The sequence below is a fragment of the Microtus oregoni genome, unplaced genomic scaffold (assembly GCF_018167655.1).
Source record: "Microtus oregoni isolate MIOR12 unplaced genomic scaffold, Mior012 000002F_ref0000024, whole genome shotgun sequence".
Classification (NCBI taxonomy): domain Eukaryota; kingdom Metazoa; phylum Chordata; class Mammalia; order Rodentia; family Cricetidae; genus Microtus; species Microtus oregoni.
Window position 1 is genome coordinate 15868876 of NW_024543061.1, and position 126942 is coordinate 15995817.

At 36.4% G+C, this 126942-nt stretch overlaps 1 pseudogene; it reads right to left on the reverse strand.

Moving 5' to 3' along the window:
* Nucleotides 1-3603: 3603 nt before the first annotated feature.
* Nucleotides 3604-101057, reverse strand: LOC121433692 (annotated as a pseudogene).
* Nucleotides 101058-126942: the final 25885 nt, after the last annotated feature.

The following is a 126942-nucleotide window of genomic DNA, read 5'->3' on the forward strand; positions in this document are numbered from 1 at the left end:
GGGACCACCAGCTTTAGGAAAAGAAAGTTATAGAAAAGACTTTTTAAGGCTTTTCTTTAACTATATAGACATATTTCACTCCGGAGACTGGAAGCAGAGATTTTAGGAAAGCTTTATCTTTTTAGAATTGGGCTGTTAAGGAAAAATGTGTGGAGAGGTGGGATGAGCGAGATGTCTCTTCCTGGAAAGTTCTTAGAATGGGATTATGAAGACAGGAGTTCAGAATCCCAGTATTCACAAACTGCCCATGCCACACAACTGTCCCCCACATTCAGATGGCCTAGTTCAGTCCTATGCAGGATCCCTAGCACTCAGTCTGGATTCAGTGAGCTCCCATTAGTTCAGGTCAACTGTTTCTGTAGATTTCCCTGTCATGGTCTTTACCCCTTTGCTCATATTATCATTTCTACCTCTCTTCGACTGGAAATGGGATCAGAATTTATCCCTAGTGCATGAACTGGCTTTTTGGAGCTCATTCCCTAAGGTGGGATACCTTACTCAACTTAGGTACAGGGAAAGAGCGTTGGTCCTGCCTCAGTGTGATGTGACAGACTTTGACTTCCCATTGGAGGCCTCATCCTCTTTCAGGAGTGAATGGGGGGTTGGGTTGGGGAGAAGGTAGGATGAGCAGGAGGCAGGAAGGGAGTAGGAATTGGGATTAGTATGCAAAATAAAAAGGCTGTTTTTAAAAAAAATATAAATGATGTAAAAATCCATAAAATAATTACTGTTAAGGTTAGATACGTGAGCATAATAAAATATAGATGTATACTTGAAAATAAAAAGCTCCCAGGACCTGATTAAGCTATGGACATTGTGGGAGCCCACGTTTATTCCCATCTCACAGGAGGCAGGGAAATTCCCTCAGCTAGCTGGTTAGCCAGTCTAGACCAAGTGGTAAGAATCAGATTCAGCAAGATATCCTCCCTCAATCTATGGAGTGGAGAGTTATCAATGAAGTCATCCAATGTCTTTTACATATTGGCTCACACATGCAAATGTATAAAGGTCTATGCTCTTACATATATGGGAGCATACAAGCAGTAGAGAAAAATAAACACAGGTTTGAGTGTCCTATTTTCTAGAAAAAATCTAAATGAATAGTTATTATAAGCGATAACATGTTTTGTTTGTAGGTGTGTGTATCACTATTAGGGATGAGAAATGAATAGGTAGAGAATTACCTAACACCTTATTTGATCTCTGCAGATAACTCTGCATAGCACCTCAAACCTAGTCCTACTTTATGGACTTGCTTTTTGCTTCTTTTCCAGTGCTAATAGTCAAGTTTATTGCATATTATCAGTATCAAATGGCTTCTGTGCAATTGCACACTGATTAGCATTTTTTCTGCTGAATTGTCCTTGATACAGGTTGTTTGGAAGCAATGAGGTTGTGTGCACAACTTCAGTCCCAGGTCTTCGGACACTTAGGACACAATCTGCTTTAGCCAGATTGAGCTTTGCTCAGATAAGAATCCACTTTTTTTCTTTCCATTTCTCCTCAACTAAACGACAGGAATTTCCGTTTGCCTTTATGTGACTAGAATTTGCCTCAGGGTGCTTCATGAAGGAGACAGTACATACTTTTCAAGGTTGTTTGTTTCTTAATATTAAGGATTTGATGTTTCAATGTATTTATTTTATGTGTGTGAGTATTTTGCCTGTGGTCGTAGAGGGCATAAGATCCCTTGAAAGTAGAGTTATGGATGACTGTGTGACCTAGGTCAGTTGCAACCAGCATGTGTTCTTAACCTCTGAGTCATATAAAAGGTTTTAGTTCAATATGTTCTGCAACATTAATACCCTTGCTGGAGGACATAGTTCTTACACATTCAAATTTTGCAATGGAATAGAATAAATTCTAATTTCAAAAATTGGTCATTTCCTTCAACTTTGTATCAATTCAAGGTAAATCTTTTTAATGTGTTGCAAATTCTTTAGGAGTCTGAGAATTCTCTTCTCTGACACAGTGACTCCACCAGAATCCTTTTTTCTCAGCTATGTTTCCATAGCTTCTTAACTTCATCACTCATAGCCATTTGTCACACTGTGTATGTGAAACTAAAATATAGGTGATAAATATTCCTACTGCCTCTGAGATACTAAGTAGAACAGTATGAGTTCTCAAAAATCTCCTAATGTATCCAATCTCTAGAAATATAACTTCTCTTACTGGGGGTTTGATGGAAAAGTTCCCCAGGTCAATTGACATGTCACTAACTTGACCCCCTCTCAGGTATATGATGTCTGGTGAATTTGACTTTCATTTTTACACATGTTCAAAAAACTCTCTCAGAAAAAAAAAATGACCTTAAATTCCAACAGATTTAGTAGACTTATCAGTGGAAGCTTTACTCTCTCTGAGGAGCAGAGGGTGGGTAGGGTAGAAAAAACAAGCATGGGAGGAGAGGACAGAGGGACAACAGGTATTGGTGTGTATAAATAAATAAATAAGAAAAAATCCAAAGTCATAAAAATCCATATTTATGTGTCCTGTTTCATCCTCTTGTCACTTCTTGTTGCATCAGGAGGTTGGTAACCTAGCAACAAATCTTTGTTTAGTTTTTGTCCTTGTTGTTTGTTTTTTGATAGAGTGTCCTGTAACCTAGACTGACCTCCAGCTCACTATAGCTGAGATTGACCTTGACAGCAGAAACGAAACCAGTTACAAATAAGAAAACCAGCTGAACATTAGGGTTCACAGCCTCTTTATCTTGACAATGGATCCAATGTTACCAAGCACCTTCCACTACCACCACCATACTTATCTTGCCATGGTGGACTGCAACATCTCAAATTTTAAGCCATAATAAACCCTTTCTTCTTTAACTTGCTTCTTCTCAGAAAATTAATTATACAATGAGAAAAATAACTCAATTATCCATAATAATCACTCAGAGAAACATGATACTACATATAAAAATTGCAGCAGCATCTCACACACATATTTCAAATATATTGACATGTCAATTATTTTCTTCTTTTTAATATTCATATATTTATTCTCAGAACATATAAACTTATCTTCTCAGAGAATAGAAAACAGAAATTTCACTCAGTGACTTAATGATGGATCCAGTCAGCTCACCCAGTCCCCATACCTAAAAAAGATTCCCGGGTTGGGGGGGGGAGGATTCCTAGAGTGAACAGCACCCTGTGGCATAGGGCTGTACATAGCTCTAAAGGCTCTCAGTCTGTTGTCAGAATAACAGAGAGTCCAAGGTCCACAATCCTCATGATGCCAGATACCCTGGATCAGTTAGGGCAACAACGTACTGCAGTACAGTCACACACGTGCTGAAGGAAGTCACCTCTAGGTGGCTATGTTTTTGTTCAGGCTGGGGGACAGTGCTAGGCAGTTAGTTATCCTGTAACCAGGACAGCAACAAGGCTTCAAGGGGCAGAGCTGAATGAAACCTGAAGTAATATGCTCCTCCATCTTTCTGTCCTTATGGAGCCCACCTCACAGGCTCTGGACCAGGAAATCTGATTGTTTCCTAAACCCCATATCCAAGAATGAGAGCCCGGAAAGAGGGATGTGAGGGTTAAAAGGACAGGCACCCGCTTTGGAGCACGTTTATCAATCCAATCAAGTGTTGTGTCAAGTTAAGATGATCTCTTCCCTGTGCTTCTTGGTGAGGATGGTGTCTGGCTTGTGTTGGGCATCGGGGTGGTTTGCTAGCTCTGGAGGGCAGGACAACACCGGGCTCTCTAGGATAGCTTGCTTCAGTTCATAGAACACAGCCTAGTCCTCTTTGGTGAGGAAGGTGATGGCTATACTACTCTTGGCTGCTCTTCCCGTGGGGCCAATTCGGTGAATGTAATCTTCAATATTGTTGGCCATATCATAGTTGACAACCATAGACACATCTTGAATATCAATACCACGACCAGCCACATCTGTAGCCAACAAAATATCCTTGGATCCAGCCTTGAGGTTGGACAATGCAAATTCTCGCTGCTCATGGCCTTTTCCACCATGCAGTGTACAGGTATTGTACCCGATCTTCTCAACAGACTTGGCCAATACTTCACGACCCTTCTTCTGGTTGACAAAAATGATGACAGGTGGATCAAAACCTTGTTCCAAAATTGCCCGCAGCTTTTTCCTCTTTTCTGATTCTGACATGATGAAGACCTCTTGTTCCACTCGCTCATGGGGCTTGCCTGCAGAGCCAATGTACACCACAGCAGGTCTCCGAAGAAGAAGGTGCCAGGCCTCCACTGTTGGGGGCGTAGTAGCCATGAACATGACTGTTTGGCGGTATTTATGTTTTCCTGACTCAAAGTTGTCCAACATCTTCTCTGGGTCCTCAGCCTCATCTGTGTCCGGTTTCTGGTTGCTGACAGGCATGCGTTCCAGGATATTTTGCACATCTGGCTCAAAACCCATGTCAATCATCCTGTCTGCCTCATACAGAACCACATAGGTACAGCGGCTCAGCACCAGGTAGTGGTTCTCCAGCACATCAATGAGACGTCCTGGGGTGGCAATCACAATCTCATATTCCATGCGTAGCCTGAAGCCTTGGTCTTCTCTGGAGATGCCACCAATGACAGCCACCGTGCAGATACCTAGTGGCTTTCCAAATTTGAGTTCCTTCCTCAATCTGCTGAGCCAACTCATGGGTAGGAGCCAGAATAATGGCATAAGGTGATCCAGACCAGTAATGGAATAAGGAAGGCTGCTGTTTTGCCGCTGCAGGTCCCAGCTACACTAATGATGTCACGATTCTGTAGCCCAATAGGAATGGCCTGACACTGGATAGGTGTTGGCTACTTGTAGCCACACTTATCAATGACTTCCAAGATATGTGGGGGCAGAGACGAATCTTTCCAGGACCGGATGGGATTGGGGATCTTGCCACCTTTGGTGGTGATGCTATAGTCTTCACAGAGGATCCTCCAGTCCCTGTCTGTCATCTCATCTAACTTCTTCTGGGACCAATGGTGATCATCCCAGCCTTGCTTGGCTTCCTTCTTACGAAGTTTACGGAGTCTTGCCTCCTTTTGCTCCTTTTCTTCCAGGATTCACCTCTTTTTCATCAGATCTCCTTAGAAACGTGACTGTTCTCGTTTCTGCTGCTTTAGGTCAATGCCTGCAATGAAGCCTCGCCCCAACAACTGTACCTGGTGCCGTTCTTTCTACAGGGGATTGTAGTCAATGGAAGTGTCTTCAGATGTATCCCACTCAAAGGCAAACTTTCCGTCGTTGAGATGCCTTGTTCGGCGCCGTTTTTTGATGCCACCTAGATAATAGCGTGCAGCTCCTTTCTCTTATCCTTTTCTTCCTGGATCTTCGGGTGTCCTTCCTCATCCTCGTTCCCATTGGTCTCCCGCTCCATCCTCTCTCTCCATGCCTGGCGCTTCCGCTCCTGAGGATCTTCTAGTGTCTTCCTGCCTAAATCCTGGAACTGTTTTCTTTTCTTCCTCTCTTCTTCCAACATCTTCTGACGCTCTTCCACTTCCTGCTGCCGCCGCTTCAGAGCTTCAGCTTCCCGCTCTGCTTTGGAGAGGAATTTGGGCTTAGCTTCAGCTTCTTCCTCAGCCTTTTTCTTGGCCAGAAGTTCCTCCAGGGACAGTGGCTGGATCTTAGGCTTCCTGCCACTATGTTCATCCTCATCACCCTTCTTAGTGTCTCTGTCTTTCCGAGATTTGAAATATTTTCCTCGACCAGGAGACAAGCTGGATCTTTTGCGGTCCTTGTCCCTCCTGTGTCCATCCCTGTCTCTGTCCCGCTCCTTCCTCCGATCCCATTCTTTATCTAGTTCTCGTTCTTTGTGTCGTCGTTCTCTGTCTGTAGACTTGGAGTGGGGCCGAGAGAACGGCTACCTTATTGCCGCCTATCCCGTGACCGATGCTGCTTTCTATCTTTAGTAGGGGCGGACTTCCGGTCCCGGTCTCTATCTACCTCTCTATCAGGAGTTTGTGATCTCTTCCTCTCCTCCTTGGGTGATGCGTCTCAATCCTTTTTGTCAACCAGTTCTCCTGATATCACCCCACGCCTCAACCGCCTAACGCGGCCTCAATGTCGCCAAGCAGTCCAATTATTTTCTTCTTAAATGATTGCTACAAAAAGCCATAGTCACCACTCATACACTGATTTTACTAGTTGAAGGTACAGTCTACCCTTCAAATCAGCTATGTAATTATCAGAAAGACTAGATTTCCCTTGAGAATGGAGCGTGAGTCAACATTGCTTTGAATATAACGGAATTGACTAGGCAGCCCCCTTTACAACAGAGATAAAAAGTTGCTCTCATAACCTCATCTGTGTTCATACAGCAGCAAGGGAAAACTTGTCTAGATGCATTTTGCCTGCCAGACTTCCAACTTAGCAAGGAATTACATTTTCAGAAAAATATACGCGAAGGTCATTCTGTCCCATGGAGTTTATGATATCACCAAACACAGCCCTTTAAAATTGGAAGAAAATAACTCTAAAGTCGATATTCCCTCTAAGTACACCGAGAAGTTGTTTGCAAAGTGCTTAATGAGATGGAACAGTGTAGGAAGAAGCAACCATGTTGGGTGAATTTGGACTGATGTGTTTTATTTTTAATTATTAATTGAATTGATCTTCTGGTTTTTCTACAGTCTACTATTACATCCTCCATAATCAAAGGGATTTATCATGAAGAAGAAATATTTGTCAGGGCACTTTTTCTGTCTTTGCCGACCATAAGAATCCTTGCAAGGATTTCATCAGGGCAAGTGAGAATTAAAAAGGAATAAAAGAAACTTGAAAAAGCAGATTTCAGAATAGTGGTTAATACAGAAGGCAGAAAAGCAGAAGCCTCCAGTCAGGTGCTATAGGTTCATCTGTCCAAAACGGAAATATGCCCAGCAATTCTCCACAAAGTTACTCTAGGGTATAAAAGTGCCCAGTAGAGTAGAGAGCTAATGCTTTCATGCATTTGCAACTAAAATTTCATGGTATATAAGGTGCATCTGTTAGGACAGATTGTCAGAATTTCTTTTAAGAGAATCAGTGGGATTATTAGAGGTCAATCTCAGAAAACTGATTTTTGACTCATAGAGAAACAAGATATAAAAATAGTAAAAGCCAATTAAAATTTATATTATTTTACCAACTATATATAAGCTGTTATCATTAGACATGTAAACATAAATTTACTTTATGCTACATTTTTTTCTAACTATTTGAAGATCTATATTTATTTCTATGATTCTTATAACTGTGTCTTAGTTACTTTTCTTCTGGTATATTGGAATACCATGACAAAAATAATTTTGGTGGGGAAAGGTTTGTTTTAGGTTAAGGTATAGTCTGTAAAGACAAATATGGAGGTCATGTCTGTAAGAACAAGCATAGCCCTTGTGGATCACCTTTTATCTCACAAAGGTGTGGAGACAGAAAACAAAGAGAGACAATACTCAAAGCTTGCCCATATTTACATACATGCTTCAGAAAGGCTCCAACTCCTAAATTTTTCACAGCCTTCTTAAACACCTCCCACATCCGATGAACAAGTACTAAACGTGTGCCAGTTTGGATCTTTTAATTTCCATTATTCGGTAACACACAAAATATTGCATTCCACTGAGGCACTTTCATACATAATGTGCTTCTCACTTATGGATCATCCTGTGTCTTCTCCCCTAGCAGTATCTTATGTTCTACAACCCTCCTCTGCTTTAAAACCACTTTTCCCTCTTGTGGTCTTCTCTCTATAGCCACATTTCACACACACACACACACACACACACACACACACACACACACACACTAAAAGCCAATCTGCACATGTGAGAAAAAAATACATGGTATTTATTGTTTTTCTGAGTTTGTCACCTCACTTATATAATAATTTCAGTAGCCTCTTTTTTCCCCTCCTTATTTCATTCTTTTAGATTTCTGTACAACTGAATAAAATTGTGGGGCATACCTTAATCCCAACATTCAGGAACCAGATCTAACCACAGTAGGATCTCTGTGAGTTTGAGACCAGCCTGATCTACAGAGTGAATTCCAGGACAGGCTCCAAAGTTACAGAGAACCTCTGTCTCAAAAAAAACAAAGAAAAACAGAAGATTGCATTAAGACCTATGCTGATTCTGTTTCTTCGTTCTGAATACAGCAGAATAAACATGGTTATATTAGTATATAGAACCCATACTATATATTTCCAGTAGTTATATAGCTGGGAAATATTGTATATCAACATCTAGTTGTTTTGTTGCTCTTGTTCTTGTGTTTTTAAGGATAGGGGAAATTCCCATGCTGATTTCCATAGAACTATAACCATTTGAATCATAAATGCCCTACAGGTTCCCCCCTGAGACTTAGCTTTCAGCATGTGTTGCTAATGGCAGGTAGCAGAATCAGTAGGAGGCAGGGCCAGACAGAAGAAATTTAGGCTGCTACAGGTGCGCCCTAGATGGTGGTGGAATTGTCCCTTCTTGTCTTTTTAATTCCTGGGTACCATGAAATGAGCAGTTTTGTTTGGACATACATTTCCTATGTGCTACATTGCCATGAACCTCTGTAGGCAGAGAAATGCTTATTCGTTTCCTGGCCAACTACACTAGAAACAATCACAGAGAAACTATATTAATTGCAATATTGTTTGGCCAATAACATAAATGTATTGCTTGCTAGCTCTTACATCTTGAATTAATCCATTTCTATTATTTTGTATTTTACCATGAGACTCGTTGTTTATAGGTAAGATTCTGGCAGCATCTGTCTCCTTCAGTGCCTATATGGCATCTCCTTGACTCAGTCTTCTTATACCCAGCATTCAGTTTAGTTTTCCCACCTAGCTCTATTCTTCCCTGGCACAGGACAAAGCAGCTTCTTACTAACCAATGATAATAAAACATATTCACAACATACAGAGTGGAATCCTGCATCAAACCTCCAAACAATGGGGCCAACTAACTGTGCACTCAATCCTTTGTAGTACAGCCAAAATAAATTTGTTGTCTTTTTAAATAGACCCACTTAGGTATATAGCTATAGGGATTAGGAACAACTGACTCATACATACTTAAATGTGGGCTAGACTTATTTCAGTTTACTAGTTGCATGTGTTTATGGAATTGTACAATAAAATTAGAAATATCCCTGATGGGATATGAAATTCCTTCTCTAAGGTGATGTTCATTTTTAGTAATTATTTGACCAGTTATTTTATTGTCAAGTCATATTAGGCCTTGATAATATTAGATCCATCAGCTGGACACTAAGAAAGACAGCTGAAATACACTGTTCGATTTCATGACAGGAGGATAGCATGATGCCTTTTTCCTCCTTCCTCGCTCTTTAACCATAAACAGAGTAAAGCAAAATAAAACAACAAAGGAAAATGTTCCAAAAATACAAATTGTTAAGACAAAGACATCAAAGAGTTCAATTTGTGTTTTCTGGCTATTTGCCTTGAGCACAGAACTATGGAGAAATCTAAGCCCATAACCTTGAAGAGCATATTATGAAACAAGAAGACATAGATATACTCTGAAAACTAACTAATATTAATTAATGTGAGTGAGTATCAAACAGTTCTCTGGAGAGAAAGTGCTGTAGAGTTTGCAGGAGAAATCAGCATTAGCATTCAGAGGTGCCTTCTTGATTAGAGCAATGAGTCTGAGCTGAACCTCTGAGGATGGGCAGTGCTTGTTCATGTTGTAGATAGAAATTAAAAAAGTGACACTAGAGGATATTCAATGATTTTTTTAATTGTCAAAAATGTTTTTGGTAAGGAAATTACTCATTTTATTTATTACAAGAACAACTTCTCCATTTAAATCATAAGAACTCAACAGACTTGATTCAACCACAGAGATGACAAATGTCCTTTGACTCTAGTACTTTGTTTGAAGTGTCTCTTCCTAACCTGTCGTTGCCTGAGGCTTACCTAGAAGCTCAGTACAGGGGGTACAGTAATAATTGAAGTTAGATTCCTGTATCAAACAGCTGTGCTGAATGTTTCTTGGCCAAAGGAGTGGAGATCAATTTGAGAGTAGAAGCCAAAAGAACAGACTGCAATTTAAATGAGAAGGATGATACCACATGGTTCAAGTTAGGCTGTTTACAGACAAGATTTAAAATCTCTAGGAGAAATTACAAATTCTAAGCAGTATAAGATCAAGTGCTTTCTGGCATTTTATTTGGCAATCTGATTCTATCATGATCAGGAAAAAAAATTGCTCTGAGTGGGAAGACATTAACATATAGGAAGCAAAGATGCTTCTCCTTATGAAGTTTTAAAGTATACAAGGAATGAAGAATGAGTGTGAGAGTAAGAGGACTGGGAAGCTACCAGATAGTGACTCCTAGATATGACAGGAAAAGCACCCAAGAAATATCAAAAACACGGTTGCCTGAATGAGACTGTCATAATGACCACACCCATTGACATGACAACATTAACAGGGGAACACTACAAGAGGCCCTGATCCTACATGAATAGCTACAGTTGTTCAATGGCTGACAAGAGAGAGAAAGAGAGTCAGTTTCCTCCAGGGACAAACTCCCATATAGGTTGCCTCATTCAAATTGGTCAGTCTTTAACACAAGCAATAATAAATATATCTAGTAGTGTGTGTGTGTGTGTGTGTGTGTGTGTGTGTGAGAGAGAGAGAGAGAGAGAGAGAGAGAGAGAGAGAGAGAGAGAGGAATGTAGGGAGGAGGGAGACAGGAGAAAGAGAAAGGAGAATAATAATAATAAGTCATGAATTTTGGATGGAATTCAGGATGCCAGAGTTCAGCTCTAGATGAGGGAAAGGTCTGTAGTGGGCAGATGCAAGAGCAGTTACAGGGAATCAGATAGAGAACACTTGTTAGTTTTGTTTTACTAGAGATGGACAGAGAGGAAGCATACACTGCTATGACTTGACCTAGGCTTTAATAATTAATTACAAAATCCTTTCATGGGACATACTTTCTAGAGTCTTCCACGATCATATAAGCATATCAAAATAAAAGAAACAAAATGATTAAATATTAAGTTTCATAAGAAATAAAATCTAATGATAAACTGAATTCCTTTAATTCAGTATCTTTTTCCTTAAAATTGGTATCAGAAAGCATTGCAGTTGCAGAAAACTATACAAGATGTCTCTAACTTTGACAGTTAACAGATCAGAAGTCATTTCCTACTACTTCTTACACCAAGTTCCTCTTATATTATTCCATTAATCTACTAGAATGAATATCTGATCTTTCTTCAGAAACCTAATTCCTCAATCCCCTGTTTAAATTATTTCTTTTATATCTGATATAGAACCACTATCCTTTCTCTTGACCTCTGAAATATCATGTTCTTCTCTTTATTCATTCTATAATCATAGAATCTGACATTTCTGCTCAGGAAACTAGGCAGTTCACTGAGCCAAAAAAGTTTATCTTTGTGTCTCTGTTTCAATATTGTCTCTATTTTAGTGACTAGCCTAATTGTCATCATATAACCTATATCTTATAACTGATGAAAGCAATGGAGTGACCCACAGCCAAGAACTGGGTTGAGCTCTTGGAGTTCAGTTGATGAGATGGAGGAGGGATGTTGTGAACAAAAAAGGTATCTCAAGGACATGATAGGGAAAGCCATAGAACTCAATCAGAGCTAGTAGGAGCTCAAAGACAATGTACTTACAGCTGGGGGACCTGAATAGGACCGAACTAGACCCTTTAAATGTGAATGACAGTTATGTGGCTTGATCTCTTGGGGGGTCCTGGCAGTGGGACCAGGACCTATCCTGGGTACATGAACTAGCTTTTTGGAGTTCCTTTCCTACCTTGGGATATCTTGCTCAACTTTGATGTGGAGGGAGAGTCTTGGCCCTGCTTCAAGTTGGTATGCCAGATGTTGTTGACCCAAGGAAAGTCTTACACCCTCTGAGGAGTAGATGGGGGATGGGAAGGGAGTAATGGGGGCAGGAGAAATGGAGAGAGGGGGAACTGGAATTGGTATGTAAAATGAAATATAATTTTTAATAAAAAAGGAAAAATATATTCTCTATGCTTATTATAATTTTACAAAGAGTAAAATAGAATCAAGATTTCTGAAACTACTTATTTTGCCTTCATGAGAGGACTAAGGCTTATCATTAAATTTATAATTAGATCTTATTCTTGTCCATGCTAGTTCTGTGTTTCTGAGGCAGAGCATGAATTCCTAATGACTCAGTTATAGTTTGTCAGCTTCTAAAATTTCCCTAAGTTTTTCTTCTTTGGTGATTTTCTTCTAGGTACTGTGTCTCATGCTTACTAATACCAATTTAAGCAATAACATTTATAAAAGACTCAATTTCTTGCATAGCTAATTTTCACTGTAAGTTTTATTCTTATTGATATTAGTTTTTGTAAAAATTGCTATATTGTCCCAATTCTAGCTTTCAGTGAGGGGACCTTAAATGTGAGAAGTTCAAACATTAAGAATATCAAAGACATAGGCAATAGTTGTGCCACTAATTCCACCAAGGGCAATGAAGGGTTGTTCAAGACATCCAACCACTGAAACTTTGTCAAACATCATTTTCAAGATGCTTGGAATACCCAGCAAGGCATTGGAGGAATTGGTGGTAGGGGTTAAATGTATATACTTTTATGTTAGTTTTCAATTACAGTAATAGAATATTTGAGATATTCAACTATTAAAGGGAGAAAGTTTTATGGTTTCATCCCAAGACGTAATGGAATCACTATTTTGGTCTCTTTTGAAGTGCACTTCTTTGATAAAATTTTGAAGAGGAGCAATGACTCTCATCTCAAGGTAGGCAAACAAATTGTGAAGAGGAGACAGGTGTTCCACAATCCCATGCTGGGGCACACTACCAATGCTTTAGAGAATTTCCACTGGGCTCCATGTTTTAAAGTTTTTGTCAACCTACAATAGCATTTACTGGTTTTGGACGCTGCTTGTTCATTTTCTAGCTGCATAGACTCCCAAAAATAATCACACAGAAAATAAATACTTTAAATCACTGTTTGGACAATCACTTAAGCATCTTACTAGCTAGTTTTGTTTAAACAGAAAAGGTGAAATGGTGTAGGAGGTCCTTCTGCCGATGTGTTGCTTTCATTGGTTAATAAACGAACTGCTTTGGGCCTATAGCAGAGCTGTAGGGAAACAGAGCTATGTAAGGAAAACTAAATGGAATACTGGAGAAAGAAGGGCAGAGTCAGAGAAGCCATGGATCCTTTGCCTGAGATGGACACTGATTAGAATCTTGCCAGTAAACCACAGCCATGTGGAGATAAACAGATTGATGGAGATGGGTTAAATTAAGATCTAAGAGTTAGCCAATAAGAAGTTAGAGCTAATGGGCCAAGGCAGTGATTTAATTAATACAATTTCTGTGTAGTTATTTTGGTTCTGCAAGACTGGGACTAACAAGTGGCCCACTGCTACACTTTGATTAACTCATTTCTATTATTTTAGATTTAACCATAAGCTTCGTGGCCTACTGTCAAGGTTTCATCTGGCAGCTCACTTCTTTTCCCTCTGGCAGCTCCATGGCATTTCCCTGACTCTTCCAACACTCTCTCTATATATCTCTTCCAACCTGGCTATATCCTGTTGAGCCATTGGCCAAAAACAGCTCTTTATTAACCAATGACAATAAAACATATTCACAGCTTATATCACTTCCCCTTTTATGTCTAAATAAAAAGAAAGGTTTTAACTTCAACATAGCAAGATTACATATAACAAAACAAGTATCAAGTAAGAATTATAGTTATAATATTTATATTTACTTTATCTTTTATTATAACTAAGGAAAACTATAACTATAACTATCTATTCTTCAGTTCCATCAAAGATTCCAGAAGGATATAATATTACCTAAGTAAACAGGAAGTGCATTGTAAGCAACTTTAAAAGCTTTAGAATTGACAGAGATATCTCATTGACAGAGATGTCACCAAAGTTCATCTGTAACATTGCAGGCACCCATCTTCAGCCTACTGGCCCATAGTATCTGGAACACATTTCCATGGAGCAGGAAATTTCCACCTATATTGGCAGTTTTTTAGCCACTTTCTTCTCTATCCTGCACAATGTCTGGCAGACTCTTTCATGCAGCAGGAACCCCGAAGGACCATCTCCCCTTTAGACAAGTTCAGCGGTCATTTTTCTGTGAGTCTTGTATGCCTAGTTCATACAGCATAACATCAGTCTATTTGGGTAAAAGAAGTTTCTTGCCAAAATGGCTAATCAATTCCATAAGGAGCCTCTTAGATGCCCATCAATCTCTTGAAGTAGATTGGTGCTGCCAGGAGCAGATGTTTCTCATGTCATGAAAAGTCCTAAGTTCTTAAAACATTTTAAATGCCATATTCTAAAAATCTCTGAAAGATTTGAAGATTATCTAACTGAACTATATCTCTACATATCTAGAAAACCTAACATGACTAGAAGCTTGACTACTATAAATGATTATCTATTAACCTATATTTCTTAATTATACATTATATTTTTAAATGAACTGTGCAAACACAATACCTTAATCAAGAATATATAATAAAATTGATATTAAAATTGTAGCAACAAACCAAGATCCATACCAATGCAAATTATTGAGCTCTATCATATTCCCCTTTAAATTTAAACAAGCAATTATAAACAATATTTGGGTGCAATTTTCTCCAAACAGCTTCCTGATTTTTGTTGGGTGAAGTAATTTTGGGGGGGCATTCATTGTGACCTTTTGGGGAGTGTCTTCTTCCATCAAACCACACTAGCCTGAAACAAATCCATAGGTTCTCATCTTCTGTGGAAATAACAGAACCTGTTTTCTAAAACAACAAATCCTTAGACTCAAATTCTGAAGTCTATATACCTTTAAAATAATACATGTTGGTTTAGCTCAGCAGCCCATACAATAAAATGCTTCTCTGTACTTAGCTTCTTCACAGGCAAAAAATTTAAAGAATATACAATAATATATGTAGTAATAAGAGCGGTGGGGCTGTGTCCCCAGCACCCCAGCCGCCTTGCTAGCTTAAGCCCCGAAATAATTACACGGACACTGTATTCTTTTAAACACTGCTTGGCCTATTAACTCTAGCCCTTACATGCTAATTCTCATATACCGATCAACCCATGTCTAATAATCTGTGTAGCATAAGTTTTACCAGGAAAGATTCTAGCCTACGTCCATCCTGGGTTGGAGCTTCATTGCGTGCATCTCAGAGAGCAGAGCTATTGTGTCTGCCCTGGAGAGGGGAGCATGGTGTCTGTGAGCTCACTTCCTCTTCCTCCCAGCATCCTGTTCTGTTTACTCCACCCACCTATGTTCTAACCTGTCAGGGCAAGCAGCTTCTTTATTTAATTAACCAATGACCTTCCTCCATCAAATATATACTTAATTCAAACTCTCTTTTTATATTGCATCTTTATGAGTCTTATTTTTCTTTATTCCTATTAATTTTTCTTTAATTTTTCTACAAGTTTAGTTTGTCTCTTTAAAGACTTTGTTTTATTTTTTTAAGTCCATTTATTTCTTTTTATAACTATATTTTTTCTTCTCTCTCCCTAGTCTATGTACATTTATCCAACACTGTGACACATTTAGAGTTTTTTTTTTTTTTTTTTCAATTGAACCTGTCAGTTGTGTAACTGTAAGCCTTTTCTAACCAGGACCACTTCCTAACATGCTAAGCAGACATGGCTAGGACTAAGGCTGCTTTGTTTTATGGCTCTGCCCAGTAGAACATGGTGGAGATGTATTCACCACCTCTGCAAGCTGCCTACACTGCCCCAGTTGCAAGTATGCAGCGGGTCTAGGTTGTACCACTAAGCAGTTTGTTGCATGCTCCTCACAAACCCCATTTAAATGCTCCATAACCAGACATCCTGAAAGACTCAGAGTTCAAGTTGACAGCAGAGTCCAGAAAGGCACCATTTCAAAACTGCACAGTTCTTTTAAAAGCAATCATGCCTCTGCATATTTCTAGCAAACAAGCCTACCCAAGAAAATGCTGCTACAAAAAGTCATGCTTAAATCTGTTCTTTTTTGTCTAGAATTTTTTTCTAAGATTTCTCAGATTTTATATGTATTTAGTCAGCCCCACGTTGGCATGCCAATCTGTAGTAGGAGGCCACTTTTTCGTTGCTGGCTGCCCAGTCCGCGATATAGTCACTCAGAACTATGTTATTTGCTATACTGTCTGGCCAATAAATTAAGCGTATTGCTAGCTAGTTCTTACATCTAGAATTAACCCATTTCTGCTAATCTGTGTATCACCACATGGCTGTTGATTACTGGGTAAAGTTCTAGTGTGTCTGTCCCTGGTGGAGGCTCCATGGAGTCTCTGTGACTCTGCCTACTCTCTCTCTATATATATATCTCTTCTAGGTCGGCTATATTCTGTTAAGCCATTCACAGAAAGCTGCTTCTTTATTAACCAATTGCAATAAAACATATTCAAAACATACACCTCCAATAGACTAGATTCCATACACATAGATCATTATGGGGAAAATTAAACCATCAAATTACAGTGATTTCCTAATTAAATGTGCCAGTCTGAATAAATTACTGTTTCTATATAGTATTTTGGAAAATGAAAGAAAAAACCTATTAGTCGTAGAAATGTAATGACTCACCCGTAGTATGGGGTAGGAAGGAAGAAGTGAATTGAATGGCATTCTAAGGTAGTAAACCTATTGTATGTGAAAATATCAAAGAGGATACATTGCTTTACATTTTTATAAAAATCTACAATCTACACAACAGAGAGTGAAGCATAACATATATTTTGAAAAATAGTTAATAATAATGGATATATATGTATATATTTTCAAATATATATATATATATATACATACATACATACATACATATATTCACTAATTTTAACAAAAGTCCCACTCCAATAACACCTTTATTCTAGAAAGGAAACTATACAGAATAAAGAAGCAGATGATGCTGGTGGTTTCTCTGGACTCTATAAACAGATTGTCTCTGGTACCAAACCATGGTCGATCTGTTCCAGGATCTCTACTTGCTGCCAAATCTGTTGATGCCTGATTCCCTTACATAAAATGATGCAGTATTTGCATTTAACCTATGCACACACCTCTGTATACTTTAAAATACTTTATGCTTATTTATAACACTAAATCCAGTGTATATTTTATTCATAGTTTTGGTGTATTCCTTAGGTCATGTCAGAAATAAACAATGCACATGTTCAGAACAGATAAAATTATTTTCCAAATATTTGTTGTGGTTGGATGGGGTTATGGATACAAATGACAGACACATTGAAGGCTAATTGTACCATCTGTTTAATGGTTCCATATATGTAAAATTGCACCAGATATAAAGTCTAGTAATTACATCAGATATAGAAAGCAGAAAAATATGTAGTTCTATGCAGTTAGGGAGTACACATGAGACATAACACTAGGCTTAAAGCAATGGACAACCCTTTGATTGTTTACTGCTAATGTTACTGTTGTGATTGTAAATTGACTCATCATAAACAGCCTTGTATATTGTAAAATAAATCTCCTGGCTTTTAAGAATGCTAAAATTGGTTCTTAACATGTAAGTGAGCTCCCTTTCTTCTTCTATAAAGCCCATAAAATTCTAATGAGACAATAAATCAAATTGCTTGTTATTAGGAAATATTGGAATTGCAGAGGTTTGTCACCCTTTGAGACTTCTTATTGAAGAAATGTGAAATGAAGACAATGAATTTAGTTGCTGATGAAGAGAGTCAGTCTCCCACCCTATGAATACCAAAGGGACTGAGGCTATTGATACCTAAACACTGCTTCTCCCTACAAAGCGCAAGCAAGACAGAATCCCTATGGCTTATACTATGACAGTTTAGTTCTATAAGCAAGTGGGCAACTCCAAATGAAGTGTAAGTGTTTAACATGGAAGATGCTTTCCTAAAATTTCAAGGTAATTTCCCCCTAATTCTCAATTCCATATACAGAAATCTATAGTTTATGGTTTATAACAAAACCAGTGACATGACAAATTGTATTTAAAACCTGGGACCATAGTTCTGGGGGTTTGAGCTCTATATTTCACATTGCCACATTTTGTGATGCCCTCTTTTATTCACACACACACACACACCATATATATATTCCACTGATTATCCTTTATTATGTAGCAATGATGGATGGAGGTTTACCTTGATACCCTCATGTGGTACTTATTAAATTTTAATTGCCTTTAACAAATCCTACCTCTCCTTACAACCTTAGTATATTGCAATGTTTATTAAGACTATATCAATACCATGAAAAAAAACCCTGAAATTATAAACTTTTTGCTTTCAAGTTTCACTTTCATCTTTGAGAAAATAACAATGAAAAAGAAGTGCAGTCAATGAACAAATTCAAATATTAGATTATTAATTACAATTCAAACATGCTTTTTACAAGTTTCTCCCATGTTTGTCAATTTTAATGGATATATTCTTTAGGTACAAAACACTTGCTTATACACATCTAATACTAGTTGAAGAGTCATAGTATAATTTGACTTTAACAAGATAGTCTACACTATCAAAATCTTGAGAGCAGTAATGAAGGCTCTTATTAATGTGACTTTTGCTTAACTTGAAGTTAACAGTCTACAATATTTTGAAAGAAGGCATTATAAATATACTATCAGATCACTAATATTCATATATTAAGTTGAACAAATATAGAAAATTGAAAGAAAAAAATATTTCTCACAATATCCTTTACACCAAAAACTCTGTTTTCTTCAACCACTCCTGGAGATTACTCACAGAACCGAATATTGATTGGTACTGCAATTTAATTTGTTTTCTCATATGAAACACACACACACACATGCACACACATGCACACACACACATTTGCTTCACTGCCCTGTTCTTTCTCTCTTTCCATTAAAAGCATGATAAACTCTGTTCCCAGAGATATGATTTTTAAATAAATGAACCAAACACTATTTATCTAAGTTGAGAGGGGAAGAGCAGGAGTTCAAAAGTCACCCTCATCTATATAACAATTTGCAGCCAGCCTGAACTACTCTAGGCTATCTGAATGTTGAAAGAAGAAAGGAAAGGAAGAAAGAAAGTACAAGTAAGGAATAACTAGGTATCTAAAAGGTTGTACATCTTCTCCATCTTTATCAGTCTTCAGTAATTACAATTTTACTATGAAAGATTTCAACATATGTCTTATATTTATTTCATACACAAAAGAAGATAAGTCTTGTCTCTTTTAAATATTTCTTGTAATATTCCTGTGTAATTTGAGGCATTTTTTTTACCCTGACTATTCTCCTCTATAGACAGAGAACACTAACCTCCAGATGAATATTCTTCCTATTTACTTGAGTTTTGTTTAGTATGGCCATTAGATACTATTCCAAACACTGGCTTACATCTGCACTTGCTATGATCTTACATCATAAAGAAGTATTTTTCTATAAGATGACTTCTACAAAGAAAATACTAATTGTAACAGTACAAGACGATTGGATGTTTTATTCATCATCTTATCTAAAAATAACTTCTACTAGTTTCTGGCATACAGTAGGGATGCAATAGGTAGCTGTATCATGAATGAATGAGTGAATGAATAATTAAGAATATTTCTGGCAAATTTTGCTTGATATCACTAGAGAAAGTTGTGTTTTTTATTGAAATTTCAAAGAGCATCCTCACTATTCCTCTTATGTTTTTCTAAATTAGTTTTAAAAATCCAGTACCATGTTTCTGTAATTATATGTCAAGTAGAACTTAACATTAAAATTGATGGAAATAATTAAACACATCTTTGCATATACAAATTTCTCCCCAAACATCGATTTGCATCCATTTAGAGTTTAATCTTGATGGAAGAGTGAAGTGAGATTATTTGAAGTTATGAGTAATTATGGAAGCTTTTCAAACTGCACCATGATGCCCTTGCACAAAGTTGTCATTTTTGCTCATGATATGTGTTCTGTTCTACAAATGGCAATGCTGAAAAGCATGGATTAATCTACAGGCTAGCATAGTACAGATAATAAACACAGATAATATACACACTCACACAATAAAAAGAATTGATATCTGCTCATATATACTCTATGCTATAATTTAAATTTCTCTTTCTTGGAGTAAATTTACTCAACTTGAGTCATTTGTCAGTTGATAAATCCTTTTAGGATTGGGGATATGAGTTTAATCCTGAGGCCTACCCTAAAAGGCAGAGGGTAAAACCCCAGCACCTATGTAGGAGCTGTTGGCCACCTGTAAACCTAGTTTTTCGGAAGTAGAATGTGGGAACCTCAAAGAAAAAGAGCCTACCTGGGTAAATCAAATTGTTAATTGAAAACTATTTAAATTCCACCTTTATTATTTACATACATTTGTAAACTTGTGTATGTATACCTGTACATGTGTGTCCACACATGCAAACATTTGAAAAGAATATATATGTAGATCATACATTGAATCAATATGTTAGCTATCCAAGGGTGAACAAGAGCATCTGATGTTCTCCAAGGGTGCAGAATCTTTTATTCAGGTTTCTCATTGCTGTGGTCTCCTGGCTTCCCTTTCCTTATAGCACATATTTTGCAACATTTTAATTGCATATCCTTTTCATGGCTATTTGAGAGGACACCTTTACCAGCTTCTTGCCACTTTCTTGATATTCAAAAAATAGCATACACATTTTATCATGTCATTTTCAAGTAAAAATTGCTTTGTTGACTCTCCTTTCCTTCTTTTACCTTCTTCATCTCACTACCACTCACCTTGGGCCTTTCACTTGAATGAATATCCTTTCTGCTGTCATGATATGTGTATGCACATGCGTGCTTGGGTGCATATGTATAAGTGTACAGGAATGGATGTGTGTGAGTGCACAGCTGTACTGTGTGTGTATGTATACAAATGTGCCATGTGTGTGCCTGTGTGTATGCATGTGTGTGTGTATGTTTATATTTTGCATCCTGTTACCCATTTCTTCCTGAGTACCTCTGCTTACTCTCCTTGATTTACCTAAGTGTCTTCCTGAAGCACATGGTGAAGGACTCTCTAACTGGTCCAAACATTTTAGACATGTTGAAGGCAGATTTTGCCCTTTCCTCTTCCCTCTCCCTTGCTAAATTGTTAGACTAGCACCCAAGGTCTATTCCTTTATTTGACCACAATGTCATTTCTGAGACTAAACACCAAGCTTCAGCAATCAAAATCCATTATTTTCCTACACAAGCTAAAACTATCCAATCAGGACATACTAATTCAGTAACACAGACTTCCTCAGAAGCACCTGTTGCTACCTTGGTCCACTCTAGAGGTATCTTCCTCATCTCCTAGTACCAATACTTATCTCTCTTGGCTCCTTTTTGCTGAGAACTTTGTGTCTGGCTCCATTTTTGCTGATTCATAGATTGACCTTTACATCTTGGTTTTAAAAGGATTCCATTAAAATATGGTGCCTCTACCCCAGTTTCAGGAGAAAATCTAAGTACAGACAAGCATAAAACAGCAAATTCAGATGATGTATTTATACAGACAAACACTACCAGTAATTCTTCCAGTCATTTCTACCAACTCACTCACTATTTTTTTTTGTCAAAAATAGTTTTTTTCTTCTCAAAAAGTATATCCTGGTTTCCCTTAGCTCTATTCCTCAGTTTCCCTTCCCTCTCCTCCCAATTCCCTCTCTCCTCCCTTGTGGACACCCTTTTCTGCCTCCTATTAAAAACAAACTGACTTTTAAGAAATAATAATATAATAATAAAATTAAAAGGATGAAGAAAAAACAAACATCAGAATAATACAAAAGGAAAAGACACCAAGAAAAAGTAAAGGAAATATTTTCACACTCATGAATCCCACAAAAACATAGAAACTGCTGAAGCCCTGATATGTTTGCTAAGGACCTGTGGGGTTTAAAAAAATTAAAGAGAGGAAAATTTAAATAAATGAATAAAAATAGCCCAGAGACAAAGATGTTGGGCTTATTTTCTGTTGAGTATCTACTGCTGCCTCTACTTATTTTGTTTTCAGTACTGCCCAGTCCATCTCTCTGTCCTGTTGTACTATTCTTGATATTCGTGCTGCACTATTCTGCTGCAGCTTACTGACTTGTTTGCCATTATTTTACTGTCTTAAGTCTAACAAGATATATACTTGCATATTCAGGGTGTCATTAGAGTTGAAAAAATTTAAAGACAGACAAAATGATGTTGCATTTCAGGACAACAAGAGGGACTGAGGTATAAAGCAGTCAACATGCCTATCATTAAGAAGGTAGTAATAGTTTGATATATTTCAGTAGAGATGAAATTTTCACATTTGAAGCACAGTTAGAAATCAGTATTTGTCAAGTGTTTTGTAAGACAGTTCCATTGATTTTGCCATGTGCATGGTAAAGAAAGTAATTTATTATCGACTAAGAAGAGAAAAAACAGAACAGTTAGGCAGTTTTGTGTTATGGGTTGTGGTATTTTGATAGAAAAAGGCCTAAAGGGAGTTGAACTATTAGGAGATGTAGCCTGTTGGAGTAGATGTTTTCTTGTTGGAGAAAATGTATCACTGTGGAGGCAGGCTTTGCAGTCTCTTATATGCTCAAGACATGCCCAGTGAGACATACACTTTCCAAGGTGTAAAACTTAGTTCCTCTATCATTATATCTGCCTGCATCCCACTGTGTCCCACCATGGCGATAATGCACTAAACCTCTGGAACTGTAAGTCATCCCATTAAAAGTTTCCTATTGTTGATGGAAGCCACTCAATTTTTTTTTCAGCCATCCAGACCAGAAATGAGCACACAGAAGCTATATTAATTTTAATACTCTTTGGCCAATATCTTAAGGATATTCCTAGCCTCGATTGCCGTGGAGAGCCCTTGATGTTGGAGATGCCAGAGTTGTAGGATATATATTGAGGAAAGCTGCTAACTGGGAGTAGACCAATCCAAGGGAAACAAGTTTTTTGCTCTCAATAAAGATGAAAGAAATTGGAGATCTGGGAAGTGTTTTGAAATTAGACATGGTCATACATAGTTTGCAGTTTGACCAGCTGGTTTTTGGTCTTGCTTTTGTCCAGTATTTTCTCACTATGCTCCTTTCTTTACATTTTGGAATGGTAATGTATAATCTGTGCCATTATATGTTAGAAGTATGTGATCTGTTTTTTTTTATTTTTATTTTATAGTTAAGAGATTGCATGAATCTCAGAAGAGATTTTGAACTTAAAACATAAATAAGTTTGAGTGTGTTATAGACTATAAGGACTTTTGAAGTTGAACTGAATACATTTTCACGTTATGATATGGCTACAAGCCTTTGATGGCCAGGGAGTAAAATGGAGTAGTTTAAAGCAATGCCTGCAAATAGAGTGGCACTATTAGGAGGTATGGTCTTGTTGGAAGAAGTGTCACTGTGGAGGCAGGCTTTGAGATTTCATGAATGCTTAAGCCATGCCCAGTGAGACAAACCATTTCCTGTTGCCTGAACTTCAAGATGTAAAACTCTTGTCTGCCTTCATGTTGCCGTGTTTCACCATGATGATAATGCACTGAAACTCTGAAACTGTAAGTCACCCCATTAAATGTTTTTCTTTATAATAGTTGCCATGATCACAGTGTCTGTCTTTAGCAATAGAATACTAACTAGGACATGGGTTAATTAGGAAACCATTATGTAAAATATTCTGAAGCCACACTAGGCACACACTCTTTAACACGTGGGATGGAAATTACAAAATGAATCTGCATTTTTCTGAAGCCACCGTATAATGCCTGTTCCTTTACCCTACTATACACAGAATGGGCACATACAATGTTTGAATGGTACATGGTATATACTTGGTAGCAAGTTTACCTTTGGAACCCCCTGATTTGAAGAAAAAATTTCATTACTATCTAGGTCATTGTTCAGGAACCTCAGGTGAGTTCCCAAGGCCCCGTTTTTAAGTAACTGTGCTCTCTATCTCAAATTAAATGTTTGATAGAAAATATATTGTTTGGAGAAACTCCTATTTTCTTGATCAAGAACAGAACATCAAATTATCTACAAATTCCTGCCTTATTTCCTTCAATCAGTATTCTCTGCAACATGCTCAATTAAATAATATTCAGATTCTTAGCATTCCAACACATTTAGATATTGTAAAAGTTTTTAAAATTTTTCCAACATATGCAGAAATAGATATAATTGCTTACTATAATGAATAGTATTGGTTGTCAAGTTGGCAGGATATAGAAACACCCAAAAGAAAAACCTCTTGGAGTGAAAGTGCGAGTTTATAGACTAGTTAAATTGAGGTGAAAGTGTTCAAAATACGGGTGGTGACTTTCCATGGTCTTGGCTTCTGAACTGAATAAAAAGGATCAAGCAAGAGGAGCATGGGTGTTACTCCTTCTATTTCTTGGCTGTAAATGTGATATGCTCAGCTTCCCTACTCTTTCCACCAAGCCTTCAAGGATATAATTGAATATACCCTCAAACTGTGTACCAAAATAAACTATTCCTTCCTAAGTTATTTTTGGCAGGTTTTGATCATAGCAATGAGAAAGATAATGAATATTCATGCCTCATCCATTTGTTTTCCTCCCAGCTTCAAGAATTTTCTTCATGGACAATGTCATTCGTTTACCAGACCACTGTCAAATTTTGTTTTCTGTACCAGTAAAATCAGTATTGCCCAATTTATTATCAGAAATATCTTTGCATTTTAGGCCTGAATCTTGATCTTCCGGGTGGATGCTGCATATTGATTTGTATTTTAACAAGTTATCTTGTTAATTCTAATATACTATGATGCCTGACATGGGGTGATATAAGCTTACACTGATGCCCTTACCCTGGCAGATTAAGTTTTATATGATACATATTACATATATCTTTTCATTTCTAGTGTGACATTTCAGCATGAAGACAAAATAAAAAACAATGTGCTATCAGTATATGAATGTATCCATCTACAGTTCATATTATTTAACATATTTTAAGTTTGTTTGCTTGACTCAGAACACCATTAATGACAATGAATAAACACTAGTTGCATTTCATAAATGTTTAGTTTATGGTGTCTCCATTTCATTCGGATTGATCTATTTAAAAAGTATATTTATTTTATTTTTAATTATATGTGTATACACACACACAAAGTGTGTATATATTGAGTATTGTTGCCTACATAGGAAGAGTGTCTGATCTCCCGGAATGGAATATAAAAGTTGTTGTGAGCCACCTGAAGTGGGTGCTATGAGGCACTCACGTCCAGTGAAGGAACACCAGGCATTCTTAACCATGAGTCACTTCTTTAGCTCTGTGATCATGCTAGTCTTCTCTCCAATATTTCTCTACTGTTGTCCACATCTCTCTGTTGCTATCATCTTTGTCTCTCTATATAAATACTCCCAGTTTCATTGTTTACTCTTTTCCACAATATATGTTGGATGAAACTAATCAACTGCCCTGTAGTTTTCTAGAGGGCAGCCGTTGCTTACAGAATCTCTATGAGTGGGTCTATTTAACATGTGTATAGAATGTCTTCATCTATTTCTTGTGTTTCCTGAATATTTTAAGCAGATCTAGTGACATCTATATAATTTTTTCTGGGAACTCAAGGGTGTAGAATATTTTCATGTGTATTCTGTTAGCAGTGCACCTTTAAGGGTACAGAATGGCTGAAGGAAGACTGGCTTTGGAATGCAGTCTATAGGCTGTAAGGACAAGGTGGATTGGAAAAGTTACAGGCTAATCATGCAATCATTAAATTGGCAAACATGCTACACTTAGCTCTTAGTTTGAGGAAATAGGAGAAAAGGAAAATGAGAAATAATTGAGAGAATTGATACAAAAAATAGCCTTGGTAATGGACTATCCATGAAGAAGGAGGTAAATCAGTCAAAGATAAATCAAGGGTTTAAACCTGGTTGCTTGAGATTGTGGTGCCATTCACAGAATATTGTTTTGATTAATTGTAGAAGCAGGAAACACTTGTGGATTGCAGTGTTGCCCTTAATTTATAGAAAATGTGTTTATGAAAGCAATCCTCACAAGACACAGAAAACTGCAAAGGGTTCAAATATGCCCTACAGCATTTTCTCTTTCTTTGGTGCTTCAGTAATAGGATATTCTACTTCTGATTCATTGCTCCATCTTCATGCCCTACCTAGCAATTAAAAAATAAGCTTTTCAGGTTCCTAGTTAGTCTGGGAACAGCAGTTGTGTTTTCAATACATAGTTTCTTTTAGTTTACTATATTAATCATATGGACCTCTCATTACACTGTCAGGATCCTTCATCGGAGAGTACTCATTTCTTACATAAGGACTCTCATTTCTTCCACCCTTTACTTCATATACATGCATACAATTGTCATATAAATAATATCAATAAGTTGTCATGTGCTCTTGGAGTAAAGAGCCCTATTCCCTGTCTCAAGTGTATTTATGTGAAGTGTCCTCCAAAACTCCCTGTGCTGGGTCAGACTGGCCTAAGCTGTATATCACATAGAAAGGAAAAAAAACAAATGATTAAAGGTGTTGAAAACATTGCATCCTCAAGAACTTCTAGAAGATATGCTGTTTACAATGAAAGTAGCAATTGTTCATCTCACTCTTTTAAAACAACTGGATTGGGACCCAGAAACTGGAACCTCATCCAAACAGAAAGCTCACTGGTCTTCCTGATGCCCTCACTTCTGACATCATCATGACTTTTTCAGGATGGCTTCTGCATAGGTTTCTGCATAGATTCATCGGTAAGCATCTAATCTGATAATATTACCCTGGTTTCTCTGTCAGGTGGGCTCTTCCAACACTCACTGCTTAATGTTATATGTTGGTTTCTACTTATCTGCTGCTTCTCGCTGCTAGTTGCTATTTGTTCTTTTACTTTGTCTTCCCATGTTCTTAATAGATTCACTCAATGAAAACCAAGAACATGTCTACCATGGTCAATTCTTAATACAAAACACTATTAAGAGTCTGATTTTTTTTTTTACTTCTAAATCAACACCAGAAAAATGGAGACATTTTGGCTTTTTGCTCAACAGAGAATCTGTATACATTTATTGATGATATAAACATAAATGTGTATTTTGTGGTATAATTTCAATAATGTAAATGTCAATTTTGTGCCTTATTTGGAATAAATAAGCATATTTACTTTGGTACAAAACAGATTTTAAAATCAGGTTGTAAGTAAAACTTATGGCTTAGGTCTGTGTCAACAGTGGTAGCTACACAGTTTTATTAATATAATCATAGTAATATAAAGAAGCCTGAGCAGGATTCCATTTTGTTCCTCAATTCCCTTCCAGAAGTATTTGTATTAAAGTGTATTTATTCAAAAGAAGGCACCAGGCGGAATTGCGAGCAATATTTCCAGGCTTTGCTTTTGCCATAATAAAGTTTCTTCTGGCTCCACATCAGAGCAATCAAGTCCTAAACAGATAACAAAAGAGTAACAATACAAGGCCTAGAGACTGGAGGTAAACTTTAATATATCCCTCATCAGAAAGTCTGATAATTAAAACAGGAAATCTAAGATGTGGAGAAAAGGATACATGAAAATACTTAAAAAGTTATTATCTGAAGATATTTAATATTATCTGTAGCAAAATGCTTCAATGTTTAATATTCCCATATTAAATCCCATCCCTAAACACACAAAAATAAAGTTAGTGTTTATATATATAACTCTAGAAACTTATTCCCAGGAAAAAAACAGCACAAGTACTTTCTAGACAATAAGAATATATCCTAGCTCTTGGACAGGATAAAGGAACCTCTCCATCATCTGTAGCCCTCTACCTCTGCTTCTTCCTTTGATCTTTCTGACCCTGATGGTCCTTCAGAAAACTGAAGAGAAGAAAACTGTCTTTTTTGACAGACATGGGAAATTCAAGTGTCAAGACCTTAGTGATTCATCATTCAGCCATCATATTCCACAATTTATAACCATAGATGATGTTTAACATTCCAGTAAGGTTAAACTTACAAGTGTACACCTTTCCTGAAAATGTCTTTGTATAACTCATTTTTTTATGATTTTTATAAAAAATAAATGTGAAAAATAAAGATTTTCATTATATTACTGAGATGCTTTAATGTATAATAGAATAAAAAAAACAAGCTATGGCAATTGTCTATAAGTCACATATAGCCAGTAAGGCCACTGTTGATTTAAAAGAACCTAAAAAAAATACAAATAGTCTCTTTAATGTTTACCTTCATATCGATAAATTATTGTACTCTTCAAAAATGCCTGTATCATTCATAGAACCCTCATGGTAAATTCTCTCTTTGGTTCATGGTATTATTTTAAATATTATTTTACAGCTGAAGAATGACATCTGCAAAACTTAACTACTTTTTATTTTTTCTTTAAAAGTAATATTTAGGGAAAAATGTAAATGATCGTGATTCTTACCTATTACAAGTTTGAGGAGTGGCACATTCACACACCACTTGTTCACTGAAGGGAGGAGGACCCACCTTTTCCCTTTTAAAAACTGGTCAATATTTTAGGAATGAACCTAACTTCATAATTGCAATCTAGTCTACAGCATTGGATATTTATACTTATAGATTAATATTCATTGCTAGAGGATAGAATTTTTGTAGCAGGAAGGTCTCATATCCAATTACTGACTTCCTATTTTATGTAAAGTTAAACTTAAAAATGCAGTTGGTTGATTTCTGCAACACTGATAAGTCAATGGTAATTTATTTTGTGCATGCTTATGCATCCATTGTCAACTGCGTTAGTTTGAAACAAATATGCCTTGAATGGAGGGGCTCTATATTAAACTTTACAAGCATCTTAATATATTGGTAGTTTCTATTTATTATTAGAGACATCATTTCAATAAATAATTTAAAATAATGGCAAGAATGCATAACTTTTCACTTGGTTGCAGTTGTGTAATATTTTACTCTTTAGGTTTTTTGAGGTACTCACCACCCAGCTCCCAAATAAATAATAGACAGAGGTTTATTCATAGCTATTAATGTCCAGCCTTTTCTTGGCTTATATATAACAGCTTCACAGAGTTAAACAAATGCAACAGAAACAAATATAATATACCTTAAAATAATATTGTACAAAAAATTACTGTCTTAATCTGCATCAATAAATATAAAACTCAAGATAGGGATTTATGTTAATAAGGATTATTTTCTTTTTAGGAATTTTTTAAATGGATATAATATATAAATGAGGTGAGGCAATATGGAAAGAGGAAGGCTATTGTTTGAGGTAGATCTTGAACCCATTCTTACCTGGAGCTTTGGAGCTCAAATTCGACCATGGAATTCTCCTGTACAGTGGCTAAGATGTTTTTTGCATTTCTCCCAATACTGCACATTCCTTAATACCCAGTGGTTTTGCTGCCTAACTACAGGGTCACACCAATGATGACATCAGTGAGCTCAAGTGCAACACTTTAGAAATGATGACATACATGAATCACAAGTCAAAAGTATTTCCAACATCTGGCAATGGGCACACACCAAAGACGATAGCTTCCAGTTACTTCCAAATTGAACAATTGATTATTTTTTATAACAGAAGGTAAATTTCCACATCTAATTATTATTTTCCTAAAACCATTCTGCTTCTTATTGTACTGTTGTCTGATTTTCCTGTTTACTCCCATCCCTATTATGATGAAGTGGACTGTGGTTGTCCTGAAGGACCCAGGCATTAAAAGTTGGATCCTCAGCCTTTGGCACTAAAAGGAGGCTGTAAAAATCACTAGAAGGTCGAGCTTAGTTGCAAAGAGGTGCAGTAAGTGGAAATGAGGTGGGGCTTAGTTAGAAGGAAGTTAGACCACTTCAGACACGTCATTGAATGGGGTACAGGTGTTTTGCCTTTTGGCTTCTTTTTGCTTTGCTTCTAAGGCTGCATGAGACAAACAGGTTGTCCCTGCTATGGGCACCTTCTATGATGAACTGGCCAGAAATGAGCCAGAGACACTGCAATACCAGTCCTAACCTGAAACCTCTGATACGGTGAACCACACAAAGCAAACCTTCACTCTCTTCAGGCTGATGATCACAAGTAGAAATCTGACATTCACATTTATTTTGGTTTTAAAAAATATTGTATGGATGTGGTTAGTAAATTCCCTTTTAATTTATATTTTAATTATAGATAACAATGGGTTTTTAGGACATTTTCATATGAGCATATAATATATTTTGAGAATTTTTGCTCCACATTCCTCTCTCTAGTCCTTATCCTTCCAAACAGAACTTGTTTTGCTCTCAGTTTTTTTCTGTATGCAGGCAAGTAATTTCCCTGTATTCTGCTTCATGAGAATTCAGCAAAGCACAGCAGTAATAGATTGATATTGATTACTGCAAAATTGTAGAGCGTTCAGGAAGCAGATGTTTTGTTTACATTTATCAAAGCAAGACATAAATAGACCCCAATGAAGGTCACTCCTTTGTGTTAAGAGCAAAACCTGTTTATTTCATTCTAAGATTTCTAGAAATGCAAACGTGTTATAAATATTCAGTTAGGTTTTGGCAAATTGGTTAATCTGGCTTGGACTGACACTATTAAGAAAAAAAGGGATGTTTTTCTCAGTTTGTATTTTTGGCTGGTTTCCTCTTCTTTCTTTCTTTCTTTCTTTTTTTTTTGGTTTTTTTTGAGACAGGGTTTCTCTGTGGTTTTTGGAGCCTGTCCTGGAACTAGCTCTTGTAGACCAGGCTGGTCTCGAACTCACAAAGATCCGCCTGCCTCTGCCTCCCAAGTGCTGGGATTAAAGGCGTGCGCCACCACCGCCCAGCTTCTCTTCTTTCATTTTTAATAGCTGAACATGTTCTCTTTTCCTCATTCTAAAACATTCTTGCCTCTCTGCAGATAAAGAGAACTTGTCTGGAAAGAAATTTTCTCTTGGTCCTGTATACATGCCAGGAGCATAGACTTCACGACATATCTCCTAATGGCTTTGACTATTCCATCAGTGGTACTGCTCTGACATAAAAGACTCCAGGATAATGTGTGTACCCAATTACATCTACATAAAGCTTAGAATTCTTCCAAATGCAGGCTTTTGTGAAGAAATTGTGTTCTCAGCAACAGCACAGTTATGTAGAAATTAATCTTGAAGGCACAGCTCTGAAGCCACAGTCATTTCCAACCATCTAGGGTTAATTCCTAAGTGGGCTGGTTTTTGATATCTTATTTGCATAGGTGATAGTCTCATTCTTACTCAAGAAGCAGCAAAAAGTAATTAGTGCTTTTTCCACATGCTTCTTAGACCCCTGCTCCTCTTCTTTTATTACAAATTTGATGAACAAAACAAATTTGCTCAAAACAACAACAACAACAACAACAACAACAACAACAAACATTTGAACAGTGAGCTCAGATTTAGGCAGCTGGAAGAAGTCCTCTCTTAAGTATTCAGGATAGGAACTAAGCATATTTTTTTCTTCTATCTAGTCCATGGTTTGTTTTTTGTAGGCAGCAACAGTGCTGGAAACACAGGTAAGCCATCACGGATAATATTTAACATCCAACCTCATGTTCCACGTGAGTCAATCATTCAGAAGGACAGCTCACTTATCTGTTTTCTCGTAATTCCCTGATCAGTTTCTATAGCAAGGGCAAGGATTCTGCAGCACTTAGAAGTTCTAGTGAGTTCATTGCCTCAGGCCTTCATCCAGAGCTCAGGGAAGTAGAAGCTGAAGATCACCAAAGACCCACAAGTGGAGAATGTGCAGAGAGCAAGAGATCTTGGAATACTCAGCCTTTAATGGATTATCTTTGTCAAATCCCTTTACCTGGAGATCAAGGAGCACTGTGGAAGACGAGGTGAAAACACTTTGGGATGGTAGGAATAGAGGACACCAAGGAAATAAGGTCTTCTAGGCACAAAAGGACTGACCTAAATCTCAACTGACAGAGACTAGGGCAATATTATTCATGGGATCCGAACACATTTATGCCAGTTGGGGCCCCAGAACTGAGAGGAGAAGTGGACACAAGCTTTTTCTTGGGCTCATTTATTTTTTATGTTTGTTTTGTTTTATTCTGTTCCGATTATTGATGCTGTTACTTTTTTATTTTCTAATGAGAGAAAAAAAGGATGTGGATTTGGGGGGGGGGGGAGGTAGAGAGGATCTTGGATAAGTTGAGGGAGTTAGAACTTTTTTTAGAATTTATTGTATGAACAAAATCTATTTTCAATAAACAAATCAATGACAATAATAAAGAAAATCATAAATTTCTAAAGATAAGACAGAACATGACTACTTAAGGAAACACATAAGCGAAATCTGTGACATATTTTAAAAAATTATTATTTGTTTATACTTTAAAAAATTCAAGAATAGATTTATATATAATTTTTAAAGTTCACAAATAATAATACAGATATTGCCATGTATTTCTGCCAAGTTTCCTCCTTAGCAGGTGATAGTGAAGAGACATGGGAGCCACAGCTGAGGAAAATTGCCATAACAGTAACTAAATTACACTTTTATTTAAATTTTTTTCAGTTTTTCTTAGGGTTCCATTCATGATGCCACGGTGGATCTAGCTTCAAAATATCTGGGATCTTTATCAATCTCTGGTATTTCATTTCCTTTATATTTGTATAGTTGTATGTATATATGAATGTATGTATCTGTCTGTCTATAAATTATCATCTATCTATCTATCTGTCTGTCTGTCTGTCTATCTAATCTATCTACAATAGCCTTGACATTTATGAAGAATTCTGCTGTAGTATCTTCTATATTGGCTTTACTAATGTAATACTTTCCTGATAATTAGATTTTATTAGTTACATTTTCTTAAAATGTAGAAGGCAGTCATGAAGGACAATCTATCAAGGCATGTATGTGTAATTAGCTTGATTGGCCTCTGTTAACTCTTTCCCCAATAAAAATGAGAAATGAGACAAGAAGAAAAGACTTGGTAAATCATGGCTTGCTCCCCAAACGTATGAAAACATAGAATACTTTGATTTTGTTGTGTTTTTAAGAAAACTTCTGTAAATCATAAAAATGATTAGTCAAGCAAGTTCTTCTACAGTATATGGCAGCCTATGGCTTCTCCTTCAACTAAATAGATATTGTTACTGGATTACTGTCTCTCTCAATGCTCTTGGCTTTCCAAAGAGCAAAGAATTGTTTTCCTGTGACTAATTCTCCAATGGGGGAAAATAATTTTAGTTTGTTTACTTTTTCTTAAAGGACAGAAGCAACCACTTCCACAAAACTCTGTTAAAAAAGTGTTCACAAAATGTAAAATATGAACATATGAACATTTCCCTTTCCAGAAGCTTGACAGCTCATTCACTATTAGCAAATTAAGTAGACAAATAGGTCAAGAAACAGATCACTATTAAAAAAAATGAACATTTTTTCTATTGTAAACTTGTTAAGCTAGTTGAAATGTGAAGGTCCTAGCCAAACATGCCCTCTCTCTTATTCTGATAGGACTTGGGTGAAAATCTTGAATTTATAAATTTATTTTAATGAAATTCTTTTGGAATATTTTGAACATTTTTAAATAAATAATTTATGTTATTTATTAACTTATTGTGTGTGAGAGAGATGGGGAGAGAGAGAGGCTGTGTTTACACATGTGTGCAGTTGCCTCTGGAAGCTAGGAGAGGGAGTCAGATCCCCTGGAGTTACAGGAAATTGTGGATCAGCTAACATGGGTGGTGAGAAGTGAACTCAGGTTCTCTGCAACAGCAGCCAGCACTCTTACCACTTAGCTGTGTTTCCAGGCCTGGCTGTTCTTTATTAACAACATGTTTCCTCTCTATTTTCTCTCTCCTCTCCTCCTGACACATCAGTTACTCACATTTTATAGTATCGGGTATAGCCCCACAGACCAGGATGGCTCTTTTATGTTTTAAGCTTTTCATTCTATAATTGTTGATGTTGGAAATTGGCTATCTCTTTTATGTGGTTTAATTTGAATGCTAACATTTCTCACCTCTCAGAATTGCCTTTGAAACACATAGGTAATAGTTTTAAACATCTGAAATTAAAATTATCACATCTTAGCTTTTCACAGAGACACTGTTTAAATTGTTTTACATCAGTTTTTAAGTGTGTGTGAATGTGTGTGTGTGCACATGTGTATGTGTGTCCTAGAGACAGAGAGAAAGAGAAAGAGAGAGAGTGTGTCTGTGTTTAGGCACATATGTGTCAAGACTCCCCCATGAAAGTAAGAGGAGAATTTTGCGAGTCATTATTTCTACAGTGGGCTTGAAACTTGGCAAAAAGTACCTTCTCTGTCTAAGCAATCTCCAAGGCTCTAGCTCTATCTATCCTATGGCATCCGTACTTCAGATATAGTGAATTGCATGTTAGTGATACTGGGTTCTATTTCAAGCCTTTAATGTGCTTGCAGGCGTTACTGTTTTAGTACATACCTGACTTCTCAGTATTAACAATGCAGACTCAACAGACTGAGAGTCATTCTCTGTCTTCTCTTGGGTCTTCTGATCCTTGAATTCTGTTCCAGTCAATGTGTCCTATAATTGTAAGGAGCCCTGGCGGGGTCTTTTTAACTGTGTCTTTTATTTCTGATGTTCCCTTTATATCTCCGGGATCTATAGTGTCAGAACCTTCCCTTTAATTCTTCAATCCTCAATATTATTTGCATGCATTTGAATCTGAACCAGTTTGCCACTTTAGGAGATTGTTCTCAGGTAAAATCCAGAGAACTGGACAACAGAACTTCTGCCTCTGTCATTTCAGCAGGCTCCCATTCTGATCATGTCTGCCCTGTCCACAATTTCAACACTTCTCTATTAAGTATAATATATGTAGTAAATCACTTTGTCATGATTATTTCAGTTATCTCTGACTTTTCAAAGAGTTCACTACTGTGAGCATTCTTTTTTTTTCTTCTTTTTTAATTGAGAAAAGAAGAAGAAAAAAAAACAAGTTTCCACCTCCTCCCAGCCTCCCATTTCCCTCCCCCTCCTCCCACCCTACGCCCCCTCCTCCCACCTTTCTCCCCCTCCCCCCACTCCTTTCCCCCTCCCTCTCCAGTCCAAAGAGCAGTCAGGGTTTTCTGCCCGGTGGTAAGACCTAGGACCTCCCACCTCCGTCCATATCTAGGAAGGTGAACATCGAAACTGGCTAGGCTCCCACAAAGCCATCACATTACGTGGGATCAAACCCCCGTGCCATTGTCCTTTGCATCTCATCAGCCCTCATTGTTCGCCATGTTCAGAGAGTCCAGTTTTATCCCAAGCTTTTTCAGTCACAGTCCAGCTGGTCTTGGTGAGCTCTCAATAGATCAGCTCCACTGTCTCAGTGGGTGGGTGCATCCCTCGTGGTCCCGACTTCTTTGCTCATGTTCTCCCTCCTTCTGCTCCTCATTGGGACCTTGGGAGCTCAATCCAGTGCTCCAGTGTGGGTCTCTGTCTCTATCTCCATCCATCACCAGATGAAGTTTCTATGATGATATGCAAGGTATTCGTCAGTATTGCTCTAGGATAGGGTCATTTCAGGTTCCCTATCCTCAACTGCCCAAGGAACTAACTGGGGACCTCAGCTTGGGAACCTGGGAGCCCCTCTAGGGTCAGGTCTCTTGCCAACCCTAAAATGGCTCCCTTAACTAAGAAATGTGGTTCCGTGCTCCCCTGTCCAACCTTCCTTTATGCCAATCCTCCTGTTTTCCCTATGCCCGACCTCCTTCCCTTCTAACTTTTCTCTCCCCATCTCCCCTTACCCCCATCCCACCCCACCCCCAAGATCCCAATTTTCTCCCTGGCATTTTTGTCTACTTAGCCAAGAGGATAACTATATGTTTTTCCTTGGGTTCCCCTTCTTACTTAGCTTCTTTAGATTCACCTATTGTAGACTCCGTGACCCTTATTTATGGCTAGAAACCAATTATGAGTGAGTACATCCCATGTTCATCTTTTTGAGTCTGGGATACCTCACTCAGGATAGTGTTTTCTATTTCCATCCATTTGTATGCAAAATTCGAGAAGTCATTGTTTTTTTACCGCAGCATAGTACTCTAATGTGTATATATTCCATACTTTCTTCATCCATTCTTCCATTGAAGGGCATCTAGGTTGTTTCCAGGTTCTGGCTATTACAAATAATACTGCTATGAACATAGTTGAACAAATGCTTTTGTCATATGATAGGGCATCTCTTGGGTATATTCCCAAGAGTGGTATTGCTGGGTCCAGGGGTAGGTTGATCCCGAACTTCCTGAGAAACCGAAACACTGACTTCCAAAGGATACTGTCACTAAGACACAAAGGCAACCTACTGACTGGGAGAAGATCTTCACCAACCCCGCAACAGACAAAGGTCTGATCTCCAAAATATATAGAGAACTCAAGAAACTAGACTTTAAAATGCTAATTAACCCAATTAAAAAATGGGGCACTGATCTGAACAGAGAATTCTCAACAGAAGAAGTTCAAATGGCCAAAAGATACTTAAGGTCATGCTCAACTTCCTTAGCAATCAGGGAAATGCAAATCAAAACAACTTTGAGATATCATCTTACACCTGTCAGAATGGCTAAAGTCAAAAACACCAACCTTTGCTGGAGAGGCTGTGGAGGAAGGGGTACCCTCATCCATTGCTGGTGGGAATGCAATCTTGTGCAACTACTGTGAGCATTCTTAAGCATAAGTCGGTGAAAGGTCAACATTAGTCATTGTAGAAGAAATGCATGGTAGAATCTTTGAGCCAAAGATTGTCCTGATTTCTAAACACTTTTAAAATTGAAACTGCTCAGACAACTTGTGTTTATTATGAATGGTAACACTGAAACATTCTGCTGGTAGGATTTGGATCTCTGCTGTATGGAAACACGGTCCTAAGTGCTTTATATGACAAGAGAACAGCACATCTCTCCCAGGACAAATTCTCTCTGGGAATTCTTAGGAAAATATAACATCATAAGTTCATGTTCTACCGAAGGGGTTCTCCAGGGAAGACTATTCATGTCTTTTTAGAAGAAAAGCTTTGTTCCTCTCGCTTATTCTATGACCTTCACTGTGCACTTGATTGGTTAGATAAGCTTGCTAATACATTGTCTTCAGAGGATCACTTTGATCAAGTGTCAGAAAGCAATGGTACTACAGATATGACATATTTTATTCATTATTCTTAAATAGGCAGCTATTTGCTCTCTGTTTTTAAGAATAACTGGTACAAAAAGAAAAGAAGGACTCAAAGTCATATTTACCACACAATATATTTTATCATCAAGTCAATTTAATTATTTTAACTATAATTTTCCATTGGAAACAGTATCAGTACTCCACATGCTTTTCTGTCTTAGGATTGGCAATAATATTCTCTAATTATTACCAGTGCTTTTAGAATATATTATAAACTAAAGAGGGTATTTATACAAATGTTATTCAATTGAATATAGAATATTTAATATTGAAGGCAAGCAAACTCTTCTTTTGTAATGTAGTTGAATACAACTTGGAACAATTTAGGTAGTTAAAAAACTTGTATATACATATATAAATGCATATATGTACACACATATACAGAGACATATATATACACACACATATATATTTAAGCATCGTACAATATTCCCTTAGAATTATCCATATCCACATGATCAGTTCTCAGTAGTCAACACACCTACATTTTTATGTCAAACTTGAATATTTTTCCTATAATCTCAGCCCTGTTACTAAGTATCCATATTTTTGAATAACATAATGCCTAAAATAATGCATGACTTCAAATGTAGACGTTCTCCAAACTATCTTCTTTGCCACAAAACCTTGTCTAATATAAATGTACATGTGACCCTCATCAGGTTCATTTTCTATGGAAGAACTCTATAACCCTTTACTTGGTGTTAATCAACTTCTTTAGTTAAGCACAAAATTACCCCAAACCTTTGCAAGTCTTCTTATACTCTGTGAGTCTCTTTTTAGCAACAGCTACCGTATTCCAAAACCTAAGATTTGATGTATATAGTTCAACACACTGACAATCATAGTATGTCTTCTTCATGAAGAACATTAACTCTGTCACTTACTACCACTTTGAAAATGGAAATGACTAAAATTATTTCCTTTATAATTCATCTGAAAGTTATAAAGGATTTACAGAAATTATAGGTGTCCAGAAAGAAAGACTATCCTAAATAAAACTGAGAATAGGGTTCACTTTGTTTTTGTAGGGTATAAACACTCCCATAGATTGATTTTAAATATTAAAGAAGAGTATGAGAATGATGAGAATTTGATGGATGATTAACCATGATAATTCTGAAAAAGCCACTTTGTAGAGAAGGTTACCTTCATGTATGAAATCATAGCAGGGATGAAAATCAAGACCTGAATGGTTGACAATTCAGAGTGGAACTCTGATCAAATCTGACATTTCCCTTTTTTTGTCTCAAATATGAGTTTGAGGGATAGAATTCTCTAGGAGTAGATTAATGATTCAGTACTCAGTGAATCATTTTCTTTACTACAGTCACTACTATCAACCTCAAAACTGACACTGTGATAATGTCCCGAGCACTTCTATGTCACAGGTGACAAGTGCCATCTCACATTCTTGACCTCCTTTGTGTTCAAATACAAATGAGACTTGACATAATTTTCCAGGTTTAAAGAGTAGAGATTTAAACTTGTGTCTAAGGCCCCAGCCCTTTGTTCTTTCTAAAATGTGTCACTGATTCTTTCTGCCAATAATTGGCAGTTAAAATTTATTTCTACTTATTATTATTAATATAAAATCCATTTGACTTTTTCCTTTTGAATAGTGATTTCCCTGAAGTTCTTGAAGAAATTCACATGGGCTCACATCAAGAGATTTTTCTTTTCATAGCATGTGTATGAGTGGTTTGTGTATATGTATGTATATATACCACAAGCATACCTGCTGCCAGTAAAGATCAGAAAAGGATGCCAGAGGCCCTGACCTGAAGTGATAGATGCCTGTATGCTGTCATGTATGTGCTGACAATTGAGAATCTCTTTTATGAAAGGTCAGCAAGTGTTGTTAACCACTTAACTATCAGTACAACCCTAAGGCTGATGAATAAAGGATATTTAATTAACTTCCACATCAGATAAAAATGTGCTAGTACATTTCTCTTTGGGGAAAATATTTGATTATGTCAAGTTATTTTTTGTGATTTCAAACTTGCTTTTTTGACCAGCTCTTACTTCTGTGGATTTCATTCTAAAATGATGCTTTCTAAATGCACATTTTTTGATATAATGAAAACTAGACCAAAGATGGAAGTATAGGTGACATCATTGTGAAACAGTAGGGATTTACTAACTACGTGTCCTACAGTGAGAGAAAACACACTCAAGCATGAAGCTTCTATAGATCAAAGGAAAATTTCAATAAAAAATTTATCTAGTTATATTATTTTGAGATTGTCATCTATATTAAGCTATATATGATGACTTATCATATGTGTGAGGTCATATTCAGAGCTGTTTAGGCTTTGATGTAAATAAGTATTAGCAATAACTCAATAGCTTTTTCTGTGCTACATCACTCTGGTGACTGGAGCTGCTGACATCCAACTATATCTCTCAGTAGCTTGAGGCCTGCCGAAGGCCCAGGCTTAAAGGTAAATGTTGAAGCATTAGTGCTGAGAGAGAAGCATTTGCCAGAGTCTTAGAAAAGCTACTCTTCCTCCCAGCCTCCCTCTCTTCTCCTGACTCATTTCCGGCCTTCCTTCTTTCTTTAATTCTCTTAAAAAAAACCAGAGAATTATAAATTTGTGAGATTTGTTTGTATCAAGAGACATCCTTTCTCTTTGTCATTGGCCAAAGAAAAATAGTAAATAAACTGGATGTCAGCTTAATGATAATTTAAGGGTTCTGGGTTGTTACTGTTACCATAAGACCCCTGACAGCTGTATAACCTGAAATGTAATTTTAATAACTGCCATTAGGCACTATTCATATTTCAACTTTGTTTATTAGAGCATGTGAATTCTAAAACTTAAAGGTGTTAAAAATACATGTTGATTTACATAAGCAAACTTACAACATTAATTTTTGATTTAGGATCTATTTATAATTTAGGAGAGGCCATAAAGCCTTATTTCACATTTTTCCAGCCAGCACTGAGAACCAGGGAATTTCATGTGTGAAATTTTCTGTGTTGTGTATTGAAGAGTCTCTGAAGTAATAATTCTTTATCTGTGCACCTATGCACTAGAATCATCTGAAATCATGGTTACAGATTTTATTGACAATTCTTGTGCTATCTCAGAGTCAGAAAGAAAAAAATGCATCTGAAGTTTTGTACAGATCCGTAATTATTTTAACAACAGATTATTGAACATACAAGGTTTAGTATATTCATGCTGAGATTTCATCAGTGCTGAGAATTGAGATAGCTCAGTGGTAAAGAGCATTGCCTACACTTCTAAAGGTCCTGAGTTCAATTCCCAGCAACCCTTTGGCGGCACACAACCCTCGGTAATGAGGTCAGGTGTTCTTTTATGGCATGCAGGCAAAGAGAATAATTGTATACATAATAAACAAATAAATATTAAAATGGCTAAAAAATACAAAATAAATAAAATTATTATCTCTTTAATGTAAACCCAGTTTCATGCTTGACTACCACAAACTTAAAAGTTGTTTTATGGGATCTGGGGCACATTCTGACTCTATGTGATGACTGCAGACACTTTTAGGGGAAGGAACTTCTTGATATTTCCCAAGTAATGCTTTTAATTATGGAAAGGAAATTTATGTAAACATACTAATTTCTTTATGCAATCTTTGGGTTGAGGGGCATCTAAGTTGTTTCCAGTTTCTGGATATTATGAATAAATTTGTAATGAAAGTGTCTGAGCAAGTATCTTTGTGGTAGGTTGGAGCATCTTTTGAGTATATGCCCAGGAGTTAGAAAGCAAAGCTGAATCCTGAGGGAAATTTATTGTTATTTTCTAAGGAACAGCCGTATTCATTTCCTTAGTGGCTGTACAAGTTTACATTTCCACCTGCAGTGGCGGAGTGTTCCCTTTACTCACCAGTATGACTGTCACTTGTGTTTTTGATCTTAGCAATTCTGACAGGTTTAAGACAGAATCTTAAAGTAATTTATCTTTTATTTCTCTGGAGTGTCGCAGTGTTGTTTTTTGGACTGCCAGTCCCCTAGTCATGACACAGAGATGTATTATTCATTATGAAAGCTTGGTTTACAGCTTAGGCTTGTTCCCTTAGCTCTTACAACTTAAATTATCCCATTTTAATTCATCTATGTGTTATCATGTGACCTATGCCTTTTACCTTTCCTCCCGCATGTGTTGCTCCCTCTTTAGGCTGGCAACTCTGGCTTTCTTCCTTCCTGAGATCTCCCTGTACCCAGAAGTTCAGCCTAACAACTTCCTATCTAACTATTCATCATTCAGGTCTTTATTGAACCAATCACAGTGACACATCTTCACACAGTGTAAAGGAATATTCCATAGTACCTGATGACTAAGGATATTGAATTTTTTTAAAATTTATTTATTTATTAAAAATTTCTGTCTCTTCCCTGCCACCGCCTCCCATTTCCCTTCCCCTCCCCCAATTAAGTCCCACCCGCCAGCCCGAAAAGCAATCAGGGTTCCCTGTCCTGTGGGAAGTCCAAAGAACCCCCACCTCCATCCAGGTCTAGTAAGGTGAGCATCCAAACTGCCTAGGCTCCCACAAAGCCAGTGTGTGCAGTAGGATCAGAAACCCATTGCCATAATTCTTGAGTTCTCAGTAGTCCTCATTGTCTGCTATGGTCAGCGAGTCCGGTTTTATCCCAGGCTTTTCCCGACCCAGGCTTGCTGCCCTTGGTGAGTTCCCAGTAGAACATGCCCATTGTCTCAGTGTGTGGAAACAATGAAAGCCAGAAGGTCCTGGATAGAAGTACTGCAGAAGCTAAGAGACCATGGATGCAAGCCCAGACTACTATACCCAGCCAAGCTTTCTTTCACTATAAATGGAGAAAACAAGACATTCCAGGATAAGAACAAATTTAAACAATACGTAGCCACGAATCCAGCCCTACAGAAAATAATAGAAGGAAAATCGCAACCCAAGGAATCCAACATTGACAACACTGCCTACAATAACTGAGGCATCTAGCGACCCTTCACTAGCACAACTCAAAGAAGGGAGACACACAAATTCTACTTCCAAAAACAATAAGAATATCCGGCGTAAACAACCACTGGTCATTAATATCACTTAATATTAATGGTCTCAATTCACCTATAAAAAGGCACAGGCTAAGAGATTGGATACGAAAACAGGATCCAACATTCTGCTGTTTGCAAGAAACACATCTCAACCACAAAGACAGGCATCTACTCAGAGTAAAGGTTTGGGAAAAGGTCTTTCAAGCAAATGGTCTTAAGAAAAAAGCAGGTGTGGCCATATTAATTTCTAACAAAACTGACTTCAAATTAAAAGCATTCAGAAGAGATCGAGATGGACACTTTATACTCATAACAGGAACAATTTGTCAGGATGACGTCTCAATCCTGAATATTTATGCCCCTAATATAAAAGCATCCACTTATGTAAAAGAAATATTACTAAAACTCAAGGCAGACATCAAACCACACACACTAGTAGTAGGAGACTTCAATACACCTCTCTCAGCAATGGACAGGTCAATCAGACAGAAACCTAATAGAGAAGTAAGAGAACTACTGGAGGTAATGAAGCAAATGGACTTAACAGACATCTATAGAACATTCCACCCAAATAAGAAAGAATATACCTTCTTCTCTGCAGCTCATGGAACCTTCTTGAAAATTGACCACATACTCGGAAACAAAGGAAACCTCCACAGATACAAAAAAATGTCAGTGTCCACCTGTGTCTTATCAGATCACCATGGATTAAAGTTAGAATTCAACAACAATCCTACCTCCAGAAAGCCGACAAACTCATGGAAACTGAACAGTCAACTACTGAACCACACCTGGGTCAAGGAAGAAATCAAGAAAGGATATTGAACTTTTTAAGTGTTTCTTAGCCATCTGAAATTCCTCTGTTGAGAATTGTCTGTTTGGATCTGTACCAAACCAAAGAAAGTTTAACAAAAATGTGGTACATTTACACAATGAGTAAAAAAATGGCATCAGGTAATTGTATACAAATGGATGAAACTAGAAAAGATCATCCTGAGTGACATAACCCAGACTCTGAAAGACAAACTTGGTATGTGTTAGTTTTCAGGCATCTGTATAGGCTGGATCTCGGGGTATACCTCCTCACCTGTAGCCACTAAGAGCACCTCCTGAGCACATTCACTATATTCCCTCTTAAAAGGGCTCTGCCCACCTCCTTTCTCTCTCTCTCTCTCTCTCTCTCTCTCTCTCTCTCTGTCTCTATCTGTCTGTCCTTCAGTTTCTTTCTCTCTCTTCTATCTTCTCTCTTTTCTCTTCTATTCCCAGCAGTCAGTCTCTCCTCTCTCCTCCCCGGTTCCACTTACTTTACCCCAATAAAAAACCTCTTCACCTGAGCTCTGTCACATGGCATCTTGTGTTTCTTTTTCTAAATTATAATAGTAAGTACTTACTTGTGAGTGGAAAATAGTTGTTAAGTAAGGAAAAAAAATCATGTTACAATCTAAAGACCTAGAGAGAGGATAAGTAACAAGGTTCAAGGGTATGCATATGGACCTCCATGGAAAGAGGAAACAGAGCACCATTGACTGATCCAACTTGAGGCCCATACCATGAGAGAGAGCCCACGCCTGACACTGTCTGGATGGATAGGAGTCAGAGGAGGATATCCTAGTGATCCAAAAAAGAACTAAACACAACCAGCCAATAAAAAAAAAAAAACAATGAAATGATTCTTATTGATATTCTGCTACTCTCATAGGTTGGTGTCCAGCACAATTGTCATCACAGACGCTTCATCCAGTAACAGATAAGAGAAGATGCAGAGACTCACAGCCAGATGTTAGGCAGATCCAGGGGAACCCCGAAGAACACAGGGAGAAATGTTTGGAGGAGCCAGAGGTTTGGAGGACACCATGAAAACATGGGTCATATAATCAACTAAGCAGAGGGACTAACAAGACTGAAGTGACAAACAGAAACCCTGTATGTGTGTGAGCTGGAGCCTCGGAACCTCTGCATAGACCTTACAGGTGTGGTGTGTAGATTAGAGTTCTCTTCAAACTCCCAACAGTGGGAGTGTCTGTGGGGGGCTCTCTTTAACTCTTTATACTGTGGTTGTAGTTGGAATCATTTTACAGCACAGGGTTGCCTTGTCCAGTCTTGATATTAGAGTTTGTGCCTACTTTTATTGTAACTTGTGTAACTTGTTAGGCTGTATATGGTAGAAATCTGATATCCCTGGGAGGCCTGATTTTAAAAAAAAACAAAAAACAGGAAATGGAGAAGTGGAGAAGTGAATGTGAGGAAGAGAAGAGAGAAGTGAGGAGAAGGACTGGGAGAAGAAACTGGGGAAGGGATGAAATCTATGAGAAAAGGATAAAAAGAGGAAAGACAGAAGTTTCCTTACATCTTTCCAGGGGATGCCTGTTTGCAGTGTTGCCAACAGTCTCACAAACAGTTCAGTTACATCGTTTATCTCCAAGTCTTCCTGCTTAGGTTACATTAGCCCAAATTTTTAACTAACTCTTAAAATTTATTTTACATACCACAGTTTCCTCTTCCTTCTTACCACCCAGCTCCATCTACTCCTCTTCCAACTCCATTCAGAAAGGGGCAAACCGGGTACCAGAGAAACATACACAAAGATGGCCCCAACTAAGACTCCTATTAATAGCGGAGAGAGTGTCAGAACTAGACTTCTCTTGTAATAAGACTGGTGACTATCCTAATTGTCATCATAGAGCCTTCATCCAGTAACTGATGAAAGCAGATGAGAGATCCACAGACAAGCACTGGGCTGAGCTCAGGGAGTCCTGTTGAAGAGAGAGAGGAAGGATTGTATGAGCCAGGAGGGTCAAGGTCATGACAGGGTCACCCACAGAGACAGCTGACAAGTGCTCCTGAGACCTCACTGACTCTGGACCAATAGCTAGGGAGCCTGCATGGGACTAAACTAGTCCCTCTTTAGGTGTGTGACAGTTGTGTAGCTTGGTTTGTTTGTGGGGCTCCTAGCAGGGGAATCAGTACCTGTCCCTGGTGCTTGAGTTGGCTTTTGGGAATCCACTCCCTCTGCTAGATTGCCATGGTCAACCTTGATGCAGAGAGAGGAGCTTGGTCCTGCCTTAAGTTGATGTGCCATGCTTTTGTTGACTCCCATGGGAGGCTAGCCAAAACTTTTACCTTTTGCTTACTTTTGAAACTGACAAGAAAACAAATCAGTGTTAAGGGTTTTGAGGAGAGTAAGGAGTACAACATACACACACACACACACACACACACACACACACACAGAGAGAGAGAGAGAGAGAGAGAGAGAGAGAGATCTTTTCTGAGTGATTTGTAAAGCAGTTTCCAGTTTCTTAACCACTCAGATATTTCGTAGTCACCTAAAGTATGCAGTATATGACTTTATTGGGGATGGCTTACGTGTTTGTATGAATACAGATGTGTACTTACCTGGAACCAGAAGATAACTTTCAAAATCAATCCATTGACATCATCCACATTTTGCTTTGAGATACAGTCCTTCTTTTCCTGGAATTTAGCAAGTAGTTTAGGCAGAACAGACTATCTTTGACTTTCATAGATCTACTGTTCTACTTCCCCAGTGATAGGATTACAAGATGGAGTCACTGTTCCTGGCTTTGTTTATGACTTCTAGGAATCAAATCATGTCATCCCTCTTGCAAGGAAAATACTTTACTGATTAAGTGCTAGGAATCAAATCCAGATGGTGTGCAAAAGAGTAAGTATTCTTAGCCTCTTAACCAATGAACTAAGTATTCTTAGCCTCCAGACCCAATGAACAATACTTTGACTTTTTATATCATACCTATGCTTCTTAAATTTTGTACTATAATGCTCAAATATTGCATTTAGTTGTATTGCCATAAGAGAATATTTGCAACGCACTTGTTAGATATAATCCTTTTATTATTTACCACAAGAAATGTTAGTTCAGAGAATTTTAGAATGAATACTGACTGTAGGTTAATAATTTATACTGCTCTGGTTTTCTTCTTGAAATCAGTTTTATATATAGGCAACAGTAAAATATAAACCTCTTTCAAATTGTAAGTTCTGTTATTTGAAAAACAATAATTAATTTTGAACTTTATTTAAAAAATAATATTTATGTTTAGGAACAAGGCAAAATTCAAGAAAGCAGAATCCTGATGTCTTCAAAATAGCCTACTTAGTTTACAGAAATGTGAACTCCCTCCTCCTTTTGGTGGTATATCATTTGAAAATTATTTTTCATTTAATTGTACTTTTATTTATATTTATGTGACTGTTTGGCTTTCATATATGCCTTTGCACTACACATGTACCTTAGTCTTTGAAGACCAGAAGAGGGAGCCAGATGCCTTGGAACCAGAGTCAAGGACAGTTGTACAGTGCCATGTTGGTGTTGGGAATATAAATTGTGCTTTGTAGAAGAGAATCAAGTACTCTTGACTTCTCAGCTATGTGTTTAGCTCCTCAACTGAGAGTCTTATTTGAATAATCAACAGCGTTAGATTTGTATGACATTATTCATTATAATACTATTACTACCTCTAATAATAAATTTTGTATAATTGAAAGAAACATCTCTTGGCGCTGGAAAACGACGAAGCGGTTAAAATAATGCACTGCTCTTCCAGGGGGCCAGAATTTGAATCCTGGCATCCACCTCAGGCAGCACACTACCATATGCAGCTCCAGATCCATGAGGATCCAAGGCCTCTGATCTCAGTGGGCACCTGATCAAACATGCAAATACTCAACCATGGACAAATGCACATAACATCTTGTTTAAAATAGTAAAAGTAAATATTTAAAAAGAAACATGTACACTGCAATACACTGGCATATGGCCGAATGAAGAGTTAGATGTTTCTCTTATGAGTGAAGGATTCCAACAAGGAAATCATATCATGGATATGTCCTATGCTGAGAAATCAGTTACACATGCACAGATAGTTAAAGGCAAACTGAACAATATAATTTATAGCATTAACAAATTCAGATTTGAAACTGTCATTGAAACTATAGGGACAGGTGAATAGCAATGGGAGCATCTAAAGGGGAAGACTGTGAATACAGAAGAAATTATTTCCTTAATTTATATGTCCATTGATTAGTTTCACAAATTGCGATTAGGTGTATGATAAGTTTTATAGTTTATGTATTTTATACTCTTAGATTATCAGAGAAATGTCCATATAATTATTTATAGCATCATGTCATTTACAGCTGTATTTTCCACTTTTTGCTAATTTTAATGTGATCCCTGTTTTTAATTAAAATTTCAATGAGTAACTATAAGATTATATATTTTTATTTATCATTTGCTATTTTCTAGAGAAAACATTTATATGTGAGGTTGTTCTCAGGAAAGTAACCATACGTTCTATATTCTTAATGTTGGCATTTTGGTCTTCAGGAAGGCTAATAATATCTGAGATTGCTCAGAGAACAAATAAACAAATATCACACATTAAAAAGTAGTTATTCCTAAACACATTTACATAAGAACAACTCTTATGGGCCTTAGTAGGTTAGAGAGATATGTACATTTGTGTGAGTGTGTGTGTGTGCGCGTGCACGCGCGCACGCGCGAGAGATTATTAATTATAGAAGAATCCATGAATTTGAGAGGGAATGGTCAGAAAGGGAGGAGTTAGAGAGGGTTGAAGGCGAAGTAGAATTGATATCAACACAACAGTTTTCGCACAGAGAATTGTCAAACAAAACTTTTAAAGAAAATCTTATATTTTGAGTGATTTATTTGTTCATAGTTACAATAATAACTATGTCTTAAGAATTAAAATGAATCTTTAAAAACAGGAAATATATCTATCACTCTCCAGGAAAACAGAAAACTTTCTATAGACCAATTAATGATCAGATAATGAGAAAAATCTTACAACACGTGGCTGAATAAAGATATAAAGAAACAAATATTGCAGGTCTTTGAAATTGTCTTGCTCATTCTCTATTTCTGAATTGCAACAGCAATTACCTTTACACATTATTTAATATTCTACAAATCTGTATATTAATAATTGCTTAAAACAAAGGATGTCCTACCTATTGATTATTGAGGAAAGACCTTATGATAGTTTCCCAATTACTTTGCCAGACTGACCTCACTCAGTCCTTCTTCACATATACTCTCCTTACCAATGTCAGAAGTACTGTTTCAAAGACAAACCAAGAAACACAATCTGATCTTCTGAATAAAGAATGCAACTGATTGACAAAGGACAAAAGAATCTTGCAGTCAATATAGCCTTCCTCATATTGTCACTTAAATTGCATTTCGACTCTGTTTTATTTATCCACTGACAGTTAATACATCAAATTTGATTACTCTTTCCTTTGCTTCAAGAGCAAAGGAAGTATATATGTACTTCCTTTTTATTCAATTGATTTGATATTTCAGTTTATTTTTTAAGTGTATGTGTGGTGGCCACATGCAGGTGTATATGGAAACTACTAATGATATCCAGTCATTTCCTCACTATCCTTTTTATTGACCAAGATTGTTTCTCTTCCTGAACCCAGGCCTTAAATCTGGTTATACTTGGGATCCCCTTTGTCCACAATTGAGTTGTTGGAGGTACAAGAGGGCCATCAAACCCACCCAGCACTCAAATGGATTCTTAGAATCTGAACTGTAGGCTTCATGATTGCAAAGAAAGCCCTTTATCTGCTGAACAGTCTATCAAAGCTCTCTATAGTTTTATAAACATAAATGAATCACCTATGCACCACCAGTAGACATTTTGGTCTGTATTTCTCAGGACTAGATGCTGTAGTTTCAAATAAAATGTGGTTGAGCACAAGTAGACTAAAAGTAGTACATAACAAAAAAGTCACCCAGTAGAATTCTTGTTCTCTCTAAATTTTTTTAGTAAGAGTTGATAATGATTACTCTTTGATAACTTTTCTAAGTTATTAAATAAATTTTAGAAATCATATAATTTGAAAATGAATATCCAAGTTTTTTTTAAAAAGATTATTTTATATGGTATTTTTCATATATATAAAATATATGCTAAGTTTATGTCTTATGGTTTCTACTTCTAAGAGACACCATGACCAAAACAACTCCTATAAAATAAAGCATTTATTTTGTGTTGGCTTATAGTTCCGAGGTTTAGAGCATTTTAAACATGACAGGAAGCATGGTGGCACGCAGGCAGGCATGGTGTTGCAGAGGTAACTGAGTATTGTACATCTGGCTCAGCAGGCAGCAAGGAGAGTGACAGAGTGTGGCTTGGGCTTCTGAGACCTCTAAGCCCATCCAGAGTGATGCACTCACTCCATGAAATCTATATCTACTCCAACCAGGTCATACCTCCTAATCGTGCTGCTTCCTATGAGCCTATGGGGACCATTTTATTCAAACCACCACCATGCAGTGACTACCAGATTCCTGATCTAAAGAAGTGCAACAAGAACATACAGTAGAGATTTCACATAAAGGTCCTTGTATTACTGTTTTATATAACATCTCTGTTACTTTCAACTTTATCAACAATGAAGGCATTCACCATTTTTAATATTTTGATTTGTATTTCAAAAATGTAAATAAGTAGAGTGCAACTTCAAGCATTAATACTTCTTTTCAGTTTATTTGGACTTCTGTGTTTATTATTAGCTCATTTTTTTCTTGACAAGCAATACTCTATTGTGAGGATATAGTGAAGTTTGCGTAATCCTTTGTCTATGAGTGACATTCAGTTTGTCACCAATAAAACTGTTAAGAATACATGTTTGTGTGCAGAATTTGAATTGATCACACTCTCAGTTCTATGAAGTAAACCGTAGAAAATAAAATTACAGGTTTGTGTGGAAGACAAATACGTTTGAAATTCTTTTTTATATGTTTGGAGACTGTAATGGAATCACACCAGTCCACTTCTTTTCCATTTCCATCCATTTAAACTCCCCCATTTACCCCTTTCTGCTTTCTTTCAAATACATGACTTTGTTTATCAGTTATAACTGTATCTTCCAACAGCTTATGGAAGATACAGTTTCTTCATATCTTCAATAGCATTCAATGTTGCCACTGTTTTATATTGGTAAATGTGTTATGAGAGAACTCATGGTTTGTAAATGCATTTCTTTATATGCAGTAATATAGAAAATATTGTATTATGTTAATTTTTATGTGTTTTTTGTCAGTGTTACTTATCTTCTTATTTTTCTTCTGTTTCTTAATATGAGTGCTGGATTTCTTGTGATACATGTGATAGCACTATAAAGTACTACCTATACACACACACCTCCACACCCACCCACACACTCACATATACACACAATCTCTCCAACTCCTTTCAGATCCGACCTCATTCTCTCTGACCTAATTTCTGTACGTACATTTTTTTTTCTTTAAGCACATCAAGTACGTTTGAAGCCGCCTACGTACACATGGATATGTATCCTTCCTCTGGGACAAAGTCAAACCACCTACCACTGTATCCTTCATGAAAACAGACTCTCTCTCTCTCCCAAGACCTATCTCTTTCCCATAGCCCCTTAGCTGGCAGTAAGACCTCAGGACCACATCCCTTCTCCATGCTAGGGTTTTGTCATTCTTGAGCTCAGGCACTCTGTCTCACATGTTATGAACTCATATATGAGACTACTTTTGGAAAATACTGCTTTTAAGTTAACTGGAAAAGTGTACAAGGATTAGTTTCTATTATTTCCAACAGCTGCATGTAAATCAGAGTGTCTCAATAAGATTTCAAATAAAAATGATATGTTACTATATTAAGCCACAAGAGTTTAAAACTATCTGCAATTAAACTTGATAGATGTTTTCAGTGCTTTAATTCATGCCAACTCCTTAAATTAAACACAATAAAATAATAAAGAACGCAAAAGTTCTTTTATGCCAGCATGTATAAAATAAATGCAAAAATATGAAAAAGTACTTTTGAATCATTTGTCTTCTGTCTTCCACTTGCATGCTGAGAAGCAAGTTAAATACTAATTGGACTAGTGAGCTAGCACAGTGGTTAAGAGGACATACTACTATTGTCAAGGAACTGAGGTCAAGGGAACCAATACCCACATTAGGTTGCTCAGAAACTGCCTTTAACTCCAGCTTCTGAGAGATCTAACATCTTCTGGCCTCCACACCCATTGCTCATGAACACAGGCAGGTAGGCAGACAGGAAGGCAGGCAGGCAGGCAGACAGACAGACAGAACCCCCCCCCCCCCACAATACACACACACACACACACAGAGAGAGAGAGAGAGAGAGAGAGAGAGAGAGAGAGAGAGAGACAGAAAGACAGACAAACATTCACAATTTAAAACAATGAAAGTAATACTTCCTAAGCTCTTAGAGACCCCTTTAAAACCATTTAATTATCTCCACTCTGCATGATAAGTAAGAAGACACTGACTCATTTATATAGAACAGTTGACAAAGGGTTGTACATGAGCACATTATAAGATGCAAATAAGTTTATTTTGATTCACCACACATTAATTTACTGTTGTCAATTAGTTACCTTCCTGATGCTTTGGCAGAATATTGACAAAAGAAACTAGTCAAAGGTAGTTTAATTTGGCTCATGGTTCAAGAGGATAAGGAATGAGGTGGTGGCAAAAGCAAGGTAGTAGAAGTGTGAGGTGGTTGACTACATTACATCATCAGTCAGGAAGTCATGAGAAATGGATGATGATTCTTAGCTTATATTCACCCCTCACTTTCTTCTATTTTCTATCTTTTCACATTTAATAATCCTGGGAACCCTAGCCTGTGAATTCACTGACCTCTGTGTTTTTGGTTTTACTGTACAAAGAGGACCATAGTATTGCATATACTTCATGGTTTTGATTGACTAGAAATTAAAAAAATAAGCTGAAAGAATGCATGATACAAATAGGAATTAAGCTAGCTCCACTCTCTATACAAGTCTCAGAAAGTTTATTGAATAAAAGCAGAAATCCTACCAGCATTGATGCGCAATAGCAGATTATACAAAACTGACCATACAAACCACTAGGATAGCATCTTATATAAACTATGTTCATGACAATAAAAAATGCAATGCTTCTCTCAAGCAAAGTTCGGAAAGTGTACTGTTGCTTAAATTAAAAAGTAAAGATAATTTAATGAACAAAGATCATGAGTGACTTTCGGAAAAAGTTTCTGTAAATCATTTAGAATTAAATAGGGGTTGCAAGAAAACAAGAGATGCATAAGCATCAAGATGTATTGTCTGTATATTGATGATTTATAGAAGGAGTTATGATGGAATCTTAAGGAGAAAACAGACATGTCTGTTCAAGATTATCAACTAGCCTATTACTGCTCGTGAATTAAAATTATGATTTTATTCAAAGCATCAACATTAATAGTAAATATAAGAAAATTATTCATAAAACAATAAGCAAGAGAAGCAATTCTGTGCACAATAATAGAGAGAGATAATGCTGAAGTAAATGGACTTACATTGTGCCTGCTGGGATCAAGCATGGAATAAATGCCAAGAGGCTTTCGATTTAGAATCTTTGATAATAGGGTCCAAAGGCACCTAGGGCATTATCAAGGATCAAGAAATAGTGTGCCTTGCAAAAGCAGAGTTATACTGGGGCTCTCTGCCTTTTGACAGATCTGAGACATCCTCAGACCAACTGTCTACAGTTTGCATACTATTCATGGCTTTGGTTGCTTACAAGAAATAACCAAAACTATAAGACTACAAGGTAGAAATAAGGAAACTGATGTATGCACATGCTCCTAAGGAAGAAAATTGAAGTAATTTTAAATCCTAGATAGATATACAAGTTTGAGCAGCAATAGGTGATCTTTGCTTATCCTTATTCATATGAAACTGAGAAGAAAAATGTCCATGCAACTGGAAGAAAGTACCACTTGAGTGGAAAGCCAATGTTTGTAAAAAATTAAGACATAGGTATCTTTCTGAAAAATGAAAATATAAAATGTTACATTAAAATGTAAATAGAAGCATGAGTATGACTCACTGGATAAAGCACTTGTTATGACAAGCCTGGGGATATGAGTTCAGATGCCCAGAGAACACTTAAATATTGCTTGGTGTACATAGCAGTCTGTTTATAATTCTAGGGATTAGAAAATGGAACCCAAGTATCTAGCGCAAATTGGTTGAACTAACTGTGTAGTTAGTACAGTAGCCTGACAAGAGAGTTTTGGGTTTAGTTGACAGACCAGTGTCAATGAGTAAGGTGATGAATAATCATGAAAGACTTCTAATATCAATGCGAACTTCTGCATGCACAAGTACAAACACATATATGAATGTCATTCACACAGTAAGGCATTCCACACAGTGACACCTGCAAAAATTAGGATATGCATTATTTCCAGAGTTGCTTAAGTTTAGTGTCAGCATCTAAGAGAATATGATAAACAGAGGAAGAACACTTTACAAATATAGGAAACCTAAATAGCTCAAGAGTACAAAAATTGTTTTGTGAGAGAAGAATCTAAACAGACCAATATGTACACATGTACACACACACACACACACACACACACACACACAGTGGGTGGGAGCAGTTCTTTCTAAATGAGAGTCTGTCAGGTCCTAATTTCTTCCACCCAAATTTAAATTTAAATTAAGAAAGCTCTCTGAAGATAACTTTGTGCCAAGGTCCAGCCAAGAAAAGAATAGATGAGGCTGTCACACAGGTTAATTTATGTATGTTTTAGCCTCGTAGTTCTATATAAATCGTTAAACAACCATAGACAGAGTGGGGAGGAAATCATTCCAACCCTACGAGCTTCTCTAAGTTTTGTCAACACAAAACACAGATCTCAGCTCTGAGACAATAAGAGAAAATATCTTATGAGTCAAATGGGCGTTGATTTTATATCTTTTAAATTTATTTATTCATTAAGAATAAAGTTAGTTTTCTTTGTTTCTATTTTATTGATTTTATCCCTCTATTTGATTATTTCCTGTCGTCTACTCCTGAGTGAGACTGCTTCTTTTTGTTCTAGAGTTTTTGGGAAAGTTGTTAAGTTGCTATAGTGCTGTAAATTCTTAGGACTAAAACCTAAAACCTCTTAGGATAGCTTTCAAAGTTTCCCATAGGTTTGTGTATGATGTGCATTTGTTCTCGTTGAATTCTTGGAAGTCTTTAATTTCTTTCTTTCTTTCTTCCTTGCCCCAGAGGTGATTCAGTTGAGCATTGTTCAATTTCCATGTGTTTGTAGGCTTTCCGCAATTAGTGTTGTTAAATACTAACTTTATGCAAAGGAACATAGTTTGGAGCTATGCAGAATGATTATCAGGACCTAAAACAAGAGCCTAAAATTGTCAGAATATTCTTATCTTCCCACAAAGTACCTTTATTTATTATTTCTAAGGCAGAATGTCTATTGATGAGGCTGAAGAATCATCCTAATTTGTTGAAATTGTTCTGTTTTTATAGCACTGAATTAGCACATCCTGAGATCTCTTCTAGGGAATGAATCCCAGAAGACTGAAATGAGAGAGCTTAATCTTAATATAATCTATTTATAACTGATTTTATATTTGTTTCTGTTTCATAATTGACCTTTCTATTCAGGATTCTGCCCATGGCCAATCTCATGGTTAGTCCTAATAGCTTAAAGTAAACAAGTTATGTGTGTCTAGATAAATTATGGCTAAAGATTTTCCCTTTCTATGCACTTCATTATATAGTACACATATTCTGTAAAAAAAAAGGAAAGAGAAACTACATTTATATGATTAAACATACAGTTTATATTTATCTATACAATCTCATGAATATTAAAATTCTAAAACTATAAGTGTGTTGCAACATATGTTAACTTGATAATTTTATAATGCATATTAAGTAAAGATTCATATGCAAACTAGCATTATAAAGCCAAATTTTGTAGGGAGTTGATTCATTTTATTGAGCGAGAAACTGCTTAAGAAATATATTTTATAGAAACTATACCCATAAAATACTGATTCTAATATTCTTATTCTTTCATTATGTTAAACCCAACAGTATTTCTAAGCAACAAAATATGGCTGGCTTTTATTTTACTCACTATAAATACTTACAAGTAATACAATTATAATAATGCCTATGAAAGCATTTTATAATCTTGAGAATATTATGCACATGGCATTTATGTTTTCTTGCCTCTAAAATACACTGTAAGTCTTGCTCTCACCTAATCAAGCCTCAATTTCAACATTAATAAAGATTAACTGTGGAACTAAGTGTTAAATCTCTTTGTGACTTATTTTTACCACAACCACTTTCTTTTGGCACTTCAAACTGACCTTGCTGTTGTACTTTCTTTAAGACTATATAGGCATTATCTCCTGTGCTATAAACAGATTCATTTATGCATGAGAAATGATCTATTTTTATTGATTTTTCTTTTAATACTAAAAGGAAACCATGGTTGTGAAGTCTTTCCTTTTAATACAATCTACAACACTGACCATAATATAAAAAATAAAATTTCTTCTCTTCTGGATTATGTTATTTGCTAGTTGGTAAATCTGGTGGTATTAGGTGACTACTTTGATACTAGTACATTTGATGGATTTTAGGATACACCTATTCATCATAATCTAGAGCTTGTGCAAGAAAAACTAGAACAGTAGAACTATAATTACTGATAGAGGAATGAAGCCACAGTCATATCTCTGGCCTTCAAGGAGATATGACCTCTGGAACTTCTCAGAGGCCATGGATTGTTAGCTAGCTAAATACAGTTTTTAACTACCTGAACATTATAAAAGACTTTCTGATGAGGAGCAAAGACATATTATCCATTTCCTACCATAAGAAAAAAAAAGTCAACACAAATGAGACTTTTAATTAGCCAAACAAGAAAATATCTCTCAGAAAAGTTTTACATTCTAGGCACATTAGACATTGTGTTTAAACTTTCAGATGTGTAAAACATCATAATGGTCCTTACAGATATTGTTCACTCTTATCCCTTCTGGGTGCCCCATCCACTCTGATCAACTGTGGTATCTTCTATAGCAAACTGTGCCTCTTGTCTATATTATTTAAAATGATTAAGGACTCAGGCAGATAGAGTAAGTCCCAATGGCATTAGCAATTACTGAGTTACAAACACAAATGTGTGGCTGATATTTGTATACATGCTCTTCTTTCTCATTGTTTCATGGCTTTAAAATGTTTATATAATTAAAATATAGTGCATTGTATAAAACTTTAATAAAATGCAAAACAAAAATAATTCTCAGCCAAAAAAATTCTAGCTATTGAATGATGAGCACAGAGTTCATAGTCTCTTGTTTGAGTCTAACAAAGTTGAAACAGCTAATCCTCAAAGAGCAATAGAATAGACACTCAGAGTTTTATCAGTGCCTTCCAGGGCTTTGATAAAGCAGACCCAGCAAGGCTTCATCACAGTTGTCACTCAATGAGAGTGACAATAGCTTTGAGAGAACGGTTGTGAAAAGACATAGATGGAAGAAGTAAATTACATGACAAGGAAACAAATTCCTATGCACTTACATCAGCTGTCCTTTTATCTCTCTTGAGTTTTATAAGTGGTCCTTTCTGAAGGAGGACCCTTCATTCACACTATGCTGTCAATAGCATCAGGAGATCTTTTGCTATATTTAAACCCATCTCAAGGGTACCTCCAGACTTAGTGATAAACTAAAACTATTTCCCCTGGTAACAACCTTTAAGGACACAGCATATGTACTTCCATGAATGAGGAAACTTGCTGTTCTTAAATAACACAACTAAAACAAACTCTATAATAAAAGGCCTTTGCTAACATGTCTGTCTGTATGTTGCCATATTTTCTACCATGACTACCAAAGGTTAAACCTATGAACTGTATCCCAGAACCAATCAAATGGTCATTGTGTCTCTTTCTAGCAATACAACAATAATTAAGACAGAAATTTGTAAGAGGGACTAGGTTATTGTTGTGACAGAATTGACCATGCTTCTGTTTGAAGGAATCTAAACTATGATACTTGCTATTAGGAAAGTAGTTGAACATTTTAAGATGGACTTAATGGATCATACTAGTAGAAACAAGAAAGACTTAGTGTAATTTGTACAGTGGAGTGCCCAACTCAAAAAGTTACAGATGAAAAACACAGTAACATGTGGCCTAGAAAATATTCTTGTGATACTTTAGTGAAGAGTCTGGCTCTTTCTTGCCCTTGCCCCCCCCCCAAAAAAAAGAAAGAAAGAAAAAGAAAAGGAAAGAAAGAAAGAAAAGAAAAAGAAAAAAGAAAAAAAAACTCTTCCTAAGTCTAAACTGAAAATTTATTTATTAACAGCTTTGACCAAAAAGATTTTCAAACAGCCTAGTATTGCTAATGTTGCTTGGCTATTAATGAGCATATTTATTCAGATCTATAATGAAAAGAAGTCAACATATCAAGGAAAAAAAACAATTTGAAGAGAGACAAAGCATCAGGATAAAGTTGAAAGAAAATCCTTTTCCTAAATAAAATAATTAGCAAGACCCCACCTTTCTAAGCTTCTCCTCATTGACACACTTCCTCCAACAAAGTCACAACAAAGTCACGCCTAATCCAACAAGGTCACACCTCCTAGTAGTGGCACTCCCGATGTGCCTACTCAAGTCATATTCGTTCAATAGTCTACTTTCTAATTCCTGACCTCATAGGCTTGTAAATATATTTTAATGCAAAATGCATTTAGTCCATCTTCATAAGTCCCAATAATCTATCACACTATCATTACTGTTTAAATGTCCAAAGTTCAAAATCATTTTTGAGTCTCATGGTAATCTCTCATTTGAGATTTCAGATGCTAAAGCCAGGCTCAGTGCCACTCTCTTTTTTTACTCCAGCATCATGTCTACCCATGTGCATCTGTGCTTTCTACCGTGACAATAATAAAATAAACCTGTGAATTAAAAGGCATCTCCAGTGAAAAGTATTTCCGTGGTGTTATGGTGTCATATCTCTTAATAAAGTCCTAACTAAAATACTAACCTAAAATACGTACCATTCTAGACACACAACCTCACTTAGTACTGTCTCAGCTTTGGCAATGGGTGATGTCTTGCTACATATCAACCTAAAAGTGGTCCTGTTTTGGATTTTGGCAGCTCTATTCCACATAATAAAGATGACAAACAACAATGTAACTTTTCAAAACAGACAACTGTGCACACAAGCAGTTCTGATACATAGACACCTTGGTAGCTTCAAAAGCTCAGGTTAAGAATCTGAGAACACATTCTTTCCATAACTTCTGATCATGAACTGTTAACAGACATCTGTACAGGAGGGTGCACAGTAAGAAGAAGCAGTGGAAAGACTTTCTTGTCCCACTCAATGAATTTTCTTGATCCCAGTGGTTGGGTTTAAGTTTCTAAGGCTACATTGTCAGCAACTGGACTTAGCGAAGCTATGTTCTTATTTGCACTACTCTATCAATCTCCTAGTCTCACCTTCCTTTGTCCCTTACTTTGACTATTATTCCTATAAATTTTTACCATGGAATATTTTATCTCAGCTTCATTACTTAGAAACTTTGAGCAGTGAGCATTAAAGTACTTGACATTGCTCCTGTGGCCAAGAACCTGATATTTGATAGACTCTGGGCCTAGAGGAAAACCAAATGGCATTGTTCTGCTAAAGGAACTTAGTAATAGAATGATACATTAGGATAGAGTCAATCAAGCCATTATCAGAAAAGCTTCATTTTGCAGTAGATGTAAACTAACTTAGAGACTCACAACTGGACAATGTGGAGACAATGAGAAACTTTGGAATACTTAGTATATCTTCAATACCCTAAACTACTCTTAGGGCTGAGGCAGCCATGAAGAAGAAGGCAGAAATAATATGAGAGCCAGAGAAGGTAGTTGAAACAAAGGAAATAGTATCTGCAAGACACAACATAATTGACACATATGAACTCACAGAGACTGTGGCAGCATGCACAGGGCCTACATAGGTTAAAGCTAGATGAAGTACAAGCACTGAGCAGAAGTATAAAAGCTCACATCCCTAAACAAGAAACTATTGCCATTGGACAACTTCTTGCAAAGGGGAAATTTGTTTTCTCTAATTGTTTGCCTATCATTACTGGACATGCAAACCACACTAAAAGGTAGGCTGTTGTGGAGTACTCTTTCGTACACTGTGAGGATGTGTCATTGCCAAGGATCTCTTGATTGGTTTAATAAAAAACTGAATGGCCAATAGCTAAGCAGGAAGAGCTTAGACAAGAGTTCTGGAAAGAGAGAGGAGGAGATGAGATGAATCAAGGCATTGGAAAGATGCCAGAGGTCACAAAAGGAAACAAGACAAATAATCACTAGTCTCAAATATTACATAGTATGAATTTCTGTATGTTGATACAAATTTAAGGTTTTTATTGGTAAACTATATTAATGTTTCTATTCTTGTTTAAGGTGTTGCACTTATGGCCCTCATTTTAGAATGTTATGTAAAGTTCTAATCTCTGAATGCTATTATAAAGAAGGGCAGGTTAGCAGTCATCTATAACAATCAAAATTGTAGTTAGATTAGGTATGTTTCCACAGTTAAACCAATATATTGTAGATAGACAGATGATCTTCAGACACTTCAAAGACATACAGAATATGGCATTTAAGATAATTTAATAACCAAGGGATTTTCATGACAGCCAGATAGGTCTGCTATTGGCAGCACCAACATACATCATAAAACAATGATGGACATTAAAGAATCTCCATATGAATTTTGATTTCATTGAAACAAAGCTAGACATTTGGATAAAATACACCCTTGCCTTTAATGCTTACAGTATACTTTGCAAAATAAATAAGAAGGACACAAAAGAATAAGACTGTCATATTTTGTCATGACAAAGTAGATCAAACTTTTAAAATTTCCACTTCACAGGAATGTTAGTTAGATATACTAAGCCAGAAGGTCACAAACAGATGCCCCGACGTTACAGAGGAACCTTGGGTGACTGTCTAGCCAACCAGCTGTTTCTGTCATTTCTGTAGTTTTGGAAGTTGCTTGCTATGTTTTCCCTGTTTTCCCAGGTAATACTATACCTTCTCAGGTCTCTGATGGAGTTGATGGCTAGATAGTTATAGTTACAGTTTTCCTTTTTACCAAATTCAGAAAAGAAACTCACAAATGAATTGCAAAGTATATAAGGCTGAAAGACATATAAGCTTAAACTGTTAATCTATTACAATGTTTTGCAGTCTAAAGATAGTTTTGGGTTGGTAACACAAGTTACCATAAAAAATGAATTAGGAACACAAGGTTGGACTGACCAAGGTAGAATAGATAATGGAGTTTTTTCTCAGAATTTATCAAATGCAGATTGACTGGACAGCATAAACATAATTCTTATCTGATAATTCTTCTGGTTGTATATAGCTTTGCTCTGTTTGAGTTAAAAATCCTTCTTTTTTATTTAGACATAAAAGAGGAAATGTTGTAGTATAATCTTTTGTATACTGTGAAGATGTATCTTTCACAACATGCCTTCTGATTGGTTTAATAAAGAAGTTGATTGGTTTAATAAAGAAGTTGTTATGAGGATCTTATAGGCAGAGAGAAAGCATATGAGAGATATGTAGATATGGGACAGATGCCAGAAGAGAAAAAAAAAAGGAAACAGGACGTATAGGCAAGTAAAAGCTACAAACCAGTGGAAGTATGTTGATTAAGAGAAATTGCTTAACTTATGTCATAAGATCAAGTTAGAAATGAGCTTAAGCTAAGCCCAAGCTTTCATAATTAATACTAAGTCCCTGTGTCATGATTTGGGGGTTGGTGGTCCAAGGAAACTGGCTACAGTAGGCCACACACTCAACAGTAAACTGCCTAGACACGATGAATTTAATGGGATATTTGTAGTCCCTTTGTTTCATATTGCATTTTTGGTCTTACTGACATTTTATTGTCTATTATGGCTTATAAATTTGTCTTTTGTGTTTTTTAGTTTTCTCATGTATGTGTTTCTTAAGATTTTCCATTTTTTACTATTCTGATTTACGTATTTGTTTTCTAAAGAGAGAGAGAAGCTGTGGAATTGGTGAGGGTAGGTGGAAGGAGTTGAAATAAAGATAACCATAACTAGAATATATTGAACAAAAAAAATTATTTTCAAGAAAAATAAAGAACTATTTAAAGTGCTGAATTATTACATATTTTTATACCTCTGAAATTATTTTTACATGTCTCAATTATTCAGTTTAGGAATTTGAATGAGAACTTTTAGAATGTCAAACCTCAGACAAAAAAGGAATATCAGAGATCACTTGGCAGTTTCAAGCACTCATGTTTTTGCAAGGGACATCAGATTAGTTCTCAAAACCGATATTACAGCTCATAACCATATACAAATTCAGTAAAAGAAGATTTGATGATTTCTTCTTACCTACATAGACATGAAGAACAGAAGTGGTCAACATATACACATGCAAACAAAATACTCACACACATAACATAAATACATCAAAATATTTTTAAAATTTAGTACACACAGTGGGCATTAATATTTGTCAGAAGATTTTCATTTGCAACATCAGGATAGCTATGGGTAAAGCACTGATTATTTCTTTTGACATAGTCTTTGGCTCTTCTTTGGTGTGCAAATTAATCTAAAATTAATAATTATGTGGTGATTGGATTTCCCAAAAACAGAGAAAACACTCTCTCTGTATTTACTACCACTTGTAGAATTATTTACAGCTTACTCTTAAAGATTTTATTGTATAAACTTTATATTGGTAGGTGGTAAAGAAAGGAAGTGTTTGGTAGTTGCTAGGGTTTATTTTACTATTTCTCAGAAAAATACATTGTATATCTAATTAACTGCCCAGTACTGAAAACAGCATGTTGTAATTGTCCTGTGTGTGTGAAACTTGGACTGGAATTATATAGGCTGAGGTGGAATAATAGTAGCTCTCTTGGAAATGAAGGAAACAGAGTTAACATTTTCCTTACTTGACGACCAGTGGATTCTCTGTTGATATAATATCATATTCTGTCCAGCAGTTCTGAGGTTCAATCTAGGGAAAAAATATGTCAGTCACTTGCTAGTGATGAAGTACTCTTTGTCAGTCCCTGTATTATTTAAAAATATCTTGTAATTTGTCAAACCCATCATGTAATATCAGCAATTCAAATAATGGCTCATCTCAGAAGCTGATTGAACTGATGAAAGGTTTACAGAGGGAGATTAATTCTTTGTTGCTTTGTGACTCAAACTCATCTTTTTTTCCCTGTTATCAGAGTGAACTGAAAAAAATACCCTCACCTACAACAAAACAAAACAAAAGAACAACAATAAAAATAGAACCTTGAAGTACTTTATAGAACCAACAGTGGCATTTTTATAAGTGGTGTCTGTGTTTTATCAGGCAGAGGCAATGTGACACATCAAAGTGAAGCTTTTATTAATAAGTACTGATAATTAACTGACAGAGTTAATACTTTCATTCATTTATTTTTCCACTAACCTGAAATTTCTAGGTTGTCATATGGTATTTGTTTTTATCTTTTATTTTGGTTGATTCTCTTTTTTTCTGCTTCCTCTCATCTCCTTGCTCCTTCTTTCTCTGATGTGACCTTTCTCCCCAGCCTTTATTTTTTTTTTATTTTTTTATTTATTTTGTTTTAGTGGTTTATTTTAATTTTTTTTGTTTTTTTTAACTTTCTTTTTGTTTTATTGAGAAAAAAACAATTTCTGCCTCCTCCCAGCCTCCCACTCCCCCCCCCCCACTCCTCTCCCCGTCCCCCCACTCCTCACCCTCTCCCCCTACTCCTCTCCCCCTCCCTCTCAAGTCTGAAGAGCAGTCAGGGTTCCTTGCCCTGTGGAAAATCCAAAGTCCTCCCCCACCCCCATCCTGGTCTAGGAAGGTGAACATCCGATCTGGCTAGGCTCCCACACAGCCAGAACATGAAGTAGGATCAAAACCCAGTGCCATTGTCCTTGGCTTCTCAGCAGCCCTCCTTGTCCGCCATATTCAGAGAGTCCGGTTTTATCCCCTGCTTTTTAAGTCACAGTCCAGCTGGCCTTGGTGAGCTCCCAATAGATCAGCCCCACTGTCTCCGTGGGTGGGTGCACCCCTCTTGGTCCTGACTTCCTTGCTCGTCTTCTCCCTCCTTCTGTTCCTCATTGGGACTTTGGGAGCTCAGTCCAGTACTCCAGTCTGGGTCTCTGTCTCTATCTTCATCCATGGCCAGATGAAGGTTCTATGGTGATATGCAAAATATTCATCAGTATGGCTATAGATTAGGATCATTTCAGGTTCCCTATCTTCAGCTGCCCCAGGAACTAACTGGGGACCTCGCCTTGGGCACCTGGAAGCCCCTCTAGGTCCAAGTCTCTTCCCAACCCTAAGATGGCTCCCTTAATTAAGATATGTGCTTCCCTGCTCCCCTATCCAACCTTCCTTTATCCCAATCATCCCGTTGCCCCAAGTTCTCCCCATCCTACCCTTCTCACTTTTCTCTCCCCATCTCCCCTTACCCCCTCCCCCTACCCTTAAGATCCCGATTTTTGCCTGGCAATCTTGTCTACTTCCCCTACCAAAGAGGATAGCTATGTGTTTTTCTTCGGGTTTACCTTCTTATTTAGCTTCTTTAGGATATCCAATTATAGACTCACTGACCTTTATTTAAGGCTAGATCCAGCCTTTATTTTTCTTCCTCCTGCTGGATTGCCTTTCCTGACCCACTTCCCTAAAACCTCCTTTGTTCTACTCTTATAATCCTCTTATAGTTTTCTAGAATTACATTTTTTTTTCTTCTTCTAGATTCACTTAATTGAAACAGAAGCTAAAATCTACAAATTTGACAATACATGGTCTTTGTTTTTTTGGGTTTTTTTTTTGAGCCTAGGTTATATTTATTGATATAATATTTCCTACTAACATTATAATTGTCCTTCTGAACATTCTACTTTTCCTACAATAAAGAATTTTCAAGATCAATCTGTGCATCATTGTTAGTTGCCACATACATCAAGGACCAATGTGGTTTAATGTAGAATCCTAGTCAAGGCGAAAAACATGGCTGGATCTCTATTCCAGATTGCCATGTTTTATCTCACACTTATTCTTATCTTTTGGAGCCATATTATCAGTAGAATTTGCTGTGGTACAGCCTGGGGATGATGAAAGGGACACACTCCAACAAATAACTTAAATATTGCATCTTGTCATTTTCATTTCTCAATGTTAGTAAATCTTCAAACTTGGTTTATATCCTAGTCTCTGCCATTATTATGAATGTTTTTTTTTCAAATAGGCATCTATTGACCTCAGAATTAACTTTTGTTTCAACATAATTTAATTATATACACCAATGGTTGTCTATAAAGACTTATCTTTGGGACTTTTGTTCAATCTCTGAAGTGTTCATTTTAAATTCACTTTTATCCACTGGTAGTAAACATTACCATTCTCTCCTTTTCCATGGTCTTACTTATCATTTTGCCCTTTTGCTTTAGTCCTTTATTTTACCTTTTCCATTTTCCAGTAATGTCTATAAATACCTGCAATATATATCCAATCATATATTAAATAGAGAAGACCTGTAGCATACATCTGGAGTGATAAGCAATAATTAAATTTAATAGATGTTTTTAAAGAGTAAACAAACAGACAATACCTTATTAGTAGAACTGGCTACTCAAACCATAGCAAAGGATTAATAAATTGTACTTCTTTACCAAAACTGTTAAGTTCTCTGTCCTTAAAATTTTAGATTCTTTGTTTTATTCAGGTCAGTCAGTCCTCAATACCCACTGAAACTTTAAAATAGAACTCACAGTCTGTCAGTGTTCTGTTCCTTATACTCTAATTATGCATTTCAATTTTTAACATGGCTACCTTTCTCAAATATGCTCACATTCAAATATTATATCCACATGCTGAGTGTTCTATTACCTTCAAATGAAAATATTATTTCAATATTCATTGTTTTATAGTAGTGATCGAGTTTTCATTGTCAATAAAATATTAAGAATAGATAAAATATCTAGTTTTGTGGCAGGAGAAATGACTTAGTGATTAAGAGCAATTTCTGCTCTGGGAGAGGCCTGGAGTTTGGTTACTAAGCTTACTACTGCCTGTTACTCTGGCACATATCTGTAAATGAATACACACAAACACTTGAATAAAAGTGAAACAGATCGGTTTCCTTTTGAAAATAGATTCTTCTCTCATAAAATACATGCCAGCCACTTTTTCTCTTCCCTCCCCCCCTTGAGCTCCACTCATCTTCCCTCTTTCCCATATTCAGTCCTCTGTTTTCTCTTCAGAAAAGAGCAGCCCCCCTAGAGATGACAGTCAAACAGGACAAAACAAGAAACAATGAGACAGTTGTGTAGCTTGGTCTATTGGTGGGAATCCTAACAATGGGGACAGCCATGGTCCCTAAAGCTTTGACTCATTCTTGGGAAACAGCCCTCATATTGAATTGCCTTGTTCAGCCTTAATACAGGAAGAGGTGCTTAGTCTTACTGCAACTTGATATTCCATGCTTTGTTAATATACACGGGAGACCTGCTTCTTTCTGAACAAAAGAAACAGGAAGAATGGATTGGGATGTGAGGCAGAGCAGAGGTGTCAAGACAGAATGGGAGGAGGGGAGAGAGGGGAAACCGTAGTTGGGATGTAAAATAGATAGATAGATAGATAGATAGATAGATAGATAGATAGATAGATAAAAAACAAATAAATAGTTGACAAGACAAAATCTCTCATATAGAGGCTTGAGAAGGAAACCTAATAGGAGAGGAAAGGTCTCAAAATAAAGAGTCTGAGATAAACCCACCCCTGCTATTAGGATTCTCACTGAAACCCCAAGCTAACTCCTACAACATAAACAGAGGGGTCTTGATTCAGACTCATGCAGGCCCACTGCTTGCTACTTGAGTCTTTGTCAGATCATGTGATCACTGCTTAATTGTTTTATTGGTCTATGTTACCCTGGTATTTCTTATTGCTCTCACTCCTACAATTTTTTGTCTGCCTCTCTTCTCCCTCTTCTCCCCCTCTTCTTCCTCTGTCTGTATGGGGAAAAACCCAATGGAGACCTCCAATTTAGTCTCTCTCTAATGTCTGAGTGTTGGTCTCTGCATCTGCTCCCATTGGTGCTAGAGGAACCCTATCTAATGACTACTGGACAAGGCAGTGATCTATGCTTATAGCAGAATGGTATTATGAATATAAGTGCTGGTTCTTTGAAAAGAAAATCAGCATTAACAGATTGTTGGCCCTAATAACCAAAAGACAGAAACAAGACTGAAGAAAGACACTTTAAAAAATCCCACACTAGCTCAGAATTGAGAAGACTAGATGGTTATTTATATTTAGGGGTAGACTCACAAATCAGAGTCCTCTGCTGGAATGGAGAACAATAACCAAATCCTGCAGCCAGAAAAGAGGCCAGACCCACACTTTACATCAGTATAAATAGTGTAAGAGGCCATGCCCCAGTGGGTAAGTAACTTAAAGGCTAATGGCTGTAGGATTTTCTACAGCACAAGACCTAAGTTAATAGGATCAAGAATGAACATGGAAACATTACAAGAGACACTAAAATAATTCTGAATAGTATAAAGGAATATTTTTAAAAATCTGCATACAATTTAGTTGGAAAACATAAAAAGTAATGGATGAATGAATTTGTAAATTCAGCCAAAGTATAAAAATTAAATGGAGAAGAATTCAACAACCTATACAGAAGCATAAAGCATGAGGACATTAAAACAGAATTCTACCAGACTTTCAAAGAATATCTATAGCCAATCCTTCTTCTACTATGAAAGAAATAGAAACAGTAAGAACATTCCTAAACTACTCTGATGGAGCCAGTATCAATCTAATACCAAAATCATCCAAAGCAAAAACAACAATGAAAGCTACAGACCAATATTCCTGTTGAACATAGACTCTAAAAAGCTCAATAAAGTAAATATAATGCTCAAATGAAAGAAACACAACATTAATAAATTGGATTTATCCCTGAAATACATAGATTGCTTAACATAAGCAAGTTGATAAATGTATAAATCACTTGAATATACTTAAAAATCATGTGATCATATGAATAGATGCTGATAAAGATTTTAACAAAATCCAACATGCATTCATAATAAAAATAGAGAAACTAGGCTAGAGGGAACATACTTCAACATAATAAAAACTATATATAAAATCATTTATTCACTATCAACCTAAAAAAAAAAAACTTGATCACATCCCACTAAAGTCAGAAAGAAACAAGTAAGTCTACTATTTCCTTATCTTTTTTATATTGTGCTTGAATTACTAGCTGGAACAATGGCACCAATGATTGAAATTAAAGGGATATAAATAGAAAAATAAAAAAAGCAAACTTGTAGATGACATGGTGCCATACATTAATAGATGCCAAATATTCTACCAGAGGACTTCTAGAAATGATGATCAAATTCAGTCATGGGAGAATACAAAATCAAATTATTATGTGTGCTGTGAATATCACTGATGAATAAAGAAACTGCCTTGGCCTATTGATAGGGCAGAACCTAAGTAGGCAGGGAAAACTAAATGGCATGCTGGGAGAAAGGACACAGGGTTAGAGAGAAGTCATGTAGTCCCCCGGAGATAGATGCTGGAACATTTCCCCATAAGCCACTGCCTCATGGAGATACACAGTTTAATAGAAATGAGTTAAAGTAAGATGTAAGTGTTAGCAATTAAGAAGCTAGACCTAATGGGCCAAGCAGTGATTTAAATAATATGGTTTCTGTGTGATTATTTCAGGTCTGAGCTTCCAAGCAGCTGAAAATGAACAAGCAACCTCCTTACAACAAAAATGCACAAATTTGGTTTTTCTATCCACCAACAATGTACATACATAGAAAGAGCTCACAGACCCACACCCATTCACAACAGTCTCTACCAGCTAAAAAATCTAAGAATAAGCCTAATCAAGGAAGTGAAGAAACTTTACAACAAAAACTAACTCTCTGTAGAAAGAGCAAAGCATCAGAAAATGGAAAGACAGTCCATGCTCCTGATTGGACAGAGTTAATATCATGATCATTGTACCAAAATACATTTGAAGATTAAATTCAATTCCAAATGAAGCCCTGATCTTGTTCTCCATGGAAATAGATAAAACTATCTTAAAATTCATATGAAACCAAAAAAGATCTCGGATACACAAAATCATCTGGAGTATAAAGAATAGTGATAGGAAACAATAGTTATAGTTACAAATCCATATATTAAGCTACATTGCAGAACCATGGTGATACAAACATCATGGTAATGGCACAAAAAACCTGGCAAATACACAAACAGCATGTAATTGAAGATCCAGAGATACTACTACTACTACTATTATTATTACTGTTATTATTATTATTATTATTAGTTTTTCTGTAGCTTTGGAGACTGTATTGGCACTTGCTCAGTAGACCAGGCTGGCCTTGAACTCACAGAGATCCACCTACCTTGTGTCCCAAGTGCTGTGATAAAAGTGTGCAATACCATCACATGGCAAAGATCCAGAGTTATTACACCTAACTTCAGCCACTTAATATTTGACAACAATGTCATTGCCAAATCATTGTCATTGCTAGAGAAAGGAGAATACTTTCAGTAAATGTTATGGGGCATACTGGATGTTCATATTCAAAAGCAGGATATCAGACAGTATTTGGTAACTCACAAAATACTAACTCCAAATGTATAGCAGATCTAAACCGAAATTCAAAATACTGAAATTTCTAGAAGAAAATATACACAGCACCCTACATATTATACAAGTATTAAAGGACTTTCTGAATAGGATTGTATTTGCTCCAGAACTAATCCCAAATATTGTCAACTGGGATTCATGAACTGATAATCTACATAGTAAAAGAGACAATCAACTGGGTAAAGAAGTCCATATAATAGAAAAGAATCTTTGTCAGCTGCATATCTGACAGAAAATTAGTATCCAGAATATAAAAGTAACTCAATACAAAAGAGTAAATTAAAACAAATCCTCAAAGTAATCTGTTCCAGACATAAAACATAAACAGAAAATCTCACAAAAGGGTAAAATCACTAAGTGATGGAGGAAATGATGATCTGTTTATGTGTTGCTCTCATTGGTTAATAAAGAAACTCCCTTGGGTTTTTGACAGGGCAGTATTTATATAGGTGGAGTAGATAGAACAGAATGCTGCGAGTAAGTCAGGCAATCACCATGCCTCTCCTCTCTGGGTCAGATGCAATGGAGCCAGCCACCAGGTCAGACATGCTCAATCCTTCTCCGTAAGCCACCACTTTGTGGTGCTACACAGATTATTAGAAATGAGTTAGTCAAGATGTGAGAGCTAGCCAAGAAGAGGCTATATATAATGGGCAAGGCAGTGTTTAAAAGAATACAATTTGTGTGTTGTTGTTTTGCGGTATAAGCTAGCCAGGCAGCCAGGAGTTGGGTGGCAGGAATGCAGCCTGCCACCTCATCACTACAGCTAAGAAATATCTTTTTAAAAAAAATCTTCATTGTTCAGAGGAATAGGAGTTACAAATCATACAATGACGCTATTTCATCTCACATTGCTAAGAATGTCAAAGATCAACCAAACACTGGACAGATAACAGGGAAGGAATGCATGGTAAAGGGAACTGGCATTCACTATTGGAGGGATTACAAACTAACCGGCCACTCTAATTTGAGTGTTTAGAGTTCTTTAAACTAAAACTAAATTTACTATAGGTCCCAGCTGCACCACTTACTGGCAGATGCCCAAAGGGGTTGCCGTTCTACTTCACAGGTACTTGATTTGTCATATTCAATGATGTTCTGTTTACAAGTGCTAAGAAAAGGAAACAACCTAAATATCCTTAAACTAATGAGTGGATTAAAAATTATTATATTTTCACTATAGAATACTATTCCACTGTAAAGAAATATCAAATTATGAACTTTGCAGATAAATTGATAGAAATAAAAATAATTAAGTGAGATAACCCAGACCCAGAAAGAAAGAAAAAAAAAAACATGTGTTTACTTTCATCTAAGACCCCTACATCCATCTTCAGATGTTTGTACATATGTTAGAACAACTATAGAAACTGCAAACATAAAAAGAGAGCATTCTGGGTGTGGAGAGCTGAGTCCTGGGTAAGCTGGCTTTTTGAATAGTTAAATAGGGGAGTTCTGGGTATAAGCTTATCTCAATACATGTGGTTGAACAATTAAGGAAGACATTTTATGTGAACTTGTCTCCATTTGTACATGCACATGAATATAGACACTTATCCTCACACATGTGTGTTCATACACACACACACACACACATACACATTTATATAAATGTGAAGAAAAATAAACAAAAAAATCCAAATATGTAGCTTCTCCAAATGGTTTCTATGAGTGAAACCGCAGACTTTTTTGCAGATAGACACTTCTCTCCTTAAATTACAGAGGTAAAGACAGTTTATTTTATTCATTCTTTCTGTATGCAAAATAACTGTTTTCATTTTCTCTCTTTCTCTCTCTCTCTCTCTCTCTCTCTCTCTCTCTCTCTCTGAGTATTAAAATTCAACTGTCAGTGGCTGCCATTTGTGGTAAATTAGAATCTTGATTTGGATGCTTTATCTAATTTACACACATATAAATGAGTTAGGTATTTTTAATTCCTGATGGTATAAAACAAAGGTCTCAGAATATTTATTACACTAAGCTGGAGGAAAAAGTGACTGTATTTTAAAAGAAAAACTTGAGATCCCTGGCTAGAAACAAATGATGAAACTCTGGACTCAAATTCTCTGCATCCAAAGCTCTTGGCAGGAGAATTCTTTGCTATACAAAATTTATATTCACAAGGCAAAACTGAGATGTGATAGGTGACCTCATAGACTAGTCAGTGTCATCTAACTCCGGGGATTCAAGAGCTAGCTTTTTAATAATTAAGCACTATTATTGCATCTAACATAAAAACAAAACAAAACAAAAAAAACAGAAGTTATATAAATGTGAGTGTCCACCTATGCTCATTTCAGTACCTGTGGTCCTTTGCAATGGTGATGATAATGAGTTTGAGCCAGTCTTGCCCTCTATTCATAAGTCAGGGCTATGGAGATTCAGTCCTATACTTTGCTACTTCCAAGAAGCCACTCTCTGTCATAGGGTAACGATCACCCAACGTGACCTCTGCCTTTCAAATATATCCCTTGTGTCGTATAATATTGTGAAATAACATTGCAACAGAGAATGATGTTTAGTGTATAACATCAACAGAAACATCTTCTTGACTTCTTGGGGTACGAGGAAAATTTTTCTTTCTTTTTTTATTATTACTTAAAAAAATACCAATCAAAATTCCCATTCCCTCCCCTCCTCCCACTTCCCTCCCTCTCCCTCCACAGACCCTCCTCCCAACCCCCAACCCTAAGGGAGTGCCATGCACCTGCCCTGCGGAAAGTCCAAGGCCCGCCCTACTACATCTAGGTTGAGCAAAGTTTACATCCAAAGAGAATAGGATCCGATGGAGCCAGAATATGCCATAGAGACATATCCTAGTGTCACTATTAGTCACCCCTCAGTCTGCCCCAGTTGTCAACCCCCTTCAGAGGGGCTTTGTTGTTCCCATGCTCATTCACTCCCAGTCCAGTTGGAGTTGGTGAGCTCCCATTAGCTCACTCAAACTGTCTCAGTGGATGACCCTTCATAGTCTTGAATTCCTTGCTCATACTCTCACTCCCTCCACTCTTCAACTGGATCTTGGGAGCTCATTTTAGTCCTCCGATGTGGGTCATTGCCTCTGTTCCCATCTATTATTGGACGCAGGTTATATGGTGATATTTAAGATAATCATCAGTCTGACTACAGTGTAAGGTCAGTTCAGACATCCTCTCCTCTATTGCTTAGCGTCTTAGTTGGGGTCATCGCTGTTCTTGGGCATTTTTCTCGAGCCAGGTATCTTGCTAACTCCATAATGGCTCCCTCAATCAAGATATCTCTTCCCTTGCTCTCATATCTGTCCTTCTTTCATTTCAACTACCCTCCTTCTCCCCTTTCTTCTACCCCCTGCTCCCAAATTTTGGGGGTACCAAAAATTTATATCATAGTTTTTATTGCCCAGATGTTGTGGGAGGAAGCAACAAAAATGAAGTTAGCAAAAAGAGGAATAAAATTAAATAATGAAATGAAAGAGAGACAAGCACAGAAACATATCTTGACCTTAGCCTGCTAAGGTGATGATGATAAGGTGGAGGCAAGGTCTCCAGATGTCTCATAGGGAATCAACCATTATCGTCTCAGCTATAGCAAACTGGGAAATATAAAGAAGAGCTGAAAATAACAATATCGTATCAGAAGAAAAATACTTTTTCTTTCTTTAAAAATGCATAAGCATTTGAAGAAGAAAAACAATGTTGGAACAGCAAATAAAAGGCGCATTCATTAAAAGTTAATGGTGTAGGATATAGATAATGAGAAATAGAAATGGAATTCATAGAGACATATTATCCTTGCCATGCGTGGCAAAATATAATGTATAATCAACATCACTGCACAGTTCCTAGGGCTATTTTTATACCAGGGCCTTTAGAATCCAAGCCCATTAAAGATTCATGGTCCCCAAGCCATGTGTTTTCCACAGTTAGAAGCGTTTATATCAAGTGGGCAAACTGTTTGCTAACTGAAACACTAGCTATTTCCCATTGTAATAAAGACAGCATTGGTTTGCCCGACTCATTCATCTTCTAAGTATAACGTGAGGGTATGTGACTGGGTACACACTTTTAAGCAAGAACAACCCAGGACTGAGCAGATTTGCCTCTACCACAAAGAAAAATAAAAGAAGGGTTGGGGATACAGAGGGAAACAGAGGAGGGAGTAAGGAGGTGCGATATAGAATGACTTCTGCAACAAATACATGGGTCTCTCTCTTAGGGAGTCTCTAGATAAGTTTAACTGAGGTACAAACTCCCAACCAAAATGTGGGCATCACCTTTCTCTGAGCTAGGGACTCAGAATATTAAAACGAAAGGAAAAAAAAAAAAAACAATCTCTTCTTGAGTGCCGATGCAATGTAACAAGTTGCCTCCCATTCTTGTACCATGACTTCTCTGCCCTGCTCAAATGTGAGCCAAGTTAAAGCTGACCTTCTTTACAGTTGTTTTTGTTAGGTGTTGGTGATGACAATGAGAGGAGGGACTGGTTCAGATGCCATAGAGATTGGAGATCTGCAACACCTTTAACCCAATTTTACAGACTAAGGACATTAGAGGTTCGTTTTCTCTGAGTTGGTAATCAGCATGGTCCATTCTTGTCCTGAACTGCCTGATGTGGGTCCTGAGAACTGATATCATGTTATCTGCAAGAACAGGACAAGGTTAAGCCGTGGAGCCATCTCTCTAGCTCTCCACTTTTACTTCTAATAAGTGAGATACAAGATCAGTTCTAAATAATAAATGATTGTTGACATGCCCACAGAATTTTAGTAATATAACACAGCAGCCTCAGAGTGCTGTATTGCCAGTATTTCTCTACCACTTATACTTCCCACCCTAATGTTATGCCTCTCTTCCAGTTGGGATCAAATTTATTATTGCTTCTGTCTCCATGAGCTTCTTTGGTATTCATCACTTTCTTCAATCTGTATGGTAAAAATATTACGATTTTTCTATCACACAATTCTTTCACCCATGTGCCTCTTGTTTCTTTCTTCTCTTCCTTTTCTCATTTGCTTTTATTTCTTTTTTTTTATTGAGAAAATGAGAAAAAAAAAACAAGTTTCCACCTCCTCCCAGCCTCCCATTTCCCTCCCCCTCCTCCCATCCTTCTCCCCCTCCTCCCACCCTTCTCCCCCTCCCCCCACTCCTTTCCCCCTCCCTCTCCAGTCCAAAGAGCAGTCAGGGTTCCCTGCCCTGTGGGAAGTCCTAGGTCCTCCCCCCTCCATCCATATCTAGGAAGGTGAATATCCAAACTGGTTAGGCTCCCGCAAAGCCAGCACATTACGTATGATCAAAACCCCTTGCCATTGTCCTTGGCGTCTCATCAGCTCTCATTGTTCGCCATGTTCAGAGAGTCCAGTTTTATCCCATAGTTTTTCAGTCACAGTCCAGCTGGCCTTGGTGAGCTCCCAATAGATCAGCTCCACTGTCTCAGTGGGTGGGTGCACCCCTCGTGGTCCCGACTTCTTTGCTCATGTTCTCCCTCCTTCTGCTCCTCATTAGGACCTTGGGAGCTCCGTCCAGTGCTCCAGTGTGGGTCTCTGTCTCTATCTCCATCCCTCACCAGATGAAGGTTCTATGATGATATGCAATTATTCGTCAGTATTGCTGCAATATTCCTATCCTATAGCAATATTGCTTTTATTTCTTACACAACAGCAAAACTACGTAATTCACAGAATACATATACCCAAGTGTTTTATTTACTTTTGATTGTTTTGACATGATATTGCTTCCAAAGGATGCTTACTTCCTTCTATGAACCTAAACAATGCATTTTCTCTTTCAAAATTATGTCTTATATATATATATATATATATATATGTATGTATATGTGTGTGAGTGTGTCCCACATGGGTGGGTACTCAAAGAGGCCAGAAGAAAGCACTAGATGCCCTGGAGCTGGAGTTGTGAAGCTGGTAATATGGCGGACTTGGGTACTGGAAACTGCATTTGTATTCTCTAAAAAAAGCAGTAATTCTTCTTAACTTTTGATCAATCTCTCTAGTTGTTAGACAGAATATATTCAATTCTAATTATGACCATCTCATTTTAACTAACAAAGTAATCTTTAAGTTTGATATATTTAATATCTGATTTCATTTTCAAAACATCAGTAACTAATATTTATGTAATAATATACTAAATTTGTTAAAAATTAGTTTTTGATTTAACTTCTAAATTAGGATGAAATAATTCATTTCAAATGAAGTAAAAGTATAGCTACTTAATATGACTCACAATAAACTGAAACTTTCAGGAATTAGTTTAAACCTAAATGGGCCATTGTATGTTTAAATTCAGGATTTTATTTCACCTGTGACCACACAATACGTGTCACTTCTGTTATGACCCTTCCAGAAAAAGTAACTTGCATTTGAGTGGTTTGCTTATTTTCTTTTATTAAATTTCTTTGTCCATATATTGTACTACTCTCTGTCAATTCATAGCATAAAGAAAATTCTGATTGTACTTTTAAAGGAGGTAGCTAAATATGTGATCATTTTTTTTTAATTTGGGTAGGATTTTCTATGTGTGATAATGCCATGTACATATTTGTTGCCAAAATGGTTTCAACCAAGAATGCTACATAGCTCATTTTTATTGTTATTATCACATAGGTATGTTGAGTTCAGTTCAAATTCTCTGGTAGAAAATTGAGATGAACAGTTTTGTGCAATGTGTCAATTGGGATATCTGTAGATTATAGTAATTAGGGGCAGAGGAAAACAGGAACTGAGCATAGAGAAAGTATTTAACATGTCTGCAAATGAGTTCTCAGCAACTCCGAAAGAGTTGTTCAGTGGAAGACTGAACTCTCCAGAATTGGCCTATCTTTCAGCATGTCCTGGACTAACTCTCCAGCCTCTGCTTCTGAGCATGGTGGATAGTGAAGGTGAGATAAATTTTTTAGTGAGTTCCCACCACTAATATGTAGGAGAGAGAAGAAATTAATCTTGAAAAGGAGTACTGCATTTGCCACAATGCTAAAAATAAGTAATCTAAATGAGTAAAGTCCTCAATGGGTGTGTCTTTGGAATGAAGATAGCAGCTGGGAAGATTTGATTTCCAAGTTCCCCTTCATTCTGTACCTTTGCTCCATGATAGCTAACTCTTTTATGGGTGAGAGCGAAATTAAGAATCTTCTACAGCTGAATGATTTAGATGATTTCATTTCATAAATGTTAATTTTAGTCTTTTCTCTTCCATGGAGGTCATATGATTGAACAGTTGATAAATTCACAATTCTTGACTAATGTTCAATTATAATTATAATGTTACCATAACTACTAATAGAAAAACGAGTAAAAGAACTTTAAAAGACAGGAAGGTGAATTGGGAGGGGGAGACATAGTCCTATCTTTTGTGGATTAAAAAAATGCTATGAAACTGTCAAAATATTAGAGTAAGGTTTTTTATAATGTTTCTATTACAAATTTATAGATAGCCTAGAAATCTTCACTACTTCCTATTCATTCTATCAGAAAAATGAAGATCACAAGAATTTAATCAATTAACTTGGCTCTCTGGTTAGTTAGGAATTTGGTAAATGACATATAAAATATTCTAATTTTTCAGTGTAATGTCATTAATATGCTACAGTCAAAGAGTGTACAGTTTTCAAGCCCAGGAGCTTTCAGCACTTCTTACATAATTCACTTTTCAAAATTATATAACTATATTCATCAATAAGCGGCATTCTCTCTGTTATCAAACATGTTGCTTTGTATGAGTCAAAATCTAATGTCTGTGATTTGCATATTTTTACAGCATACAAGAAATTGAGGTAAATGTCTTGATTGTTGAGAGCTCTTAAGATAAGTAGCAAATAAAATAAAACAGAAAGGATAGAAGTATTCAAGATCATTATATATAAAACAGAAGTAACAATATAAAACAACTGTATCCTTTCCTTTGTTCTTTGATTGTGATTATATCAATGGGCATTCATTCTTTTCATCTATAAGATATAACCATAACCATAACCTATATTGTAATTTCTTAGATTTGCTTGTTAAAATCATGTTCAGAATTTATACAGTGATAATTATTTGAATTTATTTTCCTTTAGTTCATGTTTCTTATATTTTATTTGGTTTTATGATGATAATAGGACTGTCATAAAATGAGGTAGAACTCATTTTCCTCTGAAATTTTTTTACAGATTATATCTAGATATGGATATTGTTTTCACTTAAATACCCCAAAAAATTGACATAAGAAGTTACCTGAAAATGTGATCATAATAAATTTACAATTACAAAGTCAGATTTTTCCAATAATCAAAGCCTAGTCAGTTACCTGGATTTATAGCAATGAGCCATGGCATCTGGCAATTCATCCAGCCTTTCCTTTTTATTTATCTTCTTTCATACTTTTAGGTTTAATTTCTTCAACTTTAAAGTGGAGCACCTATTTTACAATTTTTTTATGAAAACAAGCATTTGGATGTTAATGTTCTTTCAATACTGCTCAGGTGAAACTGTTGTGAATCAATGTTATGTTGAACTATCTGTTCATTAGTCATAGAAAACTTATTAAATGAAAAGTGTGAGCTCATTGTCTGTGAGTTAAAAAATAATCCAGATACTAAAGGAAGAAACATCACTTAGAGTTTGTATTTGGTACTTAAACTGGTTTTAAATTCAAAGGAAAGAATGTAGAAAGAAGAAATAAAGGTCTCCATGCCTTTGGATAGCGATGCTCTGAAGTGAACCGACAGTCAGAGATTATACTGCACGTTTTCATAGCAATGTGGTCTCAAAATCCTACAGTTCTGTTAGGTATATAGTATTTGGGGTTAATCCTATTAAAGAAGGTAGTATAGTAATAAGAATATGAAAATGGGTAGTGCTAAAATATATTTAATATTAATTTACAGTAGGAAGTAAACTTAAACTCATATGAATTCATATTTAAAACATGAACTGAAGCATTTAACAACTTTGTAGAGATGTGAAAACATAAAGAGAAGCTTAAAGAATTGTGTAATACTAGTTTTTAAGGAAAAATTCATAACAGTAAAACACAAAATGAAAGGAATGACACCACATCGTTTTTATTTTATTTTAGCTTAGGTGTTTTGCATGCACATCTGTCTAGTGTGCCTGGTGCCTCTGAGGGCTAGAAGAAAGCAACTGATTCCATGGGACTGCAGGGATACACAGTTCTACACCACACAGGTGGTAGGAACTGAACCTGGAAAAGTAGTAGCGCTCCTAAACACTACTCCTGTTCTCTAGCTCTCAGGTAATATATCTAGACAAGAATAACTTGAAAAGTCTCTCAATGATCACAGTTTAAACAACAAATAAACACTAATGACATTCTATTTTAAATGCAGGAAGTTTCAATGATGGTTCTTACTTTGTTATTTGGTTTTGGCTCAAAATAGTTTGTGTTTGAGATTCACTGTGTTTCTGTGTTTCTGGATCTGTAAATACATAGCTCCATAATGTTTAAAAAGTTTTACTCCAATTTTTGAGCTATGTATAATGTTTGTAATTACTTTGTCATCTTTATTGAGAACATCACTTGTATCTATATTAGGACACTTAAAGTTTTCCTCAGCTCTAAGGTATGTTTTAATTACTTTGATGAAAAAAGAAGTTATTAATTTTCCTTTGCTTGCTTTTGAATAGCTTTTGTCTATGTTTTCAAATATACTGAAATTGTCCAGATTGTATAATCTCCTTTCTCATATGTAGAGTGTACATGCCAGTTTATATATTACTTTTGATTACTAAATGTTCAATTTCAGTTTGTATGTAACTAGGTTAGCTCTGTGGAGATCTCTGAGTAAAATGAATACCTTTGTGGCAATTGTTTAAATGCCTTTGGGAGATGGATGTAATACTGTGTCATTGTACAATCTCTATTGATTTATTTTTCTCTTTATCACAAACTCCTTCATACGGATGATTTCTTTGATTATATCAAACACTGTACTTTCTAAAATAACATTGAATACATTCATAGACTTACATTCTTTGTTCAAGAGTATAGTTAAGAATTTTGCAATAATCTGTCCTCTAAAGAACTTCCAATATTTATCTGATGTGGTCAGAAACTGCTTTAATAGAGCATAATTTATCTCCATGGTTGAGGCAAGACTTCTATAATTATTATACTCCAATGAGTTTGTGTGCTTTCCATTCTGGTTAGTAAAAATAGGCACTTTCCCTGGCCAGCAGGTATGCTGCCAGCTTAGAGATCCCAGAGACTCAGTCAGTGTTCTACATGCCCAGCTGAATCTGCTATCATTTTTTCTCTTTATTTGTTATGGGTTATTATTTTAGATGATAATTCCAAATATAGGTTTCCAACCTCATATAATAGAATAAAAATAAAATTCAAAGGGTTAAAGGGAAAATGACCAGTGAGGCATTGATGGACTTTGAGGAGATAAATAACAGTGTTGGTGACAATAGATCTTTATATAATCTATAATCACAAAGGTTTGTTTTTGTTTGTGCGGAAGTTTGATTTTAGAAGTAAAAGTTCTGTAGATATTGATATATAATGTGTAAATGAGACTGATATTGAAGTAGTTAGAAAAATCATATTCAAGATTAGTAATTCATGCAGTAGAGAGAGTTACAGTTTAGAAAGGTTAAAATGGAACAGTCAAGTTACTCTGATGGAGCTGAAATGAAGTGTTGGTAACATGCCATAATTTTTGTGTAGGGTACCTCTGAACTAACTAGTGTGGTGGATGGGAAGATAATTGGTTGAAGACACATATGAATAAGTTTCAAAGAAATAATGATTGGAATCAATGAAATCTGGTAAACTATATGGTAAACTAAGTTGATGTTAGCATAAGAAAAAAAACTCATATCTCCATTTCACCCTGAACCACTCTGATGAGGGGTAATGAGATGCTTGAGACATATATGATACTGACTGAGAAGCACCCTCAGATTGAATGGACTATATATGAGTATGTATCATGTTTAACTTGGTATCACCTTTGGATTAGGATATTTTATAATTCTATAAAAGTGAATAACAGACAAATATAAATTATATCTGAGAAACTAATACCTTACCTAAAATTCGTGAGAAGGATTTATGACATACTCACACACAATACTGTCCTGAAATTCTGGTACACACTGATGAATGCTGTGGACAGGTTAGAGTCTTATCTGTGGTCTTTATTCAAACTAAATATATGTGATTCTGTGTTCTCTTTAAAGTAGTCTCAGCATTGTATATTAAATTATATACATTTAAATATGGGTACACTTTAACTTTCTCTAAAAGTCAAATAGTTTGAATTCTACAGATATGATACAGAATTATTCTTTATATAGAAATTTAAATAAAGTATAACATCCACATTGGAAAACTCAGAAGCCTGAGTAATTAGAAGAGCATCTTCCCTGTCATTGTTTATAGCACCAATTTGCTTACTTTGGGCTTCATAAATAAAACACTTACATTATTAAATTTTGGAATTAACATAGAAATGGCTACTTATAATGAAAATATAAAAGTATTTTCAAGAACCATAGCAAGGTCTTACATTATCATTCAAAAAATGCCTTACATGAAAATAGAACTTAGTGGAAACTATAGTCCCATATGATAATAACCTATAGTTATAAACATTTTTGTATATGATTATCGATCTGTTTATCTCTATGTGTATAAACATATATGTATGTACATGTATATTTACATGTGCTTATTTTCTAAGTGTATACATATGTACATACATATGTATATGTCTATAAGTATATATGCATATATGTGCACATATGTATTTACATATTGAATATATATTTGTGTCCCTATGTATATATAAACATATGTGAGTATAAGGATATATTTACATACATGGGTACATGTATGATTGTGTATGTTAATATAGATGTTGTGTATATCTGATCTCAGAGTAATATTATGCCTCTTCACTAGACTTTGAATAGAACATGTTCATGATGTCCCATAACAGAACTATATCATCAATATTAATTGATACATTTACAATAGTAGTTTGTATGATCACAGATGAGTCAAACCTATGAAGATTTCTGCTCATATTTTTTCCATTGATGGCCATAAGGGTTTGGCAGAAAAAATACTAATTCCGTATACATTGCACATTTTATTTCTGAAGGGAAAATTAATTTTTTAGATTCCTTAACTTGAAAGTTTTGAGAAAAAATAAATTCATTCTAATCAATGACCGCTATTAAATTTTTATAATATTTAATTAATCTTGGACTTATATCTGAAAATTCATATTGAAGACTGATTGCAATGGTCATGAGGTATTTTACTGAGATGGGGTATTGGGATGATGCATACTTAATACTGAAGAATACAGCATTTGACAAGTTGCATGAACAGAGAGTTATAAGAATATTAGTATGGTAAAATTCCACAACTTAGCTTTCTGATTCTATACTTACCACAGCTGTACTATATTTGATTATGGATTCACACTCTATTTATTTTGTATTTCTAAAGATGTATTTTTTTTTTGATTTTTTGAGACAGGGTTTCTCCGTATCTTTTGGTTCCTGTCCTGGAACTAGCTCTTGTAGACCAGGCTGGCCTCGAACTCACAGAGATGCACCTGTCTCTGCCTCCCGAGTGCTGGGATTACAGGCGTGCGCCACCACCGCCTGGCTTATTTTTGATTTCTATGGTTTGTTAATATTTCTGACCTTTTCTTCACACATCTGCTTTGATCAAATTTTCATCCATAGTTTGCCACTCAGTTACTCAGTGTGGATATGTTACAATTTAAATGAACAGAAAAATAACAAAGAAAAAAAATCAATGAACATCTAACCAATCCTTTGTTCTTTTGAGACAGGATTTTTCTGTGTGGCTTTCTAGCTTGTCCTGGAACTTGCTTTGTAGACTAGCATTCACAGAACTCTGCCTGCCTCTGCTTCCCAAGTACTGGGAGTAAAGGTGTGTATCACCACCGCCCAGCGTCTAACCTGTCTTAAACTTGGTTTCAACATAGTTTTGTGTCCCTATACAGCAAGCGGGTTGCATCAACCTTAAAGATCAGTTGTGACTACCACTCAATACATGGTGGCTGAACCCCTACTCTGGCTCTCACTTTTAATATTTTTTATACATGAGTTCATAATACAGATCAAAATCTTTAGCTTGAATGCAATCACATTGTAGCAATGGCAGAAAAAACGACAAAATTAACAAAGTATAAAAGTTAAAATTAGTGCTCACTTGTAAAAATGGAATCAAAACATACACGTCATGACTGGTGAACTGGATCTCACCTGCCCTATAAAGTTTTTTTAAAGTTTTTAAAAAATGAAGGTAAATTTTAGGATGATTGTTGGGCAGAAAAATTGGTTGCTTCTGAGTTCTATCAGCATACCTTTGGTATCAAAAATAAACTGAGGAATTTTAGCAAAGCAGTCATGTGCTCTGGGACAATGGTATGGTCAGTTTGCAGTTATCAGACAAAGAGCATTCAAGATGAGAATGCCTCACTAATATAAGGTACCAAGCCACATGGCTAACACAGACAATTATTATGGTCTAATTTAAGTTTTAATAATTAGTTAATAAGAAGCCTGAGCTAATAGGTCAACCAGTTTATAATTACTGTAGACCTCTGTGTATTTCTTTGGTACTGAACAGCTGCAGGACTTGGTGGGACAGAAACCACTGTCAACAGCCATGAATCAGTTTTCACAGCAGTGAGCTAGGATATGATGAGTCTTCCGTGTTTTATTGGCTTCTGGAAATATGTCAGCCTCTCAAGTAGCATACAATTGTTATTCTACATTTCCTCAGTTGAAAGCATACATGTGTACCCAACTACAGAAGCCTGCATTGCAATTAGCAATGGACAGATTTTAGATAACTCTTAAATTTATTTTCAAATAAGGAAAATAGTCTGTATGTGAAAATTAATATTTTTCTTACCTAGTACATTTGAGCAGCAGATGTTACCCGGTCCCCTAAAACCTTAAGGACATTACAAACACTACCTTTCCCTGCTGTCATTGCAGTTGCCACAATGCATTCACAACCAAAGGCAAAGATCAGGCATGCCCAGAGATCACAGTAGAAGAAAGATTAAGATGAACATAAGAGGAAAAGGTCTTTACTTCTTGTCTTATTTATTTGTCATTTTATTGAGACAAAATACTTGACCAAAACAACTTAAAGGAGAAATGGTTAATTCTGCCCTACAGTTCCAAGGTAATGTAGCTTACAAGCATGGATAATATTTGATGCCAGGATCCTGAGACTGGGCGGTCACAACATATTGGCAGGTAGGAAGCATAGAAGGAAGAGATATCAGATAAGGCTGGAAGACATCAAGGCCTGTCTCCAGAAACCTACGTCCTCTAGCAAGGCTCTATGTCCCAATGATTCCAAATCTTTCTAAACAGCAGCACAAAAGGAGACCAGCTATGCAAACACATGAGGCTATGGAAGACATTTGGAATTCTAGCCACAGCATTTCTATTTCGAGAAGTAATTGGTTTGAACTATAATATTTGATTTCTATCAATGAAGAACTTGGACAGAATAATATTAAACACATTTCACACAAAAATTCAGAGACAAACATGCATTTCTACAAGTGAAAGCAGATTCTAATTTTGAATTACCACAGCAAAATTAAATAAGAAAGAACAGGACTTTAATTCATAATACAATGGGGACAAAAATTATACCATGCATTCCTCATCCTTCACACAGTTGTTATTATGAAGTAACTAACAGAATTCAGTTCAGCTCATAATAACTAGATAGGTCCCCTACTTGAAGTCTATCATGGCTTAAGATTAAATTCTTTAAGGTCTTGAGTCTATATATAAAGTAATAGCATGCTTCTTATTTACAAGTTCAGGGAGTTAGTAAGAAATGTATGTAGTCCTAGTATCTGGTAGTAATCTTTGTAGACTTTTAGCATTTTATCTCAAAACTCTACAATGTGTTCAACATATACCAAAAAAGATGTTGCTTTATTGTACTCCCATGATGGTTGCAAATACATTAGCAAAGGTCAGGGAGTGTTAAGGCACAATCTAAAATACAGAGGATAAAATTCACTCTCTCTGACCCCAATGATTTCCCTTAAGAACAAATTCTACAAAGAACACTTTGTGGTAGAAAACAAACAAACATACAAAAAAACAAAACTTAACTTATACATATTCAATAGAATTAAGTCATTTTATTTATGTACGAGAACTTAAAATACTAGTTTCCTAGTTATTTACATACTGACAGCTTTTATTTTGTCACCAATTCACTGTAACTAAAAGAAGAAAGGCTTATAAAAAGGTTTCTTAACTTAGTGTTGCTCATCTCCATACCGAAGACTAGGAACACTGTATGGAAAAAAGTAAATACTTCATGGGTGTTGATTGAATGAGTTGTGATTATTGAATAAATAAAGAAGAAATAAATGAATTCTATTAAAGGTAAATTTTATAGTAGCCATAATTGATGACATCAATCCCAGAAGTTGACGTGAAAGTTTTCTCTATGAGACTGCCCAGCTTTGTAATATTACATTTTATTATTATTATTAAAAATTTCCACTTCCTCCACTCCCCCACTCCCTTTCCAGTCCAAAGAGCTGTCAGGGTTCTCTACCCTATGGGAAGTCCAAGGTCCTCCCCCCTCCCCCCAGGTCCAGGAAGGTGAGCATCCAAACAGACTAGACTCCCACAAAGCCTGTCCATGCAGTAGAATCAAAACCCAGTGCCAGAGACGCACAGAGGCGCAGCGGCGGCGGCGCCAGACGCACAGAGGCGCAGCGGTGGCGGCGCCAGACGCGGATTAAAGTTAGAAGGCAACAACCACGCTGCCCTCAAAAAACCGACAAACTCATGGAAACTGAACAGTCAACTACTGAACCACACCTGGGTCAAGGAAGAAATCAAGAAAGAAATTAAAGTCTTCCTTGAATTTAATGAAAATAAAGGGACAACATACTCAAACCTATGGGACACAATGAAAGCAGTGCTAAGAGGAAAGTTCATAGCACTAAGTGCCCACTTAAAGAAAACGGAGAATGCATACATTGGGGACTTAAAAACACACCTGAAAGCTCTAGAAAAAAAAGAAGCAGACGCGCCCAGGAGAAGTAGAAGACTGGAAATAATAAAACTGAGGGCTGAAATCAACAAAATAGAAACACAGAAAACAATCCAAAGAATCAATGAAACAAAAAGCTGGTTCCTGGAGAAAATCAACAAGATTGATAAACCCCTATCCAAACTAATCAAACGACAGAGAGAGAACACACAAATTAATAAGATCAGAAATGAAAAGGGGGACATGACCACAGACACAGAGGAAATTCAGAGAGTCATTAGATCTTACTACAAAAGCCTGTATGCCACAAAACTGGAAAATGTAAAAGAAATGGACACTTTTTTAGGTAAATACCATTTACCAAAATTAAACCAGGACCAGGTGAACAATCTAAACAGACCTGTCAGTCGCGAAGAATTAGAAGCTGTTATCAAAATCCTCCCTACCAAAAAAGCCCAGGACCACATGGTTTCAATGCAGAATTCTACCAGAACTTCCAAGAAGACTTAATACCTATACTCCTTAATGTATTCCACAATATAGAAACAGAAGGGTCCTTACCAAATTCCTTTTATGAAGCCACAGTTACACTGATACCAAAAAAACTCAAAGACTCAACCAGGAAAGAGAATTACAGGCCAATCTCACTCATGAATATTGACGCAAAAATCCTCAACAAAATACTGGCAAACCGAATCCAAGATCACATCCGAAAAATTATCCATTATGATCAAGTAGGCTTCATTCCTGAGATGCAGGGCTGGTTCAACATACGAAAATCTATCAATGTAATCCAGCATATAAATAAATTGAAAGAAAAAAAACCATATGATCATTTCATTAGATGCTGAAAAAGCATTCGACAAAATTCAACATCCATTTATGTTAAAAGTCTTGGAGAGATTAGGGATACAAGGGTCATACCTAAATATAATAAAAGCTATATACAGCAAGCCGACAACTAACATCAAATTAAACGGAGAGAAACCCAAAGCCATCCCGCTTAACTCAGGAACACGACAAGGCTGTCCACTCTCACCATACCTCTTCAATATAGTGCTTGAAGTTCTAGCAATAGCAATAAGACAACATAATGGGATCAAGTGGATTCGAATTGGAAAGGAAGAAGTTAAACTTTCGTTATTTACAGATGATATGATAATGTCCATAAGCGACCCCCAAAACTCCACCAAAGAATTTTACAGCTGATAAACAACTTTGGTAATGTGGCAGGATACAAGATCCACTCCAAAAAATCAGTCACCCTCTTATACACAAAGGATATGGAAGCAGAGAGGGAAATCAGAGAAGCTTCACCTTTCACGATAGACACAAACAGCATAAAATATTTGGGGGTAAATCTAACCAAGGAAGTGAAAGATCTATTAGACAAGAACTTTAAGGCATTGAAAAAGGAAACTGAAGAGGATACCAAAAAATGCATGGACCTCCCTTGCTCATGGATTGGGAGGATCAACATAGTAAAAATGGCAATTCTACCAAAGGCAATTTATAGATTCAATGCAATCCCCATCAAGATCCCATCAAAATTCTTCACAGATCTGGAGAGGACAATAATCAACTTTATATGGAAAAACAAAAACCCAGGATAGCCAAAACAATCCTATACAATAAAGGATCTTCTGGAGGCATTACCATCCCTGACTTCAAACACTATTACAGAGCTACAGTAATGAAAACAGTGTGGTACTGGCATAAAAACAGAGAAGTCGACCAATGGAATCGTATAGAAGACCCAGATTTTATCCCACAAACCTATGAACACCTCATTTTCGATAAAGGAGCTAAAAGTATACAATGGAAGAAAGAAAGCATCTTCAACAAATGGTGCTGGCACAACTGGATGTCAACCTGTAGAAGAATGAAAATAGACCCATATCGATCACCATGCACAAAACTCAAGTAAAAATGGATTAAAGACCTCAATATCAGCCCGAACACACTGAACCTGATTGAAGAGAAAGTGGGAAATACCCTACAACAGATGGGCACAGGAGATCGCTTCCTATATATAACCCCAGAAGCACAGACATTAAGGGCAACATTGAATAAATGGGACCTACTTAAACTGAGAAGCTTCTGTAAAGCAAAGGACATTGTCACTAAGACACAAAGGCAACCTAATGACTGGGAGAAGATCTTCACCAAACCCGCAACAGACAAAGGTCTGATCTCCAAAATATATAGAGAACTCAAGAAACTAGACTTTAAAATGCTAATTAACCCAATTAAAAAATGGGGCACTGAACTGAACAGAGAATTCTCAGCAGAAGAAGTTCAAATGGCCAAAAGACACTTAAGGTCATGCTCAACTTCCTTAGCAATCAGGGAAATGCAAATCAAAACAACTTTGAGATATCATCTTAAACCTGTCAGAATGGCTAAAGTCAAAAACACCAACGATAGCCTTTGCTGGAGAGGCTGTGGAGGAAGGGATACCCTCATCCATGGCTTGTGGGAATGCAATCTTGTGCAACCACTGTGGAAGTCAGTGTTTCGGTTTCTCACGAAATTCGGGATCAACCTACCCCTGGACCCAGCAATACCACTCTTGGGAATATACCCAAGAGATGCTCTATCTTATGACAAAAGCATTTGTTCAACTATGTTCATAGCAGTATTATTTGTAATAGCCAGAACCTGGAAACAACCTAGATGCCCTTCAATGGAAGAATGGATGAAGAAAGTATGGAATATATACACACTAGAGTACTTCGCTGCAGTAAAAATCAATGACTTCTCGAATTTTGCATGCAAATGGATGGAAATAGAAAACGCTATCCTGAGTGAGGTGTCCCAGACCCAAAAAGATGAACATGGGATGTACTCGCTCATAATTGGTTTCTAGCCATAAATAAGGACCACGGAGTCTACAATAGGTGAACCTAAAGAAGCTATGTAAGAAGGTGAACCCAAGGAAAAACATACAGTTATCCTCTTGGCTAAGGGAAGTAGACCAAATTGCCAGGGAGAAAATTGGGATCTTGGGGGTGGGGTGGGATGGGGGTAAGGGGTGATGGGGTGAGAAAAGGTAGAAGGGAAGGAGGGGGGACTTGGGGAAACAGGAGGATTGGGATAAAGGAAGGGTGGATAGGGGAGCACAGAACCACAATTCTTACTTAAGGGAGCCACTTTAGGGTGGGCAAGAGACTTGACCCTAGAGGGGCTCCCAAGTGCCCAAGATGAGGTTCCCAGTTAGTTCCTTGGGCAGCTGAGGATAGGGAACCTGAAATGATCCTATCCTAGAGCAATACTGACGAATATCTTGCATATCATCATAGAACCTCCAAGAGACCCACATTGGAGCACTGGACTGAGCTCCCAAGGTCCCAATGAGGAGCAGAAGGAGGGAGAACATGAGCAAAGAATTCGGGACCACGAGAGGTGCAACCACCCACTGAGACAGTGGAGCTGATCTACTGGGAGCTCACCAAGGCCAGCTGGACTGTGACTGAAATAGCTTGCGATAAAACCGGACTCTCTGAACATGGCGAACAATGACGGCTGATGAGACGCCAAGGACAATGGCATGGGGTTTTGATCCTACTTAATGTGCTGGCTTTGAGGGAGCCTAGCCAGTTAGGATTTTTACCTTCCTAGATATGGACGGAGGGGGGAGGACCTAGGACTTACCACAGGGCAGGGAACCTGGACTGCTCTGTGGTCTGGAGAGGGAGCGGGAGAGGAGTGGGGCGAGGTGGAGAAGGGTGGGAGGAGGGGGAGAAGGGTGGGAGGAGGGGGAGGGAAATGGGAGGTTGGGAGGAGGTGGAAACTTGTTTTATGTTTATGTTTTTTTTCTCCTTTTCTCAATAAAAAAATTAAAAAAAATAGAATGGATAAAGAAGGTGTGACATATATATATACTTTAAGGTTTTACTCAGTGGTAAAAACCAATGATATCTTGAATTTTACATGCAAATGAATGGAATAGAAAACACTTTACTGAGTGAGATAATGCAGACCCAAAAATATGAATATGGTATATATTCACTCATAAGTGGATTCTAGCCATAAATAAAGAACATTGAACCTATAATTCGTGATCCTAGAGAAGCTAAGTAAGAAGGTGGACCCAAAGAAAATCATATAGTTATCCTCCTGGATATTGGAAGTGGACAAGATTGTAACGTTACTTTCATGAACTTGTTATTTAACAATTATCCATTCACTAACTTCCATAGTGAAGTCAAGAGAAAGGAATCATGGAGAATAATCAATCTCCCTAAGTGTAACATGAAGAAATTCAAATCGTTTACATGTAATATGTCTTCCACAAATAACCTGCACTATAACGCCTCATCTAGTTTATGGAAATATTAGCGGCAATGAGCCTGAAATCTGAGGCAACAGACATATGACTCACCCAGCAACTGATCCAATATCTGATCTTCTTGGTAATTGTAGATGAAACATATATTAAAAAAACAAAATCTGTAAGTATGAGAATTATCTATTACAGATAAATTCATGTCACCTATTTTCCTCCCCTCATTTGTTGTTGCACATAATTAATACAGCTCATCTTAAGAATTCAAGTAAGGTGACATACCACAGAAAAGTATGTTTATAGGTGTTAGGTTTCATTTGTCTAGAAGGGACAAATGACTGACGTGCCTATTAACATATCAAAGCAGACTCTGTTCATGAGGTTTTTCCAGCATCCCTCAGTCCTTACCTGTAAAACTAAAATCATCACAGGGTACTCCTGACTCTCATACTCTACCCTTTACACTGATTTCTCCTCCTTAAAGGCCTGGCTGCCCTTTTTCCTATAACCAACCATTGTGGTTATGTGCCCCCCCCCCCTTTTTTTGACCTGTTGGTCTTCTGGTGTCCTGGCTCTTCCTGGTACCAATCCCCATCTCCTACATGTCCTAGTACAGTAAGCTGGTTATGTCCACTCTGGAATCTCCTAGAAATCTCTGTGTCTTTAGTTTCTTTTTACCTACTAGAAACTTGCACCTCAGCCACTTAGGAGCAGTCATGTCCTTTTATTTTCTTTTTCATTCATAGGCATATTTGTTTCCTTTTGTGTTAAGCACTCATTTAGCACTCTTTCATTCATATTTAAATTGTTACATTAGCTTTCTTTAATTATTTATAAAAATTATCAATTATTTACTTTTATGTAATATGATGTATGTGAGTGTATATGTTGTGTATATGTATGGCTGTAAAATTTTCAAGGAATCAATTTAGGAAAAGAAAATCATCCAATTTTAGTTATTTAATTATTTAATTACAAATAAGAAAGTTTTATAATTTCTTCTTTACACGAAATTATATTATTCCCTTTTTATCTGACTTCATCCTATTCATGGATTTCTTGCTCACAGATATACCAATAACACATTATCATTATTGTTATCATTGCAGGGGAAATATTTGTTTTTTTTATTTAGAATTGTACTACATAATTAGGACTTTGCAAATATAGAGTTTCTATATTGTATTCTATAGAATATCTTTTTAGATGATAATGGAAGTCATAATAAATTTCAAATTGTCAAATTTGAGACTAAATGTATTTTCTCTCGAAACTGCCAACCTTTTTATTGCTATATCTGCAAATTCTGAAGTACTACTTTTTGTCCCTTGTTTCTTGCTAATCAGATTCTTACATTTTAGTGTATGTCATAAATGTTGACGGGTAGCCCACACTGCTGTGGAAATTTGGGGAAAGCAGTTTTCTTACAGAGGAATGAATAATTTTAAAAATTATAATGTAGTGTTTATCTTTCTAAAAAGGCAGCATGTGATACAACCTTATTCACTTGTTTTCACCAGACCATACATGTAAATATAATTTAAAATAGCTTTACTAGTTTAGCTCGTTTGCCTTTGGAAGTATGGTGAGTCACAGAATTTCATTGTGATATTTTTATACTGACTCTTATGTATTTGTCTTTTTTTCTTTATATTATTGACATTTTTATTTACTTTCATTTTTTAAATTTAAATTAATTTTTGAAAAAGTGAGGCACATATGAAGTGAAGTATGATTATTTCTAACACCATTTTCTCCCTTTCACTCCCCTCATAACTCCTCCAATAAGTTCTCCTTAATTTTATGTCTTTTTATTTTTCTGAAACCCGCAAATTCCAATTAGTGCTGCCCTTTCTGCCTGGATGTGGAACCACCACCACATCATTGGAAAACTAATAGTGACCACACTCTCAATGACACTGGTAACAACATCTTCTGTGAGTCCATGAGGGAACATCATACCCAGAAGACAACGTTTCATTTCCTAACATTTGGTTCTTATCTTCACCTTGTCACATTCCTTCCACCATCCATAATTTTTCCTGTGATTTGATGGTGATGAACGCAACGGACACATATTCTCACATACAGAAGCATCGGTTTAACTCAAGACTTCTCTTGTAAATGAGTGTTCTGTTACAGGTGAGCTATTTAAATAACTAATTGATTAAAGTAAGGATGCTTGAGAATATACAAAATAAGATCATCTCAGATGACCCATGGATGGAACAATTCAAACCACTAATGAATAAGTATGACAAATGTCATACTTACCTAGTGATTTTTCTTAGCACAGTTAACAGCTGACTTCTGGGATATCTGAATATTGGGCCTAGAAGATGCCTCAATGGTTAGGAGCTCTTGCAGCACCCCCAAAGAACCCAAGTTTGATTCCAGGCAATGACACTGGGCAACTCAAAGACTCCAGCTCTGGCAGATCAAATCTTCTCCTCTGAGGCCACTGGTAACTGTATTGAAGAACAGATATTTGCCACTACACATGCAAACACATAATTAAAAGTACAAATAATCTTTTCAAATGAACATTTTCCAAAGAAATTTTATTTAAATGAGTCAGAATGTAAACTTGCTGTTGGAAGTCTTACAGCTAGTGGTTTCCCTCCCACTGGGGTGTGGCCTCTTTGCTGTGTTTGCTGATGTGGAGCTTGTATCAGGCCTCTCTTCCAGTCCCTCTGTGGTTGCAGGTTGCGGATTTCGGTTTCTGGTCTCCTTTCCAGCAGAGGATTCTGATTTATGAGTTTACCCCTAAATAAATAAACATCTATTTTCTAAATTCTGAGCTAGTGTGGGAATTCTTTTAAGTGTCTTTACTCATAAACTCTCTGACTTAATGTTTGACTTAATAAGTGGGAAATGTAATGTTTCAAATGAATTCATCTTAAATTTTAAAAATGTTGCAAGTGTGTTCAGATTACAGGAACACATTTCTCTTGGAAGAGAGAAAGACAGTTTTTCTTCAGACTTTCTCTGTTTTGATTACGGAATCTCACAATACAGGCAGTTATAGTTCTAGGCTCAGATGTGTTCTTATTTTAAGACCAGCATGTGTTCCAGGAAATATGGTTTAGTTTCTCCAAAGAAAGAAAACTCTCCCTTGGATCTACTATAGTAGAGTGGCTAAGAAAATCAAAGTCCACTATACTTGCTAAAATTCATCATCTGTTTGTACACAGTCTACAGAAGCATCTAGAGTGGAGGTCACTTAGAAGGACAACCATGAACACACAGTAACCTGGGAAGAAGAATAACACAGACACTGCAACTTCCTTTCCAGCAAATAACCCTCTTGCATATAGACCTAAGGCATGTGGGAAAACACATGTACAAGCAAAAAGAGGTATTCCAACCAGGCTCAACTCAAACCTTGGAGCATTGTTTTGTGGGAAGTTCTTTATTTATTCTGGGCCCTAAACTGCTTATTTTAGGATGCTTAATAACATTCCTATCCTGTATCCATAAGATGGCCAAGAGCACACTTCTTTATGCAGACTCTTCTAGTGATAAATATAGCAATATTAATATCCAGCAACATATTAGCAATATAAATGCACAGCAGTTTGTGTAAAAACATATTAAAATATTTCTCATCCTAGAAGTCATGCAGTAAAATGAATCTGGACATTTCCAAATTGCTCTAGGAAACTAACATTTATTTATCAATGGCTTATATAATATGATAAAAGAAAATATATGTGTTTACACACTTTCCTGGAAACTCTTAATTCTGTCTAACACAAAACATACTGTACTTAGAAGTTTTGTGTTTTTTTTTTCAAATATTTTCTCATTAAGTGAAAACACTATAACACTCTGTCTTTCAAAACAGGTAACTGTATTGAGAGAGAGAGAGAGAGAGAGAGAGAGAGAGAGAGAGAAGATAGAAAGGGAAAGAGAGTGTTAGAACTATCATAAGTTTCATTCTCAAAAAATTCTCATATATTTTTTGCAAGTTATTACTTAAAAGTTTGCATTTTAAGCCAATTACAAATATGAACAGTTTAAGCAACTCTGGCTAAAAAGAGCCAAACTGAGAAAGAACAAGTCCCAGAATACTACAAGAGCTCTGAAATCTGAATCATAAGCAGAATTTTAATAAAACTTGCCAATACAATTGTACCTAAGGTCTCCACTATGTTATAAGTGGAGAAACTATGAACAAAAAATAAGCAATAAAGCATAACTGAGAAAGGCTGGATTTTAATAGAATGCTTCATGCATGTTATTTTCTTTTATTTAAAAGGAATAGGGGAATTAACAAGTGTCAGAATCTTGAATTTCACATGTTTTGTATAAAAAAAATTGTTGAAGGTCATATATGAGCAGATCAACACTGATAACTAATGTTAAGCCAAGGGGAATATATATATATATATATATATATATATATATATATATATAGAGAGAGAGAGAGAGAGAGAGAGAGAGAGACATATAAATAGACTCAAATATCATATAGTAGACTGTACATTATGTCAAAGTGATGGCAAAAATGGATACAATATGAAACCATTAAACCATCTCTGAGTCACTTAACATTGTACATATATATTAATGCACCTCTCAACTGTCCTTAGAGACCAGATAACCTTCTAGAAGAACTTTTCCACTCTCTCTGTTTTTCCAGACTAAATTCCTTAAGCTTGTCTCTAGTCCCGTAACAGAAAACCAGTTACCGCTACTCTTTCCCCTCTTTCAGTGTCCCCTACGATTCCCACAGACTAGACCGTTCCCAGCCTCCCTGCACCTTCTCATAAAAACAATCAGTAGTCCTCCTATATACAAATAGCAAAGATACTGAAAAAGAAATACGGGAACAATACTTTTTTTATAATAGGTATAAGTAAAAAAAAAATCTTGGGCACATGGGATTTCCTCTAGAGTCAAGTCTCTTGCCAACCTAAAATGGCTCCCTTAATATATGTTCTTCCATGCTCCTATATTCACCCTTCCTCCATCTCTAACCTCCCCCTCCTCCAGACTCTCCCCAGGTTTTCCATCCTCCCTTCTCTCTCTCCCTCTCCCCTTCCCCCAGCCCCATCCCACCCCTATGCTCATCTCCATGCTCCCAACTTTTGCCCAGTGATCTTGTTTTCTTCCTATTTCCAGAAGGATCTATATATGTTTTTCTTTGGGTTCACTTTGTTATTTGGCTTCTCTAGGCTTGTAAACTATAGGCTTAATATCCTTTGTTTATGGCTAGAATTCATTAATGATTGAGTACATATCATATTCCTCTTTTTGGGTTTGGATTATCTCACTCAGTAAAGTGTTTTCTTTGTTCACCCATTTGCATGCAAAATTCAAGATATCATTGTTTTTTACCGCTGAGTAGTACTCTAATGTGTATATATTCCACACTATTTTATCCATTCTTCCATTGAGGGTGCATCCAGGTTGTTTCCAGGTTCTGGCTATTATAAATAGTGCTGCTATGAACATAGTTGAACAAATGCTTTTGTAGTATGATTGGGCATCTCTTGGATATATTCCCAAGAGTAGAATTGTGGGATCCTGAGATATGTTGACTCCCAGTTTCCTGTGAAACTACCACATTGATTTCCAAAGTGGTTTCACAAGTTTGCATTCCCACCAGCAATGGATGAGTGTTCCCCTTATTCCACATCCTCTCCAGCAGAGGCTGTCATTGGTGTTTTGATTTTAGTTATTCTGACAGTTGTAAAATGGTATCTCAAAGTTGTTTGATTTGCATTTCCCTGTTTGCTAAGGAAGTTGAACTTGACCTTAAGTGTCTTTTGGCCATGTGAATTTCTTCTGTTGAAAATTCTCTGTTCATTTCAGTACCCCGTTTTTGAATTGGGTTAATTATGTTCCCAGATAGGTCCTTGGGCAGCAGAGGAGAGGGTGCCTGAACTGGCCTTGCCCTGCTATCACATTTATGATTATCTCGAATATCACCATAGAATCTTCATCTGGCAATGGTTGGAGATAGAGACAAAGACCCTCATCAGAGCAACGGACTGAGCTCCCAAGGTCCAGCTGAAGAGCAGAAGGAGGGAGAAGATGAACAAGGAAGTCAAGACTGCAAGGGGTTGGTCCACTCACTGAGACAGTGTGCCTGATCTAATGGGAGATCACCAAATCCAGCTGGACCAGGACTGAATAAGCATGTGATCAAACAGAACTCTCTGAATGTGGCTGCCCATGGGGGCAGACTAAGAAGCCATCAATAATGGCACTGGCTTTTTGGGACCCTAGTCTAATATGAGGCACACCTTCCTAGGCCTTGATGGAGGGGGAAGTCCTTGGACTTCCCACAGGGCATGGTACCCTGCCCTCACTTAAGGAGGGAGTAGGGTGAATGGGAGAGTTGAAGGGGGATGGGAAGAGGGGAGGAAGTGTAAATTTTTGAATGGAAAAAAATCTTGGGCTAAATTTAAGCAAACAAGTGAAAGACATATGGTAAAAACTTTAAGTCTTTCAAAAATAGAAACTGTTGAAGCTATCAGAGGATGGAAAGAACTCCAGTGCTCATGGAACACTAGATTAGCATAGTCAAAATGACCATATCACCTAAAGCCACCTGCAGATTCAATGTAATATGATGTGGAATTCCCCTCTGTCTGCTGTGATTACCACTAATAAATAAAGAAAGTACTTTAGATCTGTTGCAGGGTAGAACTTACCCTGGTGCGGTAAACTAAACTGAATGCTGGGACAAAGAAGGGTGGAGTGAGGAGAAGCTTTGTAGCCCCACTGGAGACAGACGTCAGAACTTTAGCCAGTAAGCCATAGCCATATGGCAATACACAGATTTCTAGAAATGGGTTAAAATAAAATTCAGGAAGAGGAACAGCAAAAAACGTAGAGCTCAATAAAAAATCACTAAAAAAGCAAAAAAAAAAAAAACCCAAAATGTAAAAAAGTAGAACTAATAGGCCAAGCAGTGTTTTAAATAAAATATTTTCTGCGTGATTATTTCAGTTCTAAGCAATCAGGAAATAAAAAAGAAGCCACTCACAACAGTAATACCCATAAAAGTTCCAATACAAATCTTACAAACCTGGAAAGTACATTTCTAAAATTCGTATGGAGAAAGATAAAAATAAACCCAGGATAGCTAAAACTATCCTGAACAATAATAGGACTGCTGGAGGTATCACCATCCCTGATTTAAGGTTGTATTACAGAGCTATAGTAATAAAAACTACATGATGTGGGCATAGAAACAGACCTGTTGATCAAGAAAATCAAATTGAAGACCCAGAGATAAATCCCCAAACATATGGACACCTGATTTTTTTTCATAAAGAAGTCAGAAATACATATTCAAAAAACATCATCATCAACAAATGGGGTTGGTCAAGCTGGATATCTGATTGAAGAATGCAAATATATACTTATCACCTTGCACAAATTCAAGTGTATCAAAGACCTAGACATAGAGCCTGATACACTGAACCCAATACAAGACCAAGTGTGGAATATTCTTGAATGCATTCACAAAGGAGATGACTTTCTAGACAAACCAATAATAACATAGCACTCAGATTAGCAATCAATAAATGAAACTTCATGAAACTTAAAAAGTTTCTGTAATGCAAATGAGGCCTTTAGTTAGACAAAGCCACAGTCTACAGAATGGGAAAAGACTTTACCAGTTCTACACCCAATAGAGGATTATTATCCAAAATATATAAAGAACTCAAGAAACTCAATACCAAAAACACAAATGAAACAGTCTTAAAATGTATTTTAGATCTAAACAGAGACTTCTCAATAGAGTACTTTCAAATAGCTAAGAAACACTAAAATAAGTGTTCAACAACCTTAGGAAACAAAGAAATGTAAATCAAAACTTCATACACCTGTCAGAATGTCTAAGGTCAATAACACAAGGGACAACTCATCCTGGTGAGGATCTGGAGCAAGGGTAGCCTTGCTGGTAGAAGTGAAGACTTTGACAGTCCCTATGGTAATCAACGTGGTAGCTCGTAGAAAATTGGGAATCAATATACCTCAAGACCCAGCTATAACACTCTTAGGCATATACCCAAAGGATGCTGCATCCTGCCATAATGACACTTGTTTAATTCTATTCTTAGCAAATTTTTTCTAAATAGCCAGAAGCTGGAAACAAGCCAGATATTTTCAGCAGAAGAATGGAGGAAGAAAATGTGGTACATTTACACAGTGGAGTATTATTCAGCTGTTAAAATGACATTATGAAATTTTCAGGCAAATTAATGGAACTAGAAAAATAATCCTGAGTGATGTAATCGAGACCCAAAAAGATAAATATTGTATATTTTCACTTGTAAGTGGATATTAGCTGATAAGTTGATAACCAAGCTACAATTCATTGACCCAGAATGGTCATGTAAAATGGATTGCTCTAGAAGGGACTCATCGATTTCCCTGAGAAGGAAAAATAAAATAGATTTTGCAGGTGGACTCAAGGTAGGTGAGGGTGGTCATGGGTGGGATCAGGTTGGATAGAATAAAAGAAGAGTGTACAAGGGAGTGACAGCTGGAATTGGAGAACTTTTGGGGGCCACTATGGAAACCTTATGTGGTGGAAACTCCTGGAATCTAAGAGGGTGATCCTAACAAGGACTTCTAGTAATGGAGGATAGGGTGTCTGAACTATCCATCTTTTGTAGCCAGGCAAGATTTTGAGTTGTGGGACTCAGTTACTTTCAGTTATGTTGTTGGCTTAGCAGGAACCATTGACATCTCTAAACAACCCAGGCTGATGCTAGGACAGAAGGGTACCCCCTTGTAACTGGCAGAGGTACTCCACTGCCAAGAATAACTTTCACACAGCTAATTTAATATAGAGAGGTCGAGCTAGTGTGAGCTTAGAGCACTCACCTCTACGTTCTAGTCTCTTTGGTAGGAGAGGTACTCTACAGACTACAAAAAGAGAAACCTGGACACCAACTCAGCCACAAAATCCTTTGGCTGCAATTTTTCTGGGCTGTAAAATGTGTTGGGACAGTGGTGGAACAGAACTTGTGGGGGTCGCTGACCAATGTCTGCTTTAACTCTAGAACCACTCCATGAGAAGGAGCCCATGTCTGACACTGAACAATTAGGTCAAAAAGTTAATGAAATAATTCCCAATGATATTCTCCTATACTCTCATCCGATCTTCATCAGATAGGCCTCCTTCTGGAGCAGATGGAAGTGGATACAGGGACCCACAGCTAGACACTATGAGGAAAGATGCTAATTTAGAAATCTATATTGAGGTACATCACATCTGAATGACTGAAGGGATGTTAGAGAGCCCAAGGAGCATAATCTTAAATAAAGTAATCTACAGTTTAAACATGAACAGAAACATTATTATCCTGAGGCACATTGGAACAGCTCAAGGACAGACAAAATAATATGAAAAAATACTGTAATAAAGTATTATGATAACTTAAAGATTAAATAAGTCTTCATTGATCATATATATATATAGTGCAGTAGCAATTCAGAATATAATTTTAATAATTTTAATCTATTAGCCTTTAAGATTACAAAGTTTTAGAGAAATTCCAATTTAATAGAAAAACATGAACAATGGTTTTCAGACATTTCCAACAATTCTAAGGTAAAAAGCTACACAAATAGGATGATACTTCAGATTTACTTTTAATGCAGAAGTATCTACATATTTAGTAAAATATAAAAGCCCTCATTTTTCCCTCAGCAGATAAGAAACTGGAGTTTTATGAACAAAACGTCTAAAGGAAACAAAGGTGATAGTGGTAACATGCATTCTTTCAGCTATACTCAATGAATGTTTGCTGATTCTTCTTAGAATTTCAAAAATTGATCAAGACTAAAATTGTAACATCCTGACAAAAGTAAGTTACTGAAGAAACAGAATGAAAGAAGTCTTAAAATTACATATCTCACTTGAATGTTGAAGAACACTAAGATAAATGTTACCAGTGTTGTTATCATTACATTGCTTCCTGATAGTTATGATAGCTATGCTGTCATGATTTCCATAAATGGAAAAACAAACATCCCTATATTCTGCAGTTGATAAAGAGTTTACTTAGGACTTTTGAGTTTTTTTAGTTTAAATTTTGAGTTTTATTTAGCATTTTGAGTTTTCGCTATTTCAACTCCCCTGAAACCAACAAAGTCTACAATGATAAAAGAAAATACTGATGATGTAACTAACCAATCTGAAATTCTGATACTTTTTATTCTCCTCAGCTTTGTATATTTTCTGTTTTCCAAATGCTATATAAATAAATTGATATATATGTATATATACATACATAATTATATACAATCATATGTACAATTATACAACATATAATTATATATTTATATGCATAATTTTATATCTACATATAAGTGTGTATATAATAAATTTCATAATCATAATATTTATTCATAAACTATCCATTGGCGATGTTGCAAAATTTAGCATATTATAAGAGAACAATCAGACAGATATTAGTTTGTAGCAGGTAAATAATTTCCATGACAGATCCACTTGTGAGGTGGGACAAAGAAGAAAAGAAAGCACAAGGATTTCACAGAGGTCAGAGCACCAAACGATGCTGGGTGAGTAATGAAGTAGGGAGTGTAAGAGAAATTTGTGTTGTAATTTCAGGAATTTGTGAGTCATAAAAACTTGGACAAAGAAAAGGACTAGAGAATCAGTCCTTTCCTAAACTAAGTCTTTGCTTTTCATCACCTTTTCCTCCATTTCTTCTTCTTACCATGTATTTATATGGGGATTTCCTTTTAAATAGAGAAACAATTAATTTAAATAAAAATATTATTTCAAAATATATGGATGCTGTTGAAATTTCCTAAATTACTGCCTGCTGTTAGATAGCGTGTTCTATATATGGCAGGGAAGCTGTACCAATGAAATCTCAACAATATGGTTCCCTAAACAATAACCACGCAAAACAGCATAAATGCTGTTACTATGCTGGCACAAATGACAAAAATTTTGTAAGATTTCACTTCTATCAATGGCTGCTGAGAGAATCAGTGTTACTCAGGGACAATCTTCCTGACTGGTTTACCAATAACAAATTATACAGCTCTGAAAAGCCTACAGATAAGCAAACCCAAAATGTCTTGGTTTTATATGATATAATAATATCCATATAAAATTCTTAAAAATTAAAAATAAAATCATAAATATGTAAATAAATACTAATATAGTTAATAAATGACCCCTGTTCTAGTTATATTTCTATTTATAAAGCAAATAATAAAATAATGTATAAGTCTTAACATTACTGGAGTTTTCATTATAGTCTTTCCTTTATATTAAAATCTATATATTTAATATTGATATTATAGAAATTGAATTTTATATCAGTCATTGAACTAATTTTCTTTAAGGTAACAATAGATTTGTATAAGGCATTCTGTCTCATTTATCCAAGAACAGTAATACCTACTAAATGGGTGGCTAGGCAATTGTGAAACTCAATGATCCTCAATTATTCATTAAAGTGCAAAAGATTGGTTTAAGTGGAAATTGGTATAAGTGGAAAAATTCTACAAATGACATAAGAAATTCAGTAAGACTCTCTGGCAAGTAAGTTGCATTGCCTTCCTTTTCAATTTGTCTGTGACATAAAAGTAGCCTCTATGACTTAAAGAGTCTATCACCTAATTCCGGAAACATAATGCTTTCTTCTAGTTTATGCACATTTATTTCTAATCACAGCTAACTAGACTTGTTTCACATACTCTTCAAATTCTCACTGTTATAGCTTAAATGGTGTCTTTTCCATCATTTTTGTACATGATAAAATACTCTCCTCATCAGTGGTGGGGGAATGGTCCCTTTACCTCCAACAGGTGGAGGAGACATTGTATGAGCAAGGGACCTCAGGATCATGATGGAGAAATCCAAAGAGACTCTTGATCCAAGATAGTCTGGGCTAACAGCTAGGAAGCCTGCGTTGGACTGAACTAGGCCCTCTGAATATGGGTGACATTGCGTGGCTTTAACTTTTTGTGGGGAACCAGGCAGTGGGACCAGCATCTATGTCTGATAAATGAGCTGTCATTTTGGTGCCTACTCCCTATGGTGGGATACCTTGCTTAGCCTTGTTACAGGAGCTGGGGCTTGATCCTACTTCAACTTGATATGCCCGGCTTTGTTGACACCCTATGGGCGACTTTTCCCTCTCTGAGGAGAGGCTGAGAGGAGGTGGGAAGAGTCAGGAGGAGAGGGAGGGGGAACTAAAGTGTAAAATAAATAAAAATAAATAACATAATAAATAAAAACAAAACAAAAAACAGACGTTATTCTTTTCAAAACATAGGCTACCAGTTTACCTTGTAATGAAACTGACTTCCAAAACATGATAAAATACTTTGTTTCTCATCAACATCACTCTGTGTAAGAAATATGGGATAAAACTGGACTCCCTGAACATAGCGGACAATGAGGACTACTGAGAACTCAAGAACAATGGCAATGGGTTTTTGATCCTACTGCACATACTAACTTTGTGGGAGCCTAGGCAGTTTGGATGCTCACCATACTAGACCTGGATGGAGGTGGGTGGTCCTTGGACTTCCCACAGGGCAGGGAACCCTGATTGCTCTTTGTGCTGAGGAGGGAGGGGGACCTAGCCTGGGGAGGGGGAGGGAAATGGGAGGCGGTGGCGGGGAGGAGGCAGAAATCTTTAATAAATAAATAAATAATAAATAAATAAGGGCAAAAAAAATAAAAGAAAAGAAAAGATAAGTATAATTGTCCTTAAGAAGACTGAGAAATTTTCTAAGCTACATTTTTTTCATTATGTTAATCTTTGGTCACAAGCATTATTTGGAGTTCAGAAATATAGGTGAATATAACATTATCATTCGTTCTCCTCATTTTATTAGATCTTTAATAATTTCATGCAAAACATTTTCATCATATTAAACTGTTTTCCAAACCCTCAAACCATTTTTCCCAGACCCAATTATAAGCCTTTAATTATTTATTTTTTATGTTGTTTCCTTTTAAACCAACCAAGTACAATTTGTCATTTTTGTATATTCTGAAGAGTGCTCAACACACCAGGGGATGCTTATATGTTTGTGATTTTTAAGACAGGGTATCTCTGTGTAACAGCTCTGAGGGTTTAGAACTCGTTTTGTAGGCTAGGCTGGACTTGAACTCACAATGATCTGCCGGCCTCTGCTTTCCAAGTGCTGGGATTAAGGGATGTGTCACTACATACTGGAGGGAAATGCTCTTAAAATAATCTCCAGCAGCTCTCAACAGCTCTCTCCCAGCAGATCTCAACAGCTCTCTCCCAGCAGCTCTCAACTGCTAATAACTTTTTAGCTAGAGGTGGGACTTTAAGTGCTTACATCTCCATGATGGAGTTTTGTCTGTTCTGAGACTGCAGAGTCATCTTAGGCACTTTGTCTCAAATGCTATGAATAAGTATGTGCTCTCTATGTCTTATTGTGTCCACAAAACATTATTTCCTTGTAGTCATCAACTCCTTTTTGATCTTGCAATCTTCCCACCTTCTTTTCTACAATGATTCCTGAGCATGAGGTGGAGAGGATATGATATTTAGAATTTGTGTGTTTATAATTTTCTTTCTACCTTTGTGTATTCTGTATGGCTAGAGAAACATAGAAACACATCAAGAAGAAAGTCCACTAGTTCGATTCCTTTCCAGAATAAAAGGAACAAAGTAAGGTGATCATCTTCTAGATTTTCTATGTGTAATGAAAAAGAAATTTCAGTTTAATTCTATGATGAGTTCATAAAGTTTTTCTTTACTATATTATAGACTGACCTGGATGAACAATCATACATAATTTGACACTTTCCTTTTTTCATTTGTTTTACTTTTTCTTCAGAATCTATTACTTTTCAACACATGGTGATTTTCCTTATTATTATTATTGTTTTGTTTTTATTGTTGTTATTTTAATTTTACTTCTCACGCCATTCTAATGTTAAAAACTCAATCATAAATTTATTGGCTGTAAATATGTATTAAGATAAAAGAAAATAGAGTATTCTAGATAATCTAGGATGTCAAGATTTTTATTAAATCAATTATTCTGAATACATTTTTCTACTAAGTTCCTGCACAACAGGATTATTGATAAAATTAACCAAAAAAAAAAAGGAGCTAGGGAGGTCAGTGAGTTAATAAAATGTTTGCTACCCAAACATGAGAACTTCAGTTCAGATCCCCAGAAACCATATTTTAAAAAAGAAAAAAGAGAAGAAAAAAAAAGGCACAGCAATAATCATCCCATTCTTTAGAACTTTGTTCAGAGAGATGAAACTCTGGATCCCACTGCTCAGGTCACATAGCCAACTGATTAATTCAAAGCTAGTGAAAGGATCCTGTCTTCAAAATATTAGGTGGAAACTCATTGAGGAATATCTCTGACCTTGACAGTTGATTTCTAGGATTCTTGTTTACATACTTGCATATGTGAGTATGCACACACACACAAACACACACACACATATGTCTAACACTATCTCTCACAAAATATACACATAAAGTAATAAACATGAGAAAAATTCACATTCCAAAATTGAAATATTTATGGAAATATTATCTTAATGAAGTGATGCTTAATTTTAAATATCCACATTTAAAATTATGTAAAATTTAAAGTGAACAATCTAAGAAAAGGAAGTAACATTGAAAATACCAAAGAGACTATAAAATAAGTGAAAAAGTAGGAAAACAGAGAGAGCTAGTGTTGTATTGTGCTTAGAGCTGTGAACTCTGTAACCTTTGTTACCAGCTTGAGGAACTTGGGAAATTTCTCTTACTCTACACTTCTTGGTATACACAATTTGAAACCAGAATTGCAAACAGTGTATCTATCACAGGTTCATGTAAAGCTTGAAACATCTTATAATTGAGGGCATCATCTGGAAAGTGCAGAAAGGAGCCATGTTGTGGCTACACTAACACTGAATGAATGGATTTTATATAGCATCCAAAAGGTAATTCACTTTCATTGGGCTTTGTTCAATCCCCTTTTATAGTGTGTTAGTAGAAAATCCCAGTGTTCCCAAATTAAGTAATTGTCACTATGTTTATAAGATATCAGAAGGCAATATCACACTGAAGAATAAAGGAGATTGTCATCACCAAACTGAAGAATAAAGAGATTTGATGTGTCCATGTATGCCCCATGGGAAGAATGAAAGCAGAAATATTTTAGGAAAAAGATTTTCCTCAGAATAGAATATCCTTGAAGTGACAATGAATCTGCCTTTGTACGCAGTCAAACTATTCAAGGATGTAAATAAGCAATGACCTTACTTACTCATACAATACCTAAGAAAATATTTTTATTTCATGTAGGTTTTAGTAAATAAGACTTTCAGATTCAATGTCTGACAAAACAGAAAGCTTGAATTTAATGACAATATTCTATATTAAGTGATGGCAATCTTAGAAGGGAGCAAATCAGAGTAACCGTGTGATGCTATGCAGTCAATTCGTTGTCATGGAGTTGTATTTATATTTATCTTACTGGTGCTAATATATGGAGAATAACTTGAAATAAACATTTAATTAAAAGTGAAAATTTATGTTTAAAAAATAAAATTTTCTCATGTGGAGATCCATACTTGTACTGCTGGTGCTTAAAAGGTGAAATAATGAAAATTATTATCAATAGAATAAATGACAGTGGGTTACAGAGAATTTAAATCCCTTTTTGGAAAAACTACACTATTTGATGACAAGTTCTTATGCAATATTGTCTTCTCTATAATTCAGGGGCATAGAAGTTCATCTACTTTGCGGTGATAACTTCTGCTTCTGGCATACTTGCCTTGCAAATCACAAGCCAGGATAACAAACCTCCCCACCAGCTTGCATTCATCCCCCTTGAGTTTTTCAAATATGTTTTAGTAATGTGCCCAGAAATGCCGACGTCAATAATTTAAAATTGTGCATTGGAGAGGCGAGCTTAATACTAAAAATTTATATTTTCTGAGATTCCAAATTGAATTGCTTTTGGGACAGTATTGCTGAATTTTATCACCGATAAGCAATTTAAGGAAGATTATAGTGTCTGTAGGAAAAAATGCAACTTGTTTGCAACTTTTGGATATTCTGAACTCCATCTTTACTACATATGAGTATCTATGCAGTCTGAAGGAAAAGGTAGATATTTATCAACAACATAGCATTACATATGACAAAATAGAAGAGAGACCTATAATGTACCTGCCATAAAGACATAATGACATAATGAAAGATCAATGTTGTGAATCTGTATGTAAATGACCAAGGCTGATCAGTTCCTCGGTAGACATGAATTGAAATGACACATTCTACTTCATGAATATGTGAAGGTACTATATGCAAATAATAAGGTGAAATTAGAATAAAGCACAATGCATTCACTCATGTTAATTGTTTTCTGTAGAGAAGAGTGATAATGTTGATCCCACTGCACTTATCTTGCAAATCCAGGAAGCACAGTTGATCAGAATTATAACAAAATTCAATGCCTAATAAAATTTGTGAAACATTTTTAAAAATTGTATAAAAGAAAAATTACATTTTATTTTGTAATAAGGCCATATTACATAACTATATCATCATTATTAAAAGCTGAAAAAAAGAAATGGTCAAATTCTCTTTTAATCTTTAAAATACTTTAATTTTTGTTTTGAAATTAGTTTACATAGTAAGTGGTGCCCTTTGGGATTTTGTATGTTTTATTTTAATGGCTATTTCACTTCCCACTCACCCCTGAAATTCTTGCCTCTTTTTCTGTCACACTCTACCCTCCTTGGTATTCCCTTTTCTGATTCTGAGCAACCTACAAAAAAACTATGGCACATACCACAAAGACTTTATACTACAGAGACACTAGAGAATCCTTACTTACTGCTGTTCTCTTCACAACAGGGAAGAAATGAAATCTTTCCAGAAATACGCAAGAGATAAATAGACAAGTAAAACGTAAAGCATGTATACAATGGAATTTTATTTAACTGTAAAAGCATGAAATTATAACAGTTTCTTGAGAATAAATGAAACTAAAAATCATTGTATTAGCCAGGCCGTGATGGTGCACACCTTTAATCCTAGCACTCAAAACGCAGAGGCAGGCAGATCTCTGTGAGTTCAAGGCCAGCCTGGTCTACAAGAGCTATTTCTAGGACAGGCTCCAAAGCTACACAGAAAAAGCCTGTTTCAAAAAAAACAAACAAATAAAAATCACTGTGTTAAAATTGTTAGCCTAAGTTCAAAGTGGTGACAGTATTTTAACAGGATGTCATATTTTCTGGACATGCCACAAACTTGCTTTATAGTGAATATATGTCTCCCAAGTTTTGGAACTCCAGACAGGCACCATCATGCCTGGTTTATGAGGTGCTGGGGATTCAGTTAAGGATTTTGTGCATCCTCACAAATAGATTGCTTATTGCATAAATAATGCTGAACTTTTGGTCATTCTAAATATTTAATGATTTTGATGCCAATTAAGAGATACTGTACTCATGAAGCAGAAGTTCAAAAATGAATAAACAATGCAGACATGAGAGACACTGGAGAACCCAAGCCCAACCCCTGAACTCATGTTCTCAGATAAGAGTTGAATCACACAAATTATCCACTTAGGCTCCAATAGAATGGCAGGATGATTGTAAATAAAGATGTTTATTACTTTTATTGATATAAGATTTGAGTCTACACAGAAGTAGGCAAAAAGATTTTTTTTTAAACAGGGACTAAGTTCATCTGCATGACTGATCAGTCAGTCATGAAGTCAAGACATTGTTGAAAAAACAGAAAATAATTTTAGCTATTTGAAACAGAAAAGAATCTGTTGGAAAATAATGATGGCTAGGTGTTTTTTTTTGCTTCAATTTGCATCATTGCTTGGATATTTTATCATATTTCTATGAACAATTTTGGATGCCTCATCAAATATTGTGGGGGAGTTTTTAAACCCCTGAGGCAAATGGGTTCAGGTCATTTGCCCACTGATCCCTTCTCTGGGTCATGCTATTAAAATTCAAAGTATGTTTGACTCTTGGGGGCTAGTGGCAGGCTGAGAAAGGCATCCTTGAGATCCAATACAGTATACCATTGTCGGTCAGGAGACAAGGTACTAAACAATATATATGAGTTGGGTACAGTGGGATGAATGTCCATTACTCTTTTGTTAACTTTCCTCAAGTCCTACACTGGGTGATAATCATTGATGTGGGGCTTTTTGTCTGGTAGCAGGGGCCTGTTCCATGTAGACTGAGTGGGTTTTAGGACTCCTAGCTTTAACAGCCTCCGTGTGTGTGTGTGTGGGGGGGGGGGGTGTTATTCCCCTCTTAGCCTCTGGTGACAAGAGATACTGGCGGACTTTGACAGGTTCTGCTCCTGCCTTGATTTCAACATAAATGGGTGCCTGATGCCGAGCCAGTTCCATGCCTCCAGTTTCTGTCTAAGCCAGGGGAAACCGATGGAGATAGTTGTTTTGTATATTCAGCTCTGGCGCCATTGGTTTTTGATAGAGTCTGTATTCCTCAGCTAAGTTGCTGGTAACTAAAATTCTAAGTGGCTCCCCATTTTGATGGACCAATTTTGCTCCTTCTTCAGAAAATTGTATTTTGGGTTTTCATTTTAAACAAAGAGGTCTCTGCCCAGTAAGGGGTAGGGGCATTCAGGTATTATTAAAAACGAACGGGGTACCCGTCCCATTCCCAAGTCCACCATTCTTCGGGTAGTTCATGAATTAAATTTGGTCCCTGTTGTCCCCTGAACCTAGGTCTGTCTTCTAGACAGGGGAGCCTCCCAGATCCAACAGCACTGCACTTTCCGATCCGATCCGGTGCCCACCATGAATTTGATTGGCTTCCCCTCCACCTTTAAAAGTTACCCTAGGCTCGGGGCGGGGAACCGAGCATAGTTGCTGTTTTCCTGCATGGTGGAGAGGATGGGGGTTGGTCTCTTTCCCATCCTGGCCGTCTTTCTTAGGCAATCTTGCGCCAAATGCCCTTCCTGTTTGTAGAATGCACATTGGTTTTTCCTCCAGGGTTGAGACCAATTGCTTAGGTCTCCATCTTTTCTCCTGTTTGTCAGCTCTTTTCTTTCCCATTCCAGCAACCAGAACTCCTTCCATTTGTGCCTGTTGTCTCTCTAGAATCTTTGCTAAGTTCTTGTCCTGTCTCTTTTGTCCCCTCATTCTTGTTTTTCTAGTTCTTTTCTTTCTTGCCTCTCTTCCTCTGTTTCTTTTTTTATTATACACTTTTTCTGCCACTGCAACTAAGTTCCTTAGTCTCTTTTCTCCTAAACGTTCTAGCAACTGCAACTTTCTCTTGATGTCTGGTGCTGCCTGATTTATACTTGCTAGGATGACAGCCTGCTGTGCTTCTTCCAACTCCGAGTCATATGGAGAGAACTGTTTAAAGGCTGTCATGAGCCTCTCCAAGTAAGCAGCGGGACTTTCATCCCTTTATTGTCTAACATCATAAATTTTATCCATATTTGTAGGCTTACCTGATGTAGCCTTGAGACCTGCCAAAAGAGCCTGGCGGTAGACTCAGAGACTCTCCTTGCCTTCTGCGGTGTTATAATCCCACTTGAGACACATTGCTGGGAAGGCAACCATAACCAGGTTTGGGTCAGCCAAAGTGGCCCCTGTAGGGCCAGGGACAAACTTCCTAGCTTTGTCTAGTATCCTGTTTCTTTCCTCCATGGTAAAGTGGACTCCCAGCAGTTGTTGAATATTGTCCCAGGTAGACTGATGAATGAAAAGAACAGTTTCTATTAGATTAATCAGCTCTTAAGGATCCTGAGAAAATGGGGGAGGAAGGGTTTGGATCTTCCAGTTGTAAATATCACAAGCGGCAAAGGGCCAGTAGTAAAAGAGTTAATTCTCTTGATCATCTGGGGAACCAGCTTGTTGAAAGGGAAGGGCTACAGTGGTATCTGACAAGGGGGTTCCCCCTCTTTGATGCCAGGTGGAGCAAGCTGGGCCTCTGCGTCCTGAGTCTGAGGGGCCTGGGTCTCCGGGCTCCCATTCCTGTATTTGCAGTGGGGGGTCTGGTTCTGCTTACCCTGCTGGTGTTTAAGGGGCTGACTGGGGTGAATAAGGAAGGGAAAGAGTTCTTCAGGGGTTTCTTTCTCCCTGAAAGACTGGGGGCTCTGCCTTAGCCTCCTTGACCCTGGAGGAATTCCCCATCTTGGTAGCCAGGACATATGCCCTATAGTCCTATGAAGACAGATGCTTTAACCCAAGGATAGGATCCCCCTTCCCTGTCTATTAGCCATATTTGTGGGCTTACCTGTCCCCTCCAGGTTGCTAGGTAAGGAATCTGGTCAGGATGGCCGGCACACACTTCATTCAAATGCCCCAAAGGGTAGAAGGAAGACTGGTGTAATGTACCTGTCAGCTGGGACCTTATTGGCACTGCACTGCTGAACAGGCTAAACTTTGGTATGAAACTCTGCTTTTACCGTGTTGAATTCTTGGAAAACTTTAGAGAAAGGTACCTTTTCCAACTTTTTGCATGTGGCTAAACTGTAACTGGTAATCACAGCAAAAATGATGTATCGTTAGAAACTCACTTTTCTCATGGAGAGACTAGATTTTTGAAATGGTGGTACATATATTGAAATATTTAGCTACAATTTCCATGTGTGAAATAATCTATTTTATGTCTGTCTTACTGAAGGATTTGAAAATCACTAGTGTTACCACATACATTCATTTTTCCTCTTATTTTTGATATTACACTTACATAATTTCCCCCTTTATTTTCCTCCCTCAAAACTCCTACATGCTCTCTTTCAAATTCCAACAGGTTCAGCTCTAATGTGCTGCCAAGTTGAAGTGCAGGGCATGCCCTAGTGCTAGTAGCACTACAATCAGTGAGGGTCAGTGACAGCTAGTCCATCTCTATGACACAATGCCAGCTCTCCTTTTTACTACAGGCTAAAAGGGTCTGGAAGGGAGGGTAACTTTCCATTCCCACTACCACATGGCAGATAAGGCGTGAGGCCCAATCTTCCATCGACCTTGTGCCTGCAGTAGATGGCAAGGGGGCCGAGGTGAGGGGAGCATCTCTCTCTTGCCAGCAACATCCTATGACAGACAGGTAGTGAGATTGGCTTTCCCACTGTCATGCCATCAGGACCTTCTCACCTGCACACTAATTTATGGAGTCAGCTCTATTGTGCTGTCCACTGGAAATACATGATGTGGGAGTGATTTCTTTTTGATCTGTTGCTTTCATTGGTTAATTAATAAAGAAACTGCCTAGGCCCATTTGATAGGCCAACACTTAGGTGGGTGCAGTAAACAGAACAGAATGCTGGGAGAAAGAAGCTGAGTCAGGGAGTCGCCATGGTTCTCCCACTCCAGACAGATGCAGGTTAAGATCTTTTCTGGTAAGCGCACCTCATGGTGCTACACAGATTATTAAAAATGGGTTAAGAGGCTAAAACTAACGGGACAGGCAATGTTTAAAAGAATACAGTTTCCGTGTAATTATTTCGGGTAAAGCTAGCCGTGCGGGCGGTCAGGTGTCGGGTCGCAGCCCAGCCCGCCAATCATACTACAACAAATACAGGCCATATTCTACCAAGTTCTGCAGCTGGTCAGGGACAGGGTCAATTTTCCCTATTTTTACAGCAATAACAGGCAGGGCCAACCCTGTATAGCCCTATCCTTACTGCCTTAAGTGTGAACCAGAGCCAAAGAAAATAGCGCAGGGCCCCAAATAAATTTAAATATTTTAGAGCCTTGTGTGGCAATTACTTTGTAGAATATATTTGCACTAACAAAGATGCTCCATAACACATCCATTGTGAATATTATATATATATATATACACATATATGTGTGTGTATATATATATATATATATATATATGTAGCACTTGGATCATAAAATGTGAATTTCCTTCTAGAAAATTTCTAATTAAATTGTCCATTGTTCTGCTCACTTGTTTATTCAGCACTCCTTTGTTTTGTTACTTGTTTAATTCAGGAACAAACAGGTACAATTAATAAGACTATTCTAATACTGAACTTGGATGAGAGAGACATGGGGAACACTCTTAGGAAAAAGCAGGTATAATTAATAAAATTGTTCTAATACTGAACTTGGATGAGAGAGACACGATGAACACTCTCAGGTTCAGAGTTAATGCATTAACTTTTGAATCACCCAATGCTAACAGAAAATGACAAATGACATGCCTGTTAAAGCCTATGTTTGATCTTCACCAATCAAACTGCTTCATGTTACCACTTGTAACCACTTGTAAACCTTTAGTGCATACACATTTCTCTGAAAACTGATGTTCAATGATGTTGTTATTTTGCAAAGTATAATTTTGCAGGAAAAATGAATTTGGGAGTGGGAGCTCAGTCCTCTCAGAGGAACTGCAGTATGTCATGTGCAGTGATTTATTCCACAAAGAAAACATTCTATAAAGTACTAAACCCCTTTGGAAATGAAATCATTTATTCAAAAACTTTAATCTATCCTGGTGACAAACTTTTTTCTTCTTAGTTTATTGCCTAAAATTGAATTCTATAACTTTCACAAAAAATGAAAATAAACAAGCCTTATAAATATCTGACTGTGGTCATAGGTCACATGAGAAATGATTGCTTTATAGCAACTGCAATCTTGCATATTTAAAATGAATGCCTATGTTCTGTATAAATGTGTATCTTAAAAGCATGTAAGTTTTAGTGTTTCCTCATTGATCTTTAAGGCTTCTGATCACTAAATGATTACTTGACTCTAGTGTGGAGTGAACAACATTTCTATCTGTGGATATGCTCAGGTCCAGGTCAATGGCACACTCTTTCTTCTGTACAATTTGGGTGTTTGTCTGAGAACTGATGGGGAAATACCTACATTTGTACATTAGTCTATACAGTGTTCTTTTCGTTGTCTCCTTACAGGAAGAAGAGAGGGTGAGAATGAAGGTGAGAGGACGAGACAGAGATGCTTATCTCTCTTATGATGACACTATTCATATCAATTCAGAGACGTACTATGATGTCCTTTCTTCATTTGCCATGTATATAGACTCTATGCTTACATAAAGACACCTTGGGAGATGTTTTTCAATGCACAAACTAAAGGTGATTCAAAGGACAGTGTCAAATGAGTTCCCATCTAAGGTCTCTAGGGGAGAATTTAACTTTTAATTTTTAGGTGTCACTGAATTAATAGCTCATAGCTTTCTCCAACTATCTTTATTTAAATCCAGTAATGATGGTGCATATATATATATATATATTTCATTGTATCATGTCTGTTATAGAACACAAAATTAAGCCTTTTATTTCTTATTATCACACCGAAGTATACTCTACAATTTTTTCCATTTGTATAAAAACAAAAGCAAGAATAAGGAAGCAACAAAAAACACTGAAGCACAGAAATGTGATTTCACTATAGTCATCTTATATAAGAGGCTGACTCTATCAGGAAAAGTATTATCTCACCTACTAATATAATTGCAGGAACCATCTAGTTTTTCAATATAATGCACAAAATAGTAACTGAAAGTCTATTTGCCGAGCAGACATATCAGGTTTATATCAACTGTGCCTTGTTCCACTCATATTGCCAATTCAAATGAACTCAAACTTTGAACATAAAATATTCCAGAATCACTATTGCCTTGTACTTTTTATATCAGAGTTTCCTATGACCAATGACCTGCAATCACCAGTGATATGCATTCATGCCTGCAACAACTGCCAGCCCTGAGCTTTGGTTTCTTTCATTTGACACATACTGCTTAGCTGCTGGCATGACAAGTAGTTTTCCCTGTGAAGTGCCACTAAACCACTATTGATTTTGGCTGCATGGCAAAAACTGTGCCACTATCTTGTTATCTTTTCTCTTGTATTGGTCTTTGGGCTTCTATTAGAGTTTGGCACCTTTCCAATATTACTGTAGCATAGCTACAAATTCCAATTGCAAATAGTCAGATGATAAAAGTAGTCAAGTGACATTCTGGGTTTTTTGTTGTTGTTTTATTTTTAAAACTTTTATGTTTTGTCTGCATGCATATCTACAAGGAATATGTGTGCCTCGTGCACATGAGGCAAGAAATATGCATCAGCTACTGCAGTGCTGGAGATGTAGACAGTTGTAAGCTGCCATGTGGATGCTGGGAATCAGCAGGGAATCCAGGTATTCTCGAAGAGCAACCAGTGCTCTTAACTGCCCAGTCATCACTCAGCCCCTAGTTTTATATTCTTTATCCAAAAATTAATTAATTTATTAATCTTGTTAGAATCATAAAACAATTTTACTACTGCTAACTAGCATATTGTTGTTGATGGGTCTGATATTTTTACTTTAAAACGCACATTCTGCAAATAAGAAACTTTTTTTAAATATATAGCAATCTGTGTAAATTCTATTCCCTTTCCTTGTCTTATTGAGTTATTTTTGATGACTTCTTGTCTTCTTGGGCTCCCATAGACTTTATTGGCAATGAGGTATTTCTTTTACTTTTCTTGCTTGTAACCATGTCCTTTAAGAATAAATGTGAATCATCACAGCTGAATATTTTTGTTCTTCACTAAAAGTTACCCCTCATACAGGAAGAATTAACAGTGGTTATATTAATCTTTCTTCCTGTGACATTATTCAACAAGGCATCTTTAGATTTCAATGTTATATTCTGTGTATAATAGATGAAGATTAGAAAGAAAGGTGGGAAAAATGAGAAAGAGGAACTCGCCATTTAAATGCCCCTTACTATTATAGCAGCCAATTCAGGTCTTGACTCCTTTCTCCATAACACAACAGTAAGATCACGTCCCTTATTTTCTGTCTCTACTTCAGAGCACAAAGAGGTTGATTTCATTTCTTTTAGTTTCCAGGAAAGAAAAACTAATGTTCAGAGATTTTTTTTTTAACAAAGTATTTTCATTTTGCTGCATTTATAGCATTTAATCAAGCACTTAAAGCAGTATGTTCAAAACAAATGTTTTTTTGTTTAAAAGTGTAATATAATCCTCACCTCTTCTCTGAGACTGTTTGTATACTCTCCTAACATAAATACTGAATATTTAGTGGTATTTGAAGTCATTTTTCCTCATTGGATAAATAAACCAGAAATTGATGGAAAAATGAAAAGGTTCCATAGATGGGAATGAAGAAATCAAAGAAAGAAAAAACAACTGAGGGCCAGGATATGGAATCTTTATATGCTCCACATTAGGCATATTTTACACAGAGAATGATCTAAGCAATAAGAAGACAGGACCAAGAAGAAAAATATTTCCTAGAACTTTCTCCCAGTAGTTTTCGTGTTTTGCTGTAGTTGTCTGTTGGCAGAAACCAATAATTACTTACACATGAATTGAATATTAATTGACTTCCTTGAAGTGTTGATTTCAAAATGATTGACCAGAATACCAGCTAATCTAAAGCCCATTATCAGCTCTTTGAAAGATCAGAATGTCCAGGCCTATAAAAAAACAAAACAAACAAACAAAAAACAAACTTCATTCATTTTTGTTTTAATTCATTTATGTTTAATTCAGTAATAAATCAAGAGAAGTTTTGCCTATTTGACAAATACTGTTTTGGATTATCAGAACCAAAGAAGTAATTAATAAAACAAAATTAAATGTGTTGTGTAGAAATATTGCCAGATTACTTTAAGCATACTTTGAAAGATTATTATACAGTTTAAATAACATTAAAATATATAAAATATAAGGCCCAAGTTAATTAGAATAAGTAGAAAACGGACTGTAAAATTTGTTTTTATATATCAGGACATGAAACTGATACATTTTGTGTCAACACACTCTTATGGCATTTCATTATAACAAGATTATAAAAAGCAATAGAAAATTAAAAGAGTATGTACTATAAAACAGAACAAAGCAATAATGAAACATAAATACTGGTAATAAAAATTGTAAAGGAGTACATAGTTGAAATACACAAAAATGATCATGATGTAACATCATGGTTAAAAATATATAAATATTCTCAATATTTAACGGTTTTTATAACTGATAAAAGAAAGAGTCTGCAAGTTTGAATTGTAAAGTGGTCCTCCTGATCTTATTAAAATATGTGAATAAATTGGGATGTTGAATTTTGTTAAATATGTTTTAATAGATAATGTATGAGGTAATTTATTGCAAGTCAGAGAAGGGGTAAAGACTATCGTATCTCCAATCATCTATTCTCTTTTTTCTAGTATTACTTGGTTATTTCTTTGGGTTCATGGACCTAGTGCAAAGTCATTATACTTAAATGCTTAATTGTTTGAGAAAGAAAAAAGGAATATTAGGAACATATTATCAAGCATCATGTTTGTATTGAGAATATATTTATGATGATGATGTGTTAAGCTATGGTAAGCTTATCTTTTTATGTATAAAATAAAAGAGACTTTCAATTGGGCATCCTGGTATGCATATGTAATCTAATCACTCAGAAGATAAAAAGTCAAATTAAACCCAGCTACAAAGTCCATCAGCACTGTCAACTTGGGATACATAACAGGGTCTTCATTAACAATGGACAAATAATTGAAACAAAAAATATTTTTAACAGTACATAAAAACATTCATATATTCATTATTTTCAATGCCTTGCATATTTACTATTATCTATAGTGAAATAATTGCTTAAATACAAAGTTAAAATGAAATAATATTGGGGAAATTGTTTCAGATAGAGGTGAAATGCATAATAGGAATATATACTAGGTCTCAATAACCACCACAGCAATTCTACAATAATGCATATTTAGTAGTTAAAAAAAACAGAAATTATATCTATGAACATTCATAGCTTTTAACATACTCATATGAATAATTAAAAATAAATAAATAATATAAAATTAGGCCAGCATATGATTTATTATTACATTTCACAACAATAAAATCTGAAAGAAATATCTTTGCCATTACTCTACAATACACAAAACATATACTCAGAGTGGATTATAATATTGAAATCTAGAGCTACACAAACATAATTTGCCAGAAGAAACAAACACACTCATTATTACAAGTTGATGAGGTGCATGGGAATATCTCTAGTTGATACAGAGGAGATCAGAAAGGATAAAACTGCACCAATATTATAAAGCCTTCCAATCAAAATAACATCATGTAACAACCTATGTGTACAGTCTTCCAGAGGTGAAGCTACTAACCAAAGATTTTTTTGTTGTTGTACATAATTTTTTAAGTTTTAGAAGAACAATTTAGGAATTTCTTATTATTTGCAGACATTTGCTCACTACCAAACACCGAAGAGCTCATAAAGGCAGTTAAATATAACATGGATGAAAAGTGAAACCACACAGAAACTATACTCATTACACCACTCTTTGGCCAATTGTTCAGGTGTACTCCCAGCTAGATCTTACATTTTAAATTTGCCTATATATTATTAATCTATGTGTTACTGTGAGGCTGTGGTTTACTGGTAATGTTCTGACATCTTTTTCCTTCAGTTGCAACATGGCATCTGTTTGACTCTGCCTTTCTATATATATATATATATATATATATATATATATATATATATATATGTGTGTGTGTGTGTGTGTATGTGTGTGTGTGTGTGTGTGTGTGTGTGTGTGTGTGTGTCTGATTAGATTTCCTTCTTGGCTTTGCTCTGCTAAGCCATTGGCCAAAACAGTTTTATTCATCAACCAATAAAAGTAACTCATATACTGAAGGATATCTCACATTATCTCCCCATTTCTGTCTAATTAAAAAGGAAGATGTTAACTTTAACATTGTAAAATTATGTATACAAAGCAATTATAAAGCAAGAATTATAGTTACAATATTTCATCCATTTTCATTTGGCAAATTGAGGAAAATGTTCTATCATCTGTCATATCCTTTTGAGTTTAAAATTTCATATCTAATTTATCATGTATTATAACTAAGGAAAACTTTAATTATAACTATTTAATCTTCATCTCCAACAAAGACCCCAGAAAGATATAATATTGCCTAAGTGAATAGGAAGTTCATTGCAAGCAACTTCCAAAGTTCTAGAAATGACAGAGACATCTCATTGCCTAAACAGTCACTGAAGGTTCTTTTGTAACATTGGGGCATATGGGGACATATATAACCTATAGACCCACAGTATCTGACAGGTTTCCTTCAGTGAAGTAGGAAATTTGAAGATCTTTTCTGCCTTGTACTGACAAAATTCATCAGCTGCTTTCTTCAATGTCTTGCAAAATGTCTGGCAGTTTCTTTTGTGAAGCAGGAACCCTGAAAGACCATCCCATCTTTTAGAAAGTTCAGCAGTCAGTTTTCTGTGTGTCCTGAATATCCAGTTCACACAGAATACCCTCAAGCAGTCCAGGCAAGAGTATTTTCTTGCCCAAATGGCTAGCCTTGTCACAATGAAGGCAAATTCCACAATGAGTTTCTTCAATGCCTATCAACTTCTCTGAAGTAATTGGTGCTGCCAGAAGCAGACATGTCTCACTGTTGAAAAAAGTTCTTAAAATATTTTAAATGCCATATTCTGTAGATTTTTGAAAGGTTTGGATAGTATCTATTCATCTGAAATATAACTCTATACCTCTAGAAAGCCTAACTAACATAACTACAGTTTGACTATTTTAGATGACTATCCATTGATTCATAATTTTTAATTATACAATATATTTAAATGAGCTGGATGAAGAAAATGCTTTAAGCAAGAGTTAATATACATATAACAAAATTGGCCTTATTTGTATCAATAAACCAATGTCCATATCAATGTAAAGTAATCATTTCTATATCATATTCCTCTTTTTCTCTTTAGAAAGACCTTGAATGTGACCATTAACCATTTATAATCAATTCCTTTTAAGTGAAAACAAACATTTATAAACAACATTTGAGAAATTGGGTATAGTATTTTAGACTACGTCCTTTTGATTGTGGAGTCTTCCATGGAGTATCTTGTGTGTTTGGTCCATCTCAACTGAAACTGTCCTGAAGCAGTCGTGGATGTTGGATCACTTAGGCCATTGCTTCAGGGGGTCTTGTTTGATCAAGCCACATTAGTCAATGAGGAATACACAGCTTTCTCTACTCTGTGGAAACAAAAGCAGAACCTCTTTTCCAAAGTAACATATCCTTAGACTTAAATTTTTAAGTCCAACAGTTCTTGGAACAATAGCCTTAAACTTTGTAAAGATTTGTTAGTTGTATTTTAATAAAAAACTGATTGGCAACTAGCCCGGTTGTGGTGAAGAGAACAGGAGAATTATGGGAAGAAGAAAGATGCAGCCTGCCTTAGTGACCCAGACACAGAAGAAACAAGGTGAGAATTCCTTTGCTGATAAATACCAAGCCACAAGGCTAACACAGACAAGAATTATGGGTTAATATGTAGAAATTAGTTAATAAGAAGCCTGAGATAGTAGGCTAACCAGCTTATAATTTATGTAGTATACCTTTGTGTATTTCTTTGGGAAGAAAGCCTGTGGGACCAGGTGGGACAGAAACCACTGTCAAGAAAATATGTCTTTCACTTCTTTGGTGTGATGGAAGAAGGTCATTGGTTAAAAAATAAAGAAACTGCCTTGGCCCATTTTATTGGTTAGAACATAGGTGGGTGGAGTAAACAGAACAGAATGCTGGGAGGAAGAGGAAGTGAGCTCAGAGACGCCATGCTCCCCTCTCCAGGGCAGACATGATAGCTCTGTTCTCTGAGGCAGACGTGATCAAGCTCCGGCCCAGGATGGACGTAGGCTAGAATATTTCCCGGTAAGACTGATGCTACTCAGATTATTAGAGATGGGTTGATCGGGATGTGAGAATTAGCCTGTAAGGGCTAGAGTTAATAGGCCAAGCAGTGTTTAAAAGAATACAGTTTGTGTGTTGTTATTTCGGGTAAAGCTAGCCGGTGGCAGGAGCTGGGTGGCAGAATGCAACCCGCAGCTCCTTACTACATTGGTGTGTGTTATCCCAAGATATTCTATGTTATTTGTGGCTATAGGGTGATGTTTCTCTGATTTATTTCTCAGTTTCTTATCATTTGTATATAGGAGGGGTACTGTATTTTTTGTTTTTGTTTTTGTTTCTTTTGAGTTGATCTTGTATTTTGCTGCATTACTGAAGGTATGTATCAACTATAAGAATTACCTGGTAGAGTGTTTGGTGTTACTTATATATGCTATCCTATCAACTGCAAATAGTGAAAGTTGCACTTCTTCCTTTCTAATCTGAATCCCCTTGATCTCCTTTTGTTGTCTTATTGAAGAAAGAAATTAGAGAAGCTACCAGAAAATGGAAAGATCTCCCATGCTTTTGGATACGTAAGATCAACATAATAAAAATGGCAATCCTACCAAAAATAAATTCAATGTAGTCCTTATCAAAATCCCAACATAATTCTTCACAGACCTTGAAAGAACAATAATCAACTTCATATGGAAAAACAAAACAAAACAAACCAGGATAGCAAAAGAGTCTTATACAATAAAGGAACTCTCAGAGGCATCACCATCCCTGAAATCAAGCTCTATTATAAATCTACAGTAATGAAAACAGCTTGGTATTGGCATAAAAACAGACAGGTTGACTATGGAATCAAACTGAAGACCCGGATATTAATTGACACACCTATGAATAGCTGATTTTTGACAAAGAAGCTAAAATTATACAATGGAAAAAATAAAGCATCTTCAACAAATGGTGTTGTCATACTGGATGTCAACATGTAGAATAGATCCATATTCCTCCCCATACACAAAACTCAAATCTAAATAGATTAAAGACCTCAATACAAATATGACCACACTGAACCAGATAGAAAAGAAAGTGGGAAGTAGCCTTCAATGGATAGGCACAGGAGACCACTTTCTAAATATAATCCCCGTAGCACAGACACTTAGAGCAACATGACTTGTAATATTCACAATCCAGAAACAACCTAGATGCTCCTCAACCAAAGAATGGATTTTAAAAAAAAAAGTGGCACATTTACACATTGGAGTACTATTCAGGATTGAAAAAAACAATGACATCTTGAAATTTGCATGCAAATGGATGAAACTAGATAAAACCATCCTGAGCGACTCAAAGATGAACTTGGTATGCCTTCACTCATAAGTGGATACTAGCTGTAAAGCAAAGAATATTGAGTTAATGATCCTAGAGAAGCTAAGTAACAAGTTGAACTCTAAGACAAACATACATAGATTCAATAGACCAGATTGCCTGACAAAATTGGGAGCATGGGAGTGGAGAGAGAAGGGGAGAAGTGAGGGGAGATGAGCTTGAGGGAACAGGATAGTCAAGATATAGGAAAGACAGAGATGAGAGCAAAGAAAGAAATGTTTTGATTAAGGAAGCCATTATGGGGCTGGCAAAAAACCTGGCTCTAGAGAAATTTTCAGGAATTCACAAGGATGACTGCAGCAGAGTGCTGGGCTGAGCTCCCAGAGTCCAGTTGAAGAGTGAGAGGAGTGAGAATATGAGTAAAGAGGTCGAGACCATGATGGGGACAAGCACTGAAACAGTCTACCTGAGCGAGTGGGAGTTCATCAACTCCAGCCAGACAAAGAAGGGACGAGCATGGGTCCAGACGAGTCCATCTAAATGCAACTGATAGCGGTATGACTGTGGGGCCACTGGCAACGATCCCAGAACTTGTCTCTGATGCTTGTACTGGCTTTTTCGGAGACTATTCTCTTTGGATGGATGTCTTGCTCAGCCTGGATATAGTGAGGAAGGCCTTGGACCTTCCCTAGAGCAATGTGTCTTGCCCTCTATAAGGAGTGATGTGGGGTGTGGTAGAGGGGTGGGTAGAAGGAAAAGGAGGAGAAGAGAGAGTGGGGATTGGGATTGGTATTTAAAATGAAAAAAGATAGTTTGTTTTCACTTTTTAAAAAATAAAATATAATAAAAAATAACTAGAAAAATAAATAAAATTTGAAGTAAAAATACCTTTGATTTTATATATAATCATATGTATACATGTTAATATAAATGAGTGTATATATACAAATGTTTGTGTTGATTTAGCCTAGCAGCCTGTACATTGAAATATTTCTCTGTAGATAGTCCATTCACAGTCAAAAAATTCAAAAGAAACAAAAATATACACATAATCCAGACTCTTTGTTTACTTTCTATCTTTACAAGGCTTTTTTTTTTACTTTATTTCTTTTTATTTTTTAATTACTGTTTTTTTGAGACAGGGTTTTTCTGTGTATTTTTGGCTATCCTGGATTTTACTCTGTAGACCAGGCTGACCTTGAATTCACAGAGATTCACCTGCCTCTGCCTCCCATGTGCTGGGATTCAGGGCATGTGCCACCAAGGCCTATTTCTTTTTTAAGTACTTTTTCTATTATTTTTCTTTTCTTTCCCAAGCCTATGTATATTTTTAAACACATTGTAATTGCTTAGAGTTTTGTTTTGTTTTGTTTTGTTTGGTCTGAATCTGTCTTTACTGTATATATCTATCTTTTTGTGAACACAAGAGTCTTTAATCTGCTAAACAATATGTCTAGGTTTAAAGCTGGTGCTTTGGTGGCTGACTCCACTTCATTCCTTAGCTTCATGAGAGATGTACAAGCAAAAGTCAAATTTATAGCCACAACTCTGACACTGGTTGCTCATAAAGATGAATTAAATGTTTGGTGGCAGAGCCTCTTAAAGGAGCTGTGAGGTTTCGCCACTAATGCTGAGTGAGGAAGCCTCTCTTAAAATAGCCACACCTCTCCACACTGCCAGCAAAGAGAACCTAGCAGAGAAAAGGCAATTACCAAGAAGCTTCAATGACTCTGTTCTTGTCTGTCTAGAAATCTTTTCTTAAAAGCTTTCTCAGATTTTATATGAAAATTCTTGCCAAACATATGGGTACTACTTGTAGACAGAAATGCTGCCTTTGTTTCCAGGCTACCCAGACCCAAATAATCACACAGAAACTATATTAATTACAGCACTGTTTGGTCAATGGCTAAGGCATATTCCTAGCTAGCTCTTGCATCTTAACTTAACACATTGCTATTAGTCTCTGTATCACCATGAGGCCATACCTTACTAGTAATCTTCTGGTATCGTTCTCCTTCAGTGGTTACATGGTGTCTCATAGATTCTGCCTACTCTCTCTCTCTGTATTTCTGTTTGGACTTTCTGTCTGGCTTTACTTTAAGAAGTCATTGGTTGAAACACATTTACTCATCAACCAATAAAAACAACACATATACAGAAGGACATCCCACATCAGAGAGAAAGGTCGCTAACCCTTTTTAAAATTTACTAACAAGAGATTACTTCAAATTATCAAAATGATCCATGTCAGATGAGTCTGCAGTTATTACAAATTAATTAATTTGGAAAATCCCATTCAGATGACAACGATAGGAATATAAAAAAGGAGTAAGGATTGGAGACATGAAGTGTCCACTTAGCAACTGATATCTTCCCTGTAGAACATCACCTGCACCAAAGAATTTTATATTCTGTATGTAACAGAACTGAATGAGATATTATCTTATTGCTTATACCCAGTGAGTTTATTTTAAACAAGAAACCTGTAAACATTGTCTTTTCTTCATGTTTTCCTACTGGCATCTGCATTAATTCACCTTCTTTGGACTTTTTCAAATAAGTGATTCAAGCTATATGAATAAAAACTTCATCAATAATTTGAGCACTTTCATTTGCAGTTTTTAGTATGATGAGAAGTGCTATTACCTTAAAATTAAATTTAGCAATAGGTGACAGGACAAGGATGCTTAATTTCTTAAAATATCATGCCCTTGTGCCTCTACTATTAATCTACACCTTGCAAACTGGAAAACATACACAACATACATCACTATAACTTAAATTTGTTTAAAAAAAATTCCCAGAAAATTAAATTCATGCCTGAACTAGACCCTAGGGTGATGATCGATCTAACTATAGTTTTTACAGCTTAGCTATAAACCTCTGAAATTGCTAGTTTGTAATAAAAACAGTGACAGATCTTTTAAAGTCCATTTTTCTATCCTTGTTCCCATGAAACTGTGCTAATATAAGTTCTTGTTGATATTTGAAAGTTTTAGAAACAGAAAGAACTCCCTAAAATTTGTGGTAATGGTCAAGGCAGCATGGTGACTCCTCCCAGTAAAAAACTACAAGTACTGTTTTCCCCATCTTTGTCCCATAGTTAAAAGGCCTAAGTCTGGAGTTGGGGTTGCAGTGTAATTTGGTCATGTCCTATCATAGGAAGAAATACTCTGACCTTATTTTCCTGTTGTCAAGTTCATTTTTCTCTTTTGCCATTCTTAACAATTTATTTGGATACATGGTATTCTACAACATGAGTAAATGAAGTTGCCATGTACTCTTGGGGATTTTTTTGTTTGTTTTTTCAGTGATCTTAAAAGACACTAAGAGAAGACAGTTTCACATTTGCACTCCATTTATCCTATACTAATGCCTAGGAACATACTATATGTATGAATACTCTTAACAAAGCTATACATGCATTTGTTTGCTATGGAACTAACAGTGTCTGGCACACTGTTCTAAGCCTCATAACACTTGGCTCTGAAAAGTACTAACATGGAGACTTGAAAGATTTCTTAATGGAGGAATGCTTGAAGCAAAGGTAGGAAGGCTTGAATTGAGAGCAAAGAATTGGTGTAAAAACTAAGCATGGCCAGGAACCTTTAACTTGAGCACTGGCACGGGGACTGGAGACTGGATGATCATAGTCATTGGGGTTTACTGCTCAGTGGCTTAGTTAAATACAGTGATCGCCAGATTCAGTGAAAGACCAATTCAACGTAATAAGTCAGTGCATGCTGGAAAAGACCCTGCACACATTGGTGTATGTATGTGTTAACACCATACACAGACTCATCTGATATATACAGAACTTAATAAAAGAAACATTCTGAAGGTTTTTATATAATTTGATGAAGTTCAAGGTTGTTTCTGTATTTCTTGGATTTAGTACATTAGAGACAGTTATGGTCAAAGAGCAGCTGATATCATAAGTGAAAGTATTTTAACATTTGAAACATTTTTCAGACAAGAGGTAATATCCATTTAAAAATTTCTGTGTTCATGTAGATAGAAAGAGTCATTTTATTAAAAATGTGAGACATTTCCTGAGATAACTATGCTTTCAAGAAGTTTGTTTAAAAATACCAAACACAGAGATTTTCACATGTATTGCTACCCTAAAGCCCTTTGGAAACTCTGTGCTATATGGGATTGTTGTGATGTATGAATGGCTGAGAATTAGACAATGAATGAAGTTGTGAATTCAGGGTAACACATTTCCAAGAATGCAGAATCACATTGGAATATTCAGTGCTCTTCTCATTTTAACCTAAAGTAATGAAAGCACAGTTTTCTTAGTTTTACTGCAATATAAGCAGATTGTTGCTAAGGTTATAAACATCTTTTTCCCCAAACCACACACTTTATGATATTATATAAAATATGAATAAATATTTCATAAAGGTATGGTTTGAAATGAATGGGAACATATGCATAACTATTTAAGTTGCTTCTCATTTAAAACCTTATTTTGTCCTGCTCATTCCTTTTCTTTGTGTCATGAAACTTACACTCTTTATCTGGAGACATGCCTGAAACAGAAAACAGCACATGAATCTATGGTCTAATCTGCCATAATTGATCAGATGCAATCATCCAGAATTCTGACACATCTTGTCAGATAGTTTATATAGAACATAGCTATTGTATATTGCCATGAAATGCCTCATAGAATTCTAAAATGTAAATTATCTCCCTGAGTAGGCTATAAAAAGAAAACAACAACAACAAAAAAGACATTGTGAACAGTGATCATTGCACACCTATATGTGCACAGAAAGGGTCTTGTAGTCTAATTTCATTTCTGAGAATATGGTTTCTGTGGTAAACACATTTTGAATCAGGTTGTCTATAGCTGCAGGTGCTGCTCTTTTCATTTGAAACACTGCATAATTATGTATTTATTTTATATTTAAAACTGTTCAATTTACTAAAAATTAACTCTTGGACCTGTTTACATTTTTTTTTTATTTCAAAGTAGACTAAGTTACTAACAAAATAGGATAATGAATATAAAACCAGCTACTGGAAAGATGGCTTACCCGTTATAAGTACTTACTACTTTTTATTTATTTATTAAGGATTTCTGTTTCCTCCCCATCACCGCCTCCCATTTCCCTCCCCCTCCCCCAGTCAATTCCCCCCCTCTCATCAGCCTGAAGAGCAGTCAGGGTTCCCTGCCCTGTGGGGAGTCCAAGGACCTCCCACCTTTTTCCAGGTCTAGTAAGGAGAACATCCAAACAGCCTAGGCTCCCACACAGCTTACTACCCTTGAACACCATTCAGGTTCAGTTCCCAACAGCCATGTCTAGCCATCTCTAGCCATGGTAGCTTATAGCCACCTCCCTGAAACTCTACTCCTTGAAAACAGATTCCCTCTTCTGGTCTCTTCAGGCACTGTATTCATGAACATATAAAACATTTTATATGTATACACACACATAAAATATTAAGAGTAAATACTTTTTTAAAGGACTAGCATTTCTATTTTATTTTTGTAGCTTTAAAGCTTCATGCTCTAGGTTCTAATATTTGATAGATCTGAAATTCTGAAGTTTTCATATGCAAATAATCTCTAAATTCTCCTGGTGTCTGTTCCACTTTCAGCAGAAGTTTTATATGATAACTATTTTTTATGAAAAACAAAACACTATCACTACCTCAGGGAAAGAGTCACTGTCAGGAGTCAGACACCTAAAATAATTTCTATAAGTTTCCAGTCAATAGAAAGTTCAACTGCTCTGTAGTTGTTACACACACACACACACACGCACACACAAACACACAACCTAAATCCCGGTCTTCTATTTATGAATAGATAATGCCTATCGGAATTTAGTCTTTTGTTGGAGAAAAAGAATATTGGACATGGATGGTTGGCAATGTCAGTGTCTATAAGGAATCCTTATAACCAGACCACTTTAGTTACTTAATACTCCCATGGTAATAAGAACTAGAACTAACATATGTAGAAAGTTTAGTTTGAGACTTATTTGTCATTTAAAATATTTGTAAGCTTTAATAATATGCTCTATAGTAGGTACGTGCAAGTGAATGCATATACCTATGGATGCCAGCAGAAAGCCTGGGATCCAGTGCAGCTGGAGTTATAAGTAACTGTGAGACACTTTTATTATATTATTATTATTATTATTATTATTATTATTATTATTATTATTGGTTTTTCGAGATAGGGTTTCTCTGTAGCTTTGGAGCCTGTCCTGGAACTCCCTTTGTAGACCAGGCTGGCCTCGAACTCACAAAGATCCGCCTGCCTCTGCCTCCTGAGTGCTGGGATTAAAGGCGTGTGCCACCACAGTCCAGTTTGTGAGAGACTATTTGTGGGTGTTGAGAAATACACTCCAGTCTTCTGCAGAGTCATTCACACAGATAATGACAAAGCCAACATCTCACACACCCAGAAAAATCAGCTCTTGGACCGAACTGTATGAATTTTTTAGGCATTTTGAAAAAAGGTTTTCTTATGCATCACTTCACTTCAACTTTCTTATAATTCTAAATGAGCACTTTTTTCTTCTATTCTCATGGAAGGTAAACTAAAACTGTACAAATTTCAAATTTTGTAAAGTCCAACAATTTGTGAAGATAGCATGGGCTAGAGACCCAGATTTGAGAGGAAACTTGTGTCTTTGCTTCTTCTGCACACTGTGTCATTCCTGGAAAGAGTTCAATGGTATATTTTTATATTATTGGATTATTTTAATGAATATACTGTCATGCTTTAAAGAAAAAGGGGAATATGGTATACTAAAGGATAAAGAATAAAATGCATAAGAGCATTTGTACTAGAGGGACTAGTGCTTGATCAGACAGCTGTATCAAGATGGCAAACTTAATGGGGTAGCTACA